The 112,819-nt window shown below is 44.2% G+C and overlaps 4 protein-coding genes across 10 annotated transcripts; 2 read left to right on the forward strand and 2 right to left on the reverse strand.

Annotated features, from left to right (window-relative positions):
- Nucleotides 2,216-43,309, forward strand: LOC110393510 (neural-cadherin-like). The gene is made up of 33 exons (XM_021386409.1): nucleotides 2,216-2,346; nucleotides 7,384-7,607; nucleotides 8,205-8,430; nucleotides 8,515-8,719; nucleotides 9,526-9,637; nucleotides 13,348-13,597; nucleotides 13,785-13,927; nucleotides 15,433-15,605; nucleotides 15,906-16,074; nucleotides 17,198-17,368; nucleotides 19,890-20,062; nucleotides 20,166-20,333; nucleotides 21,009-21,258; nucleotides 21,924-22,051; nucleotides 22,797-22,983; nucleotides 23,133-23,276; nucleotides 23,864-24,147; nucleotides 25,064-26,681; nucleotides 28,491-28,584; nucleotides 29,334-29,518; nucleotides 30,147-30,376; nucleotides 31,369-31,646; nucleotides 33,065-33,279; nucleotides 34,026-34,153; nucleotides 34,929-35,056; nucleotides 35,201-35,333; nucleotides 35,416-35,596; nucleotides 37,572-37,738; nucleotides 38,470-38,734; nucleotides 39,464-39,644; nucleotides 40,739-40,992; nucleotides 41,904-42,058; nucleotides 42,457-43,309. The coding sequence occupies exons 1-33, from the start codon at nucleotides 2,216-2,218 to the stop codon at nucleotides 42,856-42,858; spliced, it is 7,752 nt and encodes a 2,583-aa protein (XP_021242084.1). The 3' UTR covers nucleotides 42,859-43,309.
- Nucleotides 43,518-66,381, forward strand: INTS8 (integrator complex subunit 8). 2 transcript variants are annotated; one of them, XM_021387004.1, is made up of 27 exons: nucleotides 43,518-43,680; nucleotides 44,659-44,833; nucleotides 46,122-46,262; nucleotides 46,610-46,681; nucleotides 47,820-47,871; nucleotides 48,852-49,034; nucleotides 49,554-49,661; nucleotides 50,406-50,561; nucleotides 51,025-51,125; nucleotides 52,113-52,254; nucleotides 53,436-53,506; nucleotides 53,641-53,816; nucleotides 55,873-56,006; nucleotides 56,571-56,681; nucleotides 57,335-57,536; nucleotides 57,976-58,097; nucleotides 59,169-59,353; nucleotides 60,884-60,917; nucleotides 61,640-61,696; nucleotides 61,777-61,838; nucleotides 62,314-62,432; nucleotides 64,029-64,132; nucleotides 64,666-64,716; nucleotides 65,495-65,568; nucleotides 65,655-65,719; nucleotides 65,821-65,864; nucleotides 66,088-66,381. In XM_021387004.1, exons 1-27 carry the CDS (start codon nucleotides 43,551-43,553, stop codon nucleotides 66,202-66,204), a joined length of 2,988 nt encoding a protein of 995 aa, XP_021242679.1. In that variant the 5' UTR covers nucleotides 43,518-43,550; the 3' UTR covers nucleotides 66,205-66,381. The 2 variants fall into 2 exon arrangements, with proteins under 2 accessions (XP_021242679.1, XP_021242680.1); XM_021387005.1 differs by lacking the exon at nucleotides 66,088-66,381 and adding an exon at nucleotides 65,939-66,077.
- Nucleotides 66,513-83,761, reverse strand: CCNE2 (cyclin E2). Of its 3 annotated transcripts, none has more exons than XM_021387006.1 (12): nucleotides 82,218-83,761; nucleotides 77,268-77,305; nucleotides 77,062-77,176; nucleotides 76,828-76,884; nucleotides 75,612-75,763; nucleotides 73,128-73,263; nucleotides 71,398-71,544; nucleotides 70,162-70,257; nucleotides 69,760-69,894; nucleotides 68,903-69,014; nucleotides 67,942-68,096; nucleotides 66,513-67,644 (listed from the first exon to the last, which is right to left on the reverse strand). In XM_021387006.1, the coding sequence occupies exons 1-12, from the start codon at nucleotides 82,251-82,253 to the stop codon at nucleotides 67,543-67,545; spliced, it is 1,281 nt and encodes a 426-aa protein (XP_021242681.1). In that variant the 5' UTR covers nucleotides 82,254-83,761; the 3' UTR covers nucleotides 66,513-67,542. The 3 variants fall into 3 exon arrangements, with proteins under 3 accessions (XP_021242681.1, XP_021242683.1, XP_021242682.1); XM_021387008.1 differs by lacking the exon at nucleotides 82,218-83,761 and adding an exon at nucleotides 79,029-79,107; XM_021387007.1 differs by lacking the exon at nucleotides 82,218-83,761 and adding an exon at nucleotides 78,690-78,756.
- On the reverse strand, nucleotides 85,930-96,845 carry TP53INP1 (tumor protein p53 inducible nuclear protein 1). Of its 4 annotated transcripts, none has more exons than XM_021387601.1 (5): nucleotides 96,698-96,845; nucleotides 94,266-94,549; nucleotides 93,456-93,804; nucleotides 91,583-91,616; nucleotides 89,338-89,413 (listed from the first exon to the last, which is right to left on the reverse strand). In XM_021387601.1, exons 2-5 carry the CDS (start codon nucleotides 94,375-94,377, stop codon nucleotides 89,396-89,398), a joined length of 513 nt encoding a protein of 170 aa, XP_021243276.1. In that variant the 5' UTR covers nucleotides 94,378-94,549; nucleotides 96,698-96,845; the 3' UTR covers nucleotides 89,338-89,395. The 4 variants fall into 4 exon arrangements, with proteins under 4 accessions (XP_021243274.1, XP_021243273.1, XP_021243276.1 ...); XM_021387600.1 differs by having other exon boundaries at nucleotides 93,456-93,807; XM_021387599.1 differs by lacking the exon at nucleotides 91,583-91,616 and having other exon boundaries at nucleotides 85,930-89,413.

Consider the following 112,819-nt stretch of genomic DNA (forward strand, 5'->3'; position numbering starts at 1 on the left):
CTGGGTGCTGACTAATTGCCACCAGTTACGTATAAAAAAAGCCATGTATAGAAGCAGGCGTTTTCCGGGTGCTTCCTCTCCAAGGAAGTTTGTGTGTTGTTTTTTTGTTTTTGAGCACAAGGCAGCACCACAGAGCACAGCGCAGGGCAGGGCAGGCCCTGGCACAGGTTGCCCAGAGAAGTGGTGGGTGCCCCATCAGTAGAGACACCCAAGGTCAGGCTGGAGGGGCTCTGAGCAACCCGATCTAGCTGTTGGTGTCCCTGCTCATTGCAGGGGAGTTGGACCTGATGGCCTTTAAGGCTCCCTTCCAACTCCAACGATTCTGTGACTCTAAGACAGGCACTTGTGCTGCACAGCTGAAATACTGAAATGTGCTCTGAGCACGGAGTGCCATGACCTCCTGCATCCCAACTCGCTCGGTAGCACTGATGGGGGTTGGGGTTGCCCTCGGTGCTGTGAGGGCTCCATAGCTGGCCCTGTAGAAACACAGCCGATAAGAACCATTTCCAGCTGTAACTGAATCCAAAGGAAATAGGTCACAGCTCTGACCAAGGAGCTCTCAGCACAGTGCTGGGACTGTGGGACCTGCTCTGTGCCGCTGTGGCTCAAGTCAAACACGATGAGTAGTGAGCCCTTATTGCTCACTGGCAGTAATGGCATCGATCAGCTTCTGGAGCCCTTGACACGCACCTGGCCAGGCACCACCTCAGACACCAACGAGTGGTTTGAGTTCTTTGCACTTCCTAAAAAATAAAAATAAAAATAAGTCCACTGGAATGCCCATTTAATCTGCATAATGCAGCCAATGTAAAAACCAGCTAGTCATCCATGGTCTGATTTTTGGGGGGTCCTGTGTGGAGCCAGGAGCTGGACTTGATGGCCTTTGTGGGGCCCTTCCAACTCAGGATATTGTGTGATTCTGTGACACTGCTGCAGGACAGCATGCCCCGTGCATGGACATGGACATTCTCCATTTGTCCATGAAGGGCAGCTGGGCAAGCACGCATGCAGCTTCATGTTTGGAAATCTGAGCCTGGGGTGGAAGTGAGCTTCATCCCCTCCTTCATCCCCTTTGAAGGTTGTCCTCATTCATGTGAGCTGGTGCCCTCTCCGCAGCATTTCAGTGCAGGCATTAAAGTTTCAGTGCTAAAGCAGTAATTTAGTGCATTACTCTCAAGCCTTGAAGTTTCATCCTGAGCAGTGAGGTAGGTGTGCTAGTGGGAACTGTCCAAAATTTAAGAGAAAGTTTAAACAAATCCTTTGAAACTGCGACCTTAGGGAATGAGCTGATGGAAAGGACTTGGTTCTGCTCCTGTAACTGTGCAGTTCTTGGTGGCTTATGTATTGCTGGTGGAGGGATGGACCTGAGCACGGTGTGTATAGGCAGCAGTCAGTGCTGTGTGCCTCCAGCTGCTGGCTTACATCGAATGAGCTGGCAGAGCTGTGGGCTGAGCAAACGTATACTGTGCATATGGAGTAGACGTCAGCTTCAGGAGAGGGAGAGTGGCAAAGCAGTAGAGCTGTTGGGCTCAGTGATCCCTAAGGGTCCATTCCAACTCAGGGTATTGTGTGAATCTATGACTGTGTGTCTGCGTAAGGGAAAGAGGATGTCTTTGGAACTTTAGTGCATAAGGGGAATTGGAAGGTAGGCTACAAACTTTGCCTTTTTATTTCTCGCACCACAGTTCAGGAACCAACATCCTGCTCCTCTGGTGCTGGAAAAAGCTTGGTGCTTTTCCAGTGATGGTAAATGTTTCAAGTGGAAAGAAGTTAACATGCTCTAAGTACAGTCAGATAAGCAGTTCTTCTTGTATAAAGCCCCCGCCAAAAAACTTCTTATTTTAAATGAATGTGAACAAACCACAGAGAGAAGAGATGAGTTATGTTCAGGGATGGTGCTGACCCCAGAGGAAAAGCCAGCAGGTTTTCTACAGAAAGGGCCAGGCTGGAGGGGAGCTGATTCCTGACCAGTGGAGCAACTGTACTGTGCCATAGCCTCTCGGGAAGAGAATCTTGTGTGCCTCACACCAGCTACTTTCAGTGTAATAAATGTCACTTAAGAGGGGAAGACCCGTTGTGTAGGAGAACAGGAGGGAGTGAACAGGCTGAGTTCCTTACACCTTGCCTTCTGAAACCTGAGGGGCGGTCCATGAGTAGAAAAGCCTCCTGAGTGTTGGGTACATAAAGAAATATGTTCCAGAAATGTTGCTCAGCGATGGCAGCAGGGCAGGCTGTGGTGCTGCTGGCTGTGGTTAACTGGTTTGGCATGGTTCCTCATCCAGGTGCACTGTGGCTGTGGGCTTTTAATCCACAAGCTAATGTAGAGCTTTGTATGCCTTCAGGGGAGTAAGTACTCCCAAGTCTGTAATGTTACCAGTAAGGATATTGCCCTGCTTTCAAGATACAGCCGTATCTACTGTGCTACTGTGGATTGCGTTGGGCATGGTAGGGTGTTACAAGGGGATATGTTAGCCCTGAGCATATTTATCCTATATCCTTAGGATACCTCTGAGAAATCACATCTATTAATTAACAGAAACTTCACTCCCAAGCATCTGTCATCATTGTTTGGAGTAGAGCTGACCTGTCACTTCCATGACTGTGTTGAAACCACCCTGCACAACTTTTCTTGAGAGAGGTGGAAGAAAGAAATTTAAAAAAGGAGAGGTTTGATTCCGGAGTGTGACCTGTGCCACAAAGCTGTCCCTGCTCTGCTCCCCCTCGGTGGGAAGGGCTGCTCAGATGGGAGCATCACAGGCATCACTCATCAGACTGCTTGTCAAGACTGTGTGAAAATTGATTTCTCTTATCCTTTCCTTCAGGGGAAACCCTTAGTTTAGATCCCTGTCTTCTGGCCAGCTGGTTTCCTAAATCTTGTAGGAACAAACCAGCAACTGGATCTAAAAGCTGTGTGTGCAGGAGAGGGTGGGCCCAGCTGGCAGCAAGACTGTGTGAACTTCACTGCTGTAGGCTCAAGGGCATTTGTAAAACCAACGATGAGTGCTGCTGAAAGACTAATTGCTGCTGTAACGCATGTTGTTGGAAGTATAAGTACTCTATAAGTATATTATTCCTATGACTGCTTATGTCTGGGGGACATTTCTGAAGCACAAAAATACATGAGTTTTCATGAACCATTTCCATCTGTATCTTTTTTATTTTTTATTTTTTTCATATCCAATGCTTTTCTTCCATGTTTTCGGACACTATGTAGTTGCTGAGGACTGGGTTGCCAGTGCCTGGGGGCAGGGGCTGTTTGAGATCTGGTTTGTGAGACATCGGACCCCATAGGCAGCACCAGAGTGCTGTGACTGATCATAACTGCAAAAACAGGTGGATGCAGATTCCCTGGTCTTCTGTGAAAGTGTGGTTTTAAAGGCAAATGCAGATTTTCTGCAAGCTGCCTGCCAAGCATTTTACCTTACTGTCTCAGCAACTGCCCGGCCTGCAGCCTGAATGCAGCTTAAGCCCATAGAAATGAATGCCCCTCCACCTTTATTTTTCCTTTCTGCTTCTACCAAAACACACTGATCTTTCATAGTTTTCAGTCTATTCAACTACATTTTAAAAACTACTCCTGTAAAGTGCATTTCATAAGGAAAATTGTGGATTTATAGGACAAGCATTTATAGGATTCTAGAGCCACTTTCTTTCCTTTCTTTGTACAGCATTTGAGATAGAAGTTTACTAGCTTATTCAGTACACCAGGTGTTCCCTGGCCATTCCTTTTTTTGTTCTTTAATTTGAGAAAAACAGGTCATTTGAGGCTAATTTTTCATTTCAGTCCTGAAGATTGCAAGCCTTTCTCAGGCTCGAGGGGGCTGACAGGAGTTGCATGGGTTTCTGAGAGGGTTCAGCTGAAGCTCCCATCCCTGCCCTGTGACCACTTGGCCAAAGAGCATGACAAGGTGCTGTCTCTTACATTCAAGTGGTTTATTTTGCCACAGAGAATACGAACAAGACATAAACTACCATTATTTTTCAGGTATGATCTTTAGGCATTTTTTTTTCATTTCTCAATTCCTGCAAAATTTCCGTTATAAACCCACATCAGCTTGTGCAGTTCAAGACCTCATCTCAGGAAGAGGAAATCACGTCTATCACATTTCTTCCTTCTGCTAGGGAGGGGAAAACAAATAAATGGACATGGAGTTGATACAAGCTTGTAAGATAAGTCATTTGCATTTTAAAAACCTTTTCCAAGTCTTTCCTTCATGTTCTTGTCCAAGGGACACAATGCTCTTCATCAGTTGGACAGTCACACAGCGAGTTCTCCCTGTCCTTCTGCTTGCTGCCCTCTTGGGAACCTCTGAGCAATTAGTTTGAGTTTAGTTTAAGTTCCTTTTGCGTAGAACTTCTAGATGGATCATGCCAAGGCTCTTTTTCTAATGTGTGGTGTGAATCCCAGTGTTATATCCCGTTGGTAGTCTTCATAGGCTACAGAGCCTGCTTTCCTGGATTGCTTGTTTTCAGTGAATGATTCATATTGACAAAATGGGTGAGCTGTTTTGTTTTGATTTGATAGGATGCTACAGTTGTGACAGTGGAACAAAATAAAACATTATTGATTTCAGTGGCTCGATCTGTTAATGCCTTTCTAGTTCCGACAGCTGAAAAACCAACACAAAGCTGTAAAAAAATTGCCTTCTTCATCAGGACTGGTTTTGTTGTGTGCCTGTATGTCTGGCAGGCAGAAGCTCTCTGCCCTTGTGTGGCATCTGCCCTCTTTGGGCTCATACTCAGGGAAGAGATGGGCCTGAGAGTTGGGGCAGCCCAAGTGCTGAGCAGGAGAGATTGAGGCAGGAAAACTCAGCTAAGAACTGCTGAAGAGATGTGCACACCTCAGGTGCAGGCCTCAGGCCTACGTGTGCACCCACAGCCATGATCTGAGCATGTTGTGTGGTCCAGCATTCGGAACATGAAGTGCCTTGTCTTTGCCTTGCCAACACCACAGCGTTCTGAGGCACTTCCCAGAGCTGTAAGTCTTTTTGGGCTCTGGAGGGAATCACACTTCTGGGCACTGTGATGGACAACCACCACAGCAACCAGGCCGCTGTGGGCACTGCTGCTTCTGCCCATGAAGCCCCTCTGTCCACCATGAAGAAAAGGCAGCAGTGGCTTTTGCATCACCTATTTGTTTTTTTTTAAAGAACTTGATGCCTCTTTAGAAGGATGTTGGGATCTGAAATGCTTAGCTGTTTCTTTTGGAACTTAATTAATTTTGAAAAATAATCAGGATGTAATTTTGGTTGCTAGCTTTAGTGCTTCTGGTGAATTTACAGTTCTGATAACATTGGCGCATTGGTTTCATTGTCAGAGCAACAGTTACGTCTTGTCTTTGGTCAGTTGTCCATCTCTAGGCCAAAGGCACTGCATTACACAATTTTTAAGAATTTTAGTACTATACTAAAGAATTGGCACATTGTTTATTTCCCCACTTGGAAACAAACCTGTGCTTTCATTTTTGAAGGTTTGCTTTTTTTTCTGACAATTTATATTTGATGGGCAAAAATCTCAGTCTTTCTGAAGATGAAAACTTCCCTAGAATCATAGAAATGTTTGAGTTGGAAAGGACCCTTAAAGGCCATCTGGTCCAACTCCCTGCAGTGGACAGGGACACCTACAGCTAGATCAGGAGCTCAGAGTCCCGTCCAGCCTGACCTTGAATGTCTTCAGGGATGGGGCACCCACCATCTCTCTGGGCAACCTGTTCCAGTGCCTCACCACCCTTACTGTAAAAAACTTCTTCCTTACATCCAATCTAAATCTCCCCTTTTGTAGTTCACAGTCCTGCTGGGCTCTGTTTGCACAAGCAAATGCGCCAGGGCTGGAGGTCAGCATATGAAAATTATAACTGATTTGAGCTATTTCCCCTGATGTTGTCTTGAACTCAATTAAATTTATTCCCGTGTATGGGTTCTGCCTTTTTTTGTTTGTTTTGTTTTGTTTTACTGAATAAGTCTTATGTGTAGGGCTGATATTTTGCTGTAGTGGTGTTTTTTTACAGCTCTCACAGCAGGATCTTATTATTGATTCTATTTGGTACTTGCTAAATGGTGCTGGATATGGAAATGTTGGTTAATATGTGTGTTTCTCAACCCTTCCTTCTGCTGTGAATGAAATATTGAAATCTAGAGCAGCGCTGGTTATCCCCTTGCCGGTGCTGAGGGCTGAGCCTTGCTTTGTGCTGAACAGCGCAGAAGTTTCTTAGGGTATCGTGTCTAACAAATGTTCCCATTTATTCAGTGTTGGTATTTTAGAAAAAGAGAAACCATGTAATCTAAGAATTTACTCTGCTAAAGAAACTCTGTCTTTAATTATTTTAAGTACTTCAAAAACCAAACATTCAAGGAAGTCTTTCCCCTCCTGGGAGCAATTATCTCAGGTAAATTTGTCCAAACCACATTTTTACTGGGGTAAGACTGCCCATAAATGCTGGTCTTCTATGTCAGGGGATATCTCTGTCTGCGGGTAGTCTTTTATTTAGTATCTGATCTCTGAGGTCTACAGTTAAGGTTTGTTTGGAATTTCTGGCTTCTTGCTGGCCTTCAGGTTTGCTCACATGCTGCTTTCTTCTTCGGTCCTATATAAAACTTGCCTGTCCCAAAGACAGAGACTGGGACCTCCTGTGTGAGACATAGGGACACCCAGATGTGGATGTTTCTTTTGACAGAGCTGTAGACCTTAGCAGACCTGCAACCTTGATGCAGTTTGTCCGAATACCTGACCGTATTCTGTCGGGCAGGCTATGCACATTTCTCATGTGTTCATTTCTACTTTTCTCCCTTTTTGCATTTAGGGTCTGATCATTGGGTTTTTATTTGTTTGTTTGGTTTGGCCTTGGGTTTTCTTTTGTTTTGCTTGTTTGTTTTTGTTTGAACTTGTTTTGAATATGTAATGATCCAAGGACAGATACAGACTGGGCACAGAATGGGTTGAGTGCAGCCCTGAGGAGAGAAATAAGTAGGTGTTGGTTGATAAGTGCTCAATATGAGCCAGCAACATGTCCTTGCAGCCAGTCATATCCTGGGCTGTATCAAAAGTGGTGTGACCAGCAGGTGGAGAGATTTATGCTGAATCTGTTGAAAATAAAATGGTCAAATTTCACCTGGCTTTACATAGGTACACATTTAAAATTGTTTCATGGCAATTGGTGTAACTGGCATAGTGTTTAACGTGCATATCTAGCTAGTTTATATCTATTATTGAAAGTATTTTTAAGTAGTTGTTAACTGTACTTAGTGCGCATCAAGCTGTGAAAGTCCGTATATGAAATGTATTCTTCGTGCATGCAATAGGATGAATGTGATGAGTGATTCAGTTCGGTTTACAGCTTCTGAAGGATCCAACCATAAACACTGTTGATTAGAGTTTGTGAACAAGCTGCCTGGCAGTGTGTGCATCTCTTGCAGATGATGACTGGTACCTCTGCCATGTGACCCTCCTGGCCCCAGAAGAGGAGCTCCTGTCCTGGGCCATGTACCCATACCCCTACCTGGCACGCGTTGATCCGGACGCGCGGAAAGGCACTCTCGTCTACCGGCTTGCTGCACGATACAGCAACAGCGAGAACACCAGTGCTGGTGTATCTTACACACTGATTGCAGGTAGGTCTAGTTTGAAAGAAATTGCGAGCTTCTGCAAGGTTGCAGATTTTTCCTATCAATTTCTCATATTATCATTTTAGTTGATAGATTTTACCCTGTGGGAGATCCTTACGGATACAGCAGGTAAGGAAGGTGGAGGTGCTTATGGAAAAACAGATGTGTAGATGGGAATCTTCCTTGCTTTGCTTTACTTCTATTTTGAAATTGGCTGCAACCTTACATTTTTGTACGTTCTCTCTTCTTTTACTGCGCACCAGTCTTTTACATGGCCCAGTCAAGAGAACATCGTGTGACTGAGAGATAAGGAGAGGGAAAAAGAAATGCATGCAAGGATACAGGTCAATGACTTGAGGGTAGCTTACTTTAAAACACTGAAGATGCATATGTGGATGCCCCCTCCCTGGAAGCATTCAAGGCCAGGCTGGATGGGGCTGTGAGCAACCTGGTCTAGAGGGAGGTGTTCCTGCCTATAGCAGGGGGTTGGAACTTAAGGTGATCTTAAAGGTCCCTTCCAACCCAAACCAGTCTATGATTCTGTGATTCAAATATTCTTGCTGTGGGACATTTTTCAGACCAGCTCTGTGCATACATTGGTAGGTGGCGAAGAGCGATTTCAGGTGGATGTGGATACTGGGATCGTCATGACCACAGGCTTACCTCTGGTGTGGAACAAGGAGTACGTGGTCACAGTGCAAGCCTCGGACGAGTATGGCAACAAGAGCCCATTCGCCTCCGTCTCCATCCTGGTGGGCTCCCGACCTCCACAGTTCACTAACATGTCCTACAGTGTGTTTGTCCCTGAAAACACTCCAGCAGGAGAAAGGTAAGTTCTGCTTTGTTAGGTGAGCTGCCTTGCCTGTGTCAGGGATCAGTTTGGAGTGAAACACTATTCTCTCCCTCTTTACAGAGTGGCAGTGGTTGAGGCTGTTTCTTTTCAGAGCCAGCCCCTGTCCTACTCGCTGCTGATGAACCCCAGTGGGCTGTTCACTGTGAGGCAGGAGAGCGGCGAGCTCCTGCTCACCCACCCTGTGGACTATGAGGGCGAGCACCACCTCTACCACCTCCTCCTGAAAGCCGTGGAAGCTGGGAGCACTCTGAGCAGTGTGACTGAGGTAAGGGGAGTGCTTCACTTGCCACCCACTGTCCCTCCATCTCTGTCACCTCGTCACCTGAATGATTTAGATATATGGAGAGTCCAGTATTTAAAGGGGGGCTTTAAGAAAGAAGGGGACAGACTCTTCATCAGGGTCTGTTGTGATAGGACAAAGGGAAATGGTTTCAAAATAAAAGGAGGGAGATTTAGATTGGATGTAAGGAAAATGTCTTTTACAATAAGGGTGGTGAGGCACTGGCACAGGTTGCCCAGAGAGGTGGTGGGTGCCCCATCCCTGGAGACACTCAGGTCAGGCTGGATGGGGCTCTGAGCAACCTGATCTAGCTGTAGGTGTCCCTGTTCATTGCAGGGAGTTGGACCAGATAGCCTTTAAGGGTCCTTTCCAACTCAAACTTTTCTATGATTCTAGGGAAGTTTTCATCTTCAGAAAGCCCGAGTTGGACTAAATGGCCTTTTGAAATTCCCTTCCAACTCGAACAATTCTATGATTCTATTCTATGAAGATAGGTGGTGCTTGAGAGGGAAGTCTCGTGGTCAAGGCAGAAGGCTGGACTCTTATATGAGGCTGGTTTAGGCTCCAAAAAATACTTCTTATTGTTTGGCTTTGGCTTTGTTTCCTGTCAGCTTGGAAGTGGAGGGGGTAGCGCTTCTCAGTGCTGCAGGTGTAGTGCCAAGAAACATTTAATATCACAGCTCTCCCATCCTTAAGCCTCCAGTGAATGCCCAGACTTTGTCCGAAGTGAGGCGCATGTTTTCCTAAATGTAGAAAATGAAATTATTTCTCAGAGTGTCCTTTTGTCTCAGGTCATGGTCCACATCACAGATGAAAACGACTGTTCTCCTGAATTCCAGAAGTCCATATACAGCAGGGACAACATTCCTGAAACCATTCCCATCGGCACATCTCTCCTGCAAGGTGAACACCTTCCTGGTACCTCTCACTTCTGTCTTGTCACAGACCCATTCATTGGTGTTACAGGTTCATGTTTCTATCATGAGAAAGTACTCTTCCATGGTGAGCAGTGGCTTTGTAAAATGTGGGTTGTGGCCTTCCTTGGGGTCTGCAGATGACTTTGGATATCCTGGAAGTAGATTTATATGTGTCTGTAAGTAAGGATGGAGTTGAATGCATGAGTCTAGGGGCAGCTGCTGCAGTGGTTGTGGGTTGCCAGGCAGAGCAGCACAGGAGAGTGCTGGTGATGCTGTGAGACAAGTGGAGGCCTGAGCAGATGCATCTGCACGGTGGTACAGAGATGCTGCTTTGGGAGCATCTCTGGGTGGTCGTGTAGGTGTGCTGGGTCATACTGGCAAAGTTCCTCATGGACACCTTCTCCCATGTGAAGTATAATGCATGAGGCAGCTGGGGCAAAAATGACTGGGCATGAACATTACCCTCTGATGTACATCAGAGCAGTTAAGTCAGCCGACAGGTAGTAACTTGGTGGATTGCTTTAACTTTAAACCTCCTGTCTGTATTTTTACTGAGGTTGGTCATCTTTTTGGTTCCAGTTGCAACTGGTTTTTTGGTTTTTTTTTCCTTAGTCTTTTGGGGTTTTTTATTATTTTTTTTTTAATGGGCAGCAGCTAGTTTTATTCCGTAAACAATTTTTAATACTGTATAATTGACTTAAAAGGTGTTAAAGGAGAAACCTTTGGAAAACCCATAAATGTTTATATTTATGCTTGTGGTTTATAGGTAATTGTTCCAAGTTTGTTGTGTGTAAGGTGATCACACGTTACTTGAATGTAAGCCCTGAGCACAAATGCGAGACTTTCAGGTTGGAAGGGACCTGAAAGCCCACCCAGCTCCAACCCCGTGCTGTGGGCAGGGCTGCCCCCTACCAGGTCAGCCAGGGCCCATCCAGCCTGGCCTTGAACACCTCCAGGCATGGGGCATCCACATCTGTCTAGGCAGCCTGTGCCAGTGCCTCACAGCCCTCATAGTGAAAAGTTTCTTCTTTATATCTAATCTAAACCTACTCTCTTTCAGAATAGTATTCTGTTGAAAAATTAGAGCTGTTGGAAATAATTTTAAACCCCAAGTTCCAACCCAAACTTCAGTCACTTTCAAAATACAAGTTGCACAAGTGAGGACTGAACTTGGATGGTATGGCACGTCAGGAATGAAAGTCCATTTTCCAAACTGGTGTCACTTAAACACCTTCTGTCTATGGTGTCCCCAGATCTGACATAGCCCATCATGTTACCACACGCAGCACAAAGATGCTCTGCCTAAAACTCAGGCTGAGACCTCGGGGTAGTAATAAATCATGTCAGAAACGGATGAGTGCCAAGGCAAGACTCAGTGAGAATGTACACGTGTAGAAAATGCCTCTTTTGAAGACAAGGATGTAGGTTTCCAAAATTTGAAGCTGAATGTGCACAAGACACAGTGGTGATAAGAAGCTTAGTTTCCCTCATGTGATTACATGCTGATAGCAGGGCTGCAGGGAATGCTTTCACTGAAAACTTACCAAGAGAGCTCACAGCTGCAGCTCATGCTTTGGCTCATGGGAAGAAATAAGTTGCCAGCTGATCAGAATGATCAGCTGCTAGAAGTTCTCAAGTATGTGATTTTCTTTAAAAAGATTAATGCTGTTCTCCCCATGAGACCTCTAAAGTTGATTAAAACTCACTCAACTGTGGGGAAAAAAGTGTATACCCCATATCCAGAGCAAGCAGAATGGCAAAGCTGTGCAGTGAGGTTTACCATTGCATCCAGCTTGATTGTCTTGCTATACTGCGTGAATGTCAAGGGAAAGAGCTTTCTTTAAAAAGAAAGTGCTAAGTGTAAATACAGTGACAATAAAAACGGGCAACTTGTTTGCAGGGCTGAGTAGCATTGAGAGCAGCTGCGAGGGAGGGGAATGTGCAGTCACCTGCATGTGATGCTGCTAAGCCTGGCTGCTGAAGGAAATACCACTCCAGAAAAGAGCAGCTCTTGCCCTGACTGTAGTTTTTGGAGGACTAGGAGGTATGTTGCAGCTCCAAGTTGTCCTACAAAGAAAGTGGAATGCAGATTCAGGACAGCCTTTGCTGCGCAGAGGTTGGTTGTGCTCCTTTGCTGGCGTGCTTCATCAGCTGCCCTGCTGCACTAGCAAAGCGGGGCTTAGAGTTGTAGCTGTCAGCTTCAGCCATTCTAGTGGGTTTTGACGTGTAGTTACCATGCAGTAAGCTAGCTCAGTGCATGGGCAGAGCTAGCACAGACTGGCTTGCACTTGCTGCATGAGCCTCAAAACACTTCTGCAGTGCAGATCAGTTTGTAGGATGAAATGGAAAGGGATGGGAATGGAATTCCCTGTTGCTACTGGGAAGCAAGAGATTGCTTTGCAATGTAATCATCATGCTTACATTACAATTATGTAATTACAATTATGATTACAAGTAAGCATCACATTCCCTACTTGCCAGGAAAAACAGAAGAGTATGATCATTAAGCAACCAAAACATGCTTTTGTGAATGGTTACATGTCGGTAGTGACTCTTGAGAATAAATCAGGACTGTCCAAATCAAAATTGTGTTACACTTTCTACTTTTCTTTCTAAAACAGACACTTTACCACTAAATTTAGGTTTTATTTCACTTTCATTTCTACTTTTCTTGAGTTTTTAAATAGATTTAGATCTTCAGTGCATCACAAGAGTGGTTAACTCCAAAGCCTTTGCTCTCATAGCCTGTAATACACCCAACCATTTATTTATTCACAGCAGAATTTTGAGACATGAAACAAGAAGTTACAGCCACCATACACTGAGGTGAGCAACTTCCCAAAGGCAGAAGTGGTTGGTCTTTCTTTTTGTAGATAAGTAGCACAGTATTCCACTGCTCCTTTTGAAATCTTTCTCTTCCCTTTTTCTGAGCAAATATGCTGCTCGCTGGGGGTCACTGTCTCTGCATCCCATAGAGCTGTCTGTCAGGGTGTCCACTCAACTCACTCCTATGCCTTCCTCAAGCCTGTTGGCTGCTGCAACGGCCACACTTGTGTCCTGCTGCCTGAACGAGGAGTTGGTTTCGCACTGGTGTGGGTATGAGCTGAAGCCTCCCTGTTTGAGGGGGAAAATGGCAGGGTAATTAAAGAGGTGAGCTCCCACTCTTGCAATCACTTGTGATACAACATGTAAGCTTGCTTTGTTCTGCCGATTTGCTACTGCTGAGCAGATGGGATATCGCCGTACTGAGCAAACACTTGCCAGGGAGCAATGTTTAATCACTCTTTATACCTTGAAGTGCCAGGTAATTAAAAAGTGCTTTAGCGATAGCGTAGCTGGGAGCTAATTAAATGGGAACGGCATCCCCTGAGAGAGCGAGGACACAGTTTGTGGCTGATAATGCTCTAACAGTGTGCGTATTGATTGCGCGGTAATTAGCGGTGCCGACTGCTGCTGGCAAGGCAGGCTGCAGCGTGGGGCTCACTGCTCTCACGTTGCTGCTGGGCTGCACGTGGGACAGAGCTGTTGACTCGCTTCCTTTGGGTTCCTGCTGAGCTCCTTCCCGTGACAACACAGCTTTTATGGAGAAAACGGTTTTGTGCAAAATCTGTTCCAAAAGAAGTTTACTAGGTGGGAAACAGCACAGCCCAACCTTTTCTGCAGCATAATGGGTCTGTTAAATGTGTTCCCTGACAGTGCTTGCGACAGACTGCGACTCTGGCTCCAACTCGGAGATCGCTTACTTCATCCAGAGCACTGATTTTTCCATCACACGCCACGGGGTCATCAATTCTAACCAGAGGCTGAACTTTGAGCGAGCAAACCACATGTATGAGTTTGTGGTGATTGCTGTCGATAAAGGGCACCCTCCTCGGACAGGAACCGCGTCGGTGCGCATTCGAATGGCCAACGTGAATGACGAGGCGCCCGTGTTCTCCCAGTCTGTGTAAGCCAGCCTCAACACCCACTTTGCTTTGTACAGATGCTGTTTGTGTGTGTAACCTTGATAAAACTTGACTAAATGTTCTTTTTTTGGTGCACATTGTAAGTACCAGTGAAACCAAAGGGTGATGTGTATGAAGAAAGGTTTTGGAAGCTGGTACTGAATGTGACTGCTCCCTTTTGCACCTTAGTTACAGAACGTTCCTCTCGGAAGATGCTGGTCCCAGCACCTTAGTGGCTACTGTCCAGGCGAAGGACCCCGATGGAGATGGGGTGCTGTATCTAATTGCTGGAGGAAATGAGGAGGGCAATTTTGAACTGGATAGTCAGAAAGGTAAGAAAGCTTTCACAGCACAGCTGTAAGGGAATGCAAGTACCTGGTTTAATCATTCTCAGGCAGATATTCATAATAGTTTTTAAAATTCCATTGTTAATCATAGAATTAGCTAGGTTGGAAAAGACCTACAAGATCATCCAGTCCAACCATCCACCTACCACCAATAACCCCACTAAACCATGTCTCTCAACACAACGTCCAAAAATGTCGTTTTACAGCATTAGCCTACAGTAATTACTTTGTATATGCACATTTGGGAAATATAATAATTCTAAGCAATCTGTTCTATTTTAATTTCCATTCTCCAAACGCAAATTCAGTATGGGAGAAAATGGATCCTAAAAAGAGAATGGATTTTACTTAAAATGATTACAGTCCAGCGCTGCCAAGTCTCTACAGCCTAGTTTCTACTGCCACATAATAAATAGGATCTTACCTCAGCACTAGTCCTTAAGTCACTTAAATGTCTGCGTTTTGAATGAAGCGTGATACTGTTCAATAAAGGAGAAATAAATGATTGGCTTCTTTGCAGGTACATCTGTTGAATGCACAAAGCAAACATGTTTTAAAACCTTGAGGAAAAAAATAAAAAGAATTTTCACTAACTTTTCAAGCTATCACAATGGTTCTTAAACATGGGGACAACACCACCTGAGAGTACACAAAGTGTTCAGGAGCAACAGGATCTCACAGAAAAATGCCACCTGGTCTCCATCTTCTTCCTTTTATGTCCATTCTTCTCCTCCAGCGTTCTCTCCCCTGGCACTCATAAAAAAGGGTGAAACATTTTCTTTCCTATGAGGAAAGCCTGAGAGGGCTGGGGATGTTCAGTCAGGAGGAGAGAGGGCTCCATGTTGACCTTATAGTGGCCTTCCAGTACTTGAAGTGGGCTTATAAGAAAGATGGAGAGAGACATTTTCCAAGGACAAGGGCTAACAATTTGAAACAAAAAGGTTAGATTCAGATTAGATATAAAGAAGAAATTCTTCACTGGGACGGTGAGGCACTGGCACAGGTTGCCCAGAGAAGCTGTGGGTGCCCCATGCCTGAAGACGCTGGGTCAAGGCCGGGTTGGATGGTGCCCTGGGCAGCCTGAGCTGCAGGGTGGTGTCCCTGCCCACGGCTGGGGATTGGAGCTGGGTGGTGTTTAAGGTCCCTTCCAACCCAGGCCATTCTGTCATACTGCCTACTCTGGACTGACTCTGCTTCACTTCTGTGCCAAAAACCATAAGAAAGCACTGTGTTTACATATTCTGCAAGTGGAGATGCTTCATATCAGTTAGGATTAGCTCTTTGATTATCGTGGTTGATTTGAATATCAGCCAAAATTTGGTACACTTGTCCACAGACTGCATTGTCTGATGTGTTTACTGATGTGATTCAGTGATGACTGAGTCCTATGCTTTGCAACCAAAATACAGTGTCAGGGAAATATGATGCTGTATTTATTTTGTTTGTTTGTTTGCACAGTAAAATAAAGCACTTTGTGCTTCTGAATGCAGGTATCATTAAGCTCCGCAGAAGCCCTCTGCCCAATCTGAAAGGGCCTCAATACATCCTGAACATCACTGCAATAGATGACAATGTCTCTGGGGGACCCACCCCTCTCAGCAGTTTTGCTGAGGTTATCGTAGGAGTTAACGACATTAATAACAACAAGCCTGTCTTCAGAGAGGTAAGATGTCTTCCTGCAGGTGTTCTTTTCCATAATTGGCTTTATAGATTCTTCTTAGTTCCTGGTGATGGGCTGAAGGGAATGTGTAAAACAGAATAAGTCTATGATTGAGCACATTTCTTCATACTTACATAGAAAAGTCTTCATTTTCTTTTTTTTTTCCATCTTCTTTCTTCCTTCCAGCTTGATTTTTTTATAAGTAATAGTTTTCTTCTGAGTTCTCAGATGTGCTGCCACTGTGCAGCTAATTCACACAGCTTGATGTAACACTTAGGGCTGTATGTTTGGGTGTGTTTTTAGTGCACTTACTACAGTGACAGCACCTGGGTTCTGGAGAACCAGCCTCCGGGCACGTACGTGCTACAGGTAGAAGCCTATGACGCAGACCTTGGCGTTAATGGAGAGGTGAAGTATGGGCTCATGCACCGCAGTGGAGCTTCCCTGGGCTTCAGCATCGATTCAGACACAGGTCAGTGGCTTTTGGGTTGCTGAGTTGAAAGGAAAATGCCATTTTATTGCAGTGAGAATGCCACAGTCTGATTGTTGGGTTAGCTATTACGGCTTATAGAATAAATACTGATCAAAAATAGACTACGTGGATAACCATGCATATTGATTAAATTAATATGATAATGGTTAAAAAGACAAATTAGGTAGGACAACAAACCCCAGTTCAATATGACCGTAAAAAGCTATTTTGAGTCAGTTCTCTTCCTATTGGATCAAGTGCAGATATAAAATGCATGGTAGAATTGAACAGCTTGAGTGTGTACTTCCCTTCAGAGGGGCTTACAGGTCTTTAAAGCAGATTATTTCTCAGCTTGTGCACAAATGGGAAGGACAGCGTCATGTGTACAGAAGCAAAATGTTCATACCAGAAGGTGACAGTAACAGAGATCCTTGATGCCTCTCAGATGAAAGAGTTCCTGTAGTCAGATCAGTCAGGTGGGATATTTGTGTGTTGGTGTCCAGACTGGGGGAGCTGACAGCAGAGAAACAGTCCTTGTCTTTAACATCATACAGATGTGGGTCTGGAATTAGTTCCAAGGCCATTTTGAAGGCTCATAACCACAGAAAAAGAGCTGAGGCAGGGAGAGGGTTGGTCAGCAGAGAGGAAAAGCTGCGGACTGGGAGAAAGTTGTTCCACTTACTGACTGAGCAACATGTTTCTACCTTTATTTATCTGTTCAGCAAGGCTCCCACTGTCGGGATGACTTTGGTTACATCACTTAAGAGCAACCATGAGCTAACTTTGAAATATTCAGTTATGTGGACTATTGCTGGAACAGCTCTGTAGGACATCTTGATGAGGAGACTGGGCAATGAGATAGCCAGGAGCTCAGACTGAAGCTCCTTGGGAGTGCAGCAGGAGAGAAGGCTGCTGACTGCTGCTGGTGTCTGGCAAGGAAAGGAGGACGGACAGAACGTGGGGTTGATTTTGCTGGGGCTGTGCCTGGGTTGATGTGGGTTGAGCTTTACAGTTGTGCTGTGAGTAGTTGTAGCTCTCTCCTGTAGGGGAGCAGTGGCAGTCCCTCTCTGCAGGCTCAGTCCTGAGGCTGTGGCACACAGACAGGAGGTGTCTGTGTCCTCAGGGGTCATCACCACCACGCAGAGCTTTGACCGCGAGGAGCAGAGGGAGCACACGCTGTCTGTCACTGCCACGGACCAAGCACAGGAGCCGCTGATGGGTGTCTGTCAGATCACTGTTTTGATCGCTGATGTCAATGACAACGATCCCAAGTTTGAGAACAGTCGCTACCAGTGTGAGTGATTGGTTAACCCCCTGTCCCAGTGCTGTAACACGAACTTGTTTAGTAGTTCCTAATACTGATGATGAGTTTTTAGGTCTTTCTTTGCTGGCAGCTGAGCCAGATACTGCTTATCTCATTGCCAGTGCAAGTACGCAGAACTGATCACTGTCAAAAGCATCTCATTCAGTGCAATACTCTTAAAAACATAGTCTTCAGTCCTACAAACTAGGCAAGTCCTATCCCTTTACTTTGTTTTTCCCTTGCCCCATCTTTCTGCACAGTGACTTTTTGTTCAGCATCTTAAAACAACACATGACATTGTAGTTGAGAAGTCACCAACCTTGGCTAGAAGAGCAATCATCATCATTGTCTTCTTGGTACAGTGCCCCTGTTCAAGTGGGTTGGAGTGATATTAGATATATCTCTTGTCAAACAACCTGAAATCCTTGGCTTGTAGCCTGCAGCTGGCTGTGATCCCTGATCCCTCCTGTAACTGTGCTGCTGAGCTTGCTCTTCTGATTTGTGCTGGTGCCATTCCCTTTTTCATCCCCCCATGATGCCCTTATCATCAGTCTTTGATCTAACTTTACTTGCTGCTTCTCCAATTGAATGGTACACTTTGGTACATTTCATGCCATCCACAAACAATGAACTTACTCCCTAGATGACAAACTAGGACAGGTAATTTCCTCACCAAGAATGGCAAAAAAAATGGCTGATGACATATGAAAACGGCTCAATTTTGGAGACTTTTTTCTAGTTCTATGGAAATGTCACACAGGGCAAACCAGTGACCAATGCCTTATTCAAATGAAGATGGCTCATAAGTATGTTGTCTCTAGCATCAGAGAGGCCACAGTTTTTTGCCAGATTCAAAAACAAGTTGAATGCTTTACGGCAGGATTTTATCATGAAAAAGTGACCTGCTAAGAAATAATCTAAATATGCGTCTATGCATGAGCAATATGCACAAAGACAGAAAGAAATTTCTTTTGCACCTTTTAGAGTGTCTTATCCTAATTTAAATGCCAAATTAGTTAAAAGGTGTTGAGTGGAGATAGCAATTTCTGCATTTCCACCAGTGGTTTCTGCAAACGTGGCCAGAGCAGCACTGAGAAGGCAGGTGGGAGTGATCTTACTGCAGAGAAACATTTTGGGACAGAGAAGAGAAGTCCTTGAGGCAAAAGCAATGTTAGTGACAAAATGAACCTTTCTTCTCTACCTTCATTCTGAAGCTGCCCATGATTGTTTCCAAAAACTGTGCCACTGAGTGGTTGCATCTGGTAGTTATGGTGACTCTGGCACTGGTGAGGTAAGGGCAGAGCTTTTCTTTTTACATGAACACAGTGAACCAGCAAAGGTCCTACAGCAAAGGCAGTCCTTAGGGATGGGGAAACTGCAAATAACGAGGTCACTTTATGTCTAGCACTTTTCCACTGTCTATGGCTAAGTAATCGATGTTCATACGTCACAGAAGTAAAAATAGCTTCCTCCCTAACAAGATCAAATGCCATTAGTCATAGGTTCCTGCTCTTCTTGGAAGTTGCTGGCTCTTTATTTCTGTGCACTAGCATATTAGTCAAATCCCTCATTTAAGCCATGTATCTTATAAATCTGCATGAAAGGAAGGCATTAAACAAATGCTTAACTCTGTGCAATATGGATGGCTTAGTAATTGCTAGTTATGCCAGCAGCAAGTAGAAGTACGTGAAATGAGAGAGAAAGACCCTTCCAAGTAACTGTGAATGCTTTTTTTACAATGTGATTTAACAGGATTTGACTATAAAAGTGTAAATTTAAACACAAAGGAAGGATATTTTACAGTGTTTCTTTGCAATAAATTCCATTTTCATTAGTTTATTTTAATGCCAGTAAATCTCTTCTGAGAGTAGTTATGGCTGTACTGATGCACCAGGGACGTGAATCCTAGGCCAACTAAATATCCTGGGGGATAAGAGAAGCTAATTAAAGCTCAACTTTGTGTTCGTGGAGTGGTAGTGGTTTATAATTTTACAGCCCTGCTGCCACAAAATGTAGATATTGAGGGAGAAAAAGCAGAAAATATGCGCTCACTGTAGTGAGCAGTACTGATTTTCCCATCTCAAAAATGCTGAATTTTTCACTATTTCTCATAACTTTTTTGGGGATCCCTGCTAGGAATCAGGAAGACAAAACAAAACTACTCTGTGCAACTGTGCAGCTTCTTGCTGGCAGGTTTTCAGATGACGTTTATAAAAGCAGGTTCAGAGAAGGTCTGGTCTGCCTCAAACCATTGGCACAAAGACGCAGCCTCTGCTGCAGACAGTTTGCTGGGAGCAGGGAGCAAGACCCGAGGCTTCATGCTCTGCCATCGCGCCTTGCCTCCCCTTGGGGATGCTACTGCTCACATTCAGCACTGATTCCAGTGTCCCTCTTGATGCCAGGCACAGAGGGACAGCAGCATCTGGGAGCTGTCAGAGTGACAGTCCCCAGTACTGTCCTGACAGTGGCTATCTGAACAAGACCTGCTTACAATACCTTTGTCTTCTCAAAGATTTCCTCAGTGAAGACACTCCCATGGGGACGAGTTTCCTTCGTGTCACAGCTCATGACAGTGACCAAGGTGTGAACGCTGCCATCACGTATTCCATGTTTGCGCATCAGGTTCAGTACTTCCAGATCAATCCCAGCACGGGCTGGGTGTATGTGAACCACCGGATCTCCCAGGTAATGACTGCCTGCTGAAACAGAGCAACCCCCAGACACATCCCAGAGGGTCTTGATTTGCACAAAATGCTTTGCAAATACCTTGATCTTCTTCATTTCATAGACAACACGCATTAGTCACTATATTGTAGCAACGGATGGGGGCAACAGGAGCAGCACTGTGGAGCTGACCGTAACCGTCACCAATGCACTCAGCCAGCCGCCCCGCTGGGAGCAGAGCAGATACTGGGTAACAATCCCTGAAAACACCATCCGTGACACCAAGATAGTGGTATGTTATGAGTGCGATCGCTTACCTCCCTATTCTTTTCATTTTGTCTTCCTTTGTTGTGCTCTCTCTGCATCTGTGTCAGAAACGTAGAATCATAGAATGCTTTGGGTTGGAAGGACCGTAAAGTCCATCCAGTTCCAAAACTCTGCTGTGGCCAGGGACACCTCCCATTAGACCAGGCTGCCCAAAGCCCCCCCCCCAACCTGGTCTTGAACACTTCCAGGGATGGGACATCGACAGCTTCTCTGAGCAAGCTACGTCAGTGCCTCAACACCCTAATAGCAAATAATTTTTTTCCTAATATCTAATCTAAATCTACCTTCTTTTAATTTAAAGCCATTACTCCTTGTTCTAGCACTACATTTCCCTGACAAATAATCCCTCCGCATCTTTCCTGTAGGCTCCCTCTAGGTGCTGGAAGGCTCCTATGAGGTCTCCTCAGAGCCTTCTCTTCTCTAGGCTAAACTGTACAAACAGGTACATTTGTTCTTGACTAAAGACCTGCAACAGGCCTAAATGTTGTGAAATGAAATTCAGCTCTTCAGAATGGACCTTAACTGTTTCTCTTGTCTGTTATCCTAGTCACGCATGCACTGTTCTCCCCATCAAACTGAACACTGAACACTTGCAACCTTGTGCTTCATCAGCACACGTGGTGGCTCTTGTCTCCTTCAGACCATCAAAGCCACGTCCCCTCTCGGTGATGCCAGGGTTACATATAACCTGGAAGAGGGTCAAGTTCCAGAGACAAACATGCCGATTCGTTTCTACCTGAAGCCAAATAGAGCTGATGGATCTGCTTCTCTTCTTGTTGCCGAACCACTTGACTTTGAGACAACCAAGTTCTTCAGCCTGACAGTCAGGGCACAAAATGTGGCGATGACTCCTCTAGCTTCCTTTACCACTGTTTGTGTTAATGTAACAGGTAAGCATTGGTATTGTTTGAACAGCTCGTTTAGAACAATATTCTTGTTGTTTTTACTATCACACCATGAGTTAAGGTAAAGTGCATGAAATTACAAACTTCCTAAGAGCTCTTTGTGCATTTCTGTGCTATCAAAGGAAGTTATACAATCATTGAAAAGCCTGAGAAGTGTTGTAAGTACACCTAGAATACATGGAAATGTAATATTGCAAAAATGGTGTGTGTGTTTACACAATGCTAATGCTTGCATTTTTAAACATAAGCACAAGGAATGCTTTTGATAGGGGGAGAAATCTAATAAAGATCCCCAAATTATTACTGGAAATATTCTTCTCTATAGAAACACTTACAGATAGATTAGCTTTTTGTTTGATATAAGACATTTAACTTTTTCATTACATTCAGAATTTTCTATTTAACACTGAGGTAAAAACAATTTAAATGAAAATGTCCTTACAACAGGATCAGTTTTCAAAGATTTGACCTAGCACACCTTATAATGAAATCTCTCTGTAAGGCTCTGCTCTTATAGAGCCACATAAAGGTAAGTCCAGTTTTTCTCCAAACAAAATTACAGTTGTGGGAAAAAAAATTAGAGTAAATAAAGATTTTCTAAAAGTTACGTTTCTTCAAACATTATCTCACTCCATCATCTTCTTTTGCAGATGTCAATGATAATGTTCCATTCTTCGTGTCTTCTAACTATGAGGTGTCTGTGCCAGAAGGAGCTGACTTTGGCACATCAGTGGTTCAGGTTTTAGCAACAGACTTGGATTCAGGTCTTCACAGACAGGTTTGCCCTTGCATCCAGTTTTTTTCATCCCAGTAGGCGAGTTTTGATATTGTAATCAGTAAGAGTTCATGATCTTGAGTTCCTTCGTCATATCAGATCATCTTGAACTAGCAACTGTAGCAAAGCACTGCTGTGTGATTCTCAGAGCTGCTCCCATGACATGGTTCCAAGCACTTGGCTCTTTAGTTTAGATAGCTTTTCATTTAGCTATCATTGTCATGGTGACCCGACTCTTGAAAAAAAAGCGGTGTTATGGAAACATCCATTTTCTGTGTGTTTTCCTGAGCCTTTTCCGAAAATCCCACAAATCTTCTGGGAGTGAACCTGAACTATCAATTAACCCTGCTTCTTTGATAACAGAAGCACTGTGGGTTGCCTGAAGCCTGGGAGGCACCAGGGAGAGTGTCGCTCCGTACTTTCTGTAATTTATGATCTTTTTTAATTGATTCCTACCATCCGCTGTTGGAGGTGAGATACTGGGCTTGATGGGCTTTGATATGATTGGTGCAGCTGTTCTGAAAATTCTATTGGTTTTTTTTGTTTGTTTGTTTGTTTTTGTTTTTGTTTTTAATTTTGAAACAGACAAAAGACTTCTCAAATTCTGTCCAGATGAGAGCTTTTTCCCTCCGAGCATTGCCATCTTGCAGAGAGACCCAGAAGGCTGCTGGGGAAGGGGGAGGTCATGACACCTGGATATGCAAATGGAAGTGGAAAATGCAACCTGCCTTGACTATTTTCCTTTTAGGTTCGCTATTCTATATTGAAAGATGCTAGTGAGGACTACCAGTTCTTCACCATTGAACCTGAGACAGGAATTATTTCCACCGACACATCTTTTGACAGAGAGAAAAGAGCCTCTTATTTGATCGAAGTTCAATCTCAGGACTCTACAGAATCTGCCAGACCTGGTGTCCACGGGCAGCCCAACACAGGTAAAACTAGTAACGAATTCTATATTGGGTAGAGATACCAGAGATTGGGTTCCTTAGCTTTACTAAACTTGGGAGATGTGTGAGCAGTCTGGAATAAGGTGTTTCACCTCTGCCTTTCTAGTCTGCTTGTTCATCTTGCATCTCCTTAGACACAGCCTATGTAAGGATTTTTGTTAGTGACGTGAATGACAATGCCCCAGCATTTCCTCAGCCGGTGTATGAGATCAGCGTAGAAGAGGACAGGGATGTTGGAAGTCCTGTTCTGACAGCAACGGCAGATGATCGAGATGAGGGTGAGTGGACCTGGCTGCATGTCTTTCTCTTTAAGTCGTCTTAGTGTTCCTGCGTGTTGTCCATAGGGTTGCTTCCCTCATGGTCAAATTTACAGGTCAAATGTTCTCAGATGGATTCTTTCTCAACATAGAGCAATGCCATTATATTTTAGCACCATCCAGTGGTAAAAAAAGAAACCAAAAAAGTTAAGGGATGTTGGCATTTGAAATGGAAGGTTAAGGAAACCCTAAGCAAAACCAGCTTCTAATATTTTAATTGCATATTACCTTTTTATCTTAAATGAATGAACAATAAATTAGAGGCACACAATTCTTCCATTACAAATAAACAGGGACTTGTCTGTGACTGCAGAGTGTATTTGTGGCTAAAAATACAGACCCGACCCCAAATCTCCCATACGCACACCCTTCAGATTACGCATGTGGATCATTCTGTTTGTGGTTGTGTCTATGTTTTATGTCCTGCACTCTCTGTAACAGCCTTTTCTGATCTGAGTGAATAAGGTTTGTCTTGGGTACATGTCCACCATGTAGAACTGAACTGAAGAGGGAGTGTACAGGCCATGGTCATTTGCTTTTTCTTGTAGGCGCAAATGCCAAACTCAGGTATCAGATCACATCAGGAAACACAAAAGGAGTTTTTGATGTGGAACCTGAGGCTGGTACTGTCTTCATCGTTCAGCCTCTGGATTATGAACAAGAACAACGTTATGAGCTTCAGCTTGTAGCATCTGATGGAAAATGGGAAAATCACACTCTTATCATCATCAATGTTATCAATAAGAATGATGAAGCACCAGTCTTCACTCAGAGTGAATACCAGGGCAGTGTCCTGGAGGAGCTCACAGATCTGCCGGTACTTGTTCTAAAGGTAAAGGAGTTTGCATGTAGCAGGGCAAAACCTGACTTTTTTTTTCCAGGATTGAGCTCAGGATGGCTCAATCCCATCCATTCACATCAATACAAGGAGATAGTTTCAAGGGAGTAAGCCCTGGTATTGGGATTTAGCTAGCAACTTTTTGTAAATAAGAGAATAAAGAGAGCCTGGTTGAATCTGTGTGGTGAATTTTCTCTCTTGACCAACACAAAATGTTGAACAATAAGTTGGCTTTCCTTTACAAAGCAAAGAAATGTTTATTTGAGCTCATGCATTTAAGTTCACAGAGGCACAAATACCTCATGCAATTAAGTTCACAGACTCTTTGGCTTCGTATGCTACAAAATAAACATTAACATGGAATGTTCTGTGGGACTCGGTCATCTTCACTATTTTTTTGTTAGAGCAGGCCCTGGCAAGGGGACTGCCTTTCTGGCGCAACCAGCAGTTTTCCAAACTATCGCTGGGTGCAAATCAGGAGCTGGGAGTTCTCTATGCTGATAATCAGCTTGGATGTGCAGCCACCCTGTTTTCACAGCCTTCTGTTCATTCTGAGAGAAAGTCCCAATTTCTCTGTGTTATTACAGCTCTGAATAGTTTCATAAGAAACGTATGCTCAACAGATCTATTATTATTCCCACTTTATTCTTTGCACAGTTATTTCCTCTTTCCAAAATAAAATAGGAAGTAGAATATATTAGTCTGTCTAAACACGATCCTTTTGTTTCTCCAGGCTGTGCATTGATGTTTATTGAAAGTACTTGACCTGGATGACTCAAGCCAAGAGATGTCTGTAATTAAAATGCATGCTATTTTTTTTAGCCTGCACGATCCTAACTGCTGTCAATAAAAGAACAACGTTTTCCTGGTTTCTTTAGCATAAACGTTTCCCTGCTGTGTTTTGTTCTAGGTTTCTGCAATAGACCCCGACCAAGAGGCTGATCAAAATGCTATTAGCTACTCCCTGCATGGACAGGGAGCTGGGAGTGAATTCAGCATCAATGAGAACACAGGGGAGATCAGTGCAAACAGAAGATTGGACCGTGAGAAACGATCAACGTGGCGCTTTCTTGTTCTTGCCACAGATGAGAGCGGAGAGGGACTGACTGGCTTTGCAGATGTGATCATAGAAGTGGGGGACATGAATGACAATGCTCCCCTTTTTCTCTGCATGTCAGATGATTGTTTCATGGGTTATGTCCCTGAGGATTCTCCAGCAGACACGGCTGTCATGGAGATGACTGCGATGGACCTTGATGACCCAAAGGCTGGCACAAATGCTGTGCTAACATACCGAATCATTCAGAATGTCCAAAATGAAATTAACCTGAACTTGTTTTCAATTAACTCAATTAGTGGCACCATCCATACCGTGCTTGCGTCCCTGGATCGGGAGAAGGAAGACAAGTACCTAGTAGTGGTTGAAGCCAGAGATGGAGGAGGGCTCACTGGGACAGGCACTGCCACTATTCTGGTGACTGATGTAAATGATCATGCTCCAGTCTTCCCGCAAAGGATCTACACAGCGTTTGTCTCTGAGAATGCGAGTATTAGCACTGAGGTTGCGGTGGTGTCTGCTGTGGACAGAGATGAGGGAGAAAATGCCATGGTGACATTCAGCATCCTTGATGGCGACAATGACCACAAGTTCTCCATAGAGACAGATAAAGTCAACAACTGTGGGTTTATCCATCTGCGAAAGCAGATTGATTTTGAGAAGCCTCATGAGAGGGTGTTTAACTTGACTGTGAAAGCAGAGGACATGGATTTCTTCAGCATTGCTCATTGTGTGATCTATGTGGAGGATGCCAATGACCACGCTCCTGTCTTCTACCCCCAGTTCTATGAAGTGTCATCTCTGGCAGAAGATGTGCCTCTAGGCACCAAAGTTGTTCAAGTTTCTGCGGTTGACTTGGATTCTGGCCTGAATGGAAGGTTCTCTTTCCACCTGCTAAACAAGTCAGACCCAGGTGGCCAGTTCTCTGTGGCTAGTGATGGCTGGGTGATAGTTGCAGGAGTGCTGGATCACGAGACAGTGACACAATACCAGCTCATTGTTATTGCCACTGATATGGGGCAGCCCCCTCTGGCTTGCAGTGCCACAGTTCTAGTGACTCTGCAGGATGTAAATGATAATGGGCCAGAGTTTGAGGCTCATTATAACCCAGTGGTCTGGGAGAACACAGCTTCTCCACAGTCTGTCCAAATGAATGAGACCTCTACTTTGCTGTATGCAAAGGACCGAGACACTGCTGCTAACGGAGCACCTTTCTCCTTTCATTTACTTAGCAATTTTGATAGTCTTGGTAACTTCCACTTGCAGGATTTCCATAATGGTAGTGCCTTGCTCACTGCACTGCATACCTTTGACAGGGAAGTGCACAAGGTCTTCCACCTGCCCATCCTGATCACAGACAGTGGGATTCCACCCATGAGCTCCACCAACACATTAACTGTGAATATTGGGGACCAAAATGACCACCCGCATTCTGCTGGCTATGTGGAATGTCTCATCTACAGCTATGATGGTAAGTCCTTCTCTGATGCTTGCATCCAAGTATTACAGTATTAAAGGAGCCACTCTTAGATTCTTAAGAGGACTTTGGCGTGTTCCACAGAAGTTAAGATCTTAGCAGAGGTGCCACTGAGGTTTGCTCAAGCCCACACAAAGAATGGTAGGTGGGCAGTGCTCAGGACTCTGGGCCAGTTGCTTTGTGAAAGACACTGAGACAGCCTTGATTTAAGAGGACAGCTGGCTGCTATTCTGTGTGTGTTTCTGTCAAACTTGTGTCATGGCCGCTTGTTTCCAGATGCAGTTTTACAGTATAGTTAACATTTCAGAGAAAAAAAAAAAGCTGACAATTGCTGTTAGGGGGCAATTTTCTGTAGGACAGTTTGCTGCAGCAGTGTGAGAGAGGCCTCCTTTCCCACTCTGCTTTGGCAATTAGATAGCAGTTCTCCTTTGATCCGGTGTCCTACATGATATACCCATCAGCAAATTAGATCACACAAGTAAAAAGATATTAGGTTGCTTGCATCCATGTAGGCTCAGGTCATTCCTTCCTTCCTCTTCTCTGCTGTATGACATATGGTGCAATGGATAAAGGATAAAAGGATAAATTAAAAGGATATGAATTGTGGGCACACTAGAAACTACTTCTGTATAGATGCTCTATGTGACCCTCTATTTGTATTGAAATGTTCTGCCTGTTCTGTGCCCACTCTCAATTCAGCATATTGTAAAGTTGAAACCAAGCCTGGTTGCTTTTTTTTCTGTCAAATACTGAGAATCCCTGCTTCTAGGCCACATACCAGGTCTTTTCATTAAGCCTGAATTTTCTTTTAGCTGCCTCTTCAAAGGTAGAACTCATCTGTACTGCTAATTTTGGGGAGGGAGTAGCAAGTCTTCAGATCGTTGGTTATTTTAAATGTTAAGTTGAAACAGACAGCTACTGTTGTGTTGTGTGTTACATTTGTATAATGTAGCGATCAAAGACCAGGGCATCCCCCATACTGTCTCCTGCAAAATATCAAATGAATGTTGTCACAGCTTCAGGAGAGGTACAATTTTCTATTGTTGCTGCATGCAGCCCCTCAGACATCAGAGTTTGTGCTATTTCCTTTCACAAGGTGAAATCCCACGTTCTTTGCTCTTTATGTATCATTGATTCTTTACTTAGTAGATGTATGAATTCAAATACTTGTGAACCTTTCCTTCAGAAATAGCTTTTGATTTAAAACAAAAACAAACCTCAAACCATTTATTTGTGAGTATTCCTTAGAGGATTTAAAAACAGCAGAATACATGCCACTTTCCCTCTCATCCTGAAGTCTCACCACCTACACCAAAGAAGTTACTGGTTACTGTATCTTGGACATCCTCTCTATCTTGCTGCAATTTCTTCCAAGTAGCTATTGTTTTTTTGCCCTTTGTAATCCAATCAGTATTTTGCCTGTTTATCCTGCCAAACCCCAATCCCTGTCTAAACCACTCTTCAAACTGGTTGGGGGCTACAGCTAAAATAGTGAAAAGAATTATTCTGGCATTGTTTCTGGATCTCTCTTACATCTTTCTTCAGAGGTGGCTAATTTTTTTCTTCCTGATTGTTTTTTTGTGCAGCCCCTGACTGAACTGAATCCATGCAACCACATAGCAAACACCCAATAAGCATTACAGCACGTGGCATTTACAAGCTGGTGTACTTCTTCAAGAAATCAATATAACTATTTCTGTAGGGATTTAAGGTTTAATGCAAACCAATAATCTTTGATTGGCCAATTTGTTTGTGTAGATGTGATTGTTCTGACTGTGCCAGTTACATGCTATGTTGTTTTAGGTATCCTGCCCACAACCATCCTGGGTCAAGTCCTTGCCCCTGATGAGGATGATTGGGATCGTAAAATCTACCAATTTGAAGGAAAAACATCAAGGTATTTAGAGAGAAAAATGGAAGTTGGGTGAAATGTATGGAAAACTTACCCACACACACACAAAAAACCACTGAATGTATTTAAACTGTCCTTATTTGAAAATAAGTATGCAAAAGCATTTGGTTAGATTGCTCTCCAGAAGCCCTTCTGAGTATGAGACAACAGTAAGTACTGCTGTGTGCCAAAGTGATCTATTTTCTGTTGCCTGCTGGGTGCCCTATCCAGTAAGACACTGTTCCAAAATCCCCGTTCATAGTCATATCCATAACCAGTATCAGGGAGCCACTACAGAAAAACTATCCACTGCCTTCGAACCTCTTTCCTCCAGACTCCTGGAGTTTGGTATTTCAGTGTCACCACTGTTTTTAGGAGCTTACATGTGTCAGATGTGTTCACACCAAAGTTGCGAGCAGAGTTGGGAAGTACATGTGCCATTGGGGTGGGTTGTGTCACTCTTGATGTACGTACCTAAATTAGGAATTCACACTATTTCCAAAGGTATGGCTACAGTAGCCTCAAGCTTCCTACACAGTTTTCCATGGCATAGAAGCAGGAAGAATCCTCAGTATACTGCTGGAGTGTCAGTAGGAGGTTCCCTACTCTGCCCTGTCCCTTCATGAGGGAACGCATCTGCCATCTTTGGTAGCTTTCCCAAAATAAAGTGCATCAGAGGAACCATCAGTGATAATAACTACTACTTAACTTTTTAACTTCTCATAGATTGTTCCTTGGCTTAACTCTTGTTACAGGTACTTTATCCTCAATGATAACTCAGGTTTGCTAACTATTAAAGAAGGAACCCCACCAGGAACATACAACATAAGGGTTAGAGTCATCGATGGCGTTTGGCCAGATGTTGTCTCAACTGTAAAGGTTATAGTGAAGGAAATCAAAGATGATGCTCTCCATAATGCTGGTTCTTTACAAATCAAAGGTAAGCAAGGTGATGAAATACATTAGGACCATAATGTTGAAATCTCTTTCAATGTTACTCTCCTCTTCAATGTTACTGCCACGTTACTTCAAATTTTAATGCTCTTAAACATGTGATAGGAGTTAGTAGCTTGCTAGATGAGGGTTTGAAAATGCATCTGCATTTGCATAGTCTTCTGACAGGTCCTTACTGCATGTAAGGAAAATCTCTGGAGAAAAATCAGCCAGAAGTGCTTGCCTGATACAGAAAACAAAGACTTCTACACCAACTTTTCAACAAAACAGCAATTTATGTTTCAGAAAAAAAATCCTTGTTTGAACAACTGCCAGCCTGAAATTCAGCAAATTGTTTCAATCTTTTTGAAAAAGTAAAATATTCTTAACTATGTTTCTGATTTAAAAGAATAGAAAAAAAGAAAAGAAAGAAACAAATAAGGTTCAAAAAGCTTCAGAACACAAATTCTGAGCAGAAGCCAACATGAAAAATTTCAGAGCCTAAAAGTGAAAACAGTCATGAGTTTGCAGTTGAATTCATGTTCTGCAGCCTTAATATTTGCTCTGCAGTGGTCTTCTCTTTTATTGCTACAGCAGTTATGAGGTATGTGTTTGTTGTTTAAATTCTGTTACAGATATCACCCCAGAGGAGTTCATATCCCAACTCCCTGAAAAAGAGAGTAAATACAACCAGTTGAAGAAGCTGCTCTCAGAAATCATATCAGTCCAACTTGAAAATGTTCACATTTTCAGTGTACTAAAGTCAAGTCAAACACGAGGGGTTGATGTTTGGTTTGCAGTTTATGGCCCACCCTATTATAAAGCAGAAAAACTTAATGGCAATGTGGCAGCCTCCAGAGCATGGGTAAGTACGTATAAAACATAAGAAAACACAGCATTTTCTCACTGTATCTGTTCAGATAATGTCCACTTCCTAGTGAATGTGCATGTTTACAAGGGGGAGTGATGTGTGAGCAAAATGGATAATTTTAATCAGCAAAGTCAAATTGTCCTGTAGCATTTATTAAAAGTTACTACAAGTTTCAAATAGGAAAGTTTTAAAAGTCAGCCTATAAATACATATTAAGTCTAACTTTCTAACTTTTTCTGATCTAACTTTTAGGAACGTGAACATGTTTTTCCTGTTGAAAAGTCTGTAAAACCCTGTAAAAAGGATGTGTTTGGCTGCTACCTTTCTACATGGTGCCTTAATGTTTCAGTTTATTTTCTCTTACACAGAAATGTTTTGTAGCTGAAGCTCACAAACCTGTGGTCACTCAACAGTTCCAGCTTTCTGAGTTAAGAGGGCAAAGCAGTAAAATAACCGTTATCCAGTGGAGAAACAAGTTGGACTTGTGCATTGAAAATGTAATAAAGTTTGCCCATCCTAAAAAAAAAAAAAAAAAGTAGTCTTGCTAAGAACTAAATGATTCTCTATTGGAAATGTGTAATTGGTGCTGTAGTAGTAACTCACTGTTGCCAGAAAAGGTTTGCCAAAGCTAGTTCATCCTTCCCAGTATTAAGACACAAGTCCAAATTAAAAGTACATCTCCGATTCTATGTAAATAATCCATCAGAACTAAGAGTGAATAAAACTTATTAACTCAACTATGAAGACCACGACAAGACTTTTGTCTTCTAAATGCTTACTCACTCTATAATTGAATTCTACCAAGGCTTTCGCCGTAACAGATACCAGGCTGAGCTGCCTTTGGCTTCACAGACTGAGGTAGATGTTGGAAGGAAATGGTACAGCAATCAGTTTTGAGAATAATGGCTTGGGCTTTTCACAGCTGTCATTTGTCAGCTTCCTCTTTGTGGAAAAGCTAGATGAATATAACTAATTGTTCTCCACAGCTGGAAAACATCTTAGATATAAATATCACCCAGATTGGCATTGATGAATGCGTGACCGCGAACTGCACTCATAGCAGCGGATGCATCAGCAAGTATGAGCACAGTCATGTGCCAACGATAACCACAGCTGGAAGCATTTCACTGGTGTCCGTGACAGTTCTGAGCAGTGCCCTGTGTAGCTGTGCAGCTCGGGAGAGTCCTCATCTCTCCTGCTCCTCTTACCAGACAAACCCATGTCTGAATGGCGGCACGTGTGTGGACACTGATTTGGGCTACAGGTTGGTGGAGCTTTGCCTGGGATGCAAGCAGAGTGCTTCTGCATCAGTCTGTAAGAAGGAGGACAGGCGGCTTGGGGGATGGATATTCCTGCATGTCTCCTTGCTGTGACAAGTCTGAGTTAGGCTGTACTTCACACAGGTCCTGCAAACAGACCTCTGTTTTCAAGTAGGTACTTAGGTTTGTCATAGTCTCCATGAAACCCTTGGGAATTTTGCAGGCAGTCATGGTTCCTTTAATGTCACCCTGCAAGATGTGTTTGTTTTTTTGTGCAGCCTACCTCAATGTTATTAAACACTTTAATCATGTCAAGTTACTTAATAACCTCTTCTCCTTGTTCCTTGCCTCCTTTTTTTTCTCCAAAAATTACATCTCATTGATAAAATAGTATGAAGCTGAAAAAACTAGTGGACTAGTTTTTTATACTATCTCAGAATGAGTCCAGTACCCATCCCAAAGGCAAACCCTAAGCATGTTTGCTTAACAGTGGTCATCCCAGCATAGGAAGGCAGAAACAACTAGCCAGGGGGCTGAAGAACCTGGATAGGGGGGATGGAACTCAGACTGAAGCTGCAGAAGCTTTGGTCACAGTGCAGATCTCAGACTGACAGTGCTGCTCAGATGTAATCAAGCAGGGAGATTTTGCTGCCCAGAAATGCTGTTATCTTTGGTAGCCCCCTGCTATGTATTGCCTGCTCAATTCTGAGGTTCCTTTGTTTCTGCTGCATTTTCAGTAGTTTTGTGAGTGGTCTTTTTCTGCATCCCACCCATGTCATTCTGCTCTCATGAGGTACCACTGAACTATGGGAAGCAGAAACCAAGAAACAGGAGTCCAGCTGTTCTCCCTGCCTGACATCTTTCCCATTTCTGTCACTCCTTTGGTTTCCCTTACAGTTTTTGTAACTGCATACTGTGACTACTTTTCTCCACAGAAATCCCAGAGTGTTAAGGAAAGAGTCCCAATTATCTATTTTGGCTAGTGTAAAGAAAATAAACCGATAAGTAGCTACTTCTCAAGATCTAGGACTCTCACACCTTTTCTCACTTGTTCTGGGTGATGTTACCTTCTCCCACCCTTTGTTTTCTCTTTCAATATGATAAAGTCTTTAAACAAGCTGAAAACAAAACCTAGAGAAAAGTGATTTTTTTTGCGGGGGGGGGCTGAAGAGCTTGAAGTCTTTCATGTGCTTTGTATATTAGAAATTCACAGAGTTATTCTTGCACAAACTTAACGTGATATAAAACTAAAGCTAAATTGTGTTTGTGCAAACAAGTAAATGGGGCTCATTTTATAAAGGAAGTTTTGCTAGTGCTTGTTTAACTCTTGCTGCGGCCAAGGCAACAGAAGCTCCTACGTTCAGTCCTGCAGTGGGATCGAGAGTTCTGCTTAGATGGTGGATTTTTTTCTTGTTTTTAATAGATGCAGGTGTTCTGCTAATTTCCATGGACCAGACTGCCAACAAACAAAACACAGCTTTAAGGGCCATGGCTATGCCTGGTTCCCTCCTCTTAAGCCTTGCTTTGAGAGTCGCATCTCCTTAGAGTTCATCACTGAAGTCGCTGATGGCCTTCTGTTGTACCAAGGACCAGTAGCACGAGGGCAGCCTGGACAGCTGGAAGATTTCATTGCTTTGGGTTAGCACTTTCATGAGTATTTCTTCTGTCTGTTTGTGTGAACATGAATTACTTGCAGTTAATGATTTTGTTTGTTTAAATAAGATTCAGAAACTGACTTTTGGAGAATAAGGAGAATGCAGTACAGAACAATATGCAGGACATAAAACTATTAGAGTGTGACCATAGAATGGCCATGAAGATGGGGAATGATCTAAATAGCAAAACGTATGAGGCATGGCTGAGACCCCTGTGTTTGTGCAGTGCAGAGCAGAGGAGCTGAGGGGAGGCCTGATGTCGGCTGCAGCTCCTCACAGGGAGCGGAGGGGCAGCACTGAGCTCTGCTCTCTGTGACAGCGACAGGGCCCAAGGGAACGGCCTGGGGCTGTGTCAGGGGAGGGGCGGGTGGGGATTAGGGACAGGTTCTGCACCAGAGGGCAGTGGGCACGGCCCCGAGCTGTCGGAGTTCAGGGAGTGTTTGAACAGACACTGGGTTTCAGTTTTGGGTGGTGCTGTGTGGAGCTGGGAGCTGGACTCAGTGATCCCTGTGGGTCCATTCCAACCTGGAATGTTCTATGATTCTATGAATTTGCCACCATGCCCAGCAGTTGTTGTCCTGTCACTGTATTGGAAGTCAGACTTTTTAAAACTGAATTCCCTTCCCTAGCTAAAGAACTACTCAAACTAAAATCTAAGTGTAACTTTGAGCTCACCTGGGTGTGTATGGAAGCATGGGTGCTTATCCAGTAACAATCTTCTCTCTGCAGAGCTGTCTGGTGGTGTCCCAACACTGACTGTGAGCCATAGCTCTAGTGAGCTTTTCCTCCAGCTGTCCAAAAAAGTTAACGTCGCAGATCGCCGCTGGCACAATATAAAAATTAAAAGTGATGGGAAGGCAAGTGTAAATATGGACGATCCTGATGAAGCACTAATTTATGTATCTAGTTATCCCCTAAGAACCCTTTCTTGCTTCTGTAGAAGTCTTTCATCAATCCTTCCATCACTGCAATGCTAGAGATTGATGTTCGTAAGCTCAGCAATCCCTTTAGTCAGGAGGCAGTCAATCAGAACAAGATCTTGAGAAGTCCAATTGATTTTTAATGATCCTATCTATTGCTTAGAACTCAGAGCTCTGATAATCCAGAGGGGAGGATGCTTTCTGGGCTGATGGAGTTAAATATCCTTTCATTCTCAGAGTAAGAAACCCTGCCCCACCACCTGAATTTAGAGATGCACACAAAGGAGATATGTAAGCTTTTATATAAGAGGAACTTCTTGCTGATATAACACTGGTGAAAGCATCTGCTGTGTTGCTTCTTCCTCTCCCCCATAAGACAGGACAGTGAACATGTCAGGCTCTGAGATAGCTTGTCTCTTCACGTTCTGATTTGGCAGCAAACTCCAAGAAAATCCTGTCCTCTCTTGGCCTTATCTGTGACTTGGCCTGCTCATGAGAGAGTCAAATTTTTCTTTTTTGTGGCTCCTTAGTTATATACTGCATTCAATAACCTTCCAGATTAGCATGTTGAAGTGTTTTATTGTTTTAATAAAGTTTCCTACACTGTCATCACGAGGTAATATCCTCCCTTCTGATAAGTGAAAAGAAAAAGTGTAATTAAAATGTATGCATGTCTCCAGATGCAATTGTTTTCAATAATTATTTTCTTCAGAAAGTGAAGCTGGTTCTTGACCACTGCATTAACAGCTCAGTTAGAGGCAGTGACAGTGTTGTTAAGAAGATCTCTCAAGTGGATCTGTCCTCCTGTGAAGCCTCTGAAGAGACTACAGGAACTTGGAGGTAAAAACTACTAATAATAATCCCTGAACTGGAAATGTAATTATTTAGAAGAGCTAAGGAAAAGGAAGGGAGAGGAAGGGAAAAAAAAAATCAGCCAGACTGTGTTCTTTTCACCAGTTCTTTCTTTCCCTGTCTTCCCCCCAGCATGGGCAGGATCTTCAGTGGTCACCAGCCCCTACAGTTGGGTGGAATTAAGAAGACTTTGCCTTACAATGACTCACAAAAGCGCTTCAGAGGGTTTGTTGGCTGCATACGCAATGTTGTTGTTGACACTAAGGTAGAGCTACTAAGGCCAATCTTGGGTCTACCAATGTCAACTATAGACACTTGGTGTGACGCTTCCCTTTGTCCTTTCCTAGGTTTATGACTTAGAGCACCCCGCAGAGTCCCTGAACAGCTCTCCAGGATGCATCCTCACAGATGAAATGTGTAAGAGCGCTGGGGTGGTCTCCTGTGGTGTCCATGGCAGGTGTGTAGGTGGCTGGGACTTCTTTCACTGTGACTGTGCCCCAGGATATGCTGGACCAGAGTGTGACAAAGGTACTGCAAGTTCTAGGGAGAAATCCACAGCAGGGATTGGTGGGAACACTATTAAACACACTGCTCTGAATTTGCCTTTGCTTTGAACATAGGATTTTAATTAGACCATGCTGTATTCTGGGAGTGTTTCAGATCTGCAGTGAAGTAAAGATCCTTCTAAATATTGTTGAATAAAGGTAATGACACAGATGAAGGTCTTGATGAGGCCTGCTTTGCTTTGTGCAAATGGTCAAATGCATTGTTTTGCCTTTTTCATCACATGGCACCTTATTTCTCAGTGGTTAAAGATGAAAAAAATTTGCATTGTGCATTCTTGCTCTGACCGTACTGATCAACAATTTATTTTAATGAATGTGGTGCTGTTTGTCATCCTGCAGCAATCTTAAGAGTGATTAGGTGCCAGCTTGGAATGTTCTCTTTGTGAAACCTGGGAACACAACCCTCAAGTCCTCAGGCCCAATTTTCTATCCATAAAAGGGGGATAATTGCATTTTCTTCTGCCACTGGAATGAATTGAAGGTTGTGTAATGCCATTAGACCACAGCAATGGGTTCGTGTAGGGACATAAAACGAGGACAGCTCCAGCAAATGTATTACCCTGTGCAAAATCAGCATGAAATGTGCATCAGAGAACAAAAGCATGCAAGGGGCGATAATGAAAACCTCAGAGGCATTGTAAGAAAGTACAAAGATTTAGCAACATTCAAAAATCTAAAAAATGAAGTCTTTAATGTGTGAAGTGCTCCTAAATAGCCCTCAGCAATGTTCAGGGCACATATGCTAGAATTGGCTCTGACTTCCTCATCTTAATACCTTCATCAGCCATTGCTTGGAAGCACAAACCAGATGTGAATTACAGGTGTTTATTGGGATTACGTGCCATGTGCCTGCCTTCTGTCTCTAGGTTCAAGACAGAAACGATGAAGTTAGTTGTAGCAGTCTCTATCAGTATCAGTGCCCCATAACATCCAGGGCTTTGTGTGGTGTTGGAGGGGAACTAGCCCCCTCAGCACCTTAACCTGAATGAGAATTACTGATCAGTTGGAAAGGAGTACATGATAGGTAGCACCGAATCAATGTGCTGTGATTAATATATATGACTGCTGTATTGCACATGCCCTTTCAGTTTAATGTTCTTACTTTTCCATCCTGCATACAGAATAGTAACACCCTGCAATCAGCCAGACCCTTTCTTCCTTTCTCCACCTCCCACACAAGACTTAAAAGGTGACATTAAATGACTGAGTGGAAGCTTGCCTGGTGCGGTGAGGACTGGAGTCACAATTGGCAGCACATTCTAGGCCTGGAGCCCTCATTGTTTAGTGTTTATAATGTCCATGTAAATGGTCAATATAGTTCAGTTATTTGTATTAATGTTTTGCAGACATATGATACTGGTTTATAAACATCTGCCTAGATTTAATTTTCATTCTGTTTTGCATTATCTTGGTGTGCTGATTCAGAAGCCCAACTGCTTATTTGGTACAGCTGCGTTGGTTTCTACTTCTCACCATTGTGGGAGAAACCAAGTGCTTAGAAACTAGTTGTTTAAAATCTGCAAGTCATACCCTGATGTATTAGGAAAACTCCATTTGGTTCCAGTTTCTTCTAACGTGTTGGGCTGCAAATGCTACTGTTGATCTAGACAAAAACAAAGGGTTATTGGTCTCAGTTTAGGAGTGACGGGGCAGAATGCATAGTCTGTGATAGAATGTCTGTTCTTTTCCTGCCTAAACGTTTTTATTCTTGGTTTGTTCTTTTTTTCTTAATTCTCTTAAGTAAGGGAGATACATGCATATGTGAATTTAATTGTTTGGGGTGGAGGAGCGCTTTCCAGAATGCTTCATTACTTGGTCAAAGTTTCTTAAGAACTGAAATTCTGATGTTTAGAACTGGTTAATTCTTGAGCACTGGAGTTCTGAAGGAGCAGTGATTTCTGAGATTTTCTCTTTGCTTTGGTGTGTGCTGTGACTAGTTCTTCCAGAATGGGCTTTTGGGAGGGACAGCTGGATCCATTACGAGCCAAGGAATACCCTCAGCACTCTCAGCACTCGGATCCAGCTGATGGTGCGCACCCGCATCTCCCGCAGCACGCTCCTCAGCTTGGCCTCTGCAGATGGGAGCAGCTTCATTCGGCTGGAGGTGGGTGCTTTGGAGCCCTTCTGCTTCAGTTCTCCTAATTTGTATTGGGGTACAGCAACAGGAGGAAATGGTGCAGTTTCTTATTAAGAGCGTCTATTTTTAATGTAATAAACAGCAAGAACTGTCCACATGAGGGCAACCACTCTCATTTGTGTTGTCCTCAGAAATGAAGCACAGTCAGAACAGTGATGATTACTGGTGAGACAACATAGGAACATCCTCTGATAGCATAAATTCAGTTGTTTCTCTGCCTGAGAAAGGTACAGGCGAGTGCATGTGATACATGCGAATGGGGAATATTGTTTTGTCATGTTTGCCTTTTCCCTTTACTTCAACCTGTCTCTGGCTATAAAACTTCTCTTTGTTTAAAAAAAAAAACAACAACAACAAAAAACCTGTCTGGATTATTAGTCAGACATGGGCTAATTATTCCAGTTGTAGTTAGAGGGTGAGGTGGGAAGAGTTAGAGATAGACATTGACGGGGAGAAGACTGATAAAAAGGTTCATCTGAGTTAGAAGAGGGAGATGGCCTGCAAAATAAAAGCTGATAACTCCTGAGCCTGCAGTTTTCTTGTGGTAATTTTTATCTGGGAATAAAGCACTTTTTCACACCCTTAAAAACAAGAATGCCATTTCAATTTTAAAAACTCAGGTCCATATTTTGAGGCAGGACAGTGCAATAACACTTAGAAGTTGATATCCGTTATTAAAGGTCTTTATTTTCTTTTAGGTGGATGAGGGCTACTTTTGTGTTAACTTCAGCATGGGGGACAAAAATCACTCTCTGAGAATGAAGACATTACGTATAAATAATGGCCAGTGGGTCCTGCTGACCATGGAGCGCTACAACAACGAGTTCACTCTGCGTGTCAACAGTGGTGGCGGGGATCAAGAAGTGACATCTGTCTTGGGCACAAATAGGTGGTTTGAAATGGAATGGGCAAGTGTTGTGCTAGGAAACCGCCTTCCCAGTCATTCAGAGAGCGATTTCCAAGGTAAGTGATGTGATGAGCTGTCAAAAAAAGGGAATTACAGCCTAAAGGTGGCATTTTTGAGTGTATTGGAGGCCCTAAAACCCAAGTAAGAATTCCCATGTAGACTGCTATGCTCATGAAATCCCTCCTCCTGTACTAGAGAGAAGTCAGAGCTAAGGTTCAACTTTCTATTTGCCTTTGTATTTGGTCCTACTGAAGATGTGAAAGTTCCTGTAAATATTAAAAAAAAAAGCACTTTACATTTTCATTTCCCATGGCAGAGGTCCAAAAGTAGGGAATGCAACATGTACTGATAGGAAGAGAAAGATCTGGGAGGCAACCCGTAGTGCTCTCTCCATTTCCTGGGGTGGAAGTGCTGGGACTTTGAGACCATGCCTTGTAGAAGACAGCTTTTTCCATTATGTTGCTTCTCATTCAGCCCCACTTCTAAAATAGTGTTTTAAATCTAGATTAATGTAGTGGAGCTGTTCCGGTCTGTAGCACAACTCAGCTAAATTGTTGCAATGGTACAACCAAGCTGTCCTGGAGGAGGTATTGACAATCTGCAGATGGGCAAGGACATGTGGGCATACTTCCTGTTGCTCTTCTAAAATAAAATAAAGAAGTGGTGTAAGGATCTTTATAAATATTAAATTTTTCTACATTACAGCATACATGTTGGGGGCAGGGCTTAAGGTGGGGAACTTGATAACTCAGTGTACTTCTCTGCACACCTCTGCTTTGCTGCAGGTTGTTTGCGTGATGTCCAGCTCAACGGCCAGCCACTACTTGTGGAAGGCAGGAGCACAGAGTTTGGCTTTGTTCTGAGGCGGCAGGGTGTCACGATGGGATGCCATTCCAGTGCCTGCAGCAGCCACCCCTGTTACAGCCCTTTCCTTTGTGTTGATCTCTGGAGAAAATATGAATGCCGGTATATTAAGCTTTTTTTTTTCATGCAGGTGTGGTTGGGAAGCTCTTTTTTCCCACCCTTGGTCAGGCAAATTGCTTTCAACAGCAGAACTCCCTGCTGCTTCTGGCCAGAGGGAAGTATCCCAAAGTCAAATTCTGCTCTCCATCTTGACTCCTGTAATGGGCCAAACTTGTCTTTTCCTACAAACCTGATATCAAACCTACTTATTCCACCATTTTTTTCAACATAATAAGAAGATCACACACCAGGGATATGAAATGCCTTTTGATGAAAGCTGGATTGTTCTCTGCTACTCTGTGCAAAAAATAAACATTTTTAATACAGAGTGTATATATTGTGTGTACATATATGTATAATATATAGAGAGAATATATCATATATATATTCTGTAAAGAATTTGGAGTTAGTCATACTTTGTATGAAGGAATGAGACTTCATACTTTATATGAAGCTGTCAAAAAGCTGAGTTCTAAAATTGGCTGCCAAGGGTCAGAATCAAAGCCCACCAGCCTGGTATCCTGCACAGTTAGTTCCTTAGAGAACAGCCACTCAAATCAAAATAGAGGCATCTGTGTTCCAAAATAGAACAAACATACATGCAAGAGTGGGAGTAAGTGCCACTTGAATTCTTTCAATAGCCAAAATTTGGCACATCTGAGGCCTAGCAAGTTGCTGAAGGAGGCTGTGAGATGGTCTGAAGCGTGCCTTGAGACACTCTGTTCTTCAGTCCTGGTGCAAAAGAACAGTATTGAGGCTCTTCTACAGAAAGCAGGCCTGTGTTCCTTACAATATTCCTTCATGCCCTCTCTGACTACATTTCAGAAGAAATGATTTTCTCTGCATATTCAAGATCTGAAATACATGATGGTTGTTGAGAGCAGGTCAATGACCATCTCTTTCCCAAAGGTCCAGATTAATATTATAAAGCTTATTCTAAGTACTAGCTAGCCTTTTTCCCATTGATCTTAGCTATCTACTTCCTGCTAGGGGTTTTTGAACACCTCCATAGAAAAAGGGTTAGTGCATTCAAAAGCTGACATTCAAAAGCAGGTGCTTCACTTGCCTTAAAGATACCTTGTGCTTTTGTTGGACAGGTGTCCAGCTGGGAAAGTGGAAGTGACCGATAATCTTACAGGGCTCAGACACTGTACCTCATCACCTTGTGGACACTGGACCTGTAGGAATGGGGGTACCTGTGTGGCTCAATCCCAAGACAAGACTATCTGCCAGTGCCCTGAAGGCTACAAGGGAAGATGGTGTGAAATTAGCCAGGTGAAGGCTGGAAGACCTGTTGGACTCAGCTCTGGCTCTATTCTGGCAATCAGCATGTGTCTTCTTGTCTTTCTAGGTAGGAAAGCAAGTACTTTTTTTTTTTTTTTTTACTTTTATTTTTAAATCTTGTATGTTACTCCATTGAATCAAGTCTGCTTTAGCCTTAGGTGTTGTGATCAGTATTTCTCTTTTTCTAGAGATCATCAGTTAGGAGCTCATTTAAGAAACATATATTTACAGTTTGTTTGCTTGAAGCCACTTCAAGCAAATTCAGGACTTCTCACTTCCAGTATCACTAATTTTCGGTCCTTCTTAAAGAAGGATTTTCACCTGTGTATGCAAATCTGCATGCAGCCATATCCATCTGAAACTCCCACCTGCCCAGAGCCCTCACATTCATATTAAGTAGGACCTACAGCTAGCATGTGCTGTTCACATTAGGAAGGTGGACAGCTTTTTCCAGAGGGTTTATGATATTAACAGGCAAGTCTCATTAAGAGTGTGGGGCAGAAAGAAATGTTCACAATGTATATGCTTTTAGGCACACTTTGGCCGAAATGTTAGTACACTGTAAAACTAGTTGTTTCTCATATAAAGGAAAACTGCATACTTGTCTCAGAATATTAAAGACTCCAATTATTATATTACACTTGTAACCTTCATTAAAACAGTGTTTTACTTACTTTGGATATCTTATTTACTCAGGATTGGTGAAAGGCCAGAGATTGGCCAAAATGCCTTCTATTTAAATGGATTCCTTTAGGTAAGTAAAATACTCCTTTAATGAAGTTTATGATATAATATGCATAGATGACTCTTTACCTTCCTGAATATAAGTTGTTTATATATTAATGATTACACAGTTCTTAACTGGGAATTTGATTGTCAAATTAACAGTGTATTTAATATCTCAGGAGTCATGTAATTACTTGTCTATCGTACATCATATTTTGTCATATAACAAATACATGTATTTATTTCTTCCAGCTCTCTTAGTCTCCTACACAGTGTGGAGTCAGTGGGGAAGTTCAGGATTTCGGAAAGGAGGAATTTACCACATTCCTGAAGAGCGTGAAAGCTGGGAAGATGTTAGAGAAAATGTCTTCAATTATAATGAAGAAGGAGGTGGAGAACGTGACCAGGTGTGATGCACCTTCAATCCAGACTTTGCAAATCCAGCCTCTCCTCACCTTCCCTTCCCACAATTTTTTTTCCTTTATTGACTTTAGCCAATAGGCTATTTTTTTTAACCTGAATTACTCCCGAGTGGGAGAATTCTATTTCAACATAATCTGTCCTTTTCACACTGGTCATCTGTGGCCACCTTTGAGGGGACTTCTCTGGACACAGCATTCTAGATTTACATGAAGTCTACCATCGCTCAAAGGCTGTGATCTGAACTCAGCCTCAGTTTCCTCAGTTTACAGAGAACACAGAATCCAGTTTTGTGTTGCATCGGACTTAAAAACATTTTTTGAACCTATTTCCTTTTGCATTGTTTCTCTCTGACGTTTGTTTTTTATTCTTATTTTTTCCCCAGAATGCTTACAATATAGATGAGCTGAAGAAACCTCTCCGTAACATTCCCCGCTTCTCCTTGAGGGCAGCTTTTCCATATTCCAAGACACCCACTGGACCAAAAAGAGACTCAGTCACAAAACGTGCACACCAAAAGCAACCAACATCAGCTGTTAGCAATGTTCCAGACTTCAAGGAATATGTTTCTCAAATCATCCAGGATGCAGACAATGATCTACAGAATCTTCCAGCTGACAGCATTCATTTTTACTGCTTAGAAGGAAAATGCTCTCTAGCAGGGAGCCTTAGCTCCTTAAACTCCATTAGTGGTGATGAAGATCTAAATTATGAATGCCTCCAAGAGTTGGGGTCAAAGTTTGACAAGCTTAGAGAACTCTATGAGCCCTCAAACGAACATTTGTAACGGGAGTTGAAGGAACTCGAGATGTTGCTGTGACAGATGGACACTTTTAAAAGATGCCCTTTTTTATACATAAAGTAGACCAAGTAATTTACTCCATACACATTTTTAGTTACAATCATATGAATTACTTTTCCCAGGAAAATAGTCTTTTTTACATGTACTGTACAAATTATTATTTAATGGTAGAAGCGCTAAGGCTTTTAATTTTCTTGAAACTTTGGAATGTAGGATTTGTGTACTATAGAATTATAATATCCCTTTTTGTTTGTGTAGACCGCAGTGAGCTACTAGAATTGTCCGCGATGAAAGAACTTGAATTATTTTCTCCCTGGTATGACTTCTACCAGGGGGGTAGCCATGAGTAGGGCCCTCCTGTTTTCCTGCATTCATTTTAGATGTTGAAATAACGATTATAAAAGTTAAATATAAAGCATTTTAAATGCTTCTGTTTCTTGTCAGCTTTCGGGCAGCACCGAGGCACCAGGGTTACATACAGCCCGCCCCCGCCCAGAGCCGCCATCTTCCCTCCCCCTGCAGCAGGCGGGGCCTGTGCGCAGCACCGCCCCTGGGCAGCGGGCAGCGCGGGGCGGAGCCGGGCGGCCATCTTGTTGGCGGGACCGCCTCCTTCGCGGGTGGCCGCGGCTCGAGCGTCCTCGGTTCTTCCTGTGGGTGCCCGCGGGGCCGGGACAGCGATGAGTGCCGAAGCGGCGGACCGGGAGGCCGCTACCTCCAGCCGGCCCTGCACTCCGCCGCAGACGTCCTGGTTCGAGTTCCTGCTGGAGGAGGAGCTGCTGGAGCAGCACCTGCGCAAGCCCTCTCCCGGTGCGTGCGGCGCGGCCTGGCCTCGCACTGTCGGCTCCTCGCGGGCCTCCGTCTTCTTCGGCCGCTGCGGCCCGGCCCGCCGCGCCGCCTCCGGCCTCTCCCCGCCCCCTGACGGCGGCTCGGGGCGCTGAGGAGCTCCGAGCCCAGTGGTGCCGCGACTGGAACGGCGCGGGGCCTGCGGGACGGAGTGCGGTGGGAACGCGCTTCTTTTACAACAGTTCTCCCATTTAATCGTCTCCTGAATTCTGCGTTTCCTGGGTTTTGCCAGCAGGCTGAGGACTCAGGGGCGCCTGTGACAGCGTTGCTTTTACAGAAAGTAGATTGAAGCACAGTCAGGCGAGATCTCTTGTGCTCACACCTTTTACCGTCCTTTTCCAGTTAAAAATATTGATTATCGATGGTCTTAAGTTCTTCAGAAGAGCCCTGAGGTACTGGTGTCACTTATTGTATGGGAGAGTGTCTGTGGTTTTCATATATCCCAAAAATTAGACAAATGGTGATTTCTAAGTGTATTCAGAAATGCCAGAAGTTCCCCAGACCTTCTTGTAATTCTCTGTTTTGAAAAGTGGGTATGTATTTTTTCAGCATCTAGCTTCTAATTTAGATGCACAGTGCCTATTTTCTGTAGGTGCTCGTACTAAAATTTAGTTGATGCAAAACGTGGGAAATAAATGAAGGAAGAGTGGTCAAGTAAACTTGAAGGCTAAATGAAAATGCCAATCTGATTCAAAATAAACAAATACCATTTGGAATTAGAATCTGCCAGGTGGTGATGTCTGTATAAACGATAAGAAGATTAGATCGTTTTCCTGTGTAACCTGCTGTATGGAACCTGCTGTAGCAGGGGGTTGGACTTGATGATCTCCAGAGGTCTCTTCCAGCCCCTACGATTGATTCTGTCTGTGATGATCTTTGCTGCAACAAGAAATGGATTTCTGGGCTTAGCTGCCCTCTGACAAGTGGCTGTGTTCTCTGCAGATCCTCCCCCTGTGCAGCTGATTGTCCAGTTCCTGGAACAAGCTTCCAAACCGTCAGTGAATGAACAGAACCAGGTCCAGCCTCCTCCTGATAACAAAAGAAACCGCATTCTAAAACTTCTTGCTCTTAAAGTTGCTGCTCATCTGAAGTGGGATTTGGATGTATTGGAGAAGAGGTACGGTGTGTATGTCTGCATACTAGAACTACTGAATGTAGAATCACAGAGTCACTTAGGTTGAAAAAGACCTTCAGTACCAACAAGTGCAACCACTGTACTGTACAGAAGAATGCATCTGGTGTACAGTAGGCTTTACATATACTTCAGCTGTATATGAATTTGTACAAAGGGGCTTTTCTAAGGCTGCTTCCCTTCTTGCAGGAGGAACTTGCGCTGGCATTTATTCATGGTATGCTTTCTGTCAGTTAGTACCTTTTTAAAGTACAGGCATAATCCTGATTCTAAACCAAGCCCTACTGTATGACAATAGTGAGGTGGTTCTGGGATTCAGTGGAACTGCTTTGTCCATCCGTAGTGTTTTGGTTTGATGGGTGTTTGTTGGTGGTGGTGTTTGTTTGTTTGGTTTGAGAGGTAATCCAAATTCACTTCAGTCACTAATTGAGCATTTCTCTACATAGTAGCATGAGTTCATCTTCTGTGAGCTCATGAACCTTCAGATTGTTTTTAACTGAGATCTACGTAGGGTTGGTTTGGGTTGCTGTTGTTTTTTTTAAAATCAACCCAGCTTGAGACCTTTCTTTTTTTCTACAATTTCTGCTGTTATGAGCAGCTGAATGATGTTCACCTCTTGAATGTCAAAATAATAGTGTTTCAGTTGTTTTAAATTACACCTCAGAAGCTGGGAGTGCTGGGTCCCAGTCTGCGTGCCTTCTGGTTTTACCAAAGAAGGTTCTGTTCCACCTGATGTTTGGCTTCACATACTGCAGCATGCAATGGAGCTACGGGGCAGTATTCCAGTTCTTAGTCTTACCTTTGCTGTTTGGTGATGGATGCTGCAGAAAGGGAGATGAGCCATGATAGCAGAGGTAGATGTCCTCTTTGTATGAGTAAAGTTCCCCTTGACGTGGACATTGTTTACCTTCTGGATGTATGATCTAGGATTGCTTTGAGGCTTCCTCGCTAGCTGGGATCTGCTGCAATAGATGACTGAATTTTTGGGATGTGTCTGGAACAGACTGATGCAGCATGCATAGAAGTAGTTCAACTTTGTTGGGACAGCTTTCCAATTGTGCTTAATTTAGGCTAATAATGTTGGTAACCGCTTTGCATCCCTGATCTAGGATGCCATCAGATGCAGAGCGCTTTGTTATGCTGAATAGACCCAGTGTCCATACTTTGTGGCTGTTAAGTAATAATACAGTACTGAGTACCAGTGTGTATGTCATGTAAGCATTCCAGAAGTTGGTTGACTATACCAAGTACCTTATTCTCTTAACTTTTGTAGCTTATCTGTTCCTGTATTGAACATGCTCCTGAATGAGCTTCTGTGTATCAGCAAAGTTCCCCCAGGGACTAAACATGTGGATGTTGACCTCTCCAGCCTACCCCCAACCACTGCGATGGCCATACTACTCTACAACAGATGGTAAAGTACTTCTAAGGCAGTGGTCTTAAAACCACGATAGAACTATATGCTTGTATGTAGAATGAGAGAATCTCAAAGAAATATTAATGTTGTGGTCTCTGGATGGATTATAGTGAGGGGCTAAGTCAGAGAAGTGATTCTAAAGCTGTTCTTGTTGCCTGATGAAGTAGTCAAGGCAGTGGTTTGCACATTTATGAAAATAAAAAATGTTGCTGCCTGTAACTTTATGAACATTTCTAAAATGGTATGGGATGCATTCAGTGATAAAGTGATATTCTAAGGGGCATGTAATCTTACTATATTTCTGAGGCTAATGGCATTCTTCACTTAATTTTCTCCCTATGTAGGGCCATAAGGACCATTGTTAAAAGCAGTTTTCCTGTAAAGCAAGCGAAACCTGGTCCACCTCAACTAAATGTGTAAGTTATCATTCATTTGGACTTAATGTGTATTTTTTCATCAGAAATAGAACTTGGATTAAATCGTGCTAATGTGCAGTTGTTTAACATGGTTAATTGTAATGCGGAAAGCTTGTATTTGTTTCGAGTATATTCTTTTTTCCTGTCAGGCGTGCTTAATGTATCTGTATGTGTATGGTTCTGCTTCTTTAATATCTTATCTCTGACTTTGTAGAAGCGTGAAGAATCATAGGAGAAAGGGAGATGGCAGTCTCGATGGGACAGAAAGCTTATTCTCTAGTTCAAACAGTCAATATTTCTTACATCCTGTTTTAACTTGCACTGGCTTGCTTAATACAGTTTTGTTATAACAATTTACCACACTGTATGTCTGATAACCTGATAAATAGTGAAATGATTTTGTTGGTTTCATTGGGCAGTACTAACTTAAAATCGATACACGGTTTACATCCTAGAAGTTGTACGGCTTCAGTTACAGCCTGTCCTTGGAACTGACTTCTACATCCTTCATTTCCCAGATAAAGTTGGGAGCATCTCAGTGGTGCTTTTCAAGTGTTTTTTGTTGTTCTGTTTTTTTTTTTTATACTCCAGCGTTAGATGAATGATACTGTTACTGGTATGAGAGAATCTGTTAAGCATGTTGATTGAAAATACTGCTAGTAATTATTCTAGAAATCCTTAAGTGTCCTGTCTGTATCCAAATCTGGTTGTGACTCAGAAGATTCAGTACGGGGAAATGGTTTTAAAGTATTTTTTATTTTTACGTAATCGCCTGAATTCTACTTCTGCCCCCAACATACACCTGTGAAGATTTTGCTACCAAAGCTTCAAGGGACTTGAGGACGTGCAAGGTGATTGCTTTTGCTGACATTAACAGTCTGATTAAAAAAAAAGGGCAATGAAAACTTTAAAACTGCCATTTCATTAAATCATATTCTCATCTAAAACCTTTCACTATATAGTTCTTTATTTCAGATAAAGATAGCTAAGAGCATTCAGTGGTCCAGCATAGTGATGTTAAAAAGGCAGTTAAGAAAAACTTGTGTAGGAATTAAGTGTTGTGGCCTAGAGCATGAAGTAAAATAATGTGATGGTTTGTTTTATAATGCAAGTGTTGACCACATCTCTCTTTTTCCAGGATGAACCAGATGCAGCAAGAAAAGGAACTAACTGAAAACATTTTGAAAGTGGTGAGATTTTTTTCTCTTATCTTCGCTTGAAAACACATGTGATATTGTATCACAATTGTCTTCTCTCTGTTCATATTCACAGTTTTGTTGGATTCAGTACACTTAGGTGATGTTAACTACTTCTAGCATTTCCTACCGTTCCTTTGTGTTTCTTTTGGATGGTGTTTCTATATTGGGTATTGTGTGGAATTTGTTTTGTGAGGTTTAGCTGTTCTTTCTTCAGCCTATACTTGGAGCTGTATAAATCAAGCAAGCATCTACAAAATCAGTGTATAATTAATAATTAAGACCATACCATACTTGAGCTATAAAAGTGCATGGCAGCAAGACAGAACACAATTTTTTTAAAGAGGATTTAATTGGGATGTTTTCTGTGTGATGTTGTCACCAGTAAGCTAGAAGTACCTAAGGTGTTCCACTTGGAGAGAAGCAAGAAGGGGGAAGAATAAAGCCTCGACTTCCATAAGCAGCTTAGCACCTTTTACTGCTCTTATACTTCTTAGAATCACTTACAGACTTTGCATTTATTCTTTTCTCTACACTTCAAAAAGAAATCACCAGAATTTTTTTTTCTTTTCAAATAAGTGAATGTAAATGAAGTTTTACCAGTTTGTCATAAAAGTTGGAAAAATCTGGCTGTTCAAAGAGAAGCTGCTTTGATTTCGGCTGTGAAATAATAGCTGAGAATTTCCAATCCAACTGTTAGATAACACCATACTCCAGAAGTGGACAAAGAGACACAAGTGAAAACAAGTGAGAAGTATTGTTTCTACTGGAAACATGCCCCTGATCCTGTTTTTCTAAGCACCTGAAATGGCAGTGACAAATCAGTTTATTGTACGAGAAATACAGGTGCACTGAGACAAGTGTACTAAATAAATTCTTGGTTATCTTATTTTGCTGTTATAGTGTTAATTTAAACCCAAAGCTAAACTCAAAACTAAGCCATTTTTTTTCTTAATGCATTTGAATTATCGCAGTTGAAAGAGCAGGCTGCTGATTCCATCCTGGTGCTAGAAGGAGCACTTAAATTGAATAAGGATCTCTATGTGCACACTATAAGAACTCTGGATTTGTTAGCCATGGAGCCTGGCATGGTGAATGGAGAAACGGAGAGTTCCACGGCTGGGCTGAAAATCAGTGCAGAGGAGATACAGTGCCAGGTACAGTACATTCTAGACTGAAGCTTTCAGTTTATTTCTGTTTCTTTAGACAAATTGTCATGTAATAATTGGAGGTAAGCTACAGTGTTTTTTCTATTGATGTTTTCTTTGTTCTATCTGTAAAGCGGTAAAATACCATAGACGTTTTTGTGCTGATTTATGCTTCTTTCAATATTGCAAATATTGTCACTCTTTTTTTTTTTTTTTTTTTTTTTTTCCTCCATACTCTCACTTTTTCCCTCTCTGGTGTGAAACACTGTCTGACAAGGACTGCTTGTTGCATTGTTCTTTCTGTTATGTGGAAATCATTCTCTAATTTTGTAATGCCTATGCAGAGTTACCCGTACTGAGATGGCAAGTAGAGAGGAAGCAACTGAAGCATGTGGGGAAAGATGGACAGTGTATATGCAAAATAAAACTGGGAGTAGTTTGAAGAATGAATAGGGAAAAATAGGGCTAAAGTACTTGATGTTACATAAATTTCTGAGATAATGCCTTTTATATCAATGCTGTTTACAGGTTTGCTATGACTTGGGCGCGATCTACTTTCAACAAGGAGCTACAAATGCAGCTCTTCATGAAAATGCTAAAGAGAAGTTTTTCAAAACCAAGGAGTTGATTGCAAAGGTAATGAGTGTTTTATTACTGCGTGTTCAACTCTTCTAAAGGAGGAAAAGAAGTAAATTGTTGCTTCTTTCTTTGGGAATGTAGTAACAGTTATAAGTGTTTATTAAACTTCATGGGATTTTGACAGCAATTTTTGTTTTTGGGGGGGGGGGGGATTTACATCGTGCTCTGTTGAAAATTGTATTGATTAGGTAAGATGTGTTACTGTTTTCTTCTTTTTTGTGTTGACTATTCCCTTATGTAAATAGTATTGATGCAAGAAGTGCAAGAGTAATGTCTTGAGTATTAACTGGTATTAACTGGACTGACCAGTACGTTTTGTGTCAGTAGCAGTATTCTAGCAGTGATAGTGTGTTTTTGAGGAAGAAAACCCTACAGCACTTCTGTTCTTCTTTATCTAACTTGCAATTGGAAATCAGGTTTCGATTTTCTCTCCTCTTTTTTTATGAAAGGGAACTTTTTCATTTACAGCTAAGGTATGCTTCCTTTTACATTTTGTTTCATATCTGTATTTCCAAAACTGCAAAACTCAAAGTTTTATTGTAATAGACAAAACGCTGTCTAAGCTGTAAAGAGCACATACAAGAACATAAAAATATAAGTGTGCATATGCACACGTTCTTTACTATTTTTTCAGTTGTTTGTTACTAGGGGAAGCTGTGATTTTCCATTTGTGTTTCAGAATTAAGCTCATGTTTCTTAATCTTTTTGATCACTAAGATTTAATTGACTGCTGCTTTTCAGATTGGTTCATCATCACTTCATTGTACCATAGATGAAAAACGGTTAGCTGGATATTGTCAGGCTTGTGGAGTTCTTACCTCGTCTGACGATGATGCATCTCAACAGGCAACTCCATATAATCAAATCCTTAACTGCATGAAATCTGGCAACTATCAGGTACTGTGGTTAATTAATGCCCACTTACAGTGGAGAGTTATTTCTGTCATTGTGTTGGTGATTCCATCTGATCTGATCTAAGTGTTTTGTTCAACCATTACATTATATTTCTATATAAGTGTATTCTATAGCAGTATGTTTATCTGATAAGTATGAGATTAAAAAATTTTGGATTCCAGACAGTGTAAATAATTTCTACTAGCTTATAAATGGCTTTTTCAGGTTAACTGTGATTCATTGGATTTCAGGGTATATTGCTCCTGAGATATATATGTTTTTATCTCTGATTCTCTGATGAGAGAACTTTTTTGTTGTTTGTTCTCTTTCTAGTTGATTGTAGTGATTTTTAATGTCATATGAGTGCAGGCTGCTTCGGTTACTTTGAACATTTTGACAGAGAGAAAATTATTTTATCCATATTTGAACTATCCATTGAATGATACCAGTTGTGTCTGTGTTGCAGGACTTGGTGAAGATATTCCTTGAAGATAACTTAGCCCTCAGTTTACCCGTTCAGTTCAGACAGTCGGTGCTAAGGGAACTGTTCCAAAAAGCTCAGCAAGGGTGAGATACTATTCAGTGATCTATGCAGTGTTTATGAAAAGATGTATACGCACACATACGTTTTTAAACTTATAACTAAATACCTCTTTAAATGTCTTCTAAAACTTGAAATCAAAGCTGATAAGGCAATCGTACTGAGCAGTGATGTTGCAGGAGACGTGTGCTTTATTGGGAGCACTGGCCCTATAGTTTCCCTGTGATTAGGTGCCTTGTGCACTGCCATAGCAGCCCAGTTCTGGAGGATCAGTATGGGACTTTAAGCAGAGAGAGAGAATCGGGCACGTTATGATGGCAGCTTGTGGATGGCTCCTGAGAATGTGGCCATATCTGAAATTCAACCTTCTGTGGAGTTTAGGTGCTTGAATCAGGGCTCTGTGGAAAACATCTTCATTTAACGAAGATAATTCCTCTCTGAGGAGAGGATGCCTGCGGGCATTTCTGTTACAGAGGGTAAGGCTGTATTTCACAAACACACATGGGAAGAAAAAGATATAAATTATGACAGTTTCAGTTTTCAGGATCACAAGGTCTAGAAAAGGATCTTAGAGGCTGTTCTTATCAATGTACTCATGTACATGAGGCACACAGCCTAAGAGAAGGGTTCTGTAGATTGTTTACTTGGGGTTTGTCTGATGATTGTGCATTCTGAGATGCATGAATATGCCGACAGTTGTTTTGGCTGTCAGTGATGTGTAGGGTGTGCTTACTGAGCGGCGACGCGCCTGTGTGTCAGTCACACTGCTCTAGTTCAGGTCCCAGTGGTACTGGGAATGAAGCTCTCGTGAAGAAGAGCAGTAGTCCAGCAGGTAGTTCTCTGTCAGAAAAGTGAAGTCTTGGGTAGAACATCTAGATTGAGTCATTTTTTACAGAGGTGTGGACAAAGGCATGTGCTGCAGACGTGTCTTGGGATCTGACATGTGGAGCTTTGCTTTGATACCGACTGCGTTTGTCAGAGAAGTTGTGATCTTGAGTTTTGTATTTGTGCAGGAATGATGCTCTGGATGAAGTTTGTTTCAAAATCTGCGTATGCAACACCGTCTGTGATGTATTGCAGGGTCAAATAATTGATATTCAGTTCTGTCAGCTGTTCCTCAAACCCAACAAAGAGAAAATAGACTTCCTTCTGGAGGTAAGGAATTATCATCTGAAACTAGAAGGGGAGATGGTATTTAATGCAGTATGTCTTTCCCTCGTTAACTGTATTGCTATTTCAAGTAACACTTGTTTCTGAAGCAGAGAAGAGTACACTGTAAGGTAAATTCTCAAACTTTATTCAGCTTCAGTACAGCTAGCACAAATACACTCTATCATTCTTCCATCTCTGTCAATAGTTCATCAGCTGGGCTGAAGCTGTGTTGATTTATTGCTTCAGCTTGGATTGGAAATTGCTGTGTTTCCTGCCTTCATTAAAATGCATAGCAATATTATGGAATGTTCGTTTTGAGGAACAAAGAAATGAAGTCTCAGAGAGAGAGATACTGGAACAAAGTATCTGTTGAAGATGACCACTCTTGCAAGCTGTCATGAAACAGCTCAGTTGCTGTGCATGCAGGACTTAAGCTGTTGTCCTCAGTGAAGCTTTTTAAGAAACTGTTGGTACTTAGGCTGACCTTACTCTTTTTGTTGTTTTGCTATTATTCATATCCTCTGTTGCTTAATTTGAGTCTTTTGCTTGTCAGCTGCATCTGTTCTCTTCAAGTACATTTCCAAAATTGACTGATGTATTCTGTACTTCAGAGCCAGCAAAAGGTTTTCCAGCTGTTTAAATTCGAAGTTGAGTTGAACCTATTGCTCCAAAAAAAAAAAATAGATTTCTTGCAAGCTTTCAATTATTCAACTGTTCAGTTCTCTTGAAACTCCTACATTTAAAAAAAAAAAAAAAAGTTCATCCTAGCGGATCTTACAGTTTTGCACTTTGAAATATTAGTTCATTTTGAAACTCCTGCAGAAGGTCTTTGTCATGTGCTTAATGATATTTTTGACTGACTCACACTGTGGCATATATACAGTGTGTGGCATACATTCAGTGTTGGCATACCTAAATATCAGGAGTTGGCAAAAAGAATGTGAATTGTGTCAAGGAAGGTCACAGTTGTCTGGAACAGCTTCTTGCCTCCAAGTTGAAAGAGATTCTGATTGACCTGTGATAGCTACAGTGTTTATCAGGTAACTTTGTTGCCTCCTTTGAGAGAGGGAGAGGCTAACTGGTACTGGTTGGGAGTTAGAAGACTGGAGAGCAACACTGTCTCTAGTAAAATATTTTAAGTTTTCTAAACCATGGCTTAATTATTTTCTGCTTACTTTTCCCAGGTTTGTTCAAGATCAATAAACTTGGAAACTGCATCTGAATCTCTGAAGAGAAAAATGGCAGCATTTCTCAAGTACGTACTGGTACTAAGACATCGTGAACTTGCGTCTTATAAGCAACGTAATGCAACGTAATAAGTACTTTTGAGAACTTACAACTTGACTGACAAACAGCTTATTCCTGCTGATTATTAACTTTTTAATTTAGAAACTTGTGCTTGGGTTTGGAAGATCTTCAGCTTGTCTTCATGATTTCGTCTCACGAGCTGTTCATAAAGCTTCTGAAAGATGATGAACGGAAATTGCTTGTTGATCAAATGCGGAAGAGATCTCTTCGAATCAACCTGTCCACAAAACCTGTGACTTCATTTTATGATATCCCAGGTAATTTTCAACGTTTCTGTTCGTTCACTTACATGGATGCAGCTGCCTGTGGTTACTATGCCTAGGCCTGTTCTCAGAACAAGTTCAGAGAGAATGGTTTGTAGAGTTGAATACTTCCCACCTTCACTCAGTGAATGCCCTGCCTGTTCAGGATGGTTGTTCTTTGCTTGTACTTTGTATCTCAGCTGTGTGTGTGCTAGCTGACAAGTGAAAGAGAGGTATGGCAGTCGGTTTAAACTGAATCTGACTGGCAGCTGTTCACAGTAAGGGTATTTCTCCTGCCTTTGGACTTACACTAGCACTAATGCTAGTGTGACTGATGAGGTGGACCAGGAATACCATCTGGATGAAGTTTTTATCCGATCAAAGTGTAACCTGGATATTTCTCAGCAAGCTCATTTCCCAAATGCAGCTGACTGGCTGTGCAGCAGCACGACTCAAAGTGAGTGTAAGAGAAACGCCTACAAGCTGCTGACTGGACCTGGGAAGGGCAAACTTTTTCTGCTCTAATGCAGTCATGCATCAACTTTAACCAGTTGTGAAAATACATTTTTTCACTAAGGCAATACAGAAACACTTTCTGGTACAAATCTTGAACTTGATGCAGATCTTCAGTGTAATGCTTCGCTGCAGCAGGGATAACAACAACTCAGGGCTGCTGTTGTCAAAGAAGGGGATGTTGCAAACAGCCCCTTAGGTAAGGGGTGTTGAGGGGTTAGCGTGAACTGTAGGTAGAGTGACACAGGAGGATGTACGTGGTCTAAAACTGCATTAGCTCTACTTGCTATGGTTTATTTCCTCTGCTTTTCATCCATGGGTTATATGATTTGAAGCTATAATTTTATTCTACAGTTTTCATGTCAATCACAGATCTAACTGAAATAAATTTAGCAAGAGTTTAAACCAAGAACATTTGAAGACTGTTGATTTTATAGGATAAGATGAGAACGCAGACACCTCTACCCCGAGGAACAGGAAGGCAAATGTTAAGACAGAAAATGAATGAGTGATTCCTGTCTTGGCTACGTGATGAAATATCTCCTTTCTTGGCTAAGATATCAAATATCTCACATATCAGATGTGAAGGAGGAATGTTTTCTCCATTGTGTTGCCCCTCATTTCTGGAATATCAGCTTCAGAGCTATAATCAGGCTTGGAGAGCTGGGCAGAGAGGAACCTTACGAGGTTCAGCAAGGGCAAGTGCAGAGTCCTGTGGCTGGAGAGGAATAACCACGTGCATCAGCACAGGTTAGAGGTTGACCTGCTGGAAAGAAGCTCTGTAGAGAAGGACCTGGGTGTCCTGGTGGACAACAGATTGACCATGACCAGCAGTGTGCCCTTGTGACCGACAGGGCCAGTGGTATCCTGGGGTACACTGAAAAGAGCTTGGCCAGCAGGTGGAGGGAGGTTCTACTGTGCCCTGGTGAGGCCACATCTGGAGTACTGTGACCAGTTCTGGGCTCCTCAGTTCAAGAAAGACATCAAACTACTAGAGAGAGTCCAGCAGAGGGCCACAAAGATGACGAGGGGCCTGGGGTATCTCCCTTATTAGGAAAGGCTGAGAGACCTGAGGCTGTTCAGCCTGGAGAAAAGACTGAGGGGGGATCTTATCAATGCTTATAAATATCTAGGGGTGGGTGTCAAGTGGATGGGACCAGGCTCTTTTTGGTGATGCCTAGCGACAGAACAAGGTGCAGTGGGCACAAACTGGAAAGTAGGAAGTTCCACACTAATATGCAGAAGAACTTCTTTCCAGGGAGGGTGACAGAGCACTGGAACAGGCTGCCCAGAGAGGTTATGTATCTCTTCCTTTGGAGATATCGAGGTCTGTCTGGATGCTTTCCTGTGTAACCTACTCTACGTTAGCAGGGGGTGTTGGACTAGATGATCTCCAGAGGTCCCTTCCAACCCCTACGATTCTGTGGTTCTATAAAGGCATCTGTGTATCCACTGTTCTTAGTGTGTTGTTTAAAATGTCATATGCTGAAGTATTGTAAGAATCTACATTATGAAAGAAAGCCGTGGAAACCTCATTGCTTTTTTTTTTTTTTCCTAGCTTCAGCAAGTGTCAATATTGGCCAGCTTGAACATCAGCTCATATTGTCAGTAGACCCTCGGAGGATTCGTCAGATCTTAATTGAATTGCACGGTATGACTTCTGAACGCCAGTTCTGGACAATTTCAAACAAGGTGATTTATTCTACCTGGTCATATGATAGAACTGATTACTGTGAACAGTAGACATTTTGCCATAGATCCTCAATGTATTTTATTTTCGTTTTCCTCTCTCAGCATAATAGTGGTAAAAATAACGATGCATATCTAAACTGGCATTCTGTAATAAAAAACACTGCAACAAAATGCCTAACTTTCATGTTAAGTTAGTACTGGTTGTATTGCAAACCTGTTTCTTGTAGCTTTTGTTTTCAGAGCTCTGACCAGTTAGCAAGAGAGAAGAGGGGTAGATTTCTTTCTTTTGGTTAAGTAAGAAATTTTTTTGCTGTTTTGTTTTGTTTTCTTCCCAAATGACTGCATACTCAGCATATGAACAAAGTAGAATAGGGAGCTCTTTTTAGGGTGCTTCTGTGTGCCTGAACCATACATTACTGCCAATTAAATGCAAACATTTCTGAAAGATTTGGCACTTAGAAATTCATCGCTCTCAACATTTTGAGCTTTATTTGTAGTATTTAAGCAAACATATTAATTCTAAAACCTGTTTCTGTGCAAATGTCTTGCATGTTTCTCTCACAGTGGGAAGTACCCAATGTTTATGGCAATGTTATTCTAGGAATCAAAGATAATCTGACTAGGGATTTGGTCTACATCCTTATGGCGAAGGGATTACACTGCTGTGCAATTAAGGTGAGTAAGCCATCCCAACTTGCTGGTGAGTTGAACAATTGAAGTTTAACAACAATGACAACGTAGAACGCCCTTTCTGAGAAAAAGGCCTGAAGAATCAGGAGGTGATAGAGATCTAGTAACAAGCTCTGTGTGTGATAGAATAGTTAAATATTTCTCTCAGGTTTCCAGAGCAAGGATAGTGGCTTTCCAGTGAGTTGGGCCTGGAGATAATTTCGTTCATGCATTTTGACCGTGATGTTCTAAATGATGTATCTAAACCCAGCAGTGATTTGACACATGGATATGAAGTGCTGTTTTTTGGCCCTCTTACATAAAGGATTTATTGGAATGCTGTTTTATTTGCCTTGTGATTGACTGTGCTGTAGTTTGCTGAACTACAAGGAAAAACCGAGGTGTCTGCGTGATACGCTTGTAGACAACTTCTATGATGTTTTAGCTTGAGCTTCTTGTTTTGTTTGAAAAGTCTGAAACTGTGGCAACTGTTAAGCTTAATAGCAAGTCCAAAGAACTCAATAATGCAGATGATAATTGTGAGTTTCCTACGTAATGCTGACAATGAATGTGAAGGCTGCTTCAGCCAGGATTTCAACTCTGTTGTCTTTCCTTGTGAATCGGTTCAGAGCCATTAATGTGTAACCTCTTTCCTGCAGGATTTTGTCCATGCCAAGCAGCTTTTTGCTGCTTGCTTAGAGCTTGTGACAGAATTTTCTCCAAAACTCCGTCAAGTCATGCTGAATGAAATGCTGCTTTTGGACATTTATACACATGAAGCCGGAGCTGGTGCTACTGGGGAACGTCCTCCTTCTGATCTTATAAGCAGAGTCCGAGGGTATTTGGAAATGAGGGTACCTGGTAAGTACGTTGCTCTTTCTCCTGAGATGCAGCAAAGCACCAAGCTTTATTTAAAAAAAAAAAAAAAAAGGAAGGAGCAATAGCTTTGTATTTTAGATATATCATTTCTGTATATAACTGGAAAAACAGTAGTGAAGTTTGGCATGTTCTTTTTCGATAGTCTTTAGAAGTTGGAAATAAGAACAGCAACATCATGATGCCTGCATGTTGCTAAACATGGACAATTCCTATTTAGTGCCACTCAAAGGGTTTGAACAGGGTAAAAATCTGCACTTTCGTTGTTAAAGCAGTCCACGTTGTTTCACACTGTGGGAGTAGTGTAGTACTGCTGTGTTTGGAGGAAGCACTTGATCCTTTTTTTTTTTTGGGCATTGCTTGGTTTCCTTTAACGCTGTTTTTAAAAATAAAATAAAATAAAAATGCCCACTTTTTTTTGCAGATATTCCTCTTCGACAAGTTATAGCTGAAGAATGTGTTGCCTTCTTGTTAAACTGGCGTGAAAATGAGTATTTGACCATGCAAGTTCCATTACCTCTGGTTCAGACTAATCCTTACGTAAAGGTAATGAGTGCTCAGTCCCAAAGTCTTGTCAGACTGTAACTGGCTTTTTCTTGTTGAGGTCTCTTGTACTTCTAAAAGCATTTACCTTTCTGTCACAAAGGTGTCTTGTTGTTGTTTTTTTTTTTATTGCTACAACAAGCGAAATGTACTAGAAAGTGAAATGTGCTAGAGGACCTAGCAAAGCTAAGCAGCAAACATGTTTGACAGCTGGTAAAAGACTTGCAGGCTGTGCTGCAAAACAGATGAAGCAAAGTGCCTCATAGCCCTTGTTACTGGCCAGCTGAGGTTGGTTCCCTAAGTGCCAGGCATATGTGGGAACAATCCCCAAGCTGAATGCTGAAACACCTTCCGTGAAGGCCTGGCCTCTCAGCTGGGATTCAGCCCAGGTTTATGGAGGAGATGTGACTGGTTTAGATATCATTGACTGACTGTTTCTGTTCCTGAAATGCTTATTTTCCAAATGCACTGATAGCTCTGCTTACAAACCTGAGTCCAGTGTTTAATTTCTGGGGACATTCAAGCACTGCCCTTTGTGAAACCTTGCTTTCAGAGTAGTTCTACAGGAACGTTCTCGTATCAGTCAGGCAATAAAGCTGAATGCAGGCTGTGTTATGTGACGTTCATTCCTGGCCAGCTTCAGTTAGCTGAGGTGCCTCCATGTTGACCTTTAGATTTCTCTGTGTAGCAGAGAGTGCCACTTTATTTTTCTTCTATTTCAGGTTATTTATTATATAGATATCAGAGGGATCTAGTCATTTTAGAGCTACACTTTGTTTCTTAGGTTTTGTGCAATGTATTGTTTGAATAAGAAGAACGTAAAGCTTGTTTTCAGGAGCTCTTTGTAATGAAGTACACCATAAAGAAACTGCTAAAGGGAAGAATGCTTTGTTGTTTTATTCCTGTTTTCCAGGTTACAGATCAGTGTCCTCTGCTGCAAAGTTTAGCTACATTGCTCTGTAGTTTGAAGCTTAAAATTGTTTTCTTGGCCATTTTAAATACCAATAATCTCTTTGCTCTAGTGAACATTCAGAGAAGCTCTACGTGTTGTATTTCTTCTCTTGCACTGCACAGCTGGGACAGTTGCTGGCTGCCACGTGCAAAGAACTCCCAGGTCCCAAGGAAAGCAGAAGGACAGCCAAAGATCTCTGGGAAGTCGTCGTACAGATCTGCAGTGTGTCCAACCAGCACAAACGGGGGAACGATGGCAGAGTGAGCTTGATAAAGCACAGAGAATCTACGCTAGGCATTATGTACAGGTATGTTTTCTCAGATTGCTTTTAAAGGTTGTTTGAATTGCGTATCTAACCCAGTGTTCCGAGTGAGAGGTGTCTGTGTTCCGCTGTCAGAGCGATGGCAGCAGCTGAAGAATGCTACTGAGTGAACAGTCTGCCCATGGGCAGTGTTAGGTATTAGGGGAGCATGGTAGCTTTCCTTTTCAGAGAGAGAAAAGGGGTGGATGGGATTCAAGGCAGCGTTTAGGTGCCAAAAGAGCATGTATGCCTGTGCTGTCACAGGTCTGCCAATGAAGTCAATGGCATCTAGAGAGCAGTTTTTCTGAGCACCTGGTGGTGTCTGCATTGATTAGAATTGCTTTACAGATTCTTTTATATCTATTCTAAACTCCTAGCTCATGGTGTCCACATCTGGCTTTAAGTTTCTAAAACTAAATGTTGCTCAGTCTTGAAGCAAAATCCTAGTTCAGCTGAGTCTGTGGGGAGTGGGAGAAAAAGATGCTGTTAGGTGGAGTAATTTCACTGTCAGTTACGTAACCTCTGCTAGCCTTCATGTTAACTGGTGTGACTGATTTAGGGCTCTGATTTGTCCAAACAGTTGATGTTTTGAGGCTCTTCTCACGTCCAAGACTGACTATGAGCTTCTTGTTATGGTAAACTGTGGAATGTATGGTTATGGTTAAATTAATACAAAATGATTTCGATGCCTTTTGGAGCTTGATTAAATGAATCATAGAATCATAGAGTGGTTTGAGTTGGAAAGCACTTTTAAGATCATCTGGTTCCAACCCCCTGCTATAGGCAGGGACACCTCCCTCTAGACCACGTTGCTCACAGCCCCACCCAACCTGGCCTTGAATGCTTCTAGGGAGAGGACATCCACAACCTCTTCCAATGTCTCATGACCCTCACAGTAATGAATTTCTTCCTAATATTTAGTCTAAATGTGCCCTCTTCCAGTTTAAAGCCATTTCCCCTTGTTCTGTTGCCATGTGCCCTTCTAAAAAGTCTCTCCCCAGCTTTCCTGTAGGCCCCCTTCATGTACTGGAAGGCTGCTGTAAGGTCTCCCCAGAGCCTTCTCTTCTCCAGGCTGAAAACCCCCAGTTCTCTCAGCCTGTCCTCTTAGGGGAGGTGCTCCAGCCCTCTGATCATCTTCATGGCCCTCCTCTGGACCCACTCCAACAGCTCCATGTCCTTCTTGTGTTGGGGGTCCCAGAACTGGATGCAGTACTCCAGGTGGGGTCTCGTGAGAGCAGAATAGAGGGGCAGAATCACCTCCCTTGACCTGCTGGTCACACTTCTCTTGATGCAACCCAGGATACAGTGGCAGATGTTTTATTTAACTTCTTTTTTTTTTAGTTATAAAAGTGAAATTTGCCAGTGACTGTGTTGAAAGTGATTTTCATTTATATACCCTGTATTTGTAAGCTTAGAGCTGAAGGGATGTTTTGGCAGATGAAGGATTTGCTTTACTGACTTGATTCCAGTGAATTAAGTTTGCCTGTGCTCTCAGTTGTGGATGGTGACTCACAGATACTTGTGTTCCTGATTTAGGAGTGAACTGCTGTCCTTCATCAAAAAGCTTCGGGTAAGTTACAGCGGACTTGAATGTGTTTGGAACCAGAACTTCCTTTTAGTGTAATGTTTCTCTGGAATTTAACAGGGAAAGTCCAGAAAAGCAAATGGCTGTGTTGGTGCTTGGTAGTGCTGAAGAGCTCAGTTTATTACCCATGCTTTACAGCAGTGTTAAGTAGCTTCATTAAAAACAGAGGCGAAACAAACGGGGGAAAAAACAATAGTCTGAATTCTGACAGTAGAGATCTGTTACCATGAGGAGTTTCTTTTTATTCCACGTGTCATGAAGGTGAATACTCCAGGACTTCTTAGGAAGGCATTCTTTTTGGAGGGAAGAAGAAGCTGCTGCTTATCATAACTGTGCAGCAGAAGTAAATGAAAGGGAAACTGTTTATAGTGTGTGTCTGTAAATGCATAGAAAAGTATAGAATACTGAGCTTACCTTTAAGGTTAGGCAGTAGTCATGGAAAAAATAATAATAACATACAAGATGTGCAAAGCCAAAGTAAAGGTTCTATCCGGGCAGTTATTCAGGAAGTCTGAAATAACTAAAGATTATGTAAAGAAATTTTCTCGCAGTATTCTTGTGCTGCAGGATTCTTAACAAAATACTGCCCCATTTCAGTAGAAAATCACAGCAATGTCAGAACACATTATGTAGCTTTAAAGCATAAAGAAAAAGGGGGATTTCCCTGATTTCATTGGAATAATCATTTTTTCTTTCTTTTCTTACAGGAACCATTGGTTTTAACTACAATATTGTCTCTGTTTGTCAAACTTCATAATGTTCGGGTCAGTATCTATCATAAAAGTCGCATTAGCATTTCTGGAAGCACCTTTTGTAACCTGCTTTTTTGTCCCTCTTTTCTTAGGAGGATATTGTGAATGATATTACAGCGGAGTACATTTCCATCTGGCCCTCCTCTATTCCCAAGTAAGATCATGAACTCCAAGTACAGTTTTAAAAATAGATTCAGGTAGTTGGTTTGGTTCCAGTTGCTGAAGTTATCAGTGCAGAAGTTATCAGTATTAGTGTGACTTCTGGCGTATAAGGGCATCACTGACCCCTGTTGTTTGCAGATAGATTAGTCTGATTGTGTGGAGGTTTCTGCTCCTAACTTGATGGTACTGATGGAGATGCAGGTACAAGAAAGAGGGTTATTTTTTAAGTTATGTACTTTACTGAGCTGTATGTAGCCATGTGAGCTCTATGATATTTTAGTACAAAATACCTGATATATTTTTTTAAAGGTGTTGGAAAAATTGCCAAAATATGAAGTGGCATATCGTATGTTTTGATTTGTCCTGGCCACACTGAACTGCATTTCTCCAGTTCAGAGGCTCCATGGAGCTACAACCTTGCACAATCATCTAAGAATTATTTTTGCTCTCTTCTTTTTTCCCTTTAGCCTTCAGTCAGTGGATTTTGAAGCCGTGGCTGTTACAGTAAAAGAGCTTGTCAACTATGCGCTGACAATCAACTCCAACAACCACTTCTGGTTAATTATCCAGGCAGATATTTATTTTGGTAAGCAACACCAGCAGCTGTTTCTTAGTGCGTGCATGGGGACACTATTTGTTTTGAAATTTGCCTGCCTTCATAACCCTCCTTGTATTTCCTTCTATGGAAAGAAGCTTACGTGATGTGACTTGAGGATCTCTGGGGGCGGTAGTGTAGGTGATGTTGCCTAGGAGGTTGTCTGAGTTGACAGCTTTCATTGTATCGTGTGGACTTGCTCCTAGGGTAAGGGAAACTTTACTGGAAGAGTTGTCCTTAATTTCACTTCTTTTAGTGGATGTAGTCGGTTCTTGAGTGGTGTGTTAGTGTTATATTAGTTTCTTACTAAGTGAATAAAAGTTCTGTGGGTAGCGTTTGCATTCAAATGTGGAGATCAGCTTTACTGAAGCAGAAGATGAGCAAAGAGGATCTGTATCTTAGACAGGAGGTATCTAGGGTTTGTAAACGAACCATGAGCTCCTGGTTTGGTACTGGTTGTGATGGGAAGCCCTTTCCTGTCTTTCTGTCCTCCATCTGCCACTTGCCCAGTGCTTATCCTGGGGGCTGGTAGCTGGGAGCGGCCAACAGAACCGGGACATGGAGCAGTTCAGATTCTAGGCATAGTGACATGCAGCCGGACTGCAGCAGCTACAGCTGCCTGGGGGAGACTTGCACAGCCTGGCTGGTAACTCACTGCCCCATCTGAAGTCAGTCTCTGGAAATTTCATCAGCCCCTCTCTCTCTCTACTTACTCTACGAAGTATGAACTTTCAGAAGCCAGCCTGACGAGTATGTGCTAAAGGAGGATAACGTTAAAACTGTCTCTAAAGGTAGCTGGGTATTTCTCATGCTTAAGTTACCTATAGATTCCGTTCTGGTGGAATTTAGCTTTGAAGCCGGATTGTTCTTTTGTGCCAATAAAGCAGGGGGAGGGGGTGCTTTGCTGCTGCCATCCATTTGCTGTGCCTGGGTCTTCTGCAGGAGGCAAGGTGCATGTTTCCAAACCTTGTTTGAACGAGAGGGTGGCTGCGTCATGCAGGAGCGCTTAGTGCAGCAAACATTGCAATAGTTGCAAAGGGAGACAGATTTACCCAGAAGGTGCTTGAGATCGGGCAAGGGGTTGTAGTTCTGTGGTCAGTGCTCCCCTCTTAGATATGGGAGAGTGATTCCGGGTTATAAAATGGCAGCGTTCGCTACTTGTACAAAGTGGAACAGCGTCCCAGAGAGAGGAGGTTTATGTGGGTTATCTCTGAAGCTGGCACCTGAGAGAGCAGGGGTACTTGTCTCAGCTGAACCTCCCTGCTGCCCATGTGCTGAGTTCCAAGAAGGAAACTCCTTTGCTCTGAAGCTGATGAGCTTAGGATCAAATGCCTGAGAAGTGAAAACTAATTCTCAGAGCTCAGGCCTTTGCCTGTGTTGGTAGTTTGCCTGATTGTATGCTTTTCTACAAATTCTACTACCTCCCGTGTCTGTGCTTTTTACACGACTGATATGCAAGTCATTTTCCAGATAGAATTCAGCTGAGATAACAGTATCTGAATAATTCTATAAACAATTGATCTGAGTCTTAGAAATCAACTACTGCATTTAATTTGAAGTCCTTCTTTTGCCCTTTTTCCACTGCAGCAACAAATCAGTATTCAGCAGCCCTTCACTATTACCTGCAGGCGGGAGCTGTGTGCTCCGATTTCTTCAATAAGATGGTACCGCCAGATGTGTTCACAGATCAGGTGAGTTCTGGCATTAGAATGGAATTTAAGTGTACAAATGGAGTGGGATGGATTCAGCATTCTCATTCTCTGGAGATAGAAATTTGCTGCATTTCAGTAGGCGACGGGAAATAACTGCTTGTCTGTATCCAGGGCGGGAGGTTATGCCCTGCTCTATTGCTTCTCCCTATATGCTTCTGTTTGTATGGGAAGTGAGCACTTCAGGCTCTTTTTCTTGTGATTTTTGACCCTTCACAGCCCAATCTTAAGTTACGCCCCGTGCCAAGCTGCAGTAGTGCAGAACTCCTGGCGGGGATTCCTGCTCGCTTTGCAGCAGCCCTGCACCCGTACCAGAAATGCAGCGCTCTGCTCTGTGAGCTCTGCCGAGCTCAGCTGCATGCTGGAGTGTGCCCAAACCCAAGGACAGGGGAAGGGGTTAGAAGAAGGTAGATGTTCAGCTGATCCCTTCGCTTTGAAAAAAAGAGAGATTTGTTGCTCTGTATGTTCCAATGCTAACAGTTTGAAAGCTTTTTTTTTTTTTAACCATTCTGTAGGTGATAAAAAGAATGATCAAGTGTTGTTCCTTACTCAACTGCCACACCCAGGTAAGAGCCCAAGGGTGGTACTAAGGAAATGGCATCTGTAAATGTTTTGAAGTCAGAAGCGAGGGGGAAACTTCCTAACAGTGAAATGTAATCTAGCTTCCCTTGCAAATGCAACCTGCAATAAAATCACTTCCTTGTTACCATTGCCAGCAGAATAGGTAAGGACCCAAGTTAACAAGTAAACAAATGATCATAGAACGATTAAGGTTGGAAAAGACCACTAAGATCATCTAGTGCAACCACTAACCACGGTCCCTCAGTGCCACATCTCCACATCTCTTGAACACCCCAGGGAACAGTGCCCCCCCCACCTCCCGGGGCAGCCTGTGCCAGTGCCTCACCACTCTCTGAGAAGAAATTGCTGCCTCTTTTTTTGTCTATTTAAATAAAGATGGCCTTGTTCCACCTGATAACCACATGTAGCAATTGTTGTTCATTCTTGAAGTAACAAGCTTATACATACCAGCTCCTGTATCAGACCCTAGTAAATACATTTAGAAACCTGGAAGCCTGGTCTGTCCCTTCAAATTTGACTGAAAAATTCTTTTTTAAACCATTTCCTCCCCCCCCCCCCCTCTTTTAGCTCTGACTGTTCCTGATACTTCAGAAGGAGCTATGTCCACTTCTGCAGCTCAGGGCCTTAGAAGCTGCTCAGTGGGGGAAGGAGCTCTTGCCTGGGTCTGGAAGCCAGCTGGGGTCACTGCATCTTGTGGCAGACTCCCATTAGCGGGAGCTAAGGCTGTGAAAGTCACCTGAGCCTGTCTTTGTATCTTTGTAGGTAGCTATTTTGTGCCAGTTCCTCAGAGAAGTCGACTATAAAACAGCATTCAAGGCACTGCAGGAACAAAACAGGTAACTATTACAGTAAAACTTAGAGGTTAGGAACACGTTGGCATACAAACATTACATATATAAGCATCCATAATATTTTCTTTCAGTCACGATGCCATGGATTCTTACTATGAATACATCTGGGATGTCACAATCTTGGAGTATTTGACGTGTATCCTTTCAGCAGAATGCTGCTAATGCTTAGGCTGGCTGTTCATGGCTGGAGAAAGTGAGCAGTTCCCTCTACCTGCGCTTTCCTTAACTTCCTGTTAGATCTCCACCACAAGAGAGGTGAGACAGACAAGAGGCAGATAGCGGTGAGTTAATGCCTTAAGCCTTCTTTCCTTCCTTTGACATAATTACCACTTCCAGCTGCAATTGTATTTCACAGTCTGGTGCAAGTGTGTAATTTCATGGTGTGAGGGCAGAGCTGCTGGAGAAGTATCCACCGATCCAGGTCTTCTTCAGCTAGCACTGAAACTGTAACAGAACAGCCGTATAGAATAACTGTTGCTACTGCTCTTTTTTGGTTTTTCTAAGATAAAAGCTATTGGCCAGACAGAGCTGAACGCCAGTAATCCCGAGGAAGTCCTACAGCTCGCTGCACAGAGGAGGAAAAAAAAGTTTCTTCAAGCAATGGCAAAGCTTTATTTCTAAGCTAATGCTCGAGGACTACCATAAAATACATGAAAATGGAGAGAAAAACTCTTTCAAGACTTTTTTTTTTTATTTTTTAAATTCATTTAAATTTTTATACAACATTTACAGTCTGGTATCTTTCTTATAGAAATAGATGAAATATTATAATAAAACACCATATCTTTACAAACTGTACAGAAGGCCTAAAACAATAACTTCAGGTACTTCCACCATGGACTGCTCGAAGAAGCCCTGAATTCAAGTTTGCAAAGGTGGCGGAGAAGAGGCTGAGTTTAATGAGTTGCTGCTGTAGCGCAGCATCTTGCGCTGCCCAGTGCTGGGAATGGGCCCTACAATGCTTCTGCAGCTGGAAGCATCTTGCCAGAGGGAGGGGGACCACGTTCCAGCTTTCCCTAGACTGTCTCTTCAAGAGGAGCACCTCACATCCAGAGGTAGTGAATATTCCACAAACACAGTAGTTAGTGCTGTTTAGGAACACCGTTGCTTCTTAACACTGTTGGCAGGATTTGAGTGGTTGTAGAGAACCAGAACTGGAAAGGGTAGGAAAAAAAAGTAGCTGCTCATTATATTCTTAGCTGTTGAAAGCTGGTGGCCGAGCCTTATAAAATTTAACAACTCCTTCCTTCAAAGACTGTACTGCATCCAGTTAAGATCACTTCAGCAGCATTGTTCTGTTTGTACTCTTACCTGAGTCAGCGATGCACTGGAACTTAAGACTATGGCAGCCCTAGACAAGTGATACTGACCTCCTGAGGAAACCAAGATTTGAAATAGGGCTGGCATGCCTTAATGTAAGGGCACAGTGGTTTCAGAAATGTAAACTCTTTACTCACTGACCTCTGTAATACTGCACCTGAGCTCATAAGCTGACTAACTTACAGGCAGTAAGCTCCTAGCGAAAAGAAAGGTCAAGAAGAGGTAATACATACATGCTGGCACCAAGGTCTCATGTATGGCTATCCCACGTGAAAGCACACTGACACGTAACTTGAGTGGACAAACACTGCCATTCGGCCATTACAAAACATATTCCTGAAATTCATAAGTTAGGAATGTTCAGAGAGTTGAACTATGTAAGTCACGTTTGAGAAGGGACTCAAGTAGTCCACGTTCCTGTGATGACATGGGGAGGGATGCTTGGTCTAAATTCTTTAATCAAGTCTCAAGGAAGATGCTGCTATCATTTTCCATCCACTGCTCTTTTTGATGCATCCCTTACTGCTCCAGTCTTGAATAGCAGTAGAGAGCCTTAAAGTGAGTCACCTTTAGTGTGGTCTTGTTCTGAAGCACCTACTCTTGTTTCTGAAACTGTTCATAAGGATTGCTGTCCATATTTCATTTCTTCTCTGTACTTTTGGGAGGAGTTATTATTCCTGCCGTTGACACAGGTGATAACTGACCCGGGGCAGTAGACGCTACTCCACTGTTAACTTCTTCCTGCATAGGGGTGAAGAAGATGGTTAATACCCCATGCAACTCTATTTAGCTTTACCAGCATTGGGCAGCTTTTTGCTCATGCTGCTAGCACAATTCAGGTACTCCAAAGAGTACCATCTTTTAAACACCAGTAATTCTCACTCGACTTTTTGCTCACAGCTGATGAGAGCGCATGCACAAAGCCAGAACCACACGGTGAGGCACACTGACCCCGCTGGCTCAGCAGGCAGCTCCCTGGAGAACCTTTGGCACCTCGGGAGAAGGGCTGCCTAAAGCACAGATCTGCAAGCCACCTACCAGCATGTCCAAGTAGTTTGTGTGTGTTTGGATATTGTGGCAGTCTTCTACTGCAACCTTCTTGAAGTTCTTCAGTTTCACAGAGACTTTTCTTGCCACGTTCACAAAAGGAACCATCCACTCTACGCATTCTGAAATGCTGTCCCAGTCTAAGCCTACAGGATAAAACACAGCGATACATTTGTAAATCCTGAAGGAGTTGTACGTTCTCCTAGCTAGAATCCCTCAAGGGTCAGCAATTTAAAATAGATAATGCTGTAGGTAAGAATCCATCCTCCCAGAAATCCCCACTATTTCCTTGCACTTGTTACCTAAACCTGTTGCAGCAAAGGACGTGACCACAAGCCCAAACAAAGCAGCTCTGTGGCCATGACGGTTTCTGTTGCTCACCAGGACATTAAAGTAGCAGTTTACCCTACTGTGACTTTTTCAGCTTGAGTGGGATTTTTGGTTCACGCTCCAAAACAAACACGCAGAGTAGCGCTGCCTTTAAGACACCTCATGCAACATGCAGCGCTGAGCTTGGCCAGGTGGGTTGCTCTTTGTAAGGGAGACTTGTGGGAATGGGCCCAAAGGCTGAGTGCCACTGACAGCCAAGGATGCCTGGCTACAAACTGTATTTTGGGAAACAAAACTGCCAAACAGTGTACTGCTGTTCTGACAAACAGTCACAATCCATAGAGGGGCAGTACCGGCCCAAAAAGCAAGCAAGGAACAATCTACTCAAGTTTCCTTAGCTAACACAGTGCTTCTGAAAGAGCTTCCTTCTCTTTCAAACAGTGGTAGGAAGGAAACAAAGGCAGGGGGGTTAAGAGAAAAAAAAAAAGCAGCCCCACAGAAGAACAATCTGTCAGTATCCGTGCAGAGCTTTTGCAGTCATTAACCAGCATGCCCTTGGTAACACCAGGCAGGGAACAGCAGTCACTGCCTACCAAGACCAAGATACACAACTGCTTCTTACCTGAAGCTTTCTTAACTACTTCAATTGAGGTATAGTGGCAGAGTGCAGCAGCAGCTAGTGTTCTGTACTGGAAGTCTAAAGAATTCACATCCAGAATACACAGGTCTAAGAGCTGAGGAAACAGAGTTGAGGACATAGTGTTACGAATTACAACAAGATGCTTTTATATGATCCTATCCGAGAAACCTCTCTACCTATGCTCACAGTTTACGGTCTGCAGTATCACTGTGCTTTTTAGAATCAACTGCATGCATCTAGTTTATTTCTAGTACCAATGGCAGTTAAAGCAGGTCTCACACTTAGAAACCAGTGATGCGCACGACAGTGTTCTCTTACAAATTTAAGTACACCTTTCAGCTCTGGGCAGAGCTCCAGGAAGGTATTATCTTAAATTAAGAAGCTGTAGAATAGCTCACTGAATTAACAGCTTGACTGACTCATTGGTAAGCATCTCTGAGGCTGGACCGGTGTACGCTGAAATTGAACCACAGTGGTTCAAAGTAGAGTGAAAACACTGCTCATCCTGCATTCTAGGGCAGAAACACAGAAACTGTTACAGCTAATACAGGGAAAAACAGCTAACTGGGCTCTCTGGCTGCTGTTTGCAGAACACTGCAGTGAGGAACTATTTATTTTAAACGTACAAAAAGTCTTAGTATGTGAGAGCAGGGAGGCAGGAGACACCTGGCTGCTACTCCTCAAAACTTGGATGAAACTGTCTGGTAGAGTCCAACTTGCACATTCATTGACAAAGTAACAGGTGAGGTGAAACAAGAAAGCCTTCTGTAGTGGCTTTTGGGGGAACACCATCAGCCATAACCACTCTGAACAGCACTTTCCTATAGTTCGTTAGCTACCTGTGCTATCTGGATGAATTTTTCCTGAGAATACTGAGGTAGAAGCACTTTCGGAACGTCCTTCAGAGCATCCACTTGAAGATAGAGGTTCAGCCAAGAGATGATTGTCACGGGACAGAGTTCCCATTTTAAAGCCTGGAAGCATTAAACAAACATGTAAGCGCCTTAAACCAAGCAAAGATTGTTCTGGGCTCTGATCTTCCCCCACCCCATACTTCCCCTTTTGAGTTAGCTCAGTTTATTGCACAGATTCCCAGCAGATTCTTGAGGTCATACACACTTCTAAGGACAAGTATTCATTTTAGATCACATCCCTTGTACTTTTTGAAGAAAGGGATGTTAAAGCACAACGTTCACCTGGAGCAAGATTTCAGCTGGGTCTTGCAAACAACAACTTATTACCTTTAACATAATGAGTTCCATTCTTACAATGTCGTCTTCACTGCAAGCACCATCAGTGACATAAGCAAATTCCTGTATTTTAGGAGCGTAGATTTCCTTTAAAAGGAGGAAGGAAAAAAAAAATTAGAAGATGGAGCTTGATACTGGCAGATACTTTTCAGAGCGTATTGAAATATTAACTTTTCTTACGCTAAAACTTTTTTCTTGCTACATAGAGTGACTTGAAACTTGCACAAGAGGAGATGCTCAAAACAAGTAGGTTATATGCTGTATAACATGACAAATTTACCACAACCTTTTTAGCTTTGAGGGAAATAAATGCTGACAGAACCATCAGAAGAACCTTTCTTTAGAACCGCTTCCTACTCAGCCATCCCATCTGCTGTAAAAGAAGAAGAACCATCCCACTTTTGGAGCACACCGCTCTGGTAGAGAACACTCTGCAGTGCGGGTTAGGCACCATGTCAGTTAGTGCTGATGTGGCCATGTGGATAAAACAGCTAGAAAAAAGAAGACCGAAAATCCCACTGCCAACATAGCTGGCAGAATCCATGGTGTCAATAGTTAAAAAAAAGAATGCAGTCAGCCTACTCATGCCAGTCTTAGCCACATCTGGGTAGGTGCATAGGTATCTGCCAGCAGAATGGCTTGAAGCTCACCACCTCGCTTTACAAACAGCAGTTTAATCAAAGGGGTTTCCAAGTACCAAAACTTAACATCCCAAATTTGCCTCTCAGTTTAGCCAACCACGTGCTACAGTGTTTTCAGGAGGCATACAGAAGCAGGGTCTTAGCTCACAGCTGTAGCCAGCAAAATAACGCATTGTCATTGTTGCCCTGATTACATTATCTCTGAAATGAAAAGCTCCCCCACATGGGTTTAATGGGACATCAGCTGTATAGGCTTGGTTTTCTTCAAGTCCCACACCCATCCCTGAGGTGGTTTGCCAGCCGGTGTAAATTTGAAAAGACAAAGGAGCACAAACCTGCTCCTAGATACCTGCATCACTCTGAAGTGGAGATGGTCTCCCTCCCCGCTGCTGAGGAGAGGGAGGACAAAGACCACACTCTAAGAGGTTCACATACACACAGCTGGAGAGAAAAGTGTCCCCTTCTGACCTTCAGTGCTGTACACACACTGAGTTTAAAAGACTCAGATAGAAGAAATAAATGTGTTACCGCTATCTTTTTAGTTGTTCTAAATGGAATCTCTCTTCCCTGTAAAAGAGCTGCTTACCTCAAGTTTGGAGGCAATGAACAATGAGGTAATTCCTATCAGTTGAAGCATGCTCTTGTTAATGTTCTTCTGCGTCAGCATGAATCTATCGAAGAAGTCTTGAGCTAGGTAGAAAGTTTCCCTGTGGAGTGCATACACCTCACATACCTACAACAAATAGAAAAAAAGTAGTCTTCGTTATAAAACTCATGTATGCACATTGGAGTATTCCAGTCAAACGCAGTACACAAATATCATCTTTTTCATATACAAACTATCACTAATCTAGATGTTTCAAGGAGGTGTTTGTTAGTGGGGGGGAGGGGGGGAAGCAGCAAAAAAATATTTCCCTGCTTTCTAATCTACAGACAGCAGGAAAAATACTGAAGAAATAGATGCCAAGATGCAATTTTCCTGCCTCACTACCTTATTTCACTTGGATACTAAGGCAGAATAAAATCTCACTACCTCCAGCTACTTCATGAGAAGGCTGCAAGCCTGTTTGTGGATTGCATCTCTTCCTGACCTTTGGGAATGCAACCAGTATTGGCCAAGCATCAGTAATAGAACTTGGCCACTTTAAGTGTTATCACCGAAGTGATGTTAGAGAAGACAATGTCAGGAGCTCCTGGAGAATTCCAAGTGATTTTACTTCAGTGTGGCAAGTAGAAATACTGAGCTGGTATGTCAATGCCAGTAATGTCAACGTGAACACTTTTTTTTTTTTTAAACTGACAATTTCCTAGCAGTTCAAGACTAAAAATAAAAAAATCACAGCCAATCCAGGGGTGCTATGCCAACTACATGTTAAAGGAATTAGTGAAGTACGCAACTGGAATTGTTTCTGTATTCACACCGTATCTGAAAACTGCACATCCCTTCCCCTGAAATCCCCTATTAGCACTGTTCAACCAGGCAGCGAGTGCCACTGTAACATTTGCTTCATTGGAGCACTTGGCATCATGGAACTGACGAACCTGCAAGATCCCTCTGACTGGTGAGCAAGAGCTACGTGAGTAAAAGGTTGCTTTTGGCAGCGGTGACCGAATATTCTGCAATACAGAGTGTTCTTGGAAACTCCTCCTGAACATAGCTCTCTATTTACAACACTAGTACTCCTTCACGTCGGGTTGGCTGCCAGAATGAGAGCCTCCATTTTGTTTGACAGCTGGACTAGTCTGAAGTACAGTAATTAGACTGAAGAGGTTTACAAATAAATCATTCCTACTTCAAGCAAGAACGCATCTACATCAAGAGCCTTCAGATGCTAGCCACTAACACTCTTTCTTCATAAGATACAACTAAATATTTACTAATAAGTCAGAAAAAAGTAGTGTAGGGACATCTGAAGGCTCCTGATGTAGCCAGGGTGACAACTCAAGTCCTCAATACAAGCACAGATGCCTACAGAGCTCCTATTTAGAATGTACCTGAACTCTGAAGTGACCTGCTTACAGCTACCCCACTCCAGGTGCCTCAGAACTACATTCCCCCCCTTCCACGGCAGTTATGTGGCACAGTAAGAACCAACATTCAGCACTATTGCTCGCTGCCCTCTTTTGGCAGCTTCACTGCCTCCTCACAGGGACTACTGAGAGCAGTTTACCCAATGGATCAGAAGCAGCAACTTGCAACAACCTTGTCTGGGCATTTATTGTACATTTTGCTATCAAACCTTTTACATAAAAGCTCTGTTTTCATCTCCCCGCCTCACAGGGGTAACACAGTGCAAAGTAACACAAAGCACACACCTCTAGAAGCCAGTCCAACAGTATCGACCTCATGTGCGGCTGCAAACTCGAGTGCAGCGATGTGAAGTGTTTGCAGTGAGCGTATCGGTTCTCCTTCTTCAGGATGTTGAGCCAGACATCTTTGGAATTCCCCCAGCTATGGAATAAAGTTACAAATCATTGTCAGTACACATACACCTTCACAAAGGGAGCATAAAAGCGTTATTTATTGTTTGTAAATATTCAGCGCACAAAAAGATCCTTACAGTAATTAGAAAACTGCAGGCATGCTTTGAACACACAACATAATCACGACAGCAGCTTGTCAGGATCATCGGAGAGTTCAGTTCTATAGAACAGCCAGTAAAACTGAGTAGGTACATCCTGAAGTTGCACATACAACCATAAAGGGATTCCCATTTTGCTCAGGTGGCCATTAAGGCACGTAGCTCAGCCACTTGAAAGCTTGGCTTCCCAGGGGGCAAGGAAGAAAACACACACAACAAAGAAATACACCACTGCCTAAGAAACACGATGCACACAAAGTTACCCATTTTAGTTTTGGAAAAATTATTTGCAGCTGGTGTTTAGAAAAATGGGAAAGGACCAATGAGTGACTAACAGCATGACTAATCTACCTTAAGGCTCAGAAACATGCTACTGCAATAAATATTAGGTTCTTCTTTACTACTAACAATTTATCAGCAGTCAAGCCTACTTGGCAGGAAAATGCCTATATAATAAACATGATTTGGTTTTAATTTGGAACTATTGTTATTATGAATTAATGTGTTTTTTTTTTTTAAAAAAAAAACATTTCTCACCCTACAGTTATTAAGGAGGACGGCAGATTAACCAACATAATGCCAATTTTCCCTGACATTTTTGGAGTTAAATACCTTTCCCCAAGCAGGAATGGAGAAAAATTAAGCAGACCTCATCATCACTATTGCTTAAAACTAACTCAGATCAGTTCTACCCTGCTGCCATAAGCAGTAAGTTGGAGACATTTGCTTGTTCAATGCGCAAGTCTCTCAGTGAGCAGCCATCAAGTCTTTTGTCATCTTTCTGCAGCAGTTCATAGAATCACAGAATGGCCTGGGTTGAAAAGGACCTCAAAGATCATCGAGTTTCAACCCCCCTGCTGAGTGCAGGGTCACCAACTAGTAGACCAGGCTGCCCAGAGCCACATCCAGCCTGGCCTTGAATGCCTCCGGGGATGGGGCATCCACAACCTCCTTGGGCAACCTGTTCCAGTTAGGACTGTATGAAGAAGGCAGCAGAGAGTAAGTGATCCTCTCATTTGGTTAACCAGAATAAACAGAGCTCAGCTTTACTAGATACTGACTGACATGAGGTAAACATCAAGGATGAAACACTTTGTGTGGAAATCTGCATCTGAACATATCTTTGGCATCCAGCAATTCCCAGCAACTTGCTAACGGAGTACATGATAACTCTTCAGCGCGCTAGGCTTCCCAGCACTTACAGAAATGGGATTTGCCAAATACAGATAAGAGTATATTGCTCTTTAAATCACAGTCCAGCAATACACAGCAGGCATAGGAGCAATGCTGAGAAACTGAGCTTGAAGCTCAGTGAGAGACATGGCACTGAGGCAAAATGCACGCACTATGCAGCATCTCCCAGTTCCAGTCAAGTTTTGATCATAGCACGAAGACATGGCATATCTAGACAGGTTCTCTTAAAGAAACTGCTTCACAGTCCCATTTTGACCTTTTGCATTTGGTTATTCCCCCAAACACTTCAGCAGTGGTTTTCCATAACACACTGCAGTGTGCTTTTTCCATTAATGCTGGGCTGACACAAACAGCAACCAGGACACTTACCTAACATACACAAATGTTGGGATTTCCCAATTGTGAACTGCCATCTACTCAGCTAACCTATCCCTTTGCAAAGGGAAACCATCTCTGTCAGCTTACTCGTAGTATACTAACAGATGCTTACAGCATACTAACAAATGTTTTACAAGAGAAACTCTGCTCTTCTGGGTGATCACCCTTTCCTCTTCAGCGATGTCTTCATAACGTATATGTAACTTCTGCAGCACTGTTCACTAAACTAGAAGACTGAAAGTGCGACTGCACCAAGTACACTGCTACCAGTACAGCAGGTTGGTGTATTTCTACTTTTAAGTTCTTAAGCTTTGTTCAGTATTTTGGCCACTTTATTGGTTGCCCAGTTTCAATAGCACTGGCAGAAGCTGAGTTGTAACCACTGCACGCCTTTCAGCCACTGATAGGCTCCAGTGCTAAGTTACAAAAGGATGGCTACAACAGACAAAAGTGCTCTGTCTGGTATGTTTATGTGTGTGGGGGGAAAAAAAAACATCAGGATTGGTGCTTTTCTGGATATTGACCTGTTTGTGGGACGAAGAGACAAGCAGAGCACTGTCCACTAATGTGCAATACAAAACCAGATATAACTACAGTAGTTCAGCACATGTGATAAAACAGCGACTGCTGCATATGGTCAACTTACGTGAGTTCAGGCAAAGGTGATGGATTTATGAAGAGGTTTCTGAACCTGTATTTTTTGAATCTTGAGAAGTCAGTGGTTACCGATTCTTTGTGAGGCGTTTCAATGATGATGCAAGGCGAGATGCCTCCTGTTATTGTGGGTGGCCAGCAACTCTGCAACACAAACAAGTTGCCTTCTGAATGATGGTTTTACTATGACAGCAAGAGACTATAGTAACAACACTGTATGTAACATGCATCAAGTTCCTTGGACAAAACCTTTTGTAGCCAAGAGACAGAACACATATAAAGAAACAAACTTGACAAAACCAAGGGAACTCAGCTCTGAGAAGAAAACTATCTTGGGTTGATGAACACACACAGTCCATCCATTACATGAGCTCTACCGTTACAGTACATACAGAATAGGTTTTTACTACAACTAAGAAGCAGGACATTAGGTTGCAAGTCCTATCTACTTATCTATGCAGAGGGAAAAGAAAGGAGAGGGTGGAGGTTCTACTGTCTTAGGGGAAGTTCAGCAACTTGTTATCTTCCAAGTACTCCAGGGAGGAGCCACCCATCTTGGCTCCAAAGCTAGATACCCCCCCCAGCAAACAGCAGCTGTGAACTATCTCTCAGCTTGCCAACACCAAATTTGCAATGACTTAAAAGGAGAGGAGTCTGAAGTCATTTCATGCAGAAAGCTTCAGAGAAAGAAGTCTAGCTTACTTCAGCTAAGTCTGCATGTTGTTTCAGTGTTATTTATTTGGTTGTACACGATACCTCCTTACCTGTATTGGTTAAGCGCATGAAGCATACGCAATGCTGTAATGGCTGACAGCCTTCAACATGGTGACAACTGAGCTTTATGGTCTGTGGAATTAGGGAGATCCCTTTCTCAAAGAATGACAACACCTGCCTTTGAACACAGGAACATTTCCTACAGAGCTTCTTCTCAAGGCAAAGTACATACAGTTTCCTTAGCGTACAAAACCTCAAAACCTATTTGGCCAGACAGAAGTATCTAGGAGTGAATTTAGTTCAGAAACCCTTTGTAAAAAGTAAAAAAAAAAAAAAAAAATGCATAAAGAGATGCTAAGGTGCAGAGCTCACATACTGTCCACATCTGAAGGAAGGAACTTCCCCTTTTCTAGCATGGAATGCGTGAATTCACACCCATCTTAACCAGACAGATTCCCTCACCTAGTCTGAACCAGTATTCAGGACCGACTTACCTTAATTTCATATTGATGTTTTTTGGCAATTTTTCCATCTTCTTTCTTCTTAATCTCCTGATAAGAAAACCACACATTAGTAGGCTGACAATGACCAGCACACTCATCTCTAAAGGTACAGAAAGCTGTTGCTACTCCTGCCCCATTTTTCAGCTCTGCAGAGGGAAGGTTTCTCCCATCCCAGCAACCAGAATAACGTGCAATATTAAACTCTGAGTTATCCAAACGGCTCACCTCTGCTGTTCTCCTTTTCCTGGTCTGGAGATGCTCTGGTGCCTGCAGCTCACGTGGAGTCTCTTCTTGGCACAGCAGTGGCGGCTGCTGCTGCTGCTTGGCCTGCAGTCGGCTGCTGCACAGGGCAGACACACTCAGTGTTAAGATCACAGCAGCCGGGAAATGAGCAAAGGGCAGGTTGGTATCTCACAGTGCTGACAGCTTACCTGCGTCTTGACATCTTTGGGCGGTAAGATCTCTCTACCTGGACCAAAGGAATAACAGCAGGGTTAACGTATCTTCTGAAAGTTAGCCGCTTTGTGCCCTGGGACAGAACAACCACGTCGCTTTCTGCGATGCGTGGCTCACACAACCAAAGCAGAAGGGCACCGTTATTTGACTGGTGCAAGGCACACCTTGCACGGGATCCCTGTGGTACACAAGCACACGCACCCCTGGTTCCCCCCAGCAGGTCGCTCAGGAGATGGGAGCTCCCTTACACTGCTCGGCTCTAAACCCCCCTACCTGGGCTCGTTTAGTTGGATGGGGGGGAGGGAAGCAGCCAAACGACCTTCCCCCTGTGAGAGGGCACTGAGGGGGCACCAAGGGTCGTCTGCACACACACACACACGCCGAGGGGGAGATCCCTCCCGCCACCCCCACCTGCCGGGCCGGGCCGGGCCGGGCCGCCCGCGCTGCTGCCGTCCCTTAGCGCCGGTTCCGCGCCAATTTGCAGAGCGGGGAGGAGGAGGAGGAGGAGGAGAAGGCGGCGGCCTCTCAGCGCCGCGCCTCGGCCGGCCCCGGGGCGAGCGGGGCTCAGGCGGGGCTGAGGAGGTGGGGGGGGGAAAGGAACGCTGCCCGCGCCCAGGGTCCCTGCAGGAGGCGCCGAGCTCCCCCAGGCGGGGGCTGCACGGGGTCTGGGGGCTGCAGGGGGTATCGGGGCGGCGGGACCTCCACCCCCCCGCCTCTCCTGTCGCTCCCGCCTCGGTGCGCGCCGGGCTCCCTCCAAAACGCGGGAGGGGTTCCGGGACAGCACCGCCGCCTCACGGGGAGCCCGCGCTCGCGGGGACACCCCACCCCAGCAGGGACGTTTCCCTCAGGGGGACACCCGCGGGCGGGTAGGGGGAACGCGTCCCTCGGGATGGACGGGGACGGCACAGGGAGCCGAGACCTCGCCCTGGGGGACGCGGCGGCCCCGGCGCGCCGCGGGGTGCGGGCGGGCGGCAAACGGGGTCAGCGCGCCAACAGCGCTCCCCGCCCCCACCAGCGCCGGGCGGGCAGCGCGCCGGGACGGGCTCCCGCCGAGCGCGGGGCTGAGCGGGGCGCTGCGGGCTCGGATGGGCGCCGCAGCTCCCCCTCAGCCGCTCTCCCTCCAAAACGGCGTCCGGGCGCGCATCCCGCCCGCCGCTCCCGCCCGCGCCTCCGCAGCGCCCGCGGGGCTGAGAGCCCCACAGCCCCATATCGATCCGCGCAGCCCCGCGCAGATCCGCGCAGCCCCAGCGCCGTACCGCTGCCGGTGCCCCCAGTACCCTATCCCCCCATCCCCCGATTCCCTCGTCCCCGCTACACACTCCGCCGGCACCGCCATGGCCGAACCCCGCACCGAAAACTCCTTCCCGCCCGCTGCCCCCCGCGGTTCCCCCGCGCACCTCTACCGCCGCTGCCGCCCGGGCCGCGCTGCTCCACTGCCGCCGGCGCCAAGCCGCTATATAGCGCGGCCCGCGCTCGCGCTGCGCATGTGCGAGGGCGGCAGACAGCTCCCCCGCCCCGCGCCCGCGCCCCGCTGCCCCAGCACCGCCCCTCGGCCGCGGCGCCCACCCCGGCCCGGCGGGCACCCAGCGGCCGCCGACCCCGAGCACCCCCGGGGGCCGCCCGCCTCCGTTCCCTCCGTGGAGGCGACTCGAGGGCGCGGCGGGCGGGGAGAGCCGCTCTGCCGCCGCCGCCGCCGAATACCGCTCCGCCCGCCGTCCCCGTTTCCACGCACGTACCCCCGCCGCTCCGCGCCGCCATCCCACGCTGCCGCCCCGCTCCCGCAGGGACTCGCTCTGCCGGGCTGCCCCACGCGCCGCGCACGCCGCGCACCCGGCGAAGCCCAGCCCCGGGGCGGAGCCGCCGCCTCCCGCCCGCCAATGGCAGCCCGCCTCGCTGCGGCAACGTGCGGCGGCGGCGGAATGTAAACACGCGCCTCTCTCCGCTCCCGCCGCCGTCTGAGGGCGGGGCCAGGCCGTCCTGTCAGCGGGCGCGGATCCGTCTGTCAGCGCCCCGCGGCCCTCGCCATCTGCCCGGCGCCCCGTCAGAGGGCAGCGGTCGCCCACCCCGCCGGGGCGATCCTCATCCCCGGCGCTCCGGCCGCCGCGAACACGGCGGTGCTGAGGGGACAGAGCCTCCCCTTGGTTCTGCGCGGCCTCCGCTGGGGCACCGCCTCTCCCTCCTGCTTCTCCACACGTCTGAGCACCAGGAAGTTGATCAAACCGAGAAAAGGGCCTCTCCTTAGTTCACAAAAGAATTACCCCCGAAAGCGGCTTTGAGCCAGGTCCCCGTGGAAGCAGCACAGCTCCGCCTGGGGCAGCGCATACTCCTGCCCAGGGACACCCACACCCCTCATGCAGACCACCTCCAGAAACTGTGGCAGCAGCCCAGCAGGGCCATCCCTTGTGAGAGGACAAAGGGGAACAGCTTCAAGCTATAAAAGGGGAAATTTAGGTTAGATGTTAAGAAGTTATTCACTCAGAGGGTGGTGAAGCCCTGGCATGGGCTTCCCAGAGAAGCCGTAGACGTCCCATCCCTGGAGGTGCTCAAGGCCAGGTTGCGTGGGCCCTGTGCAGCCTGAGCTGGTGGGCGGCAGCCCTGTCCATGGCAGGGGCTGGGGGATGGATGACATTTAAGGTCCCTTCCAACACAAACCATTCTGCAATTTTGTGACGCCCCCCCCCAGGCAGACTGAAACCTACCTCCCCTGCAAACCAGTTCCAAGCAAGGACTTCACTGCAGTTAAACAACAAAAAAGCCACCCTTTTCTTCATTCTTAAAAGGAGGCTCTGCAGGAAGGCTGGCCATCAGCATGGGGCTGTGCATGGATATTTTGCAGATAGGAGAGACAACAGAGTAAACACGTGAAGAAATGCCCCAGCTGCCTTCAAGCGAATCCACCTTGTCATCATTTTCTTCACTTCTGCTTTTTCTTTTCCCAAGTGTAATGCTACTAAAGAGTAAACACATCTGTGTGAGCAATTAGCCACAATAACCCGGTTTTAGCGCTTGCCTTCTCCTCACTTTGCCATTTTACAAGAGGAAAGGCAGTGCCATCCACCACATGCAAAGACATGGCAACGTCACCAACAGGTCTAAGTGACCTTAGCAGGCGTCAGGTTCAGGCAGCAAGGGTTGTCTCCTATCTGCTGGTGCTCCCAGCTCCTGGCAGCACAGGGACAATGGTTTCTGCAGACTTCCAGCAGAGCTGCATGCATGACAGCAGCACGAGGTGGATGTTGAGCTGCCCAGCCACCCCAGCTCTGCAAAATGTCCATTCCCATTCTTATTACAAAGGAAGTCTTCTCTTCATGGCTCAGAAGGCATTAAAAAAAAAAATCACTCTAATCTGTTCAGGCCTGTTGAGACTTAGAGACAATCTTTGTCAACTGTGTTGAGCTAGTTTAGGCCTACCATGAACAGGTCACAGCCCACAGACAGCAATGACCGCCACTTGCTTTCCCACACCTTTCACTACGAGCTGCTGCACATTGCGTCCCACCATATTTCTGGTTTTGGTCTTGTCCTGTAAGCAGACTCAAGCTCTGCCAGCATCTTCTTCCCAAAAGTTTGAGCAGTGCAGGAAATAAAAACAAAAGAACAGAAGTGCGTAATAAAACCCTGCTGCAGAAAAATGAAATTATGACTCAAATGCAAGATAATGTGCTGAACTTTTGATGTGGCAACAAAACTGAAGTGACTTAGTTCACAATGAGATAATTTCCAAAGGAGTTGAGGCATAGGACATCCTCTTTCACTACGTGCATGCCTCTTTAAGGGAGATGAGCTCACATGAGCAAATAACTTTTATGCTTATTGAAACACACTGCACTTACCAGGGAGTATTTGTCCTCAACATTGCATGAGGTATTGGCCTCTGTATTCCGATCTTGTTGCAATAACCATTTCACCATGGCTGTTTGCTTGTGCTGCCAGACTTTGTTTCCGAGTCACATCTGCATTGTCTAAGTTATCCAATAACTCAGTTAAAGGAAAGGCTCGAACAAGGGTGCGTGTGGAAGAACTAGGCAGTTCATAAGAGTTTTAAGTCTGTTTATTACAGGGTGGCTCCAACTGCCTAGCCTAAGCCAAGCACCCCTCATAGAAGGAATCCTTTAGCAGGGAGTGATATCCTTCCCTAAATGAAATGAATTCCTTCTGTTGAACACCATAGGATAACTTGAAACCCAAAGGTTTCAAAATCCTTGATCCTGCAAAGTTCTGCTGTTTTCTTCATTTCAGAGATTTATTTTAAAACATGAACCGATCTAAGAAACATCAAGGATTTTTTTTTCTTTTTTTTTTTGACCTTACAAAACTGACTTTTTTTTCCCTAGATTTCAAGAGAAGGCATTAGACTTATATTTTGCTTTCACTGAATTTTTAATAACAGAAAGAGTAAACCCTGTAGCTGTATGCATGTGAATGTGTATAAGGCCAAAGCCAGCAACAGAAAACACAAACAATAAACTATTATGCATAAGCAGCCCCTCTGACAATCAGATTAGTTCACAACCACCACCTCTAGGAGCTACTGTTCTAACAAGAGAAAGATCAGGAGTAGTTTAACAGTTCCCTTACAACTTGCAGAGACAGATCTACAACAATATAGCACAATACAATGTTGAATTTTCTTTTCCTCTTGATTTTATTTTTCAATACACATTCAATCTCCTCTAAGGACAGCATCTCTGCAGTGTGAAATAGCACCTGCAACCTATAGGCAAACATTAAGTCTGTCTCTACTAACCCCTGCATTTGATCTCCTGTCTGCAGCTCAGAGAAATAACAAGCCCCACTGGGCTGTAAGCATGATGCCTTTGGGACAAGGAGCTATGAATACAGGGAGGGGGAAGGGGATCTCTGATCATTAGAACACAAGCTTGACAATAACACAACACTTTCTTATCAAAATAGATTATCCTTACCACACAACCTTGCAGGCCACAGAAGCAAACCCTCATCTCCCTGGCTCAGCCCCCAAGCTACTAGTGGATACAGCTCCTCATCCAAGTGACTCACATCACCTGGCCATGTCTACAGCTGGGCCCTGCACTGAGAGCTTTACCTCCCAGGCATGCAAAGCGAAGGGTGTTTGCTGCTGGTGCCCCAGCTCCCAAGCACTGTAGCAAAAGCCTTTTTAATTCCAGGGGACTAAGGCTTTACTAATGATTCTCCATAGCCCTGGCCCTGACTTAGTCATAGAGCAGTAGCTCCAAGACGGTATTTTCATGGAGAAGAGGGCTGGCTGAGGCACCAAACTTTATGAACACGCTGCTAAGTCTCAGCTCAGTCCTATTTATTCTAAGAACAGCTTATTGTGAGCATGCCATAGTCACACCAGGCCACATTAAGAATTATTGCTCATTAAGAAGTCTGAACCCTACTAGTATGTATCACTCAGTTGTGGAGGTGATAATATTTTGTGGTTACCAACGCGCACAAAAAGACTTCAGAGAGACAAATAAATCGGATACTGAACAACTCAACCAGGAAACAGCGTGGAATACTTCCATCAGTGTTCATTTTCAGAGAACGGTGTCACAGCTTCATCGGAGATGTGCAAGGATTTGTACGTTCAGAAAGGTGAGAACTTCAGTCAATATGGTTTTATTAATGTGGCTCTACATAAACATTTTTGGTTTTGCACAGAGATCCTAAAAAAACCAACAAAAAAAAAAAAACAGTAGTTAATGACATTTTGGAAAATGTCCAACTTTATTTGAAAAGCTGCATTAGGTCTGCACTGAGCACCCACAAGAAGACCACTGTCAGTGTCACTACATTTGGTTACCTGCATGGATATGATCACACAGTGCAATGGGTCAAACTTTACTCTGTACAAGCTGCACGGCTCTCAGCATACGCTCACTGCTTTGATAGACAGGACCCAAAATCTACACTTGAAAATGAAAGTTTTCCCTCACTTTATCCTTGGGGAAGACAGATGTTTTGTAGAGGAAATTCTGTTTTGTCATCTCCAGTTAAACAGACCACTTTGTTCCCCAGTTTGTTCCAGTTTAAGTACTGGACAGCTGCAAGTGACAGAGCCGTGCTATTTGAAGTTACTAGTACACTTGATAGAACACAAGTGGGAAGCAGGTTGAGGGAAGTGATCCTCCCCCTATCTTGTGCCCTGGTGAGGCTGCATCTGGAGCACTGTGTTCAGATCTGGGCTCCTCAGCTCAAGACAGAGAAGTACCGGGAAGTCCAGTGCGGGGCCACAGAGATTATGAGGGGCCTGGAGCATCTCCCTTGTGAGGAAAGGCTGAGATACATGGGGCTGCTCAGCATGGAGAAGAGAAGGCTGAGAGGGGATCTTATCAGTGCTTGTAAATATCTACAGGGTGGGAGCCAAGTGGATGGGGGCCAGGCTCTTTTCAGTGGTGCCCAGCGACAGGACAAGGGACAATGGGCACAAAATGAAACATACAAAGATCCATGTGAACATTTGGAAAAAAATATTTACTTAAAGGATGACAGAGCACTGAAACAGGCTGCTCAGAGAGGTTGTGGTGTCTCCGTCTCTGGAGATATTCAAAATGCACCTGGATGCCTTCCTGTGTAATTTACTGTAGGGAACTGCTGTAGCAGGGGGTTGGACTGGATGGTCTCCAGAGGTCTCTTCCAACCCCTATGATTCTGTGATCTTTCTGGCTCCTTCCTGGACTGTTTCCAGCACGTCCACATCTCCCTTGTGCTGGGGAGCTCTGCATTGGACACAGCACTCAGATGCATCTCTGCCAACCTGATGGCTCTGTTCTTCCTAGTGCAGCCCGGGAGGCTTTTAGCTTTTGAGACCACGAGGGTGCACTGCTGGCTCATAGTCATCTTGACATCCACCACTCTCAGTGACTTTTTTGCAAAGGTGATTTCCAGCCACTTGGCCCCAGTATGTACCGATGTCAGTGGCACTTTTTCCCCAGATGTAGGACTTTGCATTTCCTCCTGCTGAACTTTGTGATGTTCCTGCCAGCTCATTTTTCCTGCTTGTCAAGATCATTCTGAATGGTAGCACAGGTGCATCCAACAGCTCTTCCTACTCTCTGCAAGCCTACCGATGGCACATTCCATTCCAACAGCCAGGTCAATTCATGAAGATGTTTACCAGTATAGGTAAATCATAGAATATCCTGAGTCGGAAGGGACCCACAAGGATCATCGAGTCCAGCTCCTGGCTTCACACAGGACCATCCAAAGATCAAATCCCATGTTTGAGATCATAGTCCAAATGCTTCTTGAACTGTGGCAGTCCCTGTGCCATGGTCAGTATAAATACCTTGGGTACACCAGTAGTTAACAGCCTCTAGCTAGACTTGGTGTCACTGTATGCAACTTTTTGAGCTCAACAATTCTGATTGTCCCACAGTTCCCAAGTGTTTTTTTTTTTTTTTTAACTTTCTTGAACACAGGCACAATACTTAATTTGTTCCCATGCTCAGGAACCCTGTTCACTGCCATAACCATTGAAAGATTGAGAGGGTCCTCACAATACCATTAGATAGTCAATGATTGTTATTAGTTATGGATGCATCCTATAGATTTATGTTCCATTTCTTGAAGCACTCTTTTACTCGATCCTTCTCAACCAAGCATCAGCCTTCCCTTTGCTCTAGATTTTCCCACTAACCTCAGAAGCCCATGATTCCCAAAGACTGGTTTTACCATTAGATAATAGGGCAAAGAACGCATGGCATTCAGCCTTCTCTATGCCCTTTGACACGAGGTCTCCTGTCCCACTTAGAAGCAGTTCTATATTTTCCCTAATCTTTTTTTTTGCAGGTGGTGTATCTGTAGAAGCCCCTTATTGCCTTCCCGAGTGTCATGTTTCCGGCCATGATACAGAGCCTTTGCTAGACACAGTTGCAGATGGCTTAGCTTTCTTAACCTCATCCCTGCACATCTGCACAGGGTCTTTATATGCTTCACACATTATTTATCCTTACCTCTACCTCTTAAATGGTAATCATAGCCTTCCAGTACCTACAAGATGCAGACTTGTCACAGCTGTTCAGGGCAGGTCAAGGAAACACAGTGAGTTGAGAGTCAAAACGAGGCTCATAGAAAGGCCTTCCCTGGGCCCTAATTACAAACGTCAAGCACCAGGACAAGTTTCCTAGAGGTTGTGCAGTCTCCATCCTTGGAGTTTTCCAGACAGGACATGACTAAGCCCTGGACAGCCTGGTCTGATCTCAGAGGTAGCTTCGCTGTCCTGAGGCAAAAGCCCCATCACTGGTGGAAGGCAGTGGGGGCATCAGCATTCATCAGCTAATGGGCAGACAACAATTGGATACAACTACAACTAGATTTGTTAATAACTTCCTGAAGGTATCAAGCCTGTGTGACGAAAGTTGTGTATCTGGATACCAGCTTTCCTGCCCTGTGTGCTTTAGGTAGTAACGTGCACTTACTTTCTATCCTATTTGCTTGCACTTTGGCACGCTCATCAGGAGGGAGAGCAGATGGCAGAGACACAAGGTATCCCTTAGACCGCGTATTATCACTTGACCAAATAATGCAACAACGCCCAGAGGAACCTTTGTACTTTTGGGATTTTGCTATATACTGTACTGAGTACATGTCTACCACACCCCAATGGGATACCTGTAAATTTGAAATGTAACAGACATGACAGAAGTCTGACATTTTTTAATAGGCCATTTATTGAGAGTTCAGGTCATGTCTCCCCACGGTGCACATAACGCACCATGAAAACAAAATACAGAAGATCGCTTTAGTAAATACACACGGGTTAAGCAATGCTATTTTTTGGCAAAGTGCTGTATTTTGTCAGCTTTCGGCTTGTGCTAAACTATTAAAAATAAGAGCGAGACATTCCTCCATATCAAAAAGACTGCTACAAATAGAAAGTGGCTCTGGAAAGAAGCTGCCGTATATGCATAGACCGATGTACAGTATTAATCCTATCTGAAATGTCCCTTTTGTATCTTCAAGTTTGCTGTGTAAAGTTACACCTAGAAGGCACAGTTTAAAATGCAAATCTGTCTGTTGACCAATATATGAAAATACCGTTTCAGCAAAATTCATGAGTATCAATCAGTACGAGACACTGCAAGGCCTCCACTTTTACATGAAAAAACACACATTTTAATACAGTTCAAAAAACCATATAAAAAGCCACACAGCTCACTATTAAAACAGAAAATCAAAACAAATCTAATCGCCCAGTAGCTCCAGGCACAAAATGGGGCTAGACCAACATAAATACTTAAAACAAATTAACAAAAAGCCATTGATGCAGTACTATCTCACACAATAATACGGTTCCCAATATTACAAGTTGAGAAGCACAGCTTTGTGCAACAAAACAGTTTATATCCTGAAAGATATAGGCGTTCATCACCAGAAAGATATCTAGTAATGTAGTATAAAAAAAGATCAGTTTCTCCCAACTCTAGGAGCAGTCTAAAGTTGCATTTTCTTGCCTGCTAAGAAGAACAGACCAAGGCTCTCATTCTAATACCTGGGAGCCTTTATACTCTCAATTCCATCTCCCTGTTGAGATTCAAAAGATTACTTCTTCCAACACAGGGAGGTGGAGACATCATCTTCCTTCATTTAACTTTAAGAAAATTAAAGCTGAAGGAAAGTAGTTACTTGATATATCAAGAAAAAAAATATAGGAAAGCACAGAATTTTCCTGAGCTAGAAAGTTGGCAGTGAGGAGAAGGAAGTCTTAAGCTGGATAAAGAGTTGGAGTGGTAAAGGTAGATCATCTGAGGCAAGCAGAAGTTTGTCAGTGTACAGATGCAAGACTGGAGAAACTACAGCTACTTGGAGATAAACCAGAGTATTTGGACCACAAAAAGAGAAACTGTGAGGACATGGGCACATAAGGCTTCAAAGAGTAGTAACATCCTCACCCTTATTTTTGTGGCTCATGATGGGACCGATTTTATTCTCTTTCCCAGTTCACATGAGTTCCATGTGTTTTAAAGACTAGTGTATCCAGGAAAGCACCACCCGCTCTTATACATGCATGTATTTGTCAACATCCCTTTGCAACAACCCTAACTAATCCCAGGGAAGCAGCAAGACTGAAATGAGAAATGGAAACTGAAATAAATGCTGTTTTCTGCACACTAGGTATGTTCCCCAACAATTCCAGCTGCACTATGCACAGTAACTACATCATGCACTACGTGATGCTCTCACTACACCAAGACTAGTTCAAGTTGTTGGGCTTCTGTGAAACTTGAAGCATTTGGATGGATTTAGAAAACAAGTGTTACAGGTCTGGAACAATTCACATTGATATTGCCCTAGTTCCAGTACTCCCCACGTGACTCCTTATGCTAACTTCTGTCTAAGAACTACTGGAAGACATGACTGAATTCATCATTAACTCTTTAATGCTTTAGGCACCCAGCACGGGGAGGATAAAAACCACACAACAGTTGGGCACTGACAGAAACAAAGTAAAATTACTATTTCCCCCCCGCTTCTTTTGTGAGGATTTCTGCCCTCTCTCCTTCAAAGAGATTTAACCCACTTGCTAGATTATCTGTCGGGGCTCAGTGTACCATGTGGATGCTGTGTAATGTACAATCTATTAATAAGAGATTTTTTTTTGCCTTTAAGTGCCCAGCAACTTCCAATGTATCTTGCAGAGCGTTCTTCAGAGAGAATACTTAAGTATTTGTTAGTTTTGAGTGGCTTTTCTTCCCTGGTGGCCCACAGAATTGATATCCAGTCTTTCTACTCCCTGTTGACAAAAAAAACCACCACTGCTGAAGTGCCTCAAATTTTATACACCGTTATCTGTATTTAGTTCTGTAAGATTGTTTTAGCATGCTCTTCTCCTTGCCACACATTGCCCTTCATTTCCAGTCACAATTCATCTCGGACTTGACTGAGTGGGAGGACAGGTGAGATAGAGAGTTAGAAGAACTTCTGATAAGTCTTCCTTCCAGCTATATTTCAGCAACTCTCAACCTGTAAACAAGAAAATCTAACAGCAATCAGCAGCTCAGAAATAGCTGAGCATCAGCCTGACTTCTTTGAGAAGCAGTCAGCTACCAGTGGGATTAGAAGAACAGTCGATCCACCTTTTTTCGGTGACTACAGAACAAACGGAATAGATTAGGTTTTAAAAAAAATTGATCTTTCTTCAACAATAAAAAGAGTTAGAGAGAGGGAAGAGAACTCAAACTGTACCAGGTAGAACAGTTCAGCTCCCTGGGTTATGCATCTGCACTAAACCCATAGGTCCACTTTTCCATTCACTCCACTGTGAGGTACTTCATCTGTAACACCAGTGCCATAGATACTGCAGAAATATCAAAGGGACGTTTAACCCTTTTCTGATACTCACATTAAGTACCTAACACAACTACACAGACTCCATGCAAACACAGGTAGGTACTAGGCAATTCAGATTAGTTGTCCTTGTAACAGTTCAGCATAGCTATGTAGTATTCACTGGCAGCTACAGTATTTCCTTGTTAGAAGGTAATCATATATGCCCAATACAGACAGATACATGAACTGTCAAGTACTTGTCATTAAAGCATAAGGCTAACTTCAAATTCTCAAACTCCACTTCGATTAATGCAAAGATGTAACTGATTTTCTCAGTTAAGCTTCTTAAAAGACTACCTATGAACCCATCTATACATAGTAGATAGGTCAGCACACAAACTACTGTACTGACAGGCTTCCGAGACACTGATATTTAACATCATTTAGACTTGCAGCAAGATTTTTGGAGATGTGTCACTTCAAACAAATGCAGCACTGGTTGTGATTGTGTCTGAGGGATTGATCAGCTGCAGATTGACCACACTTACCTATGCATGAAAACATGAGCAACCTAAGAAACAATTAGATCATAGATTAAAACCACGAGAGCCATCAGTAATTGAACTGACGCTGGCAAGGCTGGTGAACAAACAGTCCGTTGTGCTTGATATGCCGAGAGTGGCAATCCCTGGTGAGGTTTTGGCGACGGAGACCATTTCTATTGAGATAGTGTCTTTTGCTGTGTTCTTTTATCCAGTGGGTAGGACGAAAGCTCTTGTTTTTTTCCAGAAAGCTTGAACGAGTAGGAAGAGCTGCGACGTAGCAGTGAACACGCTGTCCTGTTTCATTTCGGGCCTCCAGTCTAAAAACAAAAGAAGCACATTTAGATTGTTTCTGAGTTGGCATTGAAAGATGCAAGCTGTAGAGGGCAAGAGAACAAGAACAACATCCAGCATTTCAAGAAGGGGCACACTGATTGTACTGGACGAAGGTCTGGGCTGAAGTTAAGTCAAGCCAGTTTAAGAAAATCACATCGGTAAGTAGTGCTGCCAACTTGCTTTTACCACCAAGGCAACGCAAGAGCTTTTGGGCTTCTGGTGTATTATGCCACTGTGCCCTTACTTGCCCACTCCACCTCCCCAACCCCAAGATACAGCACAGATCAGAAATACAAGGCAATGTGCGTCACCGATCCAGCTTTAGAAGACTTAAATTTATCCGCTAGGCAAAGTTTGTTTTAAAGAAAATCACCTTGAACACTGGTTGTTTGAACTGAGAACAAAAGCACACTAATGAAAGTGTACGTTTAGATTGCGAGCCATACAAGTAAACTCAATGTTCATGCACAGGAGTGGGAAAGACAGACAAGTTGCAACACACACTGGAAACAACTCAAAAGGATCATTCTCCAAACAGTCCTCTTGATTTCATGAGTGGACAGCCAGCAGTTTTGGCAAACCCTTGCATCATGCACTAGTGAGAGACAAAACAGCAGCCTATGCAAGCAGGGACTGACATATTGAGAGAGGACTTCCCTACTTCACGGAACAATCACTGGTGTTTCCTGAAACTTCAAGAGTAAAGAAAAATAACTTGGCAGTTTTAGAAGTGAAAAAAGCAAGTCCCAAGTCTGAGAGCCACAGCTGTTGTGAGACCAATGGCACCAGCATTACTGGCCTGCTCTCCCCCTCTGCTATCAGTTAGCAACTCACTGGTACCCAGAAAGGTGTCTGGGAGGCCAGCAGTTTGCTTAAGCAAGAGCAAGAAATCTCTTCAGGAATCTGTCTTTCTGCAGTAGCATGCTTCTATGCAGTATTTTCGGGTGGGAGGCGTTAACTTGCATTTATTATACAACATGGGTTCCTGGAGAGCCTGTAATAAGCCTACTCTGCCATGCCCATGGTACATCCTACTCAGCCTCCTCTAGAAGGTGAGCAGCACAGAGGTGAGCTCTCCTGCCTGCCTCCACCCCATGCAGAAGGATGTATACGCTCTGTCAGAATGGGATTTCAGCCCTACTCTCTCCTTTTTTCTTGAAATATCAAAATCCACTTAATCCACTTGCTTTTTTTTTTTCTTTTAAGCTCCTATGTAACTTGATGCAACTGCACCGAAGCCTATAGAATAGCAATATATGACATGCTCATTTTCTCCTCTTCATTCATTGGATTTATCCAAAATCCAGTACTTCAAATATGAAGCAAGAAACAAGTGAATAAGAACACAAATCTGCTCAGCAAATTGCACCAGCCCAACTTACACGAGGGTGCCTGCAAACACAGGGCTACCATTTTCCATATATAGTGGTCCCTTTATATGTTCAACAGTGCTGGAGCTGGAACTCCAGATGAAGGAAAAGCCTTAAGAAGTTAAGAAGCCACATTACACTGTGTTATTGGAACATGTCTTTCCTGAAGACACTTTTGCTTCATGTCATTAGCTAGAGAAGTACATTAAGTGCTAATCCCAAGTGTTGCAATTTATTATAGGGGAAAATGTGACTGACTTGAAGAACACAGGGGAAGTTTATGCACCATCCTTTTTCTCAAAGACTTCCTATGCAAAAGTTCAGTACTTCGGTATCTCAGCAGCTGCCTTTGGTAGCCAGGCTCTAGTGAGCCTCAAGCCCTGGGAGAACTGGGCTGATGAGCCTCTAAACACATGGTCAAAAATGTCTTTTTAGAGGAGCTATATCTAAAGCCAACCTGCTGCTCCATACACTTTGTGTGCCCAGCACCTGTATCACTAGAAAGCGCTGCTACCACAGTTACACCACACAGCCAGATCTGACAAGAAACTCTAAAGGATTCAGACCCCACACCAATTAATAGTTTAAAGTAATTTTTCCGCACTTAGTATTTTGGCTTGTTAAAGCAGATGTAGTTAGGCTTGATCAATTTACGTTATTTGGCACAAAGGTTAGTCCTAAAAAAAAAATGAGTATTGTTTTGGCATACAAGGCTCTAGAGGAAGCAGTGTTGCTAGCAGACTGATCAAACACAAAGCACTATCCCAAAACAGCAGTACTTACTGTGCCAGTGTGCCTTAAGCAGCTTTTCTTGGCCCTACAACATTAAATGGCCAACCATTAAACCACTGGGGACTTAAAGACAGCTTTCAAAGCTTACTGTGTTTTCAGCGCAATTGATTTTCCCGGTTTGTGTTTTACCTCAGCTTTAGACTTGAAACCAACTCCCAGTTCTGCCACCTAAAATAGCTGTGTTTTATACAGAGGCCTAGATCCCCTGATAAGGTAACAAATGAGAAGACAGCATGAGGAAGCTTAATCACATGCCAGCTGGGAAACTAAAGCTGAGATCTTCAACACATTAAATTCGCTTAACTCCACTGCATAACATAATACAAGATTCTTTTCCCAAATAATTTATATCATTACCTCTCGCAAAGAAGTCACCAGAGATGCCAGTATCTGGCTTCAGGTGTTACTATCCACTGGGGATTACTTATCAAAACTGGTCTTTCCTTCATTAGGCCATGCCTAAGGGCCTATGGTTGCCCTGCAGATTCCTTCCAACCCAAATTTTAAAGGTACTGTGTGCACATAGCTTCCCTCTAAGTTCAGCTAGACCCTCAGTGCTTGATATCACAAACCGCCCTCCTGAGATAATCACAAGGAATCCCCTGTTCTGTACGTGTACCGCTATCAGCAGTATGCTCAAAACACAGCAGTGTGTATCATTTCAGTCGCTCACTTCTTTGACCTGAACAAGGAGCTGACCCAAAGTCAGTGAGCACCTAACTACAGCAGCTTCACTACACTTTCATTGTTTTCCCATACAAAGCTTACTATCTTTTAATTTAAGTATTGTTTCTAAGGGTAAGAATTGGGAAAAGTGACTTTGTTGTCAATCAGGATTGCCATTAATTCTAATTAACGGAACACAGGCAAATGTGGAGTCACAGCAACAACAATATACTCTATTTGTATGCATATATGCAGTATAGATGCATATACTGGGCATTTAACAGCAAGGAAGCAGTGCACCAAGATGACAAATTCACAGTAATCTCACATGGCAAGATCTTTAGGACTCAAGGCTAGAACAGCACAACTTCTCACCTTGCTGTAAGTAGAAGTTTGCAGTGCAAATTCTCACCTTGTGGGATGTAAGTTTTAAGTATTTCAGTTTGGTCTGTTCCACATGCTGTGCATAGAAGATTTTATCTTCTATTCTAACCTATTACTAGGTTGAAAAGAGACAAAAAGAAACAGACTTCCCTGTTAGGATTGTTGGGAGTAACATTTTTCAACACAAGGTGATGGAAAGGCTAATGTTTATGACAAAATGCACATGGCTATAGAATCATTTGAGTTGGAAAGACCTTTAAAGGCCATGAAGTCCAATTCCCCTGCATTGAACAGGGACACCTACAGCTTGATGAGGTTGCTCAGAGCCCCATCCAGCCTGACCCTGAATGTCTCCAAGGATGGGGCATCCACCACCTCTCTGGGCAACTTATTATAAGGATAGTGTAGCACTGGAATAAGGAAGACTTCTTACATCCAGTCTAAATCTCCTCTCTTTTAGTTATGCAGGGGGCAAAGTACATTCCAGCATACACGATCAGTTACACAGCTAACTGCCACCAGTTTCAACAGAACTTGAGTGTGCTCTGTGAGGGAACCACTGGGCTCCATAAATACACCTCTCAGTGTCAGAACAGCACAGCTAATTTTCTCCTGGCACAGTCATCTCTTGTAACATCTTTCTAGATAGGCAGGCAGCCCTGATCACTCTACCCAACCTGCGTAGTATTCATGTTATTCACTCACTCTGAAATAAGCTGGAAAATTCGGTATTAAGTGTCTATACTGATCAAGTAGAAACCAGATATATTTAGCAGCAGACAAGCAGCACTTGCTTGGCAGAAAGCAGAGGTACCTGGGACTGCCCGGGCTGCAGAATTCCTCATCCCCACATCCAGCATCACTGAGGCTGTGGCAGGCATTGTGGACAGCATAGACAGACATGCTGGGGTGCTCAATGAGGAGGTTCTCCATGGGGCTGGTTTCCACTTTGATGGCAGTCAGCCCACCTGCAGTAAAACATGGCGGAGGGGTGATGAACCAGCTCTCCTCCATGGGACATGACTCAAACTGGATGAAGCACGACTCGCTGGCCTCAGGCAGGTGCTCCAGGGGAGATGGCAGGCAGGAGAAGACCGGTGAGCTGCCTGCAGGTGATGTTTCAGCAATGTCATCTTGCTCCACAGCGCAGTTAGTGCAAGTGTCTGCTGCAGGTGGTCAGGGAGAGCCATCGACATCAGTGATTGCAGAAGGACAAACACAGCAAGGTCACACGTAGCCAGAAACAGGATATGAAACAAAAACAGAAACAAACGCCTATCAGCATGTACGCAAAGTTTTTATGAGCAAGGGGAGGAAAAAAGGGAGTTCCCTGACAACGCAGTCTAGACACGTAAAGCAGCTGTTATCAGCAGAGCAATACAATTGTGTAATAAGTCAAACACATTTTATCTGTGCAAGTGGTTCTGCTGAAGTTTATGTCAGGCTTATAAGCCTGAGATCATTTTTCTCACCAGTTTACATAATACGTTTCGGTGCACGTGTTCAGAAGGCACCCTGCACTTCCACTGACTTTGCCTTCACCAAGTTTCTGCTGGGTGTACGGTTTCTTCACACAGAAGCACAACCAGCATGGGCCAGAGCTCACATCTGACAGGCACCTTACCTATGAAGTCAACCAGAATCCACTCATCATCTTCTTTCTCACTGAACTCTGGCTCTTGGCTGGACAAGCCATCAATCTCTCCCATGAACATGTTATTTAATCTCTGGAACATTACTAAGGCAGGAACAAGACTTTGGCTGGTAGATCTTTATATCCAAGGTTCAAGGCACAGCTCACACTGTTCTAGCAGGGTGGCATAGACTTCAGATTAAAGTGCACAGATGCTTTATTAGCTTCGGTACAGGACATGCAGAGTCATGGCTGGTAAACAGTTTGTGTTACACCTGAAAAAAACAGTGACATGGGTCTTAGTGACAAAGCAGCAGATAGGGTCCTGAGAGCAGCAGACTGAAGCCCTCTCACCAGTGCAGGGTGAGGGACCAGTGAAAGTCTTTCCCAGGAGGCAGCAGCCCCACTGACATTCAGTGTGGTCTTCCAGCAACACACAGAAGATGCTCAGGTTCCTCTGGGGCCTTCCTCCCAGGTCCACCTCCCATAAGCAGCTTTGCTCCACTGCTGGCCCCCACTTCTAGGCGAGGACTTCTATGTGAAACACAGGCTCAGTGAACCCTTCCCCAGCACCCTGCCCTCACTAACTCCAAGGAACAAGGAGAGGTAACTTGGTTTAATTACAGTAATGTTTATTTCTTAGCAGACTTCCCTAGATCTAGGGATAATAACAGCCAGTGAGCCTGAGCTCTGCATGCAGAGGGTGGGATGCAGGCATCCCATCACTGCTGAGAGCTGAGCATCCAGCTGTCCCCACACTGACATGCTGACAGCCCTTGGATATCCAGGTATAAACCAAGGAACTGAAGCCAGCTGAACAAGTAACAGCTACATGTGAGGAACGGTCAGTGAGTGAAATACAAGCTCATCTCACCAGAACAATATTTGAATTACTTCAGCTTGCTGGAATTCTTACAGCTAAATACCTGCTTAAATAATTAACTAAGGAAGACGATATGCATGGCAGAGACACAAGTGTCTCCATTCAGAAAGGGACAGACACCACAGCAGACAATACCAGCCAACAGTGCTCCTTATGGGCTGCATCCTTTTATCAAGGCCTGCACGCCTCCTCACCCACAGCCCTCAGACCACGCTAACGGGGCACACTGGCTTCCAGTGTCAATGCCCTGTTTTCTCCTCTCCATTCCAAGAAAGATTCAAGATAACACCTGAAGCTGCATAGACTTCAGCTATTTTTGTGGACAAGAGTTTTTGAATGCTGTTATGAGGCCACTGGACACCAAGCAATAACACCGCTACTGAGAGCCAGAGGTGGGGGAGGCAGGGGGGGAATCATACAATCATTAAGGCTGGAAGCAATCATCTAGTCCAGCTGTCAACCCATGCCCACAAACCACATCCCTCAGTGCCACACCTACACGTTTCTTGGACACCTCCAGGGACAGCGACTCCACCACCTCCTTGTGCAGCCTGTGCCAGGGCCTCACCGCTCTTCCTGAGATTTTCCCTAATATCCAACCTGAACATCCCCAGTGCAAATTAATGACATTACCTCTAGTCCTGTCACTGTTACCCGGAAGAAGAGACCGACCCAGACCTCACCACAACCTCTTTTCAGGTAGTTACAGAGAGCAATAAGGTCTCCCCTCAGCCTCCTCTTCTCCAGACTGAACAGTCCCAGCTCCCTCAGCCACTCCCCATAAGATCTGTGCTCCAGACCCCTCACAGCTCCGCTGCCCTTCTCTGGACACGCTCCTGCACCTCAGTGTCTTTCTTGCAGTGAAGGGCCCAAAGCTGAACACAGCACTCGAGGTGCAGCCTCTCCAGCACTGAGTACAGGAAACGATCACCTCCCTGCTCCTGCTGGCTGCACTATTTCTGACACAAGCCTGGATGCCGTTGGCCTTCTTGGCCACCTGGGCACACTGCTGGCTCACGCTCAGCCGGCTGTCAGCTAACACGCCCAGATCCTTTTCCTCCGTTCAGCTTTCCAGCCGTTCTGCCCGCAGCGGGGCACGGAGCCGCCGTGACCGAAGCTGATGACCCGGCTGGATGCGGGAGGCTGACCGAGCAGCGCCCCGCCCCGCGCACAGCCCAACTGCCGGGGCTGAGGGACGCGTCGGAGAAAAGAGACGAACGTAAGGAAAAGAAAAGAAAGAGACGAAGGGCTGAGCAACTCCCGCTGGAGCCGGCTCGGTCGTCCCCGCTGCCGCCAGGCGGCTCCCGGCCCGGCTACGGGCGCTGCGCGGCGGCTGGCGCTGCCCGAGCCCACCAACGCGGTGCGAGGACAGCGCGCGGAACCCGGCGCACCCGCTCCGGGACGCAGCCACCCACCCGGCGCGGACAAAGCGGTGGCGCGGAGACCCGGTCCCCCCGGCCGCCCTTCCGGGTGCTGCGGGGACGAGTAGGCGGGAGGCGCCCGGGGCTGAGAAGCGGGCTCGGACCGGCCCCACACTCACCTCTGGGCCGCACCGCGCTACCGCTCCCAGCGCCGCAACCGCGCCAACTCCGCGCCCTGCGCAGCCCTTTGTTGTTATAGCGGCGCGCACAGCTGACGGGCGGCCCCGCCCCGCGCCCAATCGGCGCCGCCGGCGGCTGTCGCTAACGCACGTGACGGAGGGGCGGGGCCCGCGGGGCGCGCTCCCGCGGCACGGGGACGCGCAGCCCGCGGCGCGGCTGAGGGCGTGGGGTGAGGAGCAGGCACGGCGGTGTTCCGGTTCGAGATGGGGAGAATTACTTATTCTCAGTGTTAGTGGTCCCTGGAGTGGGGCCAAAGGTGACGTTTATTGAATAAATGCCTCGTGGGAGGTGTGTGCGTTGCAGAATTACAGTGTGTTAGGACATGGTGATTGAGGCTGCACAAAGCACTTCAGGAGGTGGCAGCTGCCATGTCTGGGTCGCCTTGGGTCAGCAACCACATCACACGTGGCCGTCCTTGTTTACAGTGACCGTTATATTAAAGTTATGCATAGATCAATTAGCAAAATGTGTTCTTCCAGTGCAGGCAAGCCCTTGGGTTGCATCTGAGACAGGCTCGGAGAGGAGCTGACAGCCTGGGCCTTACGGCAGTGAAGTCCCTGGGAGTGGCTCTCCTTTCCCTGCAGCACCGCTCTCACAGCCCGCATCTCCCTTCCTCCTTGCGATACCCCACATCACGAAGTGGAGAAGCAGAGGCCTTCCTGGCTGTCTCCACTGCTGCTGCCATTGGAGCCCAGCAGTGCTGAGGCAGTAGAACAGTCGCTGTGCTCCGGGACTAGCTGAGCACAAAGGCTTGCTCAGGGGTTTCCTTAAGGGAACTGACATTTGTATTTGCATTGCAGACAAAACAAAAAAAAAAAGTGATCTCGGGAGCAATGACCTGCCCGTGCTTCCACCATGTCCTGGCACTCCATGTATCATAAAAGCAGGAAGTGATTGGGCAACGCTCCCCTGTTAGTTTTGCAGCACGCAGCAAGCACCGTGCAAGGCTGGCTGCTCTCTGCCACGCTGCCACCAGGCACAAGTGGTTTCTCCAGCTCCTTCTTCCTCCTCCAGAAAGAGGTAAATACAAATCCCTTGCAAACTATCACTCCAAGCGATTTGCATGCATGTCAATCACTTGCATGCAGCACGAGCCCAGCATATCTGTACAGGAACCTCCCAGCCATTCCTCTTTGCTTATACATCTGCTTCTAAGGTTTCCTGCCTCAAATTTAGGCACAAGCCCTACCAAGCTGTTGTTTAACGCACGAGAAGTTGGAGCAGACCCAACACAAAAAAGCATACACTCATGTATGTGTATGTATGTGTCCATGTGTAAAATGTCCTTTTCTGAAGTCGACTTCAGGTTTGTCACCAGGCTCAGCTAAGATGGCCACTTCCTTTCCTGCTTTCCTTCCTTTGCCTTTGGTTAGTGCAGAGCTTTCTGCAGCGCTGGCTTCACGACATCAGATTGATTGATCCTGTTGTAAGTCACGGTCCGTAATGCTATTTTCCCAAACAGCAAGCTACACTTGTGAGTGAGACCAGGCCCTCCCAGACGTATGCAGAAGAGGTTCCAGAGACCTGTTTCTGTGTTTGTAGAGTATGAAGTGAGCAAATTCATGAATCCAATTTGGATGTGACCGGGAGCCTCGCAATTTGTCTGGCAGACCCGGGGAGGCGGAGGTTACGGGATGTGATCCTTCAGACAGGACTGGAAGAAGCTGGGGTTTGGTTTTCTGGGGGGGAACTGTGATCTGAAAACATGAACCCTGCCAGCCCTCTCACAAACAGTGCTTGGATAGACAGGAGAAAGCTTGTTTTCCTTAGGGAACTGTCAAGATGCAATCCCTTCATTTCATATTGTTGGAGGGCAAAACCAGGTGTTATTCAAATGTTCATTGGCAGGAAGCCACTGTAAATCACCGCCACGTTAAGAAATAACGGTGAGCTTTAGCCGTGCTTTGAGCTCTTTTCCTTGACTTCATCAGAATGAAAACCCTGTCAGAAGGCCGTGTGGGTTTTCATGGTCTGCACGCCTCTGTCGTTCTGCGTTCAGTGACAGCGCGGAGTTGTGTGCTGGGGCTGTGGGGCGGGGGGCTCCTCCATAGGCAGTGCTGCACAGAGCGCTGGGCAGCGGTGTGGCTCCTCATGTCCTCAGGTGAACAATCTTCTCCTCTGCCCTCAGGCACTTGTCAAGCGTTTTCTGTCAAAGCTGGCTGTCCTCCCTCGCGTTTGTTTCTTGTGCTAGAAAAAGCCCGGCACCGCTCACTGCTCCTGCCTGAACCTGTCCTCTCCTTCAACACTCTCTAATAGGAGACCCTGGTACACCTCCAGCACAGCCACGAGCCACGCTCTCTGAGTGCTTTCGGCCTTGCCTTGCGGTTGGAGGCTTTCCAGGACTGCACCTCCTGCCTGAGTCAAGGAAAGTGGTCCCATCACTCGGCAAAGAAAAGAGCTGGGGATTTTTGACTTTGGCATCGAACTTGCTTTTGTTACGCTTAGGAAACTCCTACACACCATTTATGAGATTTCTAACCTGTCAGTGTCAGATAGGTTATTACTGTGGTTATTAACCCTTTCGGTTTTTGTTCTTTATTTCAATGGCAATCTGACAATGCCAGATAGTGCACTTTGAGCAACGCTCAATGCTGGGGAAGCTGCTGCAGCATCAGCTCAATTGGCAGGTGTTCTGCACACACTGCAGGCTGAGCTTAGGAGGAACGTACCGTGGTGCCATGATGGATTTATCTTTGTAATGACTGACAGTTAATGCTTGGTGAAGGGATAAGTAGGTCTCTCTGTTGGTAGCACATTCATGTTTTAAATCACGTGGGAATGACAGATGGTGATGAAATATTAGAAGCGTGCAGAGCTTCCTCCTTAAATTGCCTGCTCGCAGCATATTTTGTTGTGGGGTCAGCCATGCTTAAACCCTTTCTTGAATGTTTCTGCACAGCCACAGTCTGCAAACATGCACTAACCATCTCTGAGGCATTTCTGGTCTTACCAGGGATCCACTTGTTTCCTTTTGGCCCTCCCACTGATTCATGGGCTTCCTAAAATAGAAAGCACTATCTTTGTTTTGTTGTGATGAGTTGCAAAAGAATGAACAACATCAGCGTAGCACCAAGAAATACAAATCAGGTCATTCTGAAATGTCCTTGGATTTCAACTGCAAGACTCCATCCAATTGTGCATTACCATTACCTTAGAAAGAGTTCCTGCTCTTCGCAGTGTACAAAGCATTTGATTCTGCACTGTAATTCTTCTCAGCCGTGGGTGTTTCTTGCAAGTTCTGAGCCCAGAATTTCTCCACGTTACTCAGAATGGCCCCAGGAGATAAAAAATGTGCCAAATACTTCTCAGAGAAGATCAAATGTTTTTTGGGCTCTGCGCACCCGTTGCTTGCTTAGGACACATGTGGTGAATGCCAGCACCCTGTGCCAGAGGAGCTCTGCTGAATGAATACATGCCGTGGGAGGTCTTGCTGTGCTAGACAGCATCTCATAGGAGCCAGGTGCAGGAGTGAGTCCTCACTGCACACTGAGTCACTGCAACTGCGGATCTGCTGTTACATCCAACTGAAGGGCTCTTTTCAGATCGCAGTTTAAAACTGCTTATGCGCAACAACAAACCAGTGAGGTCTCAGTGTTTGCATGATGAGTGTAATGAAGCCTCTCGGCAAGAGACAGATCCTGCCACATGCCCTTCCTGGCTGGAAAAGCCAGTTTTCACAGAGAGGTACAGCTTCCATGCAAAACAAGACAGCTCCCCAGGTGCCAGCAAAGTTTTCAGTGAAACGCACCAGTGAGATAGCCTTGTCCAGCCATTCTAGCAAGGTACCTGTGCTCTGGGTTTAGTTGCTGTGGGGCTTTGGGCAGGCTATGTAACTCTGCCCAAGTTCCTCATAGGTAGGATGTGGTCAGGTTGCCAGCCATGCACCAAGGGGTGATGCAAGAGGCCTCGTGCACTTAACCCTTTGTGCTATAGGATCTCCAAGAGCTCCTCCAATAACTGTGAGTTGTCAGAAAGGCTCTTTGACGACGTGAAGTCAAACTGCTCCTGGATTATTCATCCAGGTGGCGTGAGGTCTGAATCCCAGAGTTACACGTATGATTCAGTTCTTGTCCACAGACACCAAAATGACACTTCCTGACTGTGAGTGACAGAATATGACAACTCAACAGCGACACTGCCAGCAGTCTCCAAGCACCAAATATTACCGAGGCTCAACCCAAAGAGCTGATGTGCAGATTTGCTTCATGCGTGTCAGTACTTAAAAATGCATGCTACCTGCCGAATTCTGACGATGCATCTTTCAATGCTGTGGACAAAGGGGAGGGTCAGGTTGGATATAAGGAAAAAATTATTCTTGGGAAGTGTGGTGAGGCACTGGCACAGGCTGCCCAGGGAGGCAGGGGAGTCACCATCCCTGGAGGTGTTCAAGAGACATGGAGATGTGGCACTGAGGGACGTGGTTACTGGGCACGGTAGGGGTGGGCTGATGTTTGGACCAGATGATCTTAGACTTCTTTTCCAACATTAATGATTCAATGACTCTATGAAGTATTATAAATGTGTTTTTTTTTCTTTTTTATATTAAAAAAAAATGCCTGGCAGAAGCAGAGGCTGAGAGTGTCTTCCAGGGACTCTGGGAAGACATCGTGACTGTGGTTGTGACAGAATGAGGAATGTGTTGTGAGAAAACACAGCTCAAAAGAAGAGCTAAATAAAAGACATTTAAATTGAAAGAACTCTTCTTCTCTTTGCCTGAATTTTCTAAATATTATCACCCTAACGTCAGTGTTTGAATAATTAAAGTGGTGTAATGAGATGTAATTGCCAGAGCTGCAAGGACAGTAAACATGACTGCGCTATTATCAGGACGAGCTGAGCCTCCAATGGTGCAACAGGTTGGACAGCTGTAATCACACCACTGCACCTGGAACAGGGTCAGCGCAGGGGCCACGTGCAGCCTGAACATGGACACGTTGTACCTGGGCTCTGGAGCTATAATTAGAGCAATGCTGAAGGTTTATAGATCCCAACACAAAGTAGTATGAGAAAGCTTAAAATAAATGGAAGTAAATTGTAAGAAATATGTGTTTAACATTCAAATGAGCAACGCCACATTGTCTTAGCTTCTGCTGGAATGGAATTGTTTTCTTTAGAGTGTCTGGAATGATGCTGGCTTTGGTTCTAGGAGAAAAACCATGCTGATAACACACCAATGTTTATAGTTGCTGCTGCGCAGTGTTGTGCAGAGCCAAGGCCATTCTCAGCAAAGGGCCCAAGGAGTTGGGAAGGAACAGAATGAGGACAGCTGACTTAAACTGGCCAAAGGGATATTCCATGCCGCACGGCATCATGCGGAAGGAGTTTTGAAGGAGGGGGAGTTCTCTCTCTCTTCTGCTGCTCAGGAGGCGTGTTGAGCAACGGTTGAGGGGTGGTGAGCAATTGCTTGTGCGTCTCTTGTTCTATACATTCATATATATATATATAGAGAGAGAGAGAGAGAGAGTCATAACTATTGTCCTTTTCCTTTTCTCTATCTTAGTAAATAAGTTGTTTTTTCAACCCACCAGTTCTACTTTTTTTTCCCCGATTCTCTCCCCCATCCCACTGGGAAGGAGGGGAGTGAACGAACAACTGTGTGGTGCTCAGCCACCTGCCGGGTTAAACCACAGCACACATCAATTAACTACACGCTAATTGCTAGTAAAAAAAATAAGATGCTATTAAAGAATAAAAAATGCAAGGTTTTATGTTTGGTCAACTGCAAAAACAGACTGTGGAGCAAAGGGTAGGGAGCCGCCCTGCAGAAACGTTCTGGAGCTTACGTACTGTTTCAAAAAAAGCAAACTTCATACTGAGATGAGGCTATAAAAGAGAGGCTATAAAGTACATGAAGTAATTCTTCCACTTTTCACAGTCTTGGCAAAACTCAGCTGGAGCTCCAGGAACCTGGCTTAGGGCACCGTGCTCAGGAGAGACAAAACACTGATCAGGCTCAGGAGAGAGCAATGTGTATGATTGGAGCTCTGGAAAAACACGACTTGATGAGAAGATTGCAGAAAGGATGTGCTCGCTCCAGTGAACACAATCCTGATGGAGATGGGAGTCTTCAAACACAAAGATATTAGAGATTAATAAAACATTCAATTTCAGCATAAACACTTTGGTTAGACATTATGAGAAGTTTTCTAAAAATAAGGATAGTGATGCACTAAGTTGGATTGCCTGGGGATTGTAAATCTTTTTAAGAGGTGATCAGAGAAAATGTAGTCAGGAATGACAGAGATAAAATGAATCTATCTCTAGGGAGTGGGATGGTAGAGATGGCTTCCTGAGATCCCTTTTCATCTGTATGTTCCATGATCGTCCAAAAGACAAGGGTTTTCAGAAGAGCTTGTTGAGCCTTGCTATTCACTTGCATCTTCACCTTGGAAATGGAAATCAAATTGTTCAGTCCCAGTCAGCACTGATTTCAGGCTCTTCTTGTACTCCGTAGCAACACGGTGTTTGTGTTTAGGTTGCAAGGATGTAAGGACCAAGTTTAGAATAGCATTAGTTAAAATAATAAAATGTGAAGCAACGCTCATACTGATTAAAATACCTATCATTGGCCTTACATCAAAAGATTTCATTAAAGCAAGTCATATGTCGTGTGTCTCAGGTAATTCGTGTGGTCCCTTTTACATTTCAGAGAGACTGTGTTTGGATGAACATTACAGTTCTACTGGGACAAGCAAAGCAGAGTCAGGAATAAAAGCACTTAGATCCAGTCTACAAAGCATCCCTTCCAGCTCTGGCTTGCAAGCAGGGGAAGGAGATAGGAGACTTGCTGCCACGTTACCATGCATATCCATTGAGCTCTTGGAGTCCATCTAAAACACAGGAAGCTGCAGGTGGATTTAAACCTGCTCACAGTGATCTGACTGGGCACTGGACCCTAAGGAAAGGCAAAGCTTGGTCGAGCATGGCAGTTCAGGCCTCATCCTGCTTCTACAGACACCTCTGGTGTTTTTCTTCATCCAGTGTTCCTATGGCAGCGGAATCAAAGCCCTGAACAACTAAGCCTCCTGCCTACATCCTGGGAGATTTAGACACCAATGTGAATACACTTCTGTCTCCATGTAATTTTGGTTATTACCAAGAGACTTTTAGCTCACCTTCAAATTATTACAGCTCCAGTACAGTGATTCTTGTTGCAACATGGTAAGGCAGTTGGCTCCAGAGCAAGAGTCTTGTAAAAAGGATAAAGTGCTTCTACATATTATGATTAATATTATTTTGCTAAATATGGAGGGCACTTTGGCTCCTCTCGCCCCAGGTTGCTAAAGCAACAAACATCTGTAAGGAATCATTCTTTTAATTGTGTCAATTAGGCTTATATAAGAGTCCTTCAGCGATCTTAATGTTGTGGAAAGCACAGTCTGAGGTCTGGCTAGAGATGAACCTCATGCTCCAAACACGCAATTATTTCAAACTTCCTCCTGCCATAATTGCCATGCTGTGCATATGTAGTCAGGGCTAGCAGGCAGGACCGAACTGTGCAGGTTTGCTGGCTTCCCAGATGCAAGGAAGCACAATGTATGGCTTCTTAAGTGCATCCTTTAGCCTATTTTCATAGGAGAGGTGCTCCAGCCCTTGATCTTATATTTCATTTGCAAGACATTATGTTTCAATCAAGAAAAACTAAATGAAGGCGCAAGCCTGGCATGTAACAGTGCCGGATTAATGATTAATATTTTGCAGCTAACTGGTGCTGGGTTAATGTCTAATGGTTTACAACTACACACTGCTTTTCAAATGAAGCCCATCTGTGAAATACATAGAGATGTTCAAGTCTACAGTAGCGAAAGTGCAGCAAAATGCTGATTGACGGCTTTGTCCGGAGCAATGTGAAAGCTGCAGGGTCATGTGGAAACTTTCCAGACAACAGCAGTGCCTTTCTCATGTGAGAAAACTATGCTGTTCTCCACACAATAAAATGAAATGAAGACGTTTGTACTAACTAGCTGCTTATTTTATTAGCTCCATCCTCCCAGGGCGTTTTTGCAACCCAAACCATTGTGCATGAATAACAAGCACTTTCTGAAAACTTGGTCTAATTCAGAGGGTTGTCATTAAAACATTAGAACAAGACAGTGCCTTGCTGTTACATGACATTGTACCACCACACTTACCACGTTTTGCTGATGATGTGACTCACTGTAGGTGTCTGATAGAGATCAGTTGTTGAAATGCCGTCCAATTGCAATAATCGTTGTCTGAAACCTCCTGAAATAAAGAAAATGGCAATTTTATGGTAAGACAGCTATGCCTAATTACAGCCAGTGATGCTCATACGATACTATAATTGTCCAAACATAACAGTGTGGACATTTTAATGCATAACTCCATTCATCCAAGAGAAATGTAGAAGTTTTAAAAATCAGTATGTTAACTTTCCACAGGTGGTATCTTCCTCTGTTGCAGTGGAACTGCAGGTGAGGCTGGATTGTTACTTACTGTATAGACTACGGACGATCATCTTTTCACAGTGTTTTCAGAATATAGGAAAGAATAACAATGGTACAGGAGTTTCTCTTCACTTTATTTGTAATGCAGTTACTGGGGGAAGGACACACAGTAACTCGCAGTTGTGTAAGAGTTCCCTAAATTGGACTGCTCTCAAAATGTTTTTGTGTTAAAAGATTACAATGACCTATGTAGAATAAAAGATGAGAAAATGAATCCCTGAACTCACGTATGCCAAAACACAGTAACATCCACATTTAATAACTTGCTAACTTCAAGACAAAAAAAGAGTAACTTACTTTATCTTTGCATCAGGCTGAAGCTTTTGGTTAGGAGCCAAACTGTGCAGCTGAGAGAAATCACACCACCAAAAAACACGGCTTCCTTCTGTTAATGGGGGGGTGGGGAGAAGGCAATGTGGGGGTAGGAGTTGGCCAGAGGAGTTTTCCAGCTCAGGGTTTCCACTTCAGGCCTTGACCTACACTGACCTGCCTCCCAGGACTGAGCTTTGCCATACTGATGCAGAAAGGATTACTTCCCCGTGGTTTTTAGTCATCAATCTTTCAACCTAAAGCTCCCTTCTCCTTCCTGTACGGTTCTCAATAATTCTTCTGTTTCAGCAGCTGGAGAATCACCATAAATCACCTTTCTATATCAGCACTTTTTCTCCTCCTGTGCTCTCTGAGGGTGTTTTTTTCATTAATTTTGTCTGTTCTGCATCTCTTTTCAGTATTTTAGCTGCATTTAATTAGCGTGACCATTTATAATGCTCAGAATTGAACTCTGGTCTGTTTGTGGATTTGAGTACAGTCAGTTTCTTAAAGGAGTTTTATAAATGCTTTAGGATCCAGTAGCACCAGAAAAGAAAAAGGAAAAAAAAGGGGGGGAGAGGAGGGAGTGGAAAGCAGGGTAGTAGCTGGGCATCCTTTTCCCAGCAACTGCTGTACTTGATCAGTTGTTACGGTTGGGTGGTAAGGGGCTCTTTTAGAGGAGAAGGTTTCTACCTACCACTGCAGATTCCCGTGTGTGTGTGTCCTGGAGCCCCCTGCAGAAGACCCTCCCAGTTCCTGCCCAGATGAGTGCCCTCTCCTTGCCTCCCTGGATTTGACAGGTGTTTGGCCAAGTAGAACTTGGAGGGACAGATCCTGGTTGAGGTAAGTGTGCCATCTGTATGCCAGTGAGGATGTTAACTGAGAAGTCAGGCCCTGCTTGCTGATCAGAGGAGCTGTAAGTGCCCAAGATTTTGTCAGGAAAAACACTTAAGTACCCGAGGTGCTGTTTCTGTGCACAGCTGTAGATGCCATTAAGTTGGTAAAGCCAGCTGTAGTATCTACTGCACAACAGCATCCCTTACCACCTCAGGGACCAACCCCAGGAAACCTGGTATCGTCCTAACAATCCTTTTCAAAGGAGCATACACAGAACAAATGTTATAGTGTCCCAGGAACCTACACAGGCACCTCCATGCAGTTCTGTCCCTACAGTGGTCCCCTGTGGTCTGGAGTGTATAAAATTGTCCTGTCCTTCAAAGATATTTCAGTTGGGTTGGCAGCCTTGCATTCTTTTACACCTCTCAGTGCTCACATAGCCCACCCCTTGCAGCAGAAACACATCTCTTGGCAGCCATGTGAGCAGCCAACAATGGGGCTAAGCTTGTGTTGTGAGAGGTGAACAATGTGGAGCTAGACTTTGGAAGGCAGCTGTGTTGCACTATCAGCTGCCGAGCTGGGCCCTGCTTTCCTCCAGGTCACACCCCAGCAACAGGGTCAGCAAAGGGACTGAGCACCCACATCTTGGAGTGGCTACATGTGGCCTTGAGATGCAGGTGTCCTAGGACACTGGGACCAGCCCGCAAGTGTAATGGTGTGGGTAAGAAACAGTTTTTCACAGGAGAAGGTATGGGAGTAAAGGAGAAGGCTTGTGGTGTCTCAGCTCCTGCCAGGAAGCCCAGTCAGCAGGGCAAGGCTTTCATTATTCATGTATGTATATATAAACAAAAACTTAATTGCCATTGGGCTTTTCAGGCTTTTGTTTGAAAACACAAAAGGTACACAGAGTTGAAGTGCTGTTTGCTCACCTCTGTAAAGATTTCTGAGGCTCCTGGGGCTTCTTTTCGCTGCATAGCCATAAAAGGCCTTTGTCCTCAGACTGCATAAGACACTTGTGGCAGGAAGAGAACTGTGGCTATCAGTAATACTCAGCAGGCACTATCTTTTCAGTAAGGAACTAGCGGGGTTTGAGGCATTCTCCTGCAAGCTGCTAACTGCGTGGCCTGCTCAAATGAGGACAGCCTGGTACGTGCCACAGGGGGCTGGGATGATGAAGGAGAGGCTGGTTTCATATCATGAGCCACTGGGAGCTGGAGACCAAAGGTTAATGTGGAGTGAATGCAAGTTTGAGTCCTCGCAGACCTGTAGCTTTCGGACATGTTGCTGCTAGATCTTTGTTACATGTGAGTGTCCCAAAGCATTGTCTCCTCCCCAGAGAGTGGCACACTGCCCAGTGGTGAGAAGGTGGCCTGCAGCACCTAGGAATGCCCATTCTGAATGGAAAGTTTTTTCTGAGTCCTTGTACAAGCTGTACAAGAGCCTTGGAGGAAGCAAGGGTGCTTGGGATGCTGTATCACTGCCAGCAAACCTGCAACGTTTAGCTCAGCTGCCAGGCAGCACGCTCAGCCCTGCAAGAGTTTGGAGCCTGGTTAAAGTTCCTTGACCATAACGGAGAGGGATCCCCTCAGGCTGCTGTTTGTTTTTTTTTTTTTTAAACAACAGGAGTGTCTACTGCAAGGTATCCAAGTGCTGAAAGTTGCTGACACCATGGACTCTGCCAGGGAAATCAAGTTATTGGTTACCCTCAGTGACAGCCCTTCCTAGTTCATATATATACAGACCCTACTAGGTAGCAATAGGAACATATGCCCTGTTAGTGTCTTTTGTTCTGGAAAACAGCATTAGATGAACTTCCTTATGACTAGAGGTCTAGGACGGGGTGCTCACGATGCCAAGTTCTACCCTCTACTTTGCTCTAACACAAAAGCAGCAAGCAGCAGCATGCCTGCGCAGGGAGTGCGAGGCAGCCAATGAATGGCAGAGCAGGGAGCGGTCTGTACCTGGGCACACCAAGTGCTGCTGGTCTCATCCTTTTTGCCTCAGGTAGCAAAGATGGCAACAGGCCCAGGGATGTTTCCCTGGTGGAACACGTCTCATACTTACCCATGTCCCTGCTAATATGCAGTAGTGATGTGTCCTGTACGTCCAAAAGGCCTTGGGATTTGAGCACTAAGTATGTGAGTCAGTTAAAATGACTTGGTCCAGGGATCACAGTGTCATCCTCTTTCAGATGTGACCATCTGAAAGTACAAATGTTGCCACAGGAACTCAGTGGTAGGCCTTCAGAACCTGAGCTACCAGCCTTGCGCATTAGTTACTCAGTAGCGCTCCCTCTCTCAAGTTCCTAAAATGAAACAACACAGGAAAACATAGAGGTCTTAGTGGAACAGGATAAGCTCCTGGAACAAACTGGAACAAACTGTTCTCCCTACAGTTTCTTCTTCACTGGAAAGCCTTAGGACTTTCACCATGCCGTATCTGCTGTGTCATTTCTTTCCAGTCTCCTTAGGAACAAGCCCCAGTGATGCAGTTTTCCATTATTCATCCTCCATCCAAGTGCTAGTTCATCTTGCAAGATCTAAACAAGAGCAACATTCACAACAAATACATCTGCCTCCAATACAGCAGACACAACATTTAGTTCCATCTTAGCTCTGGTGAAAAAGCATTAACTTTGTGGATTCCACTGAAATCCTTGTTTTATTTGCAACTGACTTAATCTGCATGCCAAAAACCAGCCTGCCCGCTCCCGGCTTCCTCTTTCTCATCTCCCTCCCAACAACTTCACAAGAATTTCAAACAAGAAAAGGCTGGCAACTTGTTGAAGGAGCACAAAGACCTTGTCCTTGCTAGCCAGAGAAACAGCACCAGCACCTGTCCGTCACGAACTTGCGGCTTTTCAGTTTGCATGTTTCTTGCTAGCAGTGTTTATCCAGGTAGCACAGATGGGGCGTATCATTTGGCAAGCTTACCTGTAAGCTTTTTACAACAAAGATGATAACAGGTGCAAGATAAGGGACACGTACAAAACCAGAGTTCATTACAAATACATTTGCATCCAAAGCAGCAGCAGCAGGACTTGGCTCTGCTTTATCTTAAAAGCATACACTTTGTGAATTCCATTCAAATGCTCACTGTATTTGCATCTGATATCACCCCAGGCAACAACATGGAACCAAGCTGTGTTTGCGTAGGCCTGTGCTTCTGTGCAAGGGCAGACAGATAAGTCATCTCTCATGACAATATTGAGTTTTCAGGGTGGCTCATGAAAAACCAGAGCCAAAATTCTGAAGAGAGCGCATTGTCCCCACAGAGAGCTGGGTTTTCAAAGGAATGCCTTAGATAAATAGCAATGCCTTCTCAGTTCTGAAATTCTCATTTTGATGTCAAAGTGGAAGCCGAGCAGTTATGTGCTAAGCCCTTGGAAAATTTGGCTCCAAGTTCTGCTTCTGCCTGTGTGCTCAGAGAATGTGGTACAGCAGTGGAGAGGTTCTTGGTCAGAGAGGATTAGAAACCCACAATTAGGGGAGAGTCTGAGGTTAATTAGGATAATCTGTGTGCTGATACTACGTCCTTATTCTGAGTTACTCTCTGCAAAAGTCCTGTTTTGCTCTGCTGGGTAAAAAGAGATAAGAGACTCTCCTAAGAAAAGATAGATATCGAAAGGTATCGTGCAACAGAAGTTGCATGACCTGAATACCCACTGCTTCACTCATGGCTCTGCAGCCTGAATCAGAAATAATTGAAAGCTGGTTAACATCCAGCCTTCACTTGATGGCATAAAGTACATTGAGAGATCCACCTATGGGAGTAAAACTGAACCTCACGTAAGACTGCAGAAGGTTTGAGAATACCAGGTGGGCAACAATTCCTGCTGAGTGCAGTGGAGCGTGCCCATGGTTGGCAAAGGTGTCGGTGGACACAGAAAAAAGAGCTGTTTGCTTTCACTCAGGACAGTCAGTTCAGGCCTTCGGCACACAGCCAGGGAAGCACACAGTGGTCCTCATGCTTCATAAATTAGAGACCTTCGTTCTCCACTGTCATTAGTATAGCACCCCTTGCAGTTTTCATCTGTGACTGAAACTGGGGAGTGCAAAATGGTAATAAGAAATAAATGAAAGTTTATAACCACATTTATCTACAGACAACACCACAAAACAAACAAACAACAACAACAACAAAAAAAACACACATGCAGCAGCAACAAAGATGAAACCCCTTCACAGCATCATCATTTTGGAACTTTCTATCTCCTTTGCAATTAAAGACTTAGTTATTTAAGCCACGTAAAATGGGATAAGTGTGTTTTAAAGTGGCTCACAGCTTGTTACCACATGCATGAATGTATTATTCTGTGGCCAGGAGTGGAATGACTACAGTTAGTCATGTTTTGTTAGTGCACTCCCTTAAAACAAAGATTTTCGGCCGAGTATTTTTTGTAGTTCAGGTAAAAGTAGCTGCTATGTGCCTGTTCACTGTGGTATGCAACTTGACAGGAAATATTATGGCTACCCCACAAAGATTTTTCCTTAACTCTCATACTGGAATGAATCCAGGATTATTCAGAAGACGAAAATGAGAGAGGGCGGGAATACATCCTTGCCCATGCAAGCACAGATCCCTATTTTTATTTCTTCTCTCATCATTACAGGTTAGGGATACTGGTGCCTCTCATTTTCCAGTCAGTACCTCAGCCACCATCCTGTTGGATATCTGAAGGTGAGTCTCTTCTCCCATTCTCTTCCGTAGGATGACTTTTTGGGCACAAGCACCTGAATACAAGTAGGCCTTTTATGTTTCAGGCTCTGCTTGGCTACCATGGGATAGCTCAGGGTCTCTCCTGCTCATTTATATGCTGACAAGTACTATTTGGATATCTGTAACAGTTGTTGGTTATAACTGATCGGTATTTTCTGACATTTTTTTTTTCTGCTAGTGCTACAATCAAAACAGACTTGAAGAAGCTTTTTGATAACTATATATGATATGTGAAGTTTTTGTTCAAAGAAAAAAATTGTAATTTAATGAGAACAGTGAAGGTACAGAATGGCAAGAAACAAATGTCAGTGTGCTGAGAAACAGGTCGGGATTTTTATAAGACACCTCGTTAATTCTTTTCTTACTAAGGGTTTAAATCAGTTTAGCACCATTTTGGTTCATTCAGAGATTAACAAAATTTAATATTTTATAAGATTTATTTATAATACCCTCGAGGTTTAGAGTATGTTTATGTAACCTTTCTGCCAGGAATTGGCAGCAGCTGAAAGAGCTGGATTCATTTATCTAGGGGTTCTCTCTGAAAACTTAAACAACAGCAGTTTCAGCCTCCACCCAGAAATCTACCAAAGCTAAATGACCTCCTTTGGGTGCCCTGACAAACATAATTCCTGCTCAAGGCAGAGCAAGGATTTAAAACAAGGTCCAGACTTTTGAGACAAAGAGAACTTTAGAGACGAGGGAAAGAACAGAGGAAAAGGGAAGAATAAAGACTCAGCATAAACCCACAAGAGCCACTAATCAATAAAATAAATAAAGCTGGGGTGAGATTCCCAGACTTCCTTTCCTCCCCTCCCCTGTGTTGTCTTGCCATGACAAAAAATAAAGGCTTGCTCTCATTTCCAAACAGAAGTCTTGTGACTTGAATGTTGCTGCCCATTCAAGACTTGCCCCACATGCACTGTGTAGCTTCACTGTGCAGCTACACTAATGGACATGTATATCACTGGCCATGGTCAGGGAGACCTTCCTCACTTTCCAGCTCGCCCTGTGCTCACACTAAATTCTCCTGCTGAAGTTCTCACAGTGAACTGATTCAGAACACCACATTGGTAGAGGACTAGCTCAGCAAAACAAAGAGAGCAGTGAAAATGGCACCAGCGAGAAGGTGGCAAGGCTGAGGACAGAAAGCTGAGCTGCTGCTGCTTCTACTTGTAACTACCTGCAGTTTGGTCTGGGGTAGCTTTAAGATGAAACAGCTCTTAAGCAGGGCAGGCTTTATGTTAATGTATCGGCTTATCTTCATCTAGGCCAAACTTGGAGGGAGCACAGCTGCTCTGCCTGAGACTACAGGTCTAAAATGACCACGCTGTGAGCTACCACTGCAGACAGGCTGTGTCCAGCAGAAGGTCCAGCAGTGTCCCAGCCTGCACCTGGAGGCTTCTAAGTCATCTTCCAGTGATGGAGCTAGTCCAGAGGAGGCCACGGGGACGATCAGAGGGCTGGAGCACCTTTTCTATGAAGACAGGCTGAGGGAGCTGGGCTTGGTGAGCCTGGCGAAGGCTCAGGGGAGACCTCAGTGCGGCCTTCCATTACATAAAGGGAGCTTATAAGCACTAGGGAGACTGACTTTTTATATGGTCTGATAGTGAAAGGAGACGGGGGAATGGTTTTAAACTAAAAGAGAAGAGAGTTTACTAGTTGTCAGGGGAAAATCTTCACTGTGAGGGCAGTGCGGCCCTGGCACAGGCTGCCCAGAGAGCTGTGGGT

Source organism: Numida meleagris, chromosome 2 (assembly GCF_002078875.1).
Source record: "Numida meleagris isolate 19003 breed g44 Domestic line chromosome 2, NumMel1.0, whole genome shotgun sequence".
In the NCBI taxonomy this organism is placed as follows: domain Eukaryota; kingdom Metazoa; phylum Chordata; class Aves; order Galliformes; family Numididae; genus Numida; species Numida meleagris.

Bases quoted from the DNA above. Each gene is read 5' to 3' on its own strand.
- LOC110393510 (XM_021386409.1), top strand. From the start codon at position 2,216: ATGGCAGCAGGGCAGGCTGTGGTGCTGCTGGCTGTGGTTAACTGGTTT. The intron at 20,063-20,165 runs GTAATGACTGCC...TTCATTTCATAG, and splicing joins TGAACCACCGGATCTCCCAG to ACAACACGCATTAGTCACTA. The intron at 34,154-34,928 runs GCAAGTGTAAAT...TATTTTCTTCAG, and splicing joins AAATTAAAAGTGATGGGAAG to AAAGTGAAGCTGGTTCTTGA.
- INTS8 (XM_021387004.1), top strand. From the start codon at position 43,551: ATGAGTGCCGAAGCGGCGGACCGGGAGGCCGCTACCTCCAGCCGGCCC. The intron at 50,562-51,024 runs GTACTGTGGTTA...TCTGTGTTGCAG, and splicing joins TGAAATCTGGCAACTATCAG to GACTTGGTGAAGATATTCCT. The intron at 58,098-59,168 runs GTAATGAGTGCT...TGCACTGCACAG, and splicing joins AGACTAATCCTTACGTAAAG to CTGGGACAGTTGCTGGCTGC.
- CCNE2 (XM_021387006.1), bottom strand. From the start codon at position 82,253: ATGAGGGTTTGCTTCTGTGGCCTGCAAGGTTGTGTG. The intron at 71,545-73,127 runs GTGTGTGCTTTG...TATTTGTTGTAG, and splicing joins TGTTGGACTGGCTTCTAGAG to GTATGTGAGGTGTATGCACT. The intron at 70,258-71,397 runs GTAAGCAGCTCT...CTCCTTTTAAAG, and splicing joins TCATTGCCTCCAAACTTGAG to GAAATCTACGCTCCTAAAAT.
- TP53INP1 (XM_021387598.1), bottom strand. From the start codon at position 94,377: ATGTTCCAGAGATTAAATAACATGTTCATGGGAGAGATTGATGGCTTG. The intron at 93,808-94,265 runs GTAAGGTGCCTG...GACCACCTGCAG, and splicing joins GATTCTGGTTGACTTCATAG to CAGACACTTGCACTAACTGC. The intron at 89,414-93,455 runs GTACCTCTGCTT...TTTTGTTTTTAG, and splicing joins TGCAGCCCGGGCAGTCCCAG to ACTGGAGGCCCGAAATGAAA.